Source organism: Pinus tabuliformis, chromosome 3_1 (assembly GCF_031772625.1).
Source record: "Pinus tabuliformis cultivar Carrire ecotype Pingquan chromosome 3_1, CPIR1, whole genome shotgun sequence".
Lineage (NCBI taxonomy): Eukaryota > Viridiplantae > Streptophyta > Pinopsida > Pinales > Pinaceae > Pinus > Pinus tabuliformis.
This window is the reverse complement of record NC_142301.1, coordinates 415,670,136-415,814,314: the sequence shown is the minus strand read 5'-3', so window position 1 is coordinate 415,814,314 and position 144,179 is coordinate 415,670,136. Positions and strand designations below refer to the sequence as shown.

The following is a 144,179-nucleotide window of genomic DNA, read 5'->3' as shown; positions in this document are numbered from 1 at the left end:
CATGTCCTCAATCTGGAAATCTCTATCAGTAAGAGGTAGCCACTCCAACTCCCTATGTGGTGCATTCAAGGGTGCAATATTCAAGGCCATTGGAGCCTCCATGATTCACTGTGTTTATAATTGGATTTTGAGTCTGTGTCTCAACAGGAAACAGAGTACTGACAGTGGGTCTTTCACAGGAATTCTGCAATTTGAGTTTTATATGGAAATGACCTCACTGAGTAAAATTCAAAGGAGAGAGAGAGCCTGCAGAGTTTTTTAATTAGGAAGCTAAAAAACAGTGGAAAGGGCGCTCCTTTTGCAGGCGGACATGAGCTCGTCTTGAAGTTTGATGGACAATTGACAGCGGACCACAGAATTAGCAGGTTTCCCTTGGAAAGACGGTCCATCAGCGACTTAGAGTGCAGAGGTTCGCAGGCAACAGTATATTTGACTTGAATTTAGCTCTCATGGTGATTTTAACTGAGAAATCACGAAAAAACAGGGTTTGTGGGGGACTGTCGAGTAAATACCTATTTTACAAGAGTCTGGTGCGAAATGCAGTTGCAGACGGAGCCGAGGAGGTCAGGTTTGCAGCATGAACACGCCTGGGTGGCGGACTGGAACGTTAGTGGTGGATTCAACGTAATTCACATGCACAGTCTCCACTATACGATGCATAAAAAATAAACAAAAACATCCCTTTCATGACTTTTAAACAAATTTGGGATTTTTCGGACTTTTTGGCGCTTTTTGTGCTGACGTCATCATGACGTAACCTTGTCCTGTAGCAGGGTACGGAAGGTGACGTGGCAGATGACGTGGTCGCTGACATGGATGGATGACATGGCGGACACGGCGGACGGAACAGTAACGCGGGTGCTGGCGTGGGTGCAGACGTGGTGTATGATGTAAGCAGTGGGAACAGGAGGTGGTTTGTGGTTTCCATCGGACCACTTTTGGTATGGGGGCGGTTTGCGTCAGAACGGGCCCGATGCAATAGAAAAGGGACACGCGTCCCGGGGTACGGCGGGAAAACCGCTTTCCATCGGGCGCTAACTCTCGTACACCGGGGCGGCTCCGATATCAACGAGAGCCGTTGGATCTGGAGGGTGCGATCCAACGGTTGACGGGATGGCGAGTTGACGGTAAGGTATGGCGCAGGGGCCCGCGTTAATATTTTAATATTTTTCCGAATATACGCGGGTCAAAACTTTGGTTAAAAAGGGTTTGTATGGTTTATGTGGGCGGGTTAGGGGTGGTTATTTATTTAACGGGGGGTTAAATAAATTCCAATGACGCGGAGGGCTATTATAATGTTTCTGGTAAACGTTATAATTCCTGAAACTTCTGCTATATGGCTATAGTTGCCAAAGGTAGGGATATTATACATTTTTTGGGTTTTTTATGTATTTTTATATATAATAGGGGAGGGGAAATATAAGTGGGAGTTATTGTCACACGGAATTAGTCAAGGGTGCGGACACGACTGACCTTCCTAGAAGTCTAAGACATTCTAATGACAAACAAGAAAAAATGGAGTGATCTTTCTCTAAATACACCTTTTACAACATGAAAACTACAAGTGTTTAGGCTTACCTTATTCCAAAACGCTGTTGTTGAAGTCCGTTCTTGACGATCCGGATGAGCTCCTCCTTCAAGTCAATTCCTGCAACCACAAACAATCAAACAATTACCAAGCACTTGCATTTCATATAATAAAACATATATTCAACATGCAGACCAAGGAACACATGAAATAACTCATTAACACAAGCTATTGAGAAAAATAAACCAGTTTGTATTAATAACGAAACAAAGAAACTCTTACAACCTGGCCTTGGTGTTGTGCAAGTTCCTCCCAGGGTCCATCAAGGGTTTTCCTCTACTTTGACAAAGCTCACCCTCTCCCAAGTAGAATCAAGTGAAGACAATCTCTCCTCACAAAGGCTCTAATGGAAGACCTAAATCCTGCAGCATTTACCCAAAGAAAATGTATAGCTCCAACCTCTTCTCCCTCTGGCTCAATGTCTTTATTTATAGTGCTGTAAAGAGGTTATTCAGGTCCACCATCAATGGGATAATCCCCCTCTTTGGGTGGGATAGCTCCCTTATTGATGGGATAAGTTCCCCCTTAATAGAGATACATGAACCAACTGGAGGCGCATCCAATTCATCAAACCGACCTCTAGAAAGTTCTAGAAGTAACCACAAGTAACTTTTTTAAGATGAAACTCGCGCATTTTGCCTTTTACAGAAGGACGCACCTGTCCCTTAACATACAGAGCGTCCAAGGACGCACCTTTTGTGAACATGGTCAGCGTCCCCGCAGGTAAGGCTAGAGAGAACCTGCGACCCCAGAGATAAACACATTTTTTACAAGACTTTCTCTCTTCTTTGAATTTGAGATGGATAGCAGAGGCATAAGACTTGCCTAAGAGGGTAGCATGACTGTTGATTGAGCCATACTAACTGTAAATAGTCATGGTCACATTTTTTAGTGTAACAGATTGCCCCCTAAAGTGCGAAGCCTGGAATAGATTAGGGTTTTGTAATTCTAGGAAGGGTGAAGCGCTTTATCATTTCAAGGATTGTCTTGTGGATGACCTGGTTGGAACCTGCAATTTTCAACACAAAATACATGTATAAGATTATATCATCACTGAGGTAGGCATTCCCATACTCAGATTCAAAACTTTAACTAATGGACTAACTACTCTGATACAGGAATGATCTTGTAGTACATCATTTTTATAGACTTTTGTAGACACAGTATGGACGCAGCCATCTGTTTATGATTAGTCTACATAGATAATGAATACAAAACTCCTCGCAGCCTGGATGGTAGAAACTAGATCCAGGGTCTTCACTTCTACTTCCCGAATTGGTACGATTCTAGCCATGTGATTAAATGATTTGATGTCGAACATGTTAGAAACCACTTGATTACCAGTCGATGATGTAAACTGTTAACAAGTGTGAGAGAGACCACCAGTAATGTCAATGGCTCTCAAAGTACCAAGCACAACCCGTGAAATGTGAATAGATGTTTTGATGTCGAACACTTCACGGAATCCTTTGATCGAAAGTCAATGATGTAAACTAACGTCAAAGGCGAGAAACCTGCCATTGATGCATGCAGACTTCAAGGTGCTGTCGATTCCTAAGTCATCTTTCTAGATAATGTGTCGATGTCGATAGAAAGCGACCCATTGCAGGCAAGCCCGCAACACGAAATCATTGTTCAAGTTGAAGAAATGTTGCTGTAAGGACTGACTCAGGGATGGTCAAATGGATGACAAGTATTTTGCAGATGAAAGTTTTTGCTTGCAGACCTCTTGAACACATAACGACACAATAGATGGCTTGGTGACGTATAACTCAAAGTTAACCCCTGGAACCCGGTTAAAGACTTTCAAAGTGATTTGGTCAACTGTGAGGTAAAAGATTTCCCAACCCAGGTGAATGAAAAGTGTCGTGTTCAAGAGCGGTAATAAAGTTTCTTCTGAGACAAAAGGTGACAAACAGGTTCATTCTTCTCTCTTTTCCCCCACCATTTCTGGCAAGTACCTCTTTATTTTTAACAAGCTTGAGGAGGATAACATATGCTTGATTATAAGCTCATCCTTCGGATGAGTCCAACCTAGTTTAAATTCGAACCCTAGGAAGGAGTGGTTCGTTCCTGTTTGTAATTGAACAGGTCCTCTACTGTAAAAGTTTTTAACGAGCCCAGTATAGGAGAAACTCGGCGTTTTTCAATTTTAGAGAGTCTGAAAAAACTAAAGAAGACTCCACGTTGAACTTTTTCGTATATTTGTGTCCCTCAAGCCCGAAAAAGTATAAAATAATACCTTGGGGAACCGCTTGATCTTGCGACCAAGGAGTACTTTCATAATAGTGTCGTCGACCTGAAAAGTAAAAAGCGATCAAGGACACGTCGTTTTATTTCCTTATCGAGTTTGAAACGACAAAAACCCGGCAATCTTTTCCTGATTTTACGGTCAGAAAAGAGCTAAAAGGGGACCGTCTTTTAATTCCATTTTAACGAGTGTAAAAGAAACGCTCGACGATCTTTTCATGTTTTAGGAGTCTGAAAAGGGCTTAAAAGAGAACTCCAAGGTTTCACTTTTTCGTAAGTTTTAACGAGTTCGAAAAAGGGATAAAAATGTACTCATGGTTTTGTAGTCTTAGAATTCCTGTATCAACCTCGTTAAAAAATGAAATAGGCTGTTACGAGGATAGTTTGTTCCTCTCTCAACCTCGTTAAAAAATGAAACTGGATGGTACGAGGAAAGTTCCTTTTACTGTGTCGACCTCGTTAAAAAATGAATCAGTGAGTACGAGGAGAGTTTTTCCTGTATCAACCTCGTTAAAAAATGAAATAGGCTGTTACGAGGATAGTTTATTCCTCTCTCAACCTCGTTAAAAAATGAAACTGGATGGTGAGGAAAGTTCCTTTTACTGTGTCAACCTCGTTAAAAAATGAATCAGTGAGTACGAGGATAGTTTTTTCCTGTATCAACCTCGTTAAAAAATGAAATAGGCTAGCATGAGGATAGTTCTTTTACTGAGTCAACCTCATTAAAAAATGAATCAGCTAGATTTTAGGATATGTAGGTAGATTGTAGAAAGTAGGATTTTGAGGACAGTTCCTGTTACTGAGTCAACCTCATTAAAAAATGAATCAGGTTTGAGGATAGTTCCTGTTACTGAGTCAACCTCGTTAAAAAATGAATCAGGTATGAGGATAGTTCTTTTCTTGTGTCAACCTCTTTAAAAATGAAACAACTCCCTTTTCAAGTTCAATATTGAAAGTAAACCTTCATTTCATCCAGCCGGTTGAATGCAATGAAGCCTGGGGGGCATGTACCTTGATTTGCATCATTATGCTGGGGGCATGCGAACTTCTTGAGCATAGTTCCTTGTCTTGTGTCAAGCTCGTTAAAAAATGAAACAAGGGTAGGTTAATTAGGTAGATTGTAGAGAGTAGTCATGAGCATAGTTCCTTGTCTTGTGTCAAGCTCATTAAAAAATGAAACAAGGGTTTTAGAGCACAGTTCTTTGTCTTGTGTCAAGCTCGTTAAAAAATGAATCAAGGTTTTTAGAGTAAAGTTTTTGTTAGGTAGATTGTAGAAAGTAGTTATGAGCATAGTTCCTCGTCTTGTGTCAAGCTCACTAAACAATGAAACAACTCCCACGAGTCTTTCCAAGATTTTGAAAGTAAAGCTTCATTCCATCCACCTCATTGAATGCAATGAAGCTTGGGGGGCATGTACCTTGATTTGCATCATTATGCCGGGGGCATGTGAACTTGTAACAAGCATAGTTTTTCGTTTCAAGCTTGTGTAAACATGAAACCGAATCTGAGCATAGTTCTTTTCCTGTGTCAAGCTCGTTAAAAAATGAAACAAATCCTCCTCTACTTGAGTCGAGAGATTGACTAGATCTCGTAAATGTTAAGTTGTATATTTAGGTTAGTTGTTTCGGTGTTTTGCATAATTTTCTTACAGTTTCGGTGTTATGACCCGACTCAATTGAATGCAATCGAAATATGATAATGCAATCCTTTCAATTCGATGAATCCTAACTAGAGTAAGGAGAGAGTTTCCATTCACTTCCAACAATGCAAAAAATTGATCATTAAGAGAAAATTTAACAAATTCTCTAATGCACTAATTTCATCAAGAAAAACTAATGCAAATCAATTCCAAACCAATTTTTTTTATTTTTATTTTTGTGTAAATTCAAATCAAAGAAAGCTGATCTAAATCTACGATTGATTTTTCAGAATGTAAACTATGCAATTGTAATCTATGCACAATTCACATGAAAAGTATGCAAATGTAATCTATGCACATTTTTCAATAATATTCTGAAAATGAGAATTCTAATTGTGCAAATGTGATCTATGCAAGAGAATTCTCAAACACAAGACGATTCTAATGTGATCTAAGAACCAATCAAGTGCAAGTTGAGAAAATTGGGTGAGAGTTCCAAAGATCAAATAAAAACACTCAAAGGCAATTAACACTCATACGCAAAAACAAAAGCAAAAAGATGCAAAATTGTGAAAAGACTGAGACAAACCGCCAAGTAATGACCAATGGAAATCAAATCAAGAATTTCTCAAAAAGAGACTCAAAACACCCAATTGAGGAAAGCTAAGAGCAGGAACAAGCTTAGGTGAAGATTCTGGACAAGGGACTAATGAATCTGGGCAGAAAAAACTAAGAAAAAACAAAATCTAAGAGCACAAAAGGCAAAAAATGGAATTTTCTCAAATTTTGGCAAGGGACGCAGGCAACCCGTTAGCACAGGTGCGGGCCCGCTCTGTGCACGCAGCAAAAGTGCGTCCAGGGACGCACTGTGCAGCACTCAGAGGGTGCGTCCGTCTGAAAAACTCAAGAAAAACCAAAATAAAACTAATCCTAAGCTAACCCACCCAGAGACAGAATCACAGAGCCAAAACCAGAAAAATAAAAATGATTTTCTCAGAGCAAAGTTCACATAAAGGAAAAGACTTTTCTCATCAATGGAATCTATCCCCAGCGGAGTCGCCAATTTGTCAAGGGTGCGGACACGACTGACCTTCCTAGAAGTCTAAGACATTCTAATGACAAACAAGACAAAATGGAGTGATCTTTCTCTAAATACACCTTTTACAACATGAAAACTACAAGTGTTTAGGCTTACCTTATTCCAAAACGCTGTTGTTGAAGTCCGTTCTTGACGATCCGGATGAGCTCCTCCTTCAAGTCAATTCCTGCAACCACAAACAATCAAACAATTACCAAGCACTTGCATTTCATATAATAAAACATATATTCAACATGCAGACCAAGGAACACATGAAATAACTCATTAACACAAGCTATTGAGAAAAATAAACCAGTTTGTATTAATAACGAAACAAAGAAACTCTTACAACCTGGCCTTGGTGTTGTGCAAGTTCCTCCCAGGGTCCATCAAGGGTTTTCCTCTACTTTGACAAAGCTCACCCTCTCCCAAGTAGAATCAAGTGAAGACAATCTCTCCTCACAAAGGCTCTAATGGAAGACCTAAATCCTGCAGCATTTACCCAAAGAAAATGTATAGCTCCAACCTCTTCTCCCTCTGGCTCAATGTCTTTATTTATAGTGCTGTAAAGAGGTTATTCAGGTCCACTATCAATGGGATAATCCCCCTCTTTGGGTGGGATAGCTCCCTTATTGATGGGATAAGTTCCCCCTTAATAGAGATACATGAACCAACTGGAGGCGCATCCAATTCATCAAACGACCTCTAGAAAGTTCTAGAAGTAACCACAAGTAACTTTTTTAAGATGAAACTCGCGCATTTTGCCTTTTACAGAAGGACGCACCTGTCCCTTAACATACAGAGCGTCCAAGGACGCACCTTTTGTGAACATGGTCAGCGTCCCCGCAGGTAAGGCTAGAGAGAACCTGCGACCCCAGAGATAAACACATTTTTTACAAGACTTTCTCTCTTCTTTGAATTTGAGATGGATAGCAGAGGCATAAGACTTGCCTAAGAGGGTAGCATGACTGTTGATTGAGCCATACTAACTGTAAATAGTCATGGTCACATTTTTTAGTGTAACAGATTGCCCCCTAAAGTGCGAAGCCTGGAATAGATTAGGGTTTTGTAATTCTAGGAAGGGTGAAGCGCTTTATCATTTCAAGGATTGTCTTGTGGATGACCTGGTTGGAACCTGCAATTTTCAACACAAAATACATGTATAAGATTATATCATCACTGAGGTAGGCATTCCCATACTCAGATTCAAAACTTTAACTAATGGACTAACTACTCTGATACAGGAATGATCTTGTAGTACATCATTTTTATAGACTTTTGTAGACACAGTATGGACGCAACCATCTGTTTATGATTAGTCTACATAGATAATGAATACAAAACTCCTCGCAGCCTGGATGGTAGAAACTAGATCCAGGGTCTTCACTTCTACTTCCCGAATTGGTACGATTCTAGCCATGTGATTAAATGATTTGATGTCGAACATGTTAGAAACCACTTGATTACCAGTCGATGATGTAAACTGTTAACAAGTGTGAGAGAGACCACCAGTAATGTCAATGGCTCTCAAAGTACCAAGCACAACCCGTGAAATGTGAATAGATGTTTTGATGTCGAACACTTCACGGAATCCTTTGATCGAAAGTCAATGATGTAAACTAACGTCAAAGGCGAGAAACCTGCCATTGATGCATGCAGACTTCAAGGTGCTGTCGATTCCTAAGTCATCTTTCTAGATAATGTGTCGATGTCGATAGAAAGCGACCCATTGCAGGCAAGCCCGCAACACGAAATCATTGTTCAAGTTGAAGAAATGTTGCTGTAAGGACTGACTCAGGGATGGTCAAATGGATGACAAGTATTTTGCAGATGAAAGTTTTTCTTGCAGACCTCTTGAACACATAACGACACAACAGATGGCTTGGTGACGAATAACTCAAAGTTAATCCCCGGAACCCGGTTAAAGACTTTCAAAGTGGTTTGGTCAACTGTGAGGTAAAAGATTTCCCAACCCAGGTGAATGAAAAGTGTCGTGTTCAAGAGTGGTAATAAAGTTTCTTCTGAGACAAAAGGTGACAAACAGGTTCATTCTTCTCTCTTTTCCCCCACCATTTCTGGCAAGTACCTCTTTATTTTTAACAAGCTTGAGGAGGATAACATATGCTTGATTATAAGCTCATCCTTCGGATGAGTCCAACCTAGTTTAAATTCGAACCCTAGGAAGGAGTGGTTCGTTCCTGTTTGTAATTGAACAGGTCCTCTACTGTAAAAGTTTTTAACGAGCCCAGTATAGGAGAAACTCGGCGTTTTTCAATTTTAGAGAGTCTGAAAAAACTAAAGAAGACTCCACGTTGAACTTTTTCGTATATTTGTGTCCCTCAAGCCCGAAAAAGTATAAAATAATACCTGGGGGAACCGCTTGATCTTGCGACCAAGGAGTACTTTCATAATAGTGTCGTCGACCTGAAAAGTAAAAAGCGATCAAGGACACGTCGTTTTATTTCCTTATCGAGTTTGAAACGACAAAAACCCGGCAATCTTTTCCTGATTTTACGGTCAGAAAAGAGCTAAAAGGGGACCGTCTTTTAATTCCATTTTAACGAGTGTAAAAGAAACGCTCGACGATCTTTTCATGTTTTAGGAGTCTGAAAAGGGCTTAAAAGAGAACTCCAAGGTTTCACTTTTTCGTAAGTTTTAACGAGTTCGAAAAAGGGATAAAAATGTACTCATGGTTTTCACTTTTTTGTAAGTTTTAATGAGTTCGAAAAAGGGATAAAAATGTACTCATATGGCCGACTTTCAATTTAATTTACGAGTAGGAAAAGACGGAAAGAACTCGGCATTTTCATTTGTTTTACGAGAATGAAAGATAGCAAAATAATCTCGAGATTTTCATGAGTTTAACGAGTCTTGAAAATAACTGAAATTGACTCGAGATAGGTTTCATTTTTACAAAAGCTTGAAACAGAGAAAAACTATGCTTCAGAGTAGTTTCATTTTTACACAAGCTTGAAACAGAGATAAAACTGTGCTCGATGCCCCCTAAGCATAACTGCTAGAGTGCATGCCCCCCTAGCTTCATTTCATTCAACCATTTGGATGAAATGAAGGTTTAGTGACGAGATCATCTAAAAGACTTTGACCTAAAACTGTAAGAAAATTATGCAAAACACCGAAACAACTAACCTAAATATACAACTTAACATTTACGAGATCTAGTCAATCTCTCGACTCAAGTAGAGGAGGATTTGTTTCATTTTTTAATGAGCTTGACACAGGAAAAGAACTATGCTCGGATTCGGTTTCATGTTTACACAAGCTTGAAACGAAAAACTATGCTTGTTACAAGTTCACATGCCCCCAGCATAATGATGCAAATCAAGGTACATGCCCCCCAAGCTTCATTGCATTCAATGAGGTGGATGGAATGAAGCTTTACTTTCAAAATCTTGGAAAGACTCGTGGGAGTTGTTTCATTTTTTAGTGAGCTTGACACAAGACGAGGAACTATGCTCATAACTACTTTCTACAATCTACCTAACAAAAAACTATACTCTAAAAAACCTTGATTCATTGTTTAACGAGCTTGACACAAGACAAGGAACTGTGCTCTAAAAAACCTTGATTCATTTTTTAATGAGCTTGACACAAGACAAGGAACTATGCTCTAAAATCCTTGTTTCATTTTTTAACGAGCTTGACACAAGACAAAGAACTATGCTCATGACTACTCTCTACAATCTACCTACTTAAACTACCCGTGTTTCATTTTTTAACGAGCTTGACACAAGACAAGGAACTATGCTCAAAACGTTCGCATGCCCCCAGCATAATGATGTGAAATGAGGTACATGCCCCCCAGGCTTCATTGCATTCAACCGGCTGGATGAAATGAAGGTTTACTTTCAATATTTAACTTGAAAAGGGAGTTGTTTCATTTTTAAAGAGGTTGACACAAGAAAAGAACTATCCTCATACCTGATTCATTTTTTAACGAGGTTGACTCAGTAACAGGAACTATCCTCAAACCTGATTCATTTTTTAATGAGGTTGACTCAGTAACAGGAACTGTCCTCAAAACCCTACTTTCTACAATCTACCTACATATCCTAAAATCTAGCTGATTCATTTTTTAATGAGGTTGACTCAGTAAAAGAACTGTCCTCATGCTAGCCTATTTCATTTTTAAACGAGGTTGATACAAGAAAAAACTATCCTCGTACTCACTGATTCATTTTTTAACGAGGTCGACACAGTAAAAGGAACTTTCCTCGTACCATCCAGTTTCATTTTTTAACGAGGTTGAGAGAGGAACAAACTATCCTCGTAACAGCCTATTTCATTTTTTAACGAGGTTGATACAGGAAAAACTCTCCTCGTAACATTGATCATGGTTTCCAACTGGAGGAAAGACATGTCAATGGACACACCTTGATCATGGCTTCCAAGAGGTCTTCATCCGAAGGAAGAATACTTCTTGGGAAGGAACACATGTCAAGGGACTCAAAAGGGATAAGAACATCGTGTTCAAGTAATCCCATAGAGTTTTCCATGTCAATTACCGGAGCTAAATCAAAGGAAGATGAGCAAACAGTGAGAGGCTCACTTACATCGGTAACTGAAATCATGGGACCGGTTGCCACATAATTAACCCGTGGCAGGGTAGATACCACTTTAGAATCAGGAACATTTAGGGGTGTCATATTATTGGTAGTTGAAAAAAGACTAGGGAACGAAAGCTGGTCTACAGTCACAATACTGCCATTGTGAGGGAAAGACATCACGCGAAAGAGTGTCGATACGACAGCTTTCATTGCATAAACATAGTCTCGCCCAAGGAGTAAATTGAAATCCAAGGGACCTCGAACCACCATAAGATCAACACAAACAGTTTTACCTTCCAAGGTAATAGAAAACTTAGGAAGGATCCCTAAAGGTTCACTAATTGTTCTGTTAAAAGCTTTCAGATTCTGCGTAATAGGCGCAAGCTGAGGGGAACCCAAAGCTTTCCAAACAGCTGAGGATAAAATACTAACAGAAGCACCTTCATCTACCTGAGTACGATGTATGTCCCTACCACCAGCCTTGACAATGATTTGGAAAGGGATGGAGGAAGGAAGACGAGGTTCTGTCAGTCTATTCCAATCAAAGCAAAAGACCTCAGTACTTGGAGGGGGTTCTGTAGAAACAGGTGAAATGCCCCCCGGCACAGAAGAATCCGATGTAACAAGAAGAACATCAGAGGTATGAAATTTACTCTCGAAAAGGAGAGTGTGATCGACCGAGTGTGAAATTGAATCGACCACTTGATCAACTAATGGATCATCAACCTGAGTGACATGAGTTTCACTCTCCAATGGGAGAGTGTGATCGACTGTACTTGAATTTAGATCAATCACTCCGTCAGTTGACGGTAGGTTGGGAGAAAGTTTACGGTAACCAGTTGGAAATTCTTGCTGTGGAACAGTAAGGTTTTCCAACAATGATGAGGCTTCATCCATGTGAGGGCAAATGTGAGTTTGATGACTCCCTTTGCATAACTTACAAGGAAACCTAACTTTACCCTTTTTCCCAGAAACCTGACTATCACTGGTTGATGGATCAATGGAAAGTTGATGAGATTTTTCTGACCATACTTCCAAGACCTTTGGAATACCAGGACAATTGACAAGGAAGTGGTCACCCTTACAAAGCCTGCAAGGGTATTTGGGTTTACGATGCATGTCGGAATTTTCCTCAACACAACTAACACTTACAACCATGGTTGGTTGGTTGACTTCTTTCTTATCTTTCTTCTTCTTCTTCTTCTTCTTCTTCCCTTTCTTCTTCTTCTTAGCCTCCTGGTTACTAACATCAAGGCTTTTACCAGGCGAAGAGGAAGAAATGGAGGAAGAAAGATTAGGCGAAGAAGGTAAAGGGTCAACAGAAGGTTGGTGATGTTGAGATGGTGAACTCTGTTGAGGTGAAGCATCCGGTTGAGATGGAACAATTGGAGTATTTTGGGCCAACGAAGTTGAAAATAACCATATCGGTAAACCTATTGTAAATCCAGGTAATGACAAAGTAGCCATATAAGGAGGACCAACATTTCCAAAGTAAGGAAAAGTACTAGGATTCTCATTAGGAGGGGTTCCTAGGTTGATAAATTCCGGAACATTTGCCATTATATTCAACTTCAGTGAATTTTATTAACAATTTAAAACTAAAATTAACAATTCACAATTCACACTTAACAACTAAAATTCACAATTCACACCTATGGTCTCTAAAAGTAAAAACAAACAAATTAACACGCGCTATCAAATCTAGGAGTCAAACCATACACAAACAGTAGCCTTCCGGACCGAAAACACTAGTTGGTGATGAAGCCCAACATCGCCGAATTCAGTACAGAAGTGGTGGGTGGAACAGTTACCCCGGCAACCTGCTTAATGAATAGACCGGCACAAGTTCCTCCACTTTAACCGTCTCGAAGTGAAGTGAACCCCCCGGAAAATCCAAGTGAGTATAACCGACGTCTGCTCCAGGTACAGTGGGACCTTCCCTCCACCGTCACCTCGGTAGAACCCTAAAGATTATGGTCACTAAGGTCACCAACAGTAACAAATACACCTGGGGGAACAGTCTAAACTCCGACAGCACGCAAGGGCAGAGTAGCAAGCTCAATCCCCTTACCGGCTCCTTGACAACAATCCAAGGTTTACCGATAAGTGACCCCTGGCTCCTCGACAATGGTTAATCCGAGGTTTACCGTTTGTAATACGTACTGTCTGGCGTCGTTCCCAACGAGGGGGGAATGATCCCCTCACTGGTTCGGACACGAGCTCGTGCTTCTCCTTTAAGAGGAGCTTTCCAGAGTGCAATTGAAACAATTGGATTTATTCTACTCAAGATAAACTATCTGTTTGGTTTTGTAGTCTTGGAGAGTTAAGTACTCACCTACTCCAAGACGCTAGCCTAAGCTATGTTGGTGTTTCAGAGCCCTAGAAATGTGAAAATTACTAGATGAATTTTAATTAAGCGCTGTGTTATTAAGGCTGTTATTACTCAAATGGGTAAATGGAGATGAAACCAATGGTGTTATGACCCGACTCAATTGAATGCAATCGAAATATGATAATGCAATCCTTTCAATTCGATGAATCCTAACTAGAGTAAGGAGAGAGTTTCCATTCACTTCCAACAATGCAAAAAATTGATCATTAAGAGAAAATTTAACAAATTCTCTAATGCACTAATTTCATCAAGAAAAACTAATGCAAATCAATTCCAAACCAATTTTTTTTATTTTTATTTTTGTGTAAATTCAAATCAAAGAAAACTGATCTAAATCTACGATTGATTTTTCAGAATGTAAACTATGCAATTGTAATCTATGCACAATTCACATGAAAAGTATGCAAATGTAATCTATGCACATTTTTCAATAATATTCTGAAAATGAGAATTCTAATTGTGCAAATGTGATCTATGCAAGAGAATTCTCAAACACAAGACGATTCTAATGTGATCTAAGAACCAATCAAGTGCAAGTTGAGAAAATTGGGTGAGAGTTCCAAAGATCAAATAAAAACACTCAAAGGCGATTAACACTCATACGCAAAAACAAAAGCAAAAAGATGCAAAATTGTGAAAAGACTGAGACAAACCGCCAAGTAATGACCAATGGAAATCAAATCAAGAATTTCTCAAAAAGAGACTCAAAACACCCAATTGAGGAAAGCTAAGAGCAGGAACAAGCTTAGGTGAAGATTCTGGACAAGGGACTAATGAATCTGGGCAGAAAAAACTAAGAAAAAACAAAATCTAAGAGCACAAAAGGCAAAAAATGGAATTTTCTCAAATTTTGGCAAGGGACGCAGGCAACCCGTTAGCACAGGTGCGGGCCCGCTCTGTGCACGCAGCAAAAGTGCGTCCAGGGACGCACTGTGCAGCACTCAGAGGGTGCGTCCGTCTGAAAAACTCAAGAAAAACCAAAATAAAACTAATCCTAAGCTAACCCACCCAGAGACAGAATCACAGAGCCAAAACCAGAAAAATAAAAATGATTTTCTCAGAGCAAAGTTCACATAAAGGAAAAGACTTTTCTCATCAATGGAATCTATCCCCAGCGGAGTCGCCAATTTGTCAAGGGTGCGGACACGACTGACCTTCCTAGAAGTCTAAGACATTCTAATGACAAACAAGACAAAATGGAGTGATCTTTCTCTAAATACACCTTTTACAACATGAAAACTACAAGTGTTTAGGCTTACCTTATTCCAAAACGCTGTTGTTGAAGTCCGTTCTTGACGATCCGGATGAGCTCCTCCTTCAAGTCAATTCCTGCAACCACAAACAATCAAACAATTACCAAGCACTTGCATTTCATATAATAAAACATATATTCAACATGCAGACCAAGGAACACATGAAATAACTCATTAACACAAGCTATTGAGAAAAATAAACCAGTTTGTATTAATAACGAAACAAAGAAACTCTTACAACCTGGCCTTGGTGTTGTGCAAGTTCCTCCCAGGGTCCATCAAGGGTTTTCCTCTACTTTGACAAAGCTCACCCTCTCCCAAGTAGAATCAAGTGAAGACAATCTCTCCTCACAAAGGCTCTAATGGAAGACCTAAATCCTGCGGCATTTACCCAAAGAAAATGTATAGCTCCAACCTCTTCTCCCTCTGGCTCAATGTCTTTATTTATAGTGCTGTAAAGAGGTTATTCAGGTCCACCATCAATGGGATAATCCCCCTCTTTGGGTGGGATAGCTCCCTTATTGATGGGATAAGTTCCCCCTTAATAGAGATACATGAACCAACTGGAGGCGCATCCAATTCATCAAACCGACCTCTAGAAAGTTCTAGAAGTAACCACAAGTAACTTTTTTAAGATGAAACTCGCGCATTTTGCCTTTTACAGAAGGACGCACCTGTCCCTTAACATACAGAGCGTCCAAGGACGCACCTTTTGTGAACATGGTCAGCGTCCCCGCAGGTAAGGCTAGAGAGAACCTGCGACCCCAGAGATAAACACATTTTTTACAAGACTTTCTCTCTTCTTTGAATTTGAGATGGATAGCAGAGGCATAAGACTTGCCTAAGAGGGTAGCATGACTGTTGATTGAGCCATACTAACTGTAAATAGTCATGGTCACATTTTTTAGTGTAACAGTTATATAATAAGGTTAGCATGTTAATATGAATATAAGGGGAAATGCTAGGTGCATGAAGTTGAATCACCTAGAATTGGGGGTGTGAGGAGAAATAAAACTTTACACAAGAAATGTGGCTTTGAACTTTTAAGTAAACGTGAAGTTTCATTTAAGTTTTCTGAAAATGGAGTGAAGTTAAGAGTTTGGGCAGATCCCAATCTCTTTGAGGGATGTTAGTGAATGATTATTGTGAGGGGAGAGAGGGGGAATTAGACATGCAACATCTGATCTGTCATCACACCTTTGCCATGGTATTTGAGATATCCATAAAATAGATCATATTCAAAAAAGATGACACTACTGATAGACCTGTTTCTACAACTTCAATCTACTTACCCATTCTACAATTCCTAACATTTTTTCTTCATTTTGATTGGGTGCACTTGAACTAGCAAACCCTGATTTCCTCTTTTCTTTTGGCTGCCCTCCTATCTAAATCTATCTTTATCTCCTCCAAGGGCTCAGATTAAGCAGTTGGGCCCTTTAATTCTCTATCTATCTAGTGATCTGCCAAGCTTGAACTGTTTGGACAGACATTCATTCTCTATTCTACAACAGGAAATTCAAATATGGATTGGCCCTGATTGAGCTGTTGGGCCATCCATCAAGTGTGCTAAGAAACAGTGTTTGCACATTGTGAACTTGCTTTGCACAAATAGGACAGTAGTGGCATTTTAACTGGCCACTTTCCTGGTCTTTGTTTGGGGTTCGTTTTCTTTATCTTTTGTTGACCAATTCATTCTTCTTGCCCTTTGATTTTTCTTTTAGGGCATACCCTCTTTACATTTTTTAATTTTCTTTATTTGTTTACAAAATATGGAACCTTTGTAGCATGGAAAGGATGATCATATTTGGCACTTCCATAGTCAATCATGAGAAATGACACCTATTGGTATAGGAACCTAACAGTGGCTCCACTTGGGGATGGATTTTCTAGGTGAAAAGCCAAGAACAGCAGGTCAGATGGCCTTATTTTCAACTCTTGCTGTGATCTGAAACTTCCTTCTGCTGTAGACACACAACTGAATCTTTGTAACATGTATATACTTCTCATGAGCTAATGTGAACCGAATAACAACTCTGTTATGCTAGTTGGTCTAAGTGTTCAGTCATCTTCATGGCTCCCAAGCTTTCTTTTTGATTTCTTCTGGTAAATTCAAATATGTACAAAAGGTGGCACCACTCCTTGCTTTTTTCCTCAAAATCTGCTGCATCTTATCCCTAATCTAATTGTTGTAATGAACTACTAAAATAGACACTACTTATGTACAATATACAGTTATGTTATGTTATGTTGATCAAAGAGGATCAAAATAATGCTTGAGCATTCGCCCATTGACTGGCCCTTCCTCAGCTTCTGTGCCATCCAAACTTTTCAAAAAATAGGTGTTGTTTCCTTGTACAGCCTGAATGACATAAGGTCCTTTCCAAAGGAAATCAAATTTGTCGTGCTTTCCTTTGTCTTCCCTTCTAGAATCCCACTTCAGCACTTTGTCTCCTATGAAGAAATCTTCAGCTTTTGTTCTCTTGTCAAAAATCTTCTTGAGTCTATCTTGCAGAACCTGAGTTCTCTGATATACTTCCTCTCTAGTTTGTTGCAAGTGAATAGTTTGATTGATTCTCCTTTGAATGTCATTGGGTTCTGCTTGTAACTCTTGCAACAATTTGATTACAGGGATTCCCAAGGATGAGGGGAACACAGCTTCCATGCCATAAACCAATTCATATGGACTGGTTCCAATAGATCTTTTGGTGGTCAATCTGTCTGCCCATAGTGCATTAACTAGTTTTTTATGCCAATTCTTTTTATTCTCCTCCAAGACCTTTTTGATGATGTTGATCAGGCTTTTGTTGGAGGATTCGGCTAGGCCATTACCCTGAGGGTAATAGGCTGTGGAGTGGCCTAAGGTAATGTGGTACTTATGACAAAAATTGATCATTCTTTTGGATTTAAAGGCAGCAACATTATCTGTAATAATCTTCTCCAGACAGCCAAATCTAGACAAAATATTGGTTTCTAAGAATTGCATGATGATTGAGTCATTGGCTTGCCTACAAGGGATGGCTTCTATCCATTTGGTAAAGTAGTATGTGGCAGTGAGAATCCACTTGTGTTGGCCAGAAGAGGAAGGATGAATTTCTCCAATGAAATCTAAACCCCATTGTTGAAATGGTCTTTCAGTTGAAATGGGTCTGAGAGGTAAAGGTAATAGCTTTCTCTTGCCTTCAAAGATCTGACATTTATGGCAAGAAACTACAAATTTTTCACATCAGCAAACAGGGAGGGCCAATAAAAACCAACTCTTAGAATCTTATCAGCTGTTGACTTCCAATACAAGTGTCCTCCGCAATCTCCTGCATGAAACTCCTTACGTATTTTGTTAGTTTCATCCTGTATTAGGCAATTTAGCAAAATACCTTCATGATTTTTCCAAAATAAAACAACTTCTATAATACAAAACTTTGAAGCCCTCATTTTCAAGAATCTCTTTTTAGTTCTGGATAACCCTGGAGGAAATTGCAGGTTTAACAATACAAAACATATGTCAGCATACCAAGGTGATTGTAAAAAGGCTTGATTGATTTGCGGAGTCGCCATCTCCTGTTCGTTATCCATTTCATTTATGTCAAGGGCTTGAAAATTGGTTTCAGTCATTAATTTAGCTAACCCTTGTCCTTTTATGAGTTTTGTAGGCTTGATTTCAATGTCATACTCTAAAATGTTGGCTATCCATTTGCCTCTTTTACCCTCAATTCCTTCTTGAGTCAGAATGTCCTTGACCACAGCATTTGGGACATAGGCTATGACATGTGAGTACAAGATATAAACTCTGAAATCCTTGATGGCCTTTACAAGGGCATAAGCTTGTTTCTCCATAATTTGATATTTGAGTGGAGCATCTCTAAGTGCTTTGCTGAAGAAAGCAATAGGCTTCTCACATCCTTGGTCATCCTTTTGTAGTAGGACAGTAGCAATAGTATGCTGAGATGCAAAGGAAAAAATTATGAAATCTCTATCAAACTTGGGGCTTGTGAGAACAGGTGTTTTAGTCAAAGCCATTTTAATTTCCTCAAAGGCTTGTTTAGCTTCTGTTGTCCATTTGACTTTAGAATCTTTCTTTAGCATGTTATTCAACAGTCTTACTAGTTCGGCTAAATTGGGAATGAATCTTCTTAGGAAATTGATCTTCCCTAGAAAGGCTTGTAGTTCCTTGATGTTTCTTGGGTGAGGGACTTGGAGGATAGCCTGAATTCTGTCTGGGTCAATTCTGATGCCATCTTTTGAGATTATGTGACCTAGGAGTTTGCCTTCTTCTAGGCCGAACAATGATTTCTTTGGGTTCAATGATATGCCATATTTTCTGCAAATTAGGAACACTTGTCTTAAATGCTCTAAATGTTCTTGGTCTGATTTTGAAAAAGCAGTGAGGTCATCAAGGTATATGACTAAGAAATCATGGATCTCCTTTGCAAAGGCTATGTCCATTGCTCTTTGAAATGTGGCCCCTGCATTTTTGAGTCCAAAAGGAATTTTGACATATTTAAAGGTTCCCCAAGGTGTTGTGAAGGCAGTTTTGTCTTGATCATCTGGGTGAACTAAAATCTGATTAAATCCTGAGAAGCCATCTAACAGTGAGATCCTAGAAGCTCCTACTACCCTTTGTAGGATATGATCCATTTTTGGTAAGGGGTAGTGGTCTTTAAGAGAGACTTTATTCAAATTTCTTAAGTCAACACAGAGTCTTATCTCTCTGGTTTTCTTCCTAGTGGGCACTAGATTTGAAATCCACTCTGAAAACCTGATAGGTGCAATTATTCCAGCTTCGTACATTCTTTTAACCTCTTTTTCAATAAGGGGAAGGAGGACTAGATTCACCCTTCTAAGCTTTTGTTTAAAAGGTTTTTGATTTTCTTTCAAAGGTATTGTGTGTTGGATGACTGAAGTATCATAGGACTTGAGGTCCTCATAGCTCCATGCAAATACATCTTGGAACTCTTTAAACAACTCAATGTATTTCAACTTTTGATCAGGAGGCAATGTTTCGGACAGTTTTACCATTTTGGGATTTTCTATGGTTCCAATATTGCAGTCCTCAATTTCTGCATTTAGTGGTTGCATTTTTGGCTTTCTTGGAATATCATTTGAATCAAATATATCCTCTAAAGGAGTTAGGCCTGTGGGCAGAAAATTATCCTTTAGTTCAATTACTTCGGATTCTCCCTCAGCCATTTCATCAAGGTCCATTTGCTTCAGTTCTTGTAAATTTTTACAGTCAAAGGTTGTTGGATGCAAAATCAGATTTGTTGTTTCAACTGATATGTTTTGCTCAGTTTTGTTTGTGTCAATGTTTATACTTGAGAATTCCTCTTTCAAAGTCAGGAAATTATTTATTTGTGTATCATTTTCAAACACCTACCAGTTTTTGACATTATCTGGGACAGCAGGTCTGTGTTTGATTTCAGCAGTAAAGTGGTGGTTGGGCTCAAATGGCAGTTTGCAAGTGCTGGCAAAAGTTGCCAAACTATGTGCATGTAAATTGTGCTTTCTTGGAATTTTGGTGAGCTGAGATTCTGAGAAGGTGTTAAGTATTTCAATGGCTGCACCTCTGTAAGCTCTTAGCCTAAGATCATTTGTAACAAAGCTTCCCTTTATCTGTTGGATAATCAAGTCTGAGTCCCCTAGAATTGAAATCTTAGTTGCCCCTATACTTTTGATAAATTTGAGTCCCAGCAAAAGGGCCTCATACTCAGCCATATTGTTTGTACATCTGAAATTTAGCCTATATGCATGACCTTGAGCATGGTCATTTTGCATATTGTGTATCCAAATCCCTGCCCCTGCTCCCAATTTGTTCACTGACCCATCAAACTCTAAGTACCATAAGATTTCTTGATTGTGACTAGTCTTAGGAGTTTTGGAAACTTGCTCAGTGGGCAGATTTGGATTTTGTAGCTCATGTGCTATGTCTCGTTCATTTGTTGCATCAATCACATCAACAATTTTTTGATCTTGAGCACTAGATTGTTCATTCATGTTTTTTGTTTGTGCTGTTCCCAGGAGTTTGACATCAGTTTTGGGACACATCCCAGCATTGTATAAGATGAATGAATCCATATCGGAATGCATAGAATAGATGGGGAAGTTTTGGGGTTTCTCTTGACTACTAACCACATATTTCATCAATGTTTCCCGGTACAATCTCTTTGGCTGTCCAAAGACTGAAATGGTGGCATAGGACATGTCTAGCTGCAACGATCCTTGGAGTTTTTCACCCCAAGATCTGGACAAAAGCAATCCATATTTAGGTGGGATATCAGCGACCACCACATCCATCAAGATTGTTTTAGATGGATATTGGACTAAAGATACACAAAGGTCTTTAATTAGGCCTAGACACCTAACCTGGCTGGAATCAAATGAGAACAAGTCTTTGTATGGCCTTGTGATATCTAGGTCTAGCTTTTCCATCACAAACTTAGGCATTAGGTTATGGGAAGCTCCTGAATCAAACATTGCGTTGTGCAGCACTTTGTCATGAATGTTCAAGCTCACATAGAATGGAGGAACTCCTCCGTCTACGGTTTTACCATTGACTTCAGGACCAAAAATCAGTTCTGGTTGGTCATCTAAAACATTGACTGCATCCCTATTCTCTGATATTTGAAGTGACCTATTGATTTGTTCCCTATAAACTTCATGTTTAGCCAATTCAGACAGAGGAATGGCTATTTTCAGCTTGCCTATTTCTGTTTCTAAGTTAAAAGGTTTTTCCACTTGAATTCTTGTATTGTGGACAGCAAGCTTTTCCTTTTCTGCTGTATTTTCAGTAACCTTCTCTTCATCATGAGTGTTGTTTTGAGCTAAATCTGTTTTAAAATTATTTTCAGGAGGGGAGTTTAGATTTTCTTTTGAGGGAAAGGATGTGGATGGTTGATTCTTTGAGGGCTGTACATCTGATATGTCTTCCATAGTGGCTTCCTTTGGGTTGGGATCTGTTCTAGCAGGGAGTTCTATCAGGGCAGTTTTATCTTTTGTTTTCTTTGGTTGCTTGGTATCTTTCAGCTTGGCAGGTTCAGGCACATCTATGGTTATGCTTCTTAATTTGTATTGTTTATGCACCTCATAGAGCGCTGCATCATACCCTTCTCTGAAATCAAATGACTCTCCGGACTTAGTTTGAAATTGATTGAAATTATGGGCCTCTTGGTCATCTTGTGTTAGAAAGATTTGTTGCTCACTGTTTAACCCCATTAGGTTGATTTGGGTGTCCTTTGTTGGCTTACTAGAGGTTGAGGCTTCGGCATAGTTCCCTTGAAATGGAGGTCTAATATTCTAATCAGGGCCAGCCTTCCCGGTGTTAGGATTTGAATTTTTTCTAAAGTTCGGATTCCTAGTGGTGTTACTTGGTTGACCCTTCCAAGAAGATTTTCTTTCAATGGTTTCCACTCTATCATCTAGCCTGTCCATGCCTTTGACGATTCCATCAAGGTTTTGTTCAAATGCTGAAGGCTCTTCTTTGAAAGTAGTCCTTCTTTCAGCTCTAGCTCGGGCTCTTTTAGAGATCAGATTTGCCTCTACACTAACAGCTATGCTCTGCATGTCTTCCAAGCTGGCAGGAGCTCTTTCTCTTAGCTGATATGCCATGTCAGAGTCAAATCCATCAGGGAATTTGATTAGGGCTAAGTCAGGTGGAGGTCTAAGGTTTTGAGGGATAGCATTGTACACATTGTTAAATCTAGCACAATAGTCTTGGACAGTTTCTTGCGGGCCTCTTTTTAAACTGTCATACTCTGATAGGATGTGCAATGGATCTTTCTTCTTTTCCCATCTGTTGAGAAAGGTTTGGTAAAGGGCATCTAAATCAGCAATTTTGTTTGCACCAAGTGCCCTAAACCAGGTCCTTACTTCACCAGTTAAACTTTGAACAAAAATTTTCATTCTGACATCATTGTCATCAATTTCATAGTTCTCAAAGTAGTCCATCATTTTCTTAGTGTGTTGTTGGGCTGTATAGGAGCCAGTACCATCAAAATATGTGATTTTGCTCTGATAATCCTGAGGCATAGCCCCTGGATTTCCAGGTAACTGCAGAGGAGCATAACGGTTTGCCATATTTACAGGGATAAATGGGACGGCAGGAAGAAATAAGACAGCTGGAACAGCAGGGACAGTGGTGGAAATATGTGCGGTGGATGGGGGAGTGGAGAGAATGCTTTGAGGTGTGGAAGAAGAACTTGGAGAGGCTGTAGTATTGATAGAAAGGAGTGTTGCTCTCCCAGGGGTGAGCTCAGATTTTGTAAGGTTTTGCTGAAGTATATCAAGGTCTAAATCAGCAGATTTTTCTAGATTTTCTTGTTTTCTAAGGGTCTTAGAGATCAAGTTAGGATTTTCAAAAACAGCTGGAGGATTTGGATCAGGATTTGACCTAGTGTACCGGACTTTCTTCTTTGGAGCCAGCTTCTAAATTTGTTTTTGGTATTTTCTAGAAATGTTAAAGATCACAGTCTTTGACAATATTCTACAGGAAGTTCTTTTGGAATATAGGAGGCTTTGGGCTTTCCTTTGAATATGTTGAAACAGGGAGACTGATCAAATATTTGGGACAGCTGTTTAAAGCCTAAAGCTATACTGGAGATTGACTGAAGCAGCATTTATTTACTCCTGTAAATGCACAGCAAGAACAGTTTCAAAGGCTACCTGGCTAACTTCAGGCTCCATCTGTAGCTTTAGAAAATAGATAGCAGTTACAAACAGTCATTCAGGTCCCCAGTGGAGTCACCAATGATGTTATCACTCAGGTTGTTCCCTGCCTCCAGAAGGGAATACGGCCGAGGTAACCACTAACCAGTCTTTTAGCTGCAGATTCTAGCCAATCTGCAACCAGAGAGGGCTCTCTCTTTGTAATTTAGATTTGTTTTGCTATATGTTAGGCTAGTTATGAAGCATAAGTTTTGTTTGATGTTTGGAAGATGACATTCAGTAGAGCAGGGCTGCAATGCGAGAGAAGTTCAGACCATTGGGTTGATGGAGTCTAATGGAAATAAACCTCTGGGTATGGTGTCTTTGGCAATAGGAAAACTGCAGAGCAAGATAATTAAACACAGAAACAATTTTCAAGCTGGAATAAGATGAAATGAAGTCAGGGAACGAAAGGCAATTAAGAATCTTCCATTATTCTAACAGAGGGAAATGGTGTAAACATTATCAGGGAGCAGTTAAGAATTCCTTGATGATATTTAGAGTGAAAGAACCAAGGAGACAAGAGCAGTCAAGAATTCTTGCCTATGCTAGTCCTGTAGAAAACATAAGAAATTACAAGAATTGAACACAGAGTACAGCAAAGTAAATTCGGTGTTATCCTTCTTTCTTGTAACTTAGAGCATGATATTTAGATAGTAAATAAAACACAAGTATAGTAACACGAGAGTAAAGACGACTTATTGATCCATGCATTAACACAAGATTCTGCAATATATCCTTCTGCCATTGATTCCATAACCAGCAAATTCACCAACAAAACATTCCAGCAATCTTTATTTCAGAAGAGTTCTCAAAACATATAGCACAGGTCCAGAATGATATTCACCAGCCAACAATAATACATACCTTGGGGAAGTATTTATAAAAGAGTTTACAAAATATCCCGTAGGAGAAAATATCAAGTAATAAATTCATCCATCTACTTTGGCAAAGGCAATAACTGATTGTGGAAAAATCAGGCAGAAATGAATGAAGGAGTAACTATGCTGTACTGGCCGCCTTAGGTGTTCCGCTATTGTTGACTTTTCGGCTCAACTAGTCGGCTGATTAGCTGCTTTTCTGATTTGCGTTCCTGATGTGCTGTCACTTGCCACCTGTGCCTGATTTTGCCTTAACGCTTTTTAGCGCGAATTTTCTCCTTATCAATTTGATTTTCTGATAGGTGGCTATGGTATTTGAATTTTGCTAATGTGTAGCTGACAAAAAAGAGCAATGCAATTACCTTGGCAAAACCTCAAGCATGCCCTCCCACCATTGATCTGTTGGCAGCTGGTGTCTCTGTAGTTTAATTAATGTTTCATCAGCTTCAGTGTATGTGTAGTAATTTGGCTGGACCTCAAAAAGATGATTTATTTCATGTTCAATATAAAACAAATTTTCCAATTTGTCATATAAAACCTGTCCAGAGGGAGGTGCTGTCTCTTCTGTGCTGCTTGATGATGTTGTGATTTGATTGGTAATATAGGTATTTACCCTTCGAGCATACTGTTCATGTGTTAACAGTCTTCCACTGCTGGTCAGTAAGCTGGGCAACCCCTTGCTCTGCAACACTGCAAACTTTTGTCTGAAGGTATTTATTTCTGCTTGCATCTCTTGGCACTTTCTTTCCAAAGTCTGCACAAAATTCCTCATGGTCAGTACCTTTTTCACTAACAGAATTGTGTCTATTCTGTTCCTGATATCCAGAGCTGCTAACTGTTATCTAGTATGAGTATTCAAATGGATCATTTTGTTGGCATCTTCGGGCTTGTTTGCCAATAATGTTCTGGCCTTTTGAGTCTCAAATTGAGCTATCCCTATCAACTCAATCTGGTCATGAATAGTCTGGATTGATGTCCATTGATCAGTGATGGACTGGCCAATTTTACTCCACAAAATTGTTTTGATTTCTGTTAGAGTCTTGTGAAGAGTAAGGTCCTTTTCCAAGGCTTTTATCTTATTTTCCAGGGCCTTTACTTCCCTTGTCTTCTCAGCCACAACCATTTTTGATTTTTCATAATTCACCTCAATCTTGGCCAGCTTTTCTTTGGCTTCTTTTAATTCTGCCATTTGGAGTTCCAGAGCTTTTATTTCTTTCATCATTTCCTCCATACTCAGGCTGGCCTCTTGTCCTGCTGCTGCTGTAGTTGTTGCTGTAACTGTTGCTGAAGTTGAGGCTGGAGCTGAGGTACCTGCTGTTGATGTCGGATCAGTAGGAGGGACTGTTGTGGTGACTGTAGGAGGAGCAGTTGTAAGAGTTAGAGCTGTTTGAGCCGGTTGAGAGGCCAACTCTCCCTGTTTTCCTTGCAGTGCTGCCCCCAAGGCTTTCTCTGTTTCTAGCAGTCTTTCATTCATCCTCATTAGCAAACTTACAACATCCTCCTCTTCTTTCTGTTGTGCTACTTCTGTGGTTTGAGGATGTATTGTAGCTGGCAGCTTGAGCTGCCTCCTAAGGGCTGCTATATCTTCTTCTTTCTTTTTTATCAAGGCCTGTATGCCCTTGGGATCCTTGGGATCATGTCCCAGCTCCATAATAATTTCCTCCAATGATTTGATTCTATTGTCCTTGGCTAATGAGGAGGCTTTCTCCAATTCCAATTGGGCAGAAGTATTATGAAGTGAATTTTGCAATCTGTGGGCCAATATTGCTTTATCTTCCAAGGTGGAGTACACCATTTCTCCAGTTTGTTTGTGTAACTCAATCTGGTCCATTGGGTGGATGTCTTTAGCAAGGACTTCCAGATTGGTTCTGATATAATCAGCAGCTGACTGGGGCTGCTGTACTGTAGGCCTGAAGTGACTGAGGGTCATTTTCCCTTCTTGGATATCATAGGCTGCCATTAGCCTCTGTTGATTGGTGGGAGCCATTCTTAGTAATTGGTTATAGAGCTAGAACCTTACCGGCTCATTTCTGGCCTTGATTTCAGTGAATGCCTTCTTGATGTCAGAGCCTTGCTTGCTCTGTTGCTTGGTGGATGTAACCTCCACACCTTGTTGCCTCTCTTGCTCCTGCTGAAAGGAGCTAGCTGATGTTTCCATACTTGGAGGAATCCGCTATTCGGTTGTTTCCTCACCCCTTTGGTTGCCTGCTGTCTCCTCTGTAAATTCTTCCTCAGAGTAGGGGTTCAACCTTTGCCTTTTCTCCCCTTGCTGTTCTGTGGATGCCCCTGTGGGTGTCTCTTCCTGCCTGTCCCTTTTCTTGGCTCTTTCCTCATTGAGAGGAGTTTGTAACACAGGGATTTCAGGTGCCTTTGCTTGTGTTGAAGGGGCTTGCCCTTGACTTTGTTCTTTTGTTGTATCTGGCCAGTCTGCCATTGTCTCCTGCTGCTCTGAATGCTGCACTTCCTTGCCCTTGGATGTCCCTGCAAGAGGAGTAGTCCCTTGGGCAGGCTATTGTGAAGTTGTGGCAGATGATGTGCCCGCTCCAAGGTGTCAAGGCAATGTGAAAAAAACATGTCCAAAAGAGTCCAGGTCAAGTGTCTTTTCAAACTCTTTCATTTCTTTTTCTAATCTCTCTTCTTCAATAAGTTCCTCAACTAGTGTGCCTTCTATCCACTCCTGTTGATTAGCATATTGTTCAATCTGAGGGATACTATGGTGCACATATCCTGTAAGCTTGTTTTTGACTCTTCTAAAGCTTATGAAATGTTCAGGGTCATATGGTGACCAAAGAAAACTTTGTTTCAGCTTAAGTTTTTCTCTCAGAATAGTGTCAGCTTCCTTCCATGCTTCTTCCCTTTTATTAAAGATAAAAGGGCCCAGTTGGTGCCTTATCTTGAGCTGTGCTTTTTTCCTAGCACCATAGAAATGAGTCAAATCTGAACTACTGAATTGTCGGTAGTATTCCAGGGCAAAGAGTCTCATAGGGACATACTTTGGCAGCTTGTAGGGAGCTAATTGATAGCCATAGATCCTGATCATTGTATGGTTTTGGTAAAAATACCAGTCACCAATACTGTATTCCTTTGAGAGGTGTAAGATTTTCTGCATTTTAGCAGAGAGCCTGGCAGGAGGAGTTGTTGATAACAAACAGGTGGCTGGATATATGAAAAGGTCAATAAACTAACAATATGTATATGGGGAGCTACGAACATGATGGAATACAGAGGACCAAAATATTACAGACCTTCGCTCCCCCTTAGCATCCAATTTTTTATGGGGAACTGGGAAACTATCAGGTTGATAGTACAGTAGCAAATGGTATATATATGAAGTGTACTTGAACACTCTCTCTCTGTCTAAATTCATGAACTGCTCGTGAATTTTGTTAGCTATGAAGGTGGCATAATCATACTTGACAGCAGGGGGCTGTCCTGGAGCAAACATGGACATCAAAGCAAAGACAGTCTCATCCACTATTTCACTTGTTCTGAATCCCAGGATGTAAGAAATCATGTCTATGAGCAATTTTCCAGGCTCATCAAACCATGCATGGTGATAGGGAATTTTGTATCTGGAGTAGCAATCTGTGGCATGAACATCTTGGCAATTCGATCAGCTTCTGCAGAGCACAGCTTGGAGCTTGATCCACCAAATGTTTCATGGAGAGAGGGACCAAAGGCTGAGTTGGCTTGAAGTGCAGCATCTCATTTATAGACTGAGGGGTGATATGAAAGAGGACATTGCCAGAAGGGTCCATCACTGCCCTTTGAGAAGGCTCATAATTAGCACAACATTGATGGATGAGGTCAGGGAAGACATTCACTGAAGGCAGGTAGTATATAGGCATATTAGACTCCCAGATTCTAAATATGTCAGTTTTATTCCTGTATCTATTCCTTATTTCACAAAAAGCCTGAAGGTGAGGTTTATCACCCTCCATGTCCTCAATCTGGAAATCTCTATCAGCAAGAGGTAGCCACTCCAACTCCCTATGTGGTGCATTCAAGGGTGCAATATTCAGGGCCACTGGAGCCTCCATGATTCACTGTGTTTATAATTGGATTTTGAGTCTGTGTCTCAACAGGAAACAGAGTACTGACAGTGGGTCTTTCACAGGAATTCTGCAATTTGAGTTTTATATGGAAATGGCCTCACTGAGTAAAATTCAAAGGAGAGACAGAGCCTGCAGAGTTTTTTAATTAGGAAGCTAAAAAACAGTGGAAAGGGCGCTCCTTTTGCAGGCGTTTTTTGGTGGTTTTGCAGGCGGACATGAGCTCGACTTGCAGTTTGATGGACAATTGACAGCGGACCACAGAATTAGCAGGTTTCCCTTGGAAAGATGGTCCATCAGCGACTTAGAGTGCAGAGGTTCGCAGGCAACAATGTATTTGACTCGAATTTAGCTCTCCCGGTGATTTTAACTGAGAAATCACGAAAAAACAGGGTTTGTGGGCGACTGTCGAGTAAATACCTGTTTTACAAGAGTCTGGTGCAAAATGCAGTTGCAGACGGAGCCGAGGAGGTCAAGTTTGCAGCATGAACACGCCTGGGTGGCGGACTAGAACGTTAGTGGTGGATTCAACATAATTCACATGCACAGTCTCCACTATACAATGTATAAAAAATAAACAAAAACATCACTTTCATGACTTTTGAACAAATTTGGGCTTTTTCGGACTTTTTGGCACTTTTTGTGCTGACGTCATCATGACGTAACCTTGTCCTGTAGCAGGGTACGGAAGGTGACGTGGCAGATGACGTGGTCGCTGACATGGATGGATGACATGGCGGACACGGCGGACGGAACAGTAACGCGGGTGCTGGCGTGGGTGCAGACGTGGTGTATGACGTAAGCAGCGGGAACAGGAGGTGGTTTGTGGTTTCCATCGGACCGCTTTTGGTACGGGGGCGGTTTGCATCAGAACAGGCCCGATGCAATAGAAAAGGGACACGCGTCCCGGGGTACGGCGGGAAAACCACTTTCCATCGGGTGCTAACTCTCGTACACCAGGGCGGCTCCAATATCAACGAGAGCCGTTGGATCTGGAGGGTGCGATCCAACGGTTGACGGGATGGCGAGTTGACGGTAAGGTATGGCGCAGGGGCCCGCGTTAATATTTTAATATTTTTCCGAATATACACGGGTCAAAACTTTGGTTAAAAAGGGTTTGTATGGTTTATGTGGGCGGGTTAGGGGTGGTTATTTATTTAACGGGGGGTTAAATAAATTCCAATGGTACGGAGGGCTATTATAATGTTTCTGGTAAACGTTATAATTCCCGAAACTTTTGATATGTGGCTATAGTTGCCAAAGGTAGGGATATTATACATTTTTGGGGTTTTTTTATGTATTTTTATATATAATAGGGGAGGGGAAATATAAGTGGGAGTTATATAATAGGGTTAGCATGTTAATATGAATATAAGGGGAAATGCTAGGTGCATGAAGTTGAATCACCTAGACTTGGGGGTGTGGGGAGAAATAAAACTTTACACAAGAAATGTGGCTTTGAACTTTTAAGTAAATGTGAAGTTTCATTTAAGTTTTCTGAAAATGGAGTGAAGTTAAGAGTTTTTGGCAGATCCCAATCTCTTTGAGGGATGTTAGTGAATGATTATTATGAGGGGAGAGAGGGGGAATTAGACATGCAACATCTGATCTGTCATCACACCTTTGCCATGGTATTTGAGATATCCATAAAATAGATCATATTCAAAAAAGATGACACTGCTGATAGACCTGTTTCTGCAACTTCAATCTACTTACCCATTCTACAATTCCTAACATTTTTTCTTCATTTTGATTGGGTGCACTTGAACTAGCAAACCCTGATTTCCTCTTTCCTTTTGGCTGCCCTCCTATCTAAATCTATCCTTATCTCCTCCAAGGGCTCAGATTAAGCAGTTGGGCCCTTTAATTCTCTATCTATCTAGTGATCTGCCAAGCTTGAACTGTTTGGACAGACATTCATTCTCTATTCTACAACATGAAATTCAAATATGGATTGGCCCTGATTGAGCTGTTGGGCCATCCATCAAGTGTGCTAAGAAACAGTGTTTCCACATTGTGAACTTGCTTTGCACAAATAGGACAGTAGTGGCATTTTAACTGGCCACTTTCTTGGTCTTTCTTTGGGGTTCATTTTCTTTATCTTTTGTTGACCAATTCATTCTTCTTGCCCTTTGATTTTTCTTTTAGGGCATACCCTCTTTACATTTTTTAATTTTCTTTATTTGTTTACAAAATATGGAACCTTTGCAGCATGGAAAAGATGATCATATTTGGCACTTCCATAGTCAATCATGAGAAATGACACCTATTGGTATAGGAACCTAACAGCTCCAATGCCAAAGTGATCCAAGAAAAATCTAAGTGTCTGAGAGTACGAGAGGGAGAGAGAATAATGAAAGAGCTCCAAAGACAAACTGACCAAGCCTTACACTGATAATACTGCCCACTGATCCTCATAAGCCTTTTTACCAATGAGGCCTCTATTTTCTTCATTTTCCATTATTTTCCTTCAATTTCCTCCTCACATGCAACCTATGACCTCTCACCTTCCTTTTCTCCTAATTTTCATTATTTTCATAAAGAAAATGTCAATTAATGCCTCATGCCTTTCCAAAGCCTTAGCCATTGCCTTTGCCAATTCCCTTTAGCCATAAACAACCAAATGAACACCTACTAAGATGTCTTTCTCACCATTCATCTTGGAATACATGTCCCATCATTTGTGGTATTTATATATTTTTACATGGAATTTTCAGCCAGGTTGTTATAGTGGGATTTTATAGAATAACCAAAACAAAACCAAACTAGGGCTTCTAGAGGCCAAACCACCTCAACCATCAACCAATGATTCCACCTCACTGTCAGACATCACTAACCACCACCATATTGGTCTCTACCTAAGTTTTCTAGGGCTCCAGCGCATTTGTTGCAACCCAGCTTGAGGACTAGTAACTCAACCCACAGTTGTAGTAGGGCTCCAAAGCATTTGTCCAACCAAGGATCCAGGACTAGTAACTCAACCCACCAAGGGCTCCAGAGCGTTTTTCCAACCAAGGCTTCTAGGATAAGTAACTCAACCCAAGCTGCTATAGGGCTTCCAGAGCATTTGTCCAACCAAGACTCCAGGAACTAGTAATGCAACCCACACCCATAAGGAACATGAGCACGAATCAGAAAATAATTGGGAAAACCCACAACACCATGGCTATTCAGGAAATGGCAAGGCTAGGCAAAACCATTTTCAATCCAAGCAACGCTCTATGCCAATAACAACTCATAACCAAGAAACCACATGCATGTATCATGCATGCCAAAACTAGCAAGGAAACCATACATGAAACTCGATACCTGCAAAGCCATCGAGTTGTAGTTGTTGATCCCATTGCCCCCTTGTGCTTTCTTGCTTTTCGTTTACCTTCTTTCTCCAAATCCAAAGTGTGCCACAATGCTCCAAAAAATTTTAAGTGTGCAAGAGTGAGAGAGAGAGAATGGGAGTGTGCTCAACTCCAAACTGTCAAAAGTTTAACATTGACAAAAGCCATGAACTGATCCTCAGAAGCCTTTTTATTATTGAGGCCTCTAATTTCTTCATTTTGCTTCATTTTTCCTCACATGCAATTATGTGACCCTTCACCTTCTCTTTCTACTATTTTCCTTTATTTTCATAAGTAAATGCCAATTAATGCTTATTTTCCTTTGCCAAATTCCATAGCCACTAATAAACCGAAAGTGACACCCACTAGGATGTTTTCCCCACCATTCAGCTTGGAATACATGTCCCATGACCTTGATCTTATATTTTTTACATGGAAATTCAATGAGGGTTGCTACACCCGTAGGAAATCATTAACCCTAAACTTGGGCTCTATTGCAAGTAAGAAGAGTCAAATTGATGATTTCCCTTTGGAAAATTCTAATGGAGTAATGATTTGGTTCCAATAAATTCATCATATGTGTAATGTTTTCCTAATTTTCGCAACCTCTATGCTCACCCACAATGACAAATGTTATCACCAAAAAATGATCACCTGGCCATTTCTAACTAGGTGGATCGAAATACACCATGTAGGATTAATTTTACCATAGTAAAATCACTTTCACCATGGGAAATAATTTAGTAAACCATTTTTATTAAATTATTTTTTGATTAAAAAAACATGAGAATAATTAGATAAATCATTATTTATTTAATTTTCTCTAGGAATAATTATTAAATCATTGTTTAAAAATTATTTCTTGTCACATTTGGCTCAATCCCCTAGGAATAATTATTAAATCATTGTTTAAATCATTATTCCTTGTCACATTTGACTAAATCCCCTGGGAATAATAAAATAAATCACCATTTTGTTATATCTAAGACTTTTGTGATCCATATTGTAGATAAATGTCTTTCAGATTAATCACATCATTAGGATTTGGTCGACGTTTCGAACCACTATTTATTTATTATTCCTTATTTCTATAATTGGAATAATTGTTAAATCACTAATTAATAATTATTTCGATTTCACAGCATTCTTAATCCTCGCGAAATAATTAATAAATCATTTTATTTGTTAATTATTTCTAAATAAAGATATTTGACCATTTTGAATATATTTTCCCTCTCCAAAAAATATAATAACGTATTCCTAACGGTTAGATTTTGATTTTTTCAATATTATTTTATTGTTCTCCATTTTCAAGATTAACTCAATACTTTGTTATAAATAGGAGGGTTTTTCTTTCATTCTTCACCACGATCATTATCATCATCACCATTATCATCTCTTTTCTTTTGAGCTCTCATTTGAGTTCTCCACGTTGTTTTGGGTTTTTCACACCTTGAGAGAGAAGATCGATTATTGGAGCATCAAGGACATCAAAGGATGCATCTCATGGAGAGGGATTTGCAGACCCTTTTGTAGATCTCCTTCTCCAGGTGTTATCAATAAAAGTTTATTCATTGTAAAGTCTTTCCATTTGGGTTATTGCATTGGATATATATATTGTTGTTTTTTGCTTTGGATCGTATAAGTTATTTTGTTGCAGGTTTTTCACTTTTCATTACAGATCTGAATCATAAGCAACCACAAATTGTTGTTAGGGTCACTTGTCACATAGTGACTTAAGTGAAGTGTTTTTGGTACACCTTCCAAGAAATTTCACACTAACAACAAATTTCCCTTCTAAGGTATGTATTTTCACTCCTAGTGTTGGTTCAAATAATTTTCAAATTCTAAGAATAGTAAACACCATTAGAGAATCTAACTTGAAAATGAGAATAACAATAATTATGATAATTACGGTAAGAATTAATAAATTCCTTTGAAGGATAAGAATGGCATGCAAGGACAGTAATGATGTCACTTCCCCTTACAAGGTACATTTCCCATAGTTCATATTATGAGTAGAGTTTCATTCACCCATCTCTTCATGCATTCATGTATTAACTCTCAGTCAAAGGTGATGGTGAGAATCATCAAAGACACATGATGGAAAATATGGGAATTATTGAGATGATATTAGGTAATAAAGTTTTATTCCCATGTGTCCCTTCCATCTTATGCTTTTGTGGACCCATAGCCCTCCCATGCTCCCAACAACCATTTTAAATCATTGTATTTTTATTCTAGTATTGTCTTTTTATATAGCATAGGGTGCACCATGGTAACTTTAGCACATGATCCATATAAATGCATTTATAACATATGTATGCCTAGTCATTTTTTGGTTACCACATGGTCCATATGACAACACTTATGTGCCTAAACATTCTCTAGTCTATGCTTGGCTTGAGCTCTACACTAGAAATATGATCACCTTACAAAGTCACTTATTTAAGTGCACACAATTTAATTCTCATCATATTAACCACACATTTACATGTATGGGTAAGTTAATAAGTTGACAAAATCAACTCCTTTTTGGTGGAAATTCTCTGTAAGCCCTCATGGAAATTTGACTAGAAATTATAGTTCCACCTAATTGATGTGAACTTTGACCTTAAGGGTTTTAGCCAATTTTAAAATGACCTAGATAATCAAAATGTCGAAATTTGAGTATATTAGTATCAAACTTTGCCTCACCAAAAATTGGACATACCAAAAAAGTTGAGTTTGTCCACTTATTGACTCACTCATATACATTTCTTTATAATCTTATCTTATCCAATACCTTCCAAAAGTAAACAAAAAAAAATGAAATTAGTTACATATATACTTTGATTAACATTAGCTCCCTTCCACTTAATTATGGTGCTAATGGTCCCAAAATAACAGAAACTAATACTTTTCACAATATATAAACTATGTTGGAAAGTTGGTTGCGTGCTCTAAGGTTTAGATCTTGGTATATAATAAGTTGGGGAGAAGCTCTCACTATTTTTTCCCATTTTTTTTTTTACTTATATTCAATATTTCTAGGAGACAAATAAAAATATGCACAAGACTACCCATCTTAGGTTCAACACCTATCTAGTGTCATATACACCATCTATCATATCAAAACATATTAAAGTCATCATATAATGTCCTATAGACACTATAAAATACTTACTTCAATAGATAGATTACTTCTTGTGAGATTTAAATGATCTCACAGTAAGCCTTATGTATGATCAAAACTAGACCTCCAAAAAATCAAATTATCCGATATCCAAAGATTAATATATAGTTCTCTTTGAAGCATTATAGAGAGTGCCTCCTATCAATGCAAGTTCAATTAAGGTACCCCCATACATAAACAAAGTTTCCTTAGACAAATTGTCCACCTGAGTATTGGATTTTAATATATATGAGTAAAAACAATAACATCAAAAAGTATCTTTAACCTCCTTTACTTGGTTCATTAGAGAAATCAAGCCCAAATTTACCATATTGCACTTGTGATTTTCCTAGTCTATCAAAATATTTGAATCACAAAAGACTTGAAGAAGTTTGAAACCTCTTTCCTTTATAGATTTTAGTAATAACCAAAGTGCATAAAATTATGCATGGTTATGGCATATTTCAACTTATGGAAGCAAGTTGAATTAATTAAATGTATAGCTCCTACCACAAATGCCTAAGACTCGTTGACTTGCTCCATTGAAGTAACCACATGGCTTCTCTTAATCAATACTAGGAAATAGAAAAGTTATAATAGATTTCTCCTTAGGAGATATTTTGTTCTCATGTAACATAAATCTAACATTATTTGTTAAGTATGCAAGAGCACCAAATCCTAAAATAACATGTTTTTTATGATCCACCATATTTGTAACATACCCAACCCCCAAGGTGACTTTATAGAGGTGGGGTAAATTTTTTTCCCTTGCTACAACTCTCTCAGGCCTGATTTACGAAGCCATCACCATCTTATACATGTCAAGATCTTTCCAATGATATAAATCTAACCTCATTCTAAGCTCTAAGTGCAAAGTTATGGTCCTTAGAATATTTACCTATTCATGTCCAGTCAACATTCATACCACTAATACATAACTAACATGTGGTTGAACTACCATGTGTCATTGTCATACTACACTGCCTCATCATATATGTGGTTGATATGTGGTTGACATGTGGTAGTCACCCACCCACATTTTGACATCAAGGCATGCCTACTCAGTAAGAAAATAATGTAGGATGTTGCATCACATCTGAATCTAGGTTTTTTGTATAGGTTGAAAGATTGAAAAATTGGATTTAATGGAGTATGGATCCTAGATTTATTAGGAATTAGGACATGTTGATGGAAATATCAACTAATTTTTTTTGGATTCCCACCATATGTAATATATCTAAAGTCAAAATTGTCCTTATCACTTTACAGTTTGTCATCTAACAACTTTGATCCAAGTTTTCCCATATCCAAGTTTTCTTAAACACTCATTAATGGAAGTTTTAAATTTTCAAACTTCCACTAGGGTCAATAGGTCAACCCCTTGGATTCTACATCATGTGCCATCATAGTTTTCACCTCAACTCTATCATGATCTGGATTTGATAATTATATTTTTTGTCATCCATCTTGATGCATTCAGAGTGGAAAAAGTGGAGGAATCAACTCATGGGACTATTTTTACCAATGGGACCTAGTTTGGAAAAACGAGGTCTAAAACCTTCCAGGAGTGTTTTGAGGCATCAAACGACAGTTTTTGGGGGTAAAACATTGTCGATATAGCGTTTTTTCATGATATTCTACACACTAAGATCTTTCCAACAACATAAGAAGTGTGTCAATTAGAGTATGTATGCAAAAGTTATGCCACTCTAAAGTTGGCCTTCCTATTTTCACACCTATAGTTCAAGAGGATGTCACGTCAGCCCCCATTATTCATGAAAAAAAGGGCTCGCCATGTGTTTTTGATGTAAAAGACTCTAGAAGAGTCTATATTGTAACTCTAGTTAAGAGTTGATGTAGTCAAACTTAACCACTAGTAGGCTATTGGGTTGTGTTATAATCAGACCACTAGTAGGCCATAAGGGTGTGTTATAACTGGACCACTAGGAGGAAAAGGCATTCCAATCTTTCGATAGTATTTTGTTTCATAGTTGAGAAAATATAGTTAGGGGAGATAGGAGGTAGATGACACAGAGAGGATATGTGCATTGTAGCAGCCCACGGGCCACAAGAATTACTTCTTTGTACCTGTAACCTTGTTTTCCAAACAAAGAAAGAGAGTGAAGTGACCTCATCTTCCAGATAGGTTTTCTCCCGAAAGGGTTTCCAAGAGAATATCTTGTGTCTCATGTGTGTGTGAAAGCTTATTTTATCGTTCTCTACTTTTCAACATAATTTCCATTCACATGCATGCACTAATTACAGTTAAATTTACAGACTTAGAAGTTTAATAAAACTATAATAGTGTAAAAATTTAAAATTTTAATATATTATTATCAAATCTATTGTGATGAACTGTCTAGTGGAATATCCACATAATTTTACAGATCATATCATGTCATACATGCCACGTCATTTTTCCATGTTAGCATGCCACAACATCATCCATGTGGCATGCCATATCATTGCACCTTATCATCATTCCATGTCATTGGCCATGTCAGCATGCCACATTGGCATATGGAATCTGGGATTTTCAAAAAGGCACTTTCCAATAGTTCCAAATTCCTGGACTTCCAATTCTTTGGATCTAGGTTTTGTCAATTTACATATACATCATCAAAAAATACGACAACTACAAGAATCTGACACTAATGGACATCTAGGTTTTGTTATGTAGTGCAACAAAATTGGTCAATGTATATCATCTAGATTTGAATAAAACATAAATGATATACTTCCAAAAAGCTATATTTGCAGACCTCTAACCTCTTAGTCCTCCTTTAGTTCACCTTGTGGTCTTGGCCCCACTGGAGCATATGACAAAGGGCTAGGTTAAAAGGGATTATGTCCTCTATATTTTGGAAAACCTTTATTAACCCCTTTTAAGGAAAAGCTAGATTCCTAGATTCCTTTGCTTAGAACTTGTTAGCACTTGGATTGAACCTCAGGCTGAAGGAAGGCAATGCCAGGGTGACCACAAAACACGCTTAGCCAAGTAGCTAGGCCTACTAGGCTAGGAGTGGGCTCTCTCCATAAGGATCTCAACCAAATTGACTGGATCTAGAAACTAATATTAGGCTAGGTATAGTAGCACAAGGTTTGATTTGATTTTGAAGGGTTTTGCTGGATCAAGAGGTGCCAAACAGTTAGGGTAAGGAAATTAGGTCAAAACTGCAAGGTGTTTGATGGGGCAAGGTAGGCACAACGATCAGAACCTTAGGGTTTGATGGATGAGGTGAAAAGACAGATGAGGAGCTAGGAAGAGAATGTAAACCTCATGGATTCTTCCTAAACTGAAGAAAACATAGATTGTGAAATGTCTACCCAAAACAGAGCATAAAAATTATGGATTCTGCCTTTCAGACTTGTATACATTCACATAAAGAGTATGAAATGATGAAATGGAGTTAAAAATACATTTTAACACATGAAAACATAAGAAAAACTGAAATGAACATCATACCACATGGATCCCAAAGAAATAGCTGTAATTTTTCATTAATCTGATGTTGTAACTGGTACAAAATGATGTTTATCAAAGCCTAAGCATCCCACTGAGTCCAACCCTTTACAATGAGAAAGAAAAAGAAGATATAGACATTAATTCAACCTCCTCCCATCCTCAAGGGTTGAATCCCTAAGATGAGGAACTTAATCCATCAAAAGCTGAACAAGAAACTGGAATCTAGGCAATCCTAACAACTTGCCTCTAAAGGAAGGAAACTAATTCATTTGTCCTCAAGATAACTTTTGATGCAATGAATCTACCCTCTAGTAACTAATATCCACCCTATTTACATGCCTAGTCACTATTTACATCATTGAAAACATCATCCATGAGAGAAAACCCAAAAATTAGAGTCATGGCACAGTAAAGTGAATATTCAGCATAAAATTGTCCTATGCGTAGCGCCTAAGCTCTATGCGCAACACTTTTTGTAGGACCGTTTTGGAGGTCTTCCTGGTGTCTAAATTGAGCTCATGATAGCTCATTGGAAAGCCTGTCCTGTCTACTTCCAAATCTTCCTTTAGTTTCCCATTTGGAGTTTATTTGACCCATCAAAAACTGATTCTCCCAAGACTGCTTCTATGCGCAGCGCCATGGTCAAAAAGAGGGCAGAAAGGTCATTTTTGGGTGTTTTTAAACCCTTTGGCTGACCAGTTTTGCTCCAAAAGCTTAGCAAATGCACAGGGTGTATGTACTCATCATTGTGAATCCAAAAATGCTGAGCATTTCCTGATTGGATGCCCCTAGGAAAAGCGTAGCGCCAGTGGCGTTGCGCATAAAGCCAATCTTTCTAAGTAAAAAATTGCTAAATCCTTAAAAAAGGAAAAAAATTCTAAAAACTTACTCAAAATTTGTGGAAAACACCACCATCAAGTGTCTGGGTTAAACAAGGAAGCTTCAACAAGCAACCTAAGTCTATCACCCTCCTTTTTGCCTTTGAGTGCTTGTTTTAGCCTTGTTTTCATTTGCTTGACTCTTATGTTACAAATCTTGTTCCGGGTCCTGTAATGGCAAGCCCTGTGCCTAATGATTTGATTGTCCTTGTTGGCCCTTTATAGTAGCTTCTCCAAATGTAAATTGGCCCTTTCAAGCCATGTTTCTCTATCCTCCTCAATCTCCTTTTCAAGCCTTTGTTTTCTAGTCAAGGTGGCTGGGGTCTCTTCCTCTTGCATTACTGATTTGCCTTTGTCACCTTGCCTCTTTGCCTTGAGGAGTTCTAGCTCCATGAGGACCTATTTTTCATTTAGATGCTTGTTCTCTTGCTCAAGATATGAAATGACATACTTATCTCTTGCCAAGTTGTCCATCAGTGCTTGGATCTGTGTATCTTTTTCCCTTGTGGTTATATTTTCATTTGTTGCCTCATCTTGAGCCTCCAAGTCGACTATCTCAATGCCATGATGAATGTGTGGCTATTCTGGTCCATCATGTTCCATCAAATCAAATTCCCTTTCCTCTTCATCATTGAGGCTTTCCTCCAACATCTTACCTTTCCTTTATGCACCTGCTGCACTTGTTGTACCTGTTGTGTTGATGAAGAAGGCAAAGCCCCTTCCACAGTTTGTGGAGCAAGAATTTTCCTATGAGCTAATGAAGAAGGCAAGGCCCCTTCCACATCAGGTGGAGTAAACACTTGCCTATCTGCTGCAAACAACTTTCTAGCCCCTCTCTAATATGTTTTGTAGGTTTCTGGCTTTTCAACAACTTTAGTCTCTTTAGCCTTCTTACTTTTCTTGACTTTGGCACTACTGGAAGGCCTTTATGCTTCTTGAGGCACCGATGGAGAAATTTGAGGACCATTGAAGATGTCATTGGATATAAATGTATCCCATGAGATGAGATGTAGCACAATCATCTTAATCAAGGAATAGTGATAAATACTATTCATCTGCTGGGGGTATGGCCTTTTCTATACAATGTAGGCCATCTTCTCAATGTTCTTGAATAAGAAGTATGGGATGTTCATCATTTTCACTCTTGTGAAGTGCATAAGAAGCCTAATATGATAGGTGTATAATCTAGAAAATTTGCCCTCACATGTAAAATACTTCATAATGATCCTCATCATAGGGGCATACTTGTCGTGAAGGAACCTGAAAGGAAAGGTCCTCTTCTTTTCATTCTTGTACTTGGATTTGATGTATGGCTCATAGTAGTGCTCATCCAAATCTTCTTCTTTATACCATTTTCCCCCACATTCGAAATCCTTGTAGCACCAACAATGATGGAGGAGGAAACTGTAAATGTCACCCCAGCAAGAGTTACCTTGTTGTCATGGAGATTGGCTACAAAAAGCCTAGTCAACTCAGGATGATGTTGAACTCTTTGTACTGCTCACAAAACTCATAACACCCTAGATGCCTGAAACAAGAGACAGTCATATGGGAAGCCTCTAACTCTCTGATGTTTGATGGTTCCTCTCTGATAATTTTGCCTCCCTTATGTGGTTTTCTCTAATGTTGAGGTTCATCTCCCATGCTTTCATTGCCACTGTTTTCCTCCTCCTCATAATTTTTATCCTCTTTATCCAGGTTTTTTGAGTTTGAATCTTTAGAAACCCTAGAGAAGGTAATCAGGAAGTGAGTTATGGTGAATAGGGATAGGGGAAGGGGAGAGGAGTTTATGTGATGTAGGATAAGAAATGTATGATGTGATAGTGAGAAAGGGGGGTATTTTTTAGTATGGACTGTTTTGTAAGTAGGGGTTTAAGGATTTTGCTTGGGGATTAGGGTATAGGGGATAAGAGTATTTGATAGTAGGAAATAGGGAAACCTCCAAGTCTTCCCACCCAATAAGGAATGACTAAGTGGTTCATGTCCAACTATCCCCATAGAAGTTGTTATTAATCCCATTCATTTATAAGATGTACAAGCCCAATTAAATCTCATAATTCATTATCGTACTTTAGGCTCTTTTTCCTTAAGGGCCAGGAATTCTATAAATAATCTTTATGTTGATTCTTCACTTCACTCTGAGTTTAGGCCCTTACTTAGGCCTTGGGGTCCACCTCATCAATGGTTTCCTCTGCTCATAATCAATAAGTTTAAGCCATCCTCTTCCCACCTGGAGCTAACCCAAATCCCATGTAATTTACTTAATTATGCACCAATTAATATGCTTAGAAAGGACTTATAGGCATATATAACACACATAATGCATCACAACATATATGCATCAATATACATACACCATTAAGCTTAGTTACTCACAAAGAACATGCAAATAAAAAACATAAATTATACATACATTGCACATTCAAAAACAAGGTTGGAACACTTATCTCTAGAAAGTTTCCACCAACTAGTTGCAAACCTCTAATGTTCCTCATGGCCATAAACCACATTGTTCATTATCTATCAACAACAAGTCACCCTTGCGGTGATGCCATAAATCCATAAGGGATAAAGACTCTCCGCAAGCTAACCTTGGACACATGGTCTAAGGAACATATAGTCCATTGCTATTTTGGTATGAGGCCTCACTTTAGTATAGTGGTTTGACCACCTTTCCCTCTAAACTCGATCCTTCCCCAAGGCGAGAAAGGAGAACTTATCCATATAATTAAATGGGAAACACTAAACAATTTTCCCTCTAGCTCTAGTCTCACCCGAGATGAGCAAGGAGAATTGATTATTCACTTCTATAATGGAATTCATATTAATCCTTAATCAATAAGTTAATGGTTGTCTTAGGCCATAGGTTAATGATTGATTCAAGTCATATGTTAATGGCTAAGCCAAGTCATAGGTTTAACAATTGTCTTAGTCCTAAAGGTTTGAGGCCCATATGAAGATGTAGTTCAACTCCAAACCCATAATTTTAACTTGCATCCAAAAAATGAGCCAAGGATCCAAACCTCGTAGACACATGTAGACAACCTCCCTTGTATATGGTTCTTGTATCTCCAAGTAATTGTGCATTAATGTATGGCACCTCCAATGACATAGTGAGAAAATTTGACTTATATGTGCATGTGCTTTCTCTGCCACGGTGCACATAAGGGATTCGTTCCCGTAACTTTGGACCTAGGAAACATAATCCTTCCATAACTATGGGTTTGAATTCATTGAGTGGCTTTACAATTTTTTTTATCATTTCCTAGGCTTATGAACCATGTCATGGTTCTACCTTATCACCTTTCCCTCTTGTGTTCTCACTCCCATACTTTTTATATGGAATGATCTATATCCATGGTGTATATTTTATTATCATATATGATTACATTTTGAAACATTAGTATCATTGACCTTAGCATGGATAACCTTAGGCATAGAGGCCCAAAAACAAATAATTAAATATACAAGGGAATGCAATCCAAACACAATCTAGCTTACCAACGCAATAATAAGATACTAATTTGCATGAAAGGGAATCATCTTGGGATTGTTACAATATCCCACAAGAAAAAAGACAAGGAAAAACCTTCAAATGTTATTGCTACCTTATTAGTGAACCAATTTAATAAACAATCAACTAAAGACACCTTATCTCATTTATAATTTCCCATGGTATCTTGTGAAACCTCCTTCCAAACATATCTATAGAAATCACATGTCACAAACAAGTGGTCAACTAATTCATTATTGCTCATGCAAAGTATGCATCTACTTGGTGCACTCTAATTCCTCTTTTACGAATTATCCTAGGTTAATATATTATTTGCTAGGGCCAACCACAAGAGTATTTTAGTTTTTAAAGAACATGACAAATTTATTCTTATTGCATATCATAACTTCACTATATATTTATATCATCCATTAACTATGGCATTGGACCAATCATGTTTGTCTTCCTCCTCTACCAATTTTATAGCACTATGGGAAAGAACATTTATATATTGACCCCACCCCAACTACTGTATCTCCTTATAGATTTATACTGTATGAATTCACCCATTCTTGAGACAAAATACTTCTATTTAGCTAGGTGAAGTTTATTCCCTTAGATAAAAAATCCCTTGACCATGTAGCACTTCCAAAAATTACTCAAAAAAAATTATACTTGTTCTTGGGTCTAGTCCAAGGATTCTCTCATGTTTGAGCCTTCTTACCATTCCCAACATACTGCAATCCATTTTCCTAATAAGGGAAATGAATTTATCAAGGTTCTCTAAACTATGAAAACACCTTGACATTGTTTTCTTTGTACTCTAAACTAGTACTCCATGGTCATTCCCCTCAAATACTCACATTTTATAACTCCTCCCCAAATTCCCTCATTGTAAAGCAACCTCCAAATATTTTTTACTACCAAATATAAACTAAATAGGTGTATGTTCAATCCCACCCCCTACTTCCATTGGGGTTGATAGCCTTGTCCACTTAAGTATAGGGTTTCCTTCCTTGTCCCTTTTTCTAGTATATAAAAAAATAAAGCACTTCTTCTAAATTTGGTTTAATATGACTTCGGGAACAATAGTTATTAACATACAATACATAGTGTGTTCTTGAAGCCTACCTTTATTGGTACCAAACACCCTCCCTAACACAACCATCTATAGCACCAGATAAAAATTCTAGGTTCCACATTTTTGTACATCCAAATCAAGTCCTCAAATTGGCAACCATTTGGATTTAGAATGAACTAAATCTATTTAAACCCTTGATCTATATCACTTTGATTCATAGGGAAAAAAGTTCCACCTTGAACTTAACATCTTCAACTACTCCATTGAACATAATAATAGACTTCATATTAATCAACAATGGCTCCTTGATATTGTTCAATTCTTTTACAAAACCACGACAAAAGATCAATATGTCATCAACAAAGAGCAAAAGTGTAATAAATTATGTATTTGAAGCCTTTATACTCTTCAATTCTCCTTTATTTCTTGTTTCTTTAAATAACATACTTAAATCCTATGCCATTAAAAAGGAAAGAAATGGAGGTAAAGAACAACCATATAAGGCCTCTATAAGTAGTGGAAAATGGAGAAGGGTATCCATTGACCAATACAACAACAAATATTTAGGATATAAGCCCCATAATTCAATTTAGAGTTTGCAAATTCATCCCTAATTGAAGAAGTAATAATCTAAATCCTATCATGTGCCTTTGCCAAATCACCAATACAACAACAAATATTTAGGATATAAGCCCCATAATTCATTTTAGAGTTTGCAAATTCATCCCTAATTGAAGAAGTAATAATCTAAATCCTATCATGTGCCTTTGCCAAATCTAAATCTTAAGGATAGTTGCAAGTAGTTTTTGTGTCTTCATTAAGTGTAATCATTCTTGTACAATTTCTGTTACATTATATTTATCAATTATATAGGAATTGAAATATAGGAATTGAAACTCTTCATCTGAAAATACCAAAGAATATACCCTTTACTCCTTTAAAGATGATTTTGGGAACAAGTTTATAAAAAGAACCTGCAAAGAGAAATAGGTCGTTAATCTTCAGATGATTCAATATTATGACGTTGTTGTTGTTGTTGTTGTTGTTTTTTTTTTTTTTTTTTTTTTTTTTTTTTTTTTGTTTTGTTTTGTTTTTTGTTTTGTTTTGTTTTGTTTTGTTTTTTGTTTTTTGTTTTTGTTTTTGTTTTGTTTTTGTTTTGTTTTTTGTTTTTGTTTTTGTTTTTTTTGTTTTGTTTTTTTTGTTTTGTTTTGTTTTGTTTTGTTTTGTTTTTTTTTTTTGTTTTGTTTTTTTTTTAATGTATGATAGATATAAAAGTGGAACTAAGAGCCCCCAATGCTTTCCTTTAAGTCCTCAACTCTTCAACAAAATGTACCAAATCATGTTCCGTAATATCATAAAATCCAAAATAGAATTCCATAGACAAACCATCTATACTAGGACTTTGTCCTTTTCTGAAAGACGATAAGATGGATTTAATTTCAAGGCTAGTTAATCCAACCTCCAACTTTGTATTCATTTCCTCATTTACGAGAATAAGAAACAAACTTATAACTTTCATAATTTCTCCAACGTTTTCCTCTTCTAGATCTTTAAATAAGGTTTTGAATGCAATCTTCATGCCTCTCCTATACCCTTGAATATATTATCCCTCAAGCCAATATGATGAATAATTTCCCAAATTGTGTTAAAATGCTTCATATGAGTATCATATCTATGGAAAAATTTAGTGGTATTGTCCCCTTCCTATAAACGAATAGCCCCACTTTTAAGCCTCCAAGTTCTCTTCTCCTTAGATTCTAGGAGATCCTTCTTTATGCCTTCTAACTCCTTTAAAACCCAAGCTTCATTTTTTGACAAGTTTATGGCATCATTGTTCTTGAAACAAGCATTTATCCCTTCTTCCACTTCCTTTAACTCCTTTGTTGAATTAGAAGCTATGGTTTTGACCCATCCTTTCATAACCCCCTTAATTATTTTAAAATTATATGTAATTGCTTCATGGTAGAGTCCCCTACTTGGCTATCAAATATTTCCAATTTTTTACTATTAAGTATTTAAAATCATCCTCCAATAACCAAGGATAATTGAATTCCATAGGACATTGAGGCTTCCAATTTTCCATTTCAAATTTTGAAAAGACTCTACCAACAAAAACTTATCAAGCCTTTTGGAAATTCGTTCTTTATCTCTTCAAGTGTTTTTCTAGGTAGGAACTATCTTAAGTGATTCCACATCAACTAGATGAAGTGACTCAAATACATGAGAAAAATAGTCTGTTAAAGGGTACTTTTGGCTGCATCCCCCAAAATTTCCTTGTCGTTTAGGGTTATATTTAAGTCAATTGATAGAATCACATTATTTCCACTAAGAGCTCTTGAATCTACAGGATTCTCCCAAAAAGGCCTCCTATCTCCATTAGAGTCCATATACATTGAACAACCTTAGTTATTTCCCTAGTTACTTAGCTGAGAGTTTCACCAAAATACTTGAATTCACAACTAATGTAGGAATGTTGTTACACTTGTTATTTCATCAAGTAACTAATCCTCTAGATAACCCTACAACACCTTTAGTACAAAAATCCTAGTCCTTTAAAGTAGAAGAAAATAATTCTAAAGCTTTTTATCTATAACATGTTGTTTCTTAAAGTGTTACTAATCAAGTTTATCAGCAAAAAAACCTTGTGAGGGCTAGCTTATTGTAGGTAACCCAAACTCCCCTAACATTAAGGAGATTATGATCATTAAGAAACTTATCTATGGACCTTCCCCACTCCAAGGGCCCTATTTATAGGACAATTCTTTCCTTGTCTAAATTCCTTCTTTGTTTAAGACTTGATCAAAGTCATATGGAATATTATACCAATAGTGGATATTATTCCTTTACCCATTTGTAAACACCCTTTTAAACTCATAGGCTCTTCTCCCTATTTCTTGGATCTCAGCTGATAGAAACACTCAATATGAGATTTATGTAACCTCCTCTTTTGGTCAATTAAATGTAGACAAGTTAAGTCCTTGGAAGCTTTAGGTTTACCCATGTCCATACATAAACCAAATATTTTGGGACTAGTCTTAATAGGAGGGTTTGAACCATGAATTGAAATATTACTCATTCCAAGCCTAGCCCTTAAGTTTTGGGAGGGAGCTTCCCGATTTCAATTATCCTCAACCCCAACCTCCTCCTTAGGGTTTGCTATGGACAAATAGAACTTGCCAGGGTATTTTATCTAAGTTATGGTGGAACCTCATTACCCACGACCACTCTGTACTTCAAGAATACATTGGGAAGGGTTTGAAGTGTTCATTCCTTTACTTAGTGAGGTCCATGTTCTCACTAAATTCTTTAGCTCTTATAGTAGTTATTTAGGTGTAGGCTCTTAAGGCCCAACCATTGAGATTGGTTTATCTAAAAATTATTATGGATATTGGACCACTAGAATGGTTTGTCACAACAAGTCTATTATGAAATATCAGATTATGAGGGTTTATTTCCTTAGATCTTAAATTAGTTATCTCTAGATGGATTGAATTTAAGAAATAATTGAAAAGTGGAAAATGAAAGAATAAACAAAACATACACACCATCCACAAAAGGGAACACAATATTTTTCCTAGGAAACACAATATGGGAGAATTCCCATCTAGGAGGTGGGCCTATGCTCTACTCTCTTTGCTTCATTTATAAAAATGCACGTACAAAGGAATGGGAATTCACTGTAGAGTCGCCTCTAAACATTATGGCCTAAAATGGCTGCTAAATAATTCTACTCCTCCTATGTTATGCTCATAAGAATACCACTCTCAGATGGTTTTTCTAAGCTATGGAATAGATACAATGATAAAGAATGGAACACCCTTTTCTTCCTAGCAACCCAGTATTTAAAATAACCCAATAACCATATAGGGGTAGTTTTTTTACTCCTCAACTCTCACTTGTGATAAGGTTTTGGACCTTCTAGAATCCTCTTGAAATTCAACATGTGACTATACCCACATGTGTGAATAATGGGGGGATGGCATGGCATCCATTCATACCATGGTGATCAATAAGGTAGGAGGCATAACTATCACATACAAGCTCCAATTGAGGTCATTTTTGCAGTGTTGGAAAGGTCTCTTTGTGAATCAAATTCCAGGGTCTGTGTGTAAATTTTGGGTTACATATCCCTGAAAAACATTGTTTGATGCCTCAAAATGGCTCCAGAACCCAATTTTCCTAATTGGGTCCAGCCACTAAATAGGCTATACATGCAAATTCCTCCAATTTTTTCACTCAAGAAGTACCAAGCTAGATGAAAAATTGTATTATGATCCAATCTAAATCATTGGCCTTATGAATTGAATCCCATTTGCACAAACATGTTCCTTTGAGGCATTTATAGTCACCAAATTCCATTTTGTGAATCTTATTAACCCACATCTCTTTCTGTCTCTGCAATTGTTGTCCCTTAAATTTATAGGTGTCCCTCAAGTGTTATACCTCATGATAATTACCACATCTAAAGGGGAATTCCCAATAATCAAGCTTTTGCATGCAGTTCAAGGAACCCCAACTCAATTTCCAATTCTACCAATGGACCCTCTCCTAGATTTAGTTCCACTAAGATACAAATAATTCTTCTGTCAATAATTTTAGACCATCCATCCTCAAATGATATAAAACATTCAATTGAATTACCCACATTTCCAAAATGTTGTTATGCCATAATTCCTAGGAAATAGTAGGCATCAACACCCAAACTTTCTAGACATAATTTGATTCTATACATGGATCAAAAATATTAGAATATTTAGACACCTGGGAGTTAGTTAATTTCAACTTGGTCTAATGTCTCTATTACGTAAAAGTGTGTTTCATATTTCATTTCTTTAGCATGCATTAGTTTCATTGTAATTCGATGATCATGATATGTTCTATATATAGAGTGATCCAACAACTCATATTCTCCTTGATATTAACAACTATTGATTTGAGGCTTAACACCCAATTGGTCTATAATATCCATTTAAAGGGCATGGAGGGTCATGGTTGATGATTTATTGTGAGAACTCTCTTATGCAAAATATCTTCTTTTGCATTAATACAATTGCCTCAAGTCGTCACGTTGGAGGGGGCCAAGGACTATTTCCCTCTCAAAGGGTTTTAGCCCTGTAAAAATATTGGTGTTGTGATCTTTGATCCAATTGTGTAAGTTACTAAAGGTGTTCATCCTATATGGAATACCCTATTTACCTGAACATGTTATCCGTTTGAAGAATTGCTTTTGTTTGTCATTGAGATCTTGAAGCCTATTTTGCCACATTTATAGGGCTTGCTACTTTTGTACAATTTTTTTCCTAAACAGACTATTCCATTGCATATGGAATGTCATTTTCAGCTAAGAATGCCTTTTGTTTCATCTGAAAAGGTGTCCATTTTCCCAATATGAAATATTTTTCATCTGATCTAGAAGTATATAGCCCAAATACACTTTTTTTAACAAAGTTTATATTTCAATTATTTGTTTATATTCCCAGTTTTCTACTCTTTCTGGTCCACATATTCTCTTTTCCCTATGCTCCACGCAATCTCAACAAATTAGAAACACAACATAAAGGGTTTTATTGACTATGTATACTCTTTGTCATGTGTTTAGTGTGCTCTCGGGAAATCAGAAATAGTGAGAAAACTTACATTTTCCAAGTAAGCTAACCAAGATCTAACCCCATTGTTGTTGAGTTTTGATTTATTTTTTTCAAACTATTGTTTGTTTTTGGATGAGCACTTACTTTCTAGCAAGCGCACGGTTCAAGGTAGAGCTCACCCTCACCCTCCTTCACTCTTTCACTAGCTCACTTGGCTAAAAATTACTTTATTTAGTAGGAGGTCTCGAGTTCACATATTTTTTTTTAAGTTACTTTGTGAAAAAATCCATGCAAACTTAAGTTATTTCATAACTTTATTGTAAAGTGTATTTCACTCATTATATAAAAATGAATCACTATAAAATATTTTAATCTTATTTTTTTGCATGCAACTTTCAATTATAAAATAACTGCATTGTAAAAGTGATTCTCACTTGTTTTATATAAGTGAGTCACTTCATCAAATAATTGGTAGAAGTGAGCTTATAGGCAAAGCTAGAGAGGGAAAATATTTTTTTCATTTTTTTATCAACATCAATCACCATGTGGGCAAACTTCTACCACATAGCTCTTTGTTACCGTTAATGCCAATTTTAAAAAAGGGCACAACTTTCACATTTGAAGTCCGTTTTCAATGTGTTTTCTTTGAAACAATCTATTTTTTTAGAGTTTTCCATCCAAATAGTTTGTTTTAGCTTTTGAAACCATATTATCTACATATTTTAATATGGTCACTCCAAGTGAACTTTTGCTTACAAGTACCAACTACTTCTCATGGTGATCCTACATGGAGGATGTACTAGGAAGTGAAGGATTGTACTAGATTACCTTGGGACAATAAAAGGCCCCCATTGATGTTGATAAGAGAGCCAAATGGGATAATAGGAATGATGAAGCACATGGATTAATCAAAATTTCCATTTCTCCTTATTTGTGATTTCATATTCAAGGAATCGATGCTCTAAATGAAACCCAAGAAAAGTTGAAAAAGATATTTGATGAATCTAATGTTGTTAGATATCATTAACTTGAAAATTAGATCATGAATTTAAATTCCTAACGATTTCTCTTGCATTGAAAATTACTTATCTAAGTTTAAAACACTTAGACATTTGCTTAAAGACTGTTAGGTTGATCTAAACGAGTGACATTGCATATATATTATTCTTTTAAAGCTTGGTTCTACATATTCTATTTTTGTATCTACATTTTATACCACTAGAGAAGCTTTGGGGGTTTCCTATAAAAAATACCTCCTCTTGAATATTTTTGTGACTCTTCGATTAGAGGACAAGATGAGATCTTACATATTGGAGCGATTAGCACTATAGGTACATGTAACAAGGTCCTAGTGGCCCAATGAAAAGTTAAATCCAAGCATCCAAAGAAGCAATAACCTTGCAACAACAAAAAAAATAGGGCCTCAAACCCTCTCAACTAGCCTCTACTCCTAATGGTGACAAAGGAATAAAACCAAATAGTATGAAGACTGACACACATTGCAACTATTGTGGGAAAGGTAACCATCTAGAGTCCAAATGCTTTAAAAATATGGGGGCCTTGGAATCAACAATGAAAAAGCACAACATTAGCCTTGATTCTTCTTTCAACACTTCTTCTCATGGACATGCACTTTCTACTTCTGGTTTCTCCTTCAATGTAAGCTCTACTTCTTCTTTTGATGAATGATTTATTAATTATGGAGCATCTTATCATATGGCTAAGGATAAAGCCATTTTTCCAGCTCTAATGATTGTAACACCAAACAAATATTTGTTGGTGATGATAGATCTCTTAGTGTTGTAGAGTTTAGAAGATTTCAAGTAGATAAAGGTCATTTCAACGATGTATTATGTGTTCCAGGTCTTTCATGCAACCTTCTATCAATATATCAGATAACTCATTCGGGTTAAGGTAAAACAAAAGAGTTTTCACCACACCAAGTTGTAATTAAGGATTTAAAATGTCTTGAGCATGTCCTTACCTCTAGAATAGTTTATGATATTACCCGGTTGTACAAGTATGACAATTTTGGGTCACCATCTTTTCCCTTAGTTTTTATTGCTAATAGTGATAACTTGAGCAAACTTTGGCATGAGCGATTTGGTCATATAAATTATCACTCACTACAACAACTATGTAATCAAAATATGGTGATTGATCTTCCTCTTGTTTCTTGTATAAATGGTGTTTGTGTTGATTTTGTTCTCGACAAACATCACCGAGACAATTTTGACAAATGTACCTCTTGGCACACCTCGTTCTCTTTGCAGCTTGATCACGATGATTTTTGTGGTTCACTTTCTTCTCCTTCCTTCTCTAGGTTCAAGTATTTATTAACTTTTATTTATGACTTTTTCATACGCATTTGGGTTTATTTCTTAAAACTTAAGAGAATTTTCTTTGACTTGTTGTTGGCTTACAAGGAGCTTGTAGAAAAATAATCTAGACATCAATTGTCACTACACCCAGAAAGGGCATTCAAATGCAATATATTGTTCCATACATGCCACAAAAAATGGTGTCATTGAAAGAAAGAATCATACATTAAAGGAAATGGCTAATCATATGATTCAATCTAAGGGATTAAGTCTTCATTATTGGGTGGAAGTAATTACCTGTGCAAATTACATAGTGATTCTCACTCCCACAAAGGCTTTAAGAAATATAATATCATAAGAAGCATGGACTAATGTTATGTTGAAGTATATAACTAGGTTCGGTCTTCATAATATCTTATGTAATCATGATTTTATGTATTTGATGTAAAGAGAAAAATAAAATTTATTATTATTATTTTGTAGCATCGGTTTCATGCTCAAGGTTAATTTATTTATAGTAAGCACCCATTGAGTGCTTCTAGGGTTTTTCATTGAGTCATTGTCATATATAAAAGACCCCATTGGGCTCTTTGTATATTGTAGGAAGAATTTATGTAAGTCAAAAAATTTCATAAAGACCCTGCAAGACCTAGTTGATATGCAATCAACAAGTCGGCCTCCAAGAGATGATAAGTCAGCCTCATAACAGCTACTCAACTTCAACAAGAAGCCTATATATAAGAGCTTGACCCCATTTGAAGAGATCATCATCAAGTTCGATCAAATATGAAGAGAAAAAATCAAAGTTTTGAAGCTTGTTTTCAGTTACATAATTCCACAAGTGTAAAGATTTGAGGCTTCATATTGTAGTCATAAATTTGAAATTTCTGACCTCTAATCAAGCCGAATTGTGGTGTCATAGAGATCAAGTGTACAAGTTGAATTGCCAAGAAAGAAAAACTAATCCCAGCGAAGGAGAAAGGAGGCAAAATTGACCATCATTTTCTCACACATGCCAAATAGGGTTTTTGTAGTAGAGGCCGAAAATTGCAGTCTTAAAGCAACAACCAAATTTCTAAAGAAGAGGCTAAAATTTGAACTTATGAAGTAGGTTGACTTGGGGTTGAATTTGTGAGAAGAGAGTTCATCAATAAGAGGTTTGACTTGGTCTTGTAGGAGTCTTTGTCAAGGGTCTTAGGTCTTGGAATTCGTCATTTGAAGGTTCTATAAGAAGATAAGATTTCTTCTGGGTTTTCCTCTCAAGAGGACAGGTTTTAGCCCTGCCTAGCAACCTACATTTTTTGTCCTCTTATCTCATTGATATTCATAGTTTGGTAGTTGTTTGATGATAAGAACACAATACTAATCAAGTGAAAGAATAAGTTAATTGCAAGTAAATCAAGTTAAGTAAAAGAACATCACAAGTTAATTGCAAGTAAATCAATTTAAGTAAAAGAACATCACAAGCAATTATCAAAGTAAGAGAAATCACCCTAATCTAGTTGCCCTTGATTTCTCAACATGGTATCAGAGCTAAGGTGACAACAACAAGGAAATGCATCTTGAAGATCACTCCATTGAAGAAGGATACATAAGGCCATGTTGTAGCGGCTACAACCACCCTCCAAAAATTTTCCTTAGCCTCGTTTTGGAGCCTCCCTTCCAACCTTCACATCCGCTTGCCTTGCTTCATCAAGTTCACAAGCTTCAATGTCTTTCTTGCACAAAGGCAGCCCGTCAGTCATAGGTTGATCCATGCCCCTTACAGGCTATTCACCCGGACTTGGTTCAGCTGCAGGTTGAGCAGCTTCCCCTTGAAAATTGTGCATTTCTGGAGGGAAACCAACCTTTCCTCCATAAATTGTGCAATCCTCTCTGGCAGCTTGTTGGGCTCTAGGATTGCGCAATCCTGCCTACCAACACTCCCAGCAAGATTTGCGCAAATTTCCCCAACAAGGCTGCTCAGCCCAGAATTTGCGCAAATCTAGGCAGCAGTCAGCTGCTCTGCCCAGAAATTGCGCAAATCTCCTGGGCAGCCAGCCCAGCTCCCAGCCAGAAATGCGCATTTTTCTCCAGCAGTCGAGCAGTCTCTTGCATGTGCAGCTAAGTTGACCGGTTCCCTCTGGGACTGAGAAAAATAGACTTGCATGCATGGGCTGCTTCTCCCAAGGCAGCATGCAAAGGCATCCCTTGTTTCAGGGATCTATGTTTAGCAGTTGGAGGTTACATGCAAGGAGCAATTTCGAAACCTCCCACCAAGTGTCGCTTCCCCTAGATTCGTGGCATGCACGTCACAACCTCGATGTTATCAAAACTCATCAACTGGACGCTGCAAAGCTCATTCCTCACATCAACCTTGTAGCTCTGACATCCCACATCACATCTAGGAGCAGTCGGCACATTCAGCTCAGTTGTTTTGGGGTAAGCTCGCTTCCCATGCCTTGTGCTGCATTTCTATCGCTTTTTGTGTTTTCGCTTGTGGGAGTATTGTTTGCTTGATTTCTTTGAACGCTTGTTGTCGTTTACATATATACTAGCTTGTCCTAGCTTTGTTTTAGTTTTTGTTGCTATCTCACTACTATCGCATGCATGAAACTGTTTTGCATGGATGTTCGCCCAACCAGCAAACTACCTCACCCACATGCATGTTGATCTATTTGCTGAATCTTTCATTCATGTTTTGCATGCACTTTTAATCACTTTTGCTATTAATTAGTGTCGCCATGCATTCACTGATTTACTTACTTTTATTTTCCCATCGGCGAGTCGGGCCAACCTTGGCCCAGGTTCTTCCTTCACCAAGGCTGCATTGCGTAATCTGGGAAAGGAAGGCTCACCTTCCTCTCTAGATTTGCACATTCCTACCCAGCACTAGCCTCCAGGACTGTTTTGCGCATTTCTGGAGGAGAGTGGCTGCTTGGCCCAACAAATTGCGCAAATATGTCCTTAGGCCAACAGTCCTTCCCAGATGGGATTGCGCATTGCGCAATCCCAGCAATCAGCAGCCAGACTGGACTGTGCATTACACAATTCTAGCAGTCAGTCAATCTCCCAACAGCCCAGACTGGACTGTGCATTGCGCAGTTCCCGCAGTCAGTCAGTCTCCCAACAACCCAGACTATGCCTTGTGCATTCTTGGCAGTCAGTCTCTCGACCTCCCAGCCGAAATTGCGCAGCCTTCATGATCATGCACCCAAGTATGTTGCAAGTCAGTTCTCATGCTCATTTTGGTTTTCAACTGACAAATTGCTTGCCATGAGTGTTTCCATGTCTTTAGGTATCCCAAGTGTTCTTCTGTCTCTCAGCAGTACAATTATAATGGTTTCCACGAGAGCAGAGACAAAAACCACTGTTCAAAGCACACTTGGGGATGCAGTTGATCAAGTGTCCACGGACTTGCCTACCTACAAAGACATCAAGTTGTTTGTAGACAAGGACATCAAGATATGGCAACAGCAACATCACAACGAGCAAAATCATGAACAACATGTGAAGACAACATACCAAATTCAACGAATGCAATAGGATGGTTGTTGAAAACACAGAGGCAGAACAAGGTTGCAATCTCAAGCAGGTCCATTGATGATGAAAGCAACTTTGGAGACTCCGGTTATGAAGTGACGATGCGACATGAAGATCGCATGAAGGCATAAGATGGAACAAAGAAGGAGTTGCATGTGCTGAAGCAGCAACTCAAGAAGAACATGAAGCTACACAGACAGACGAATGAGTTACAACAGGAACAATAACAACAATGGGTGCAACATGGGCCCGCGGATGAAACTGCATCGGTACAAGTTAAGGATCCATCCCAGTAGCTGACATAGAGTAGACATGGTAAGCAGTGTTGTTGATCGCATGTAAGGGATTCAACAACATGCATGTCATTAAGCGCACACATGCAATCCAACCCATTCAACACACTCACTAAGGCGAAGACAAGAAGCAAGTCCAACTGGGGTGGAACATGTACTTCGGCAAGTTGATGCACATGAGCACTGACACACACTTGAAGATAAGAACAGACACTATGCATCAGTGTGTTGCTGGTTCAACCATACCCAAGAAGACCATGCGCATGTTAGCAGACGAGTTGGATGAAGGGGCCAAACCAATGCACCAGTTGCAACAGAGGCAAGAGTTCACTTCAGCAAGATGTCACCATGAGGTGCATGCACACTATCACGGACGACCAAGATTGGCATCAGCTCACCACCTTCACCATCACAAGCATGTCGAAGAGTTGGTCTCATCACAACAGACCAAGTGTCAGTGATGTCTTGCAAGGCTTGCTCAAGCTATGTTATCTCACATGAGTTCATGTGCATTGTAATGTTGAGTCATGTCAAGTGTAAGTCAAGTGCCAATGGTTGGATGTAACAATCATAGAGTACATGAAGAGTCATGAGGGTAGTTGAATTGTCACAAAGGGGAATGTTAAGGTTCACCCCACCCTTTGCTATAAATAGTCCCTCATAACTCATTGTAGAGTCTTTTGGTCAGCCAAGATTCTACTAAGACTATCTTGAAGAAGGCTTGGACAATATTGTAACGCGCCTTGGCTTCTCCACTACACGGAGCTAGTACATCTCTTTGGAGGAGTAGGCGGATGTGGCTGTAACGTTTCACTGATGGGGCTAGAAAGTTTACATGGATGTATTGTATGATTAGAACTTACACTTTATATAATAAGAGCCAACACATTTTCATGCATATGTTGTTATTGTAGTTGGACTGATCCAGTTGCTTTAATGATATATGTTGTTTAACTTATGTATTTGTGTATGAACTGATTCACATGCAATTATATGAATCTTGTTGCAAATGTGTTGTATATGTTGTTAATGCTGTCACCATTCATGTCTATTGCTCTGTCAGACACCAGACATACATTTCACATGAACCTTGTTGTAACAACTGTTGCACTCGTTCAGACTGATCCGTGAGTGTTGTATGTGTTATCTTACCTTGTATGTTGTGACTACCGCATCTGAGTGGACTACTTAGCCGGAAGCTGTGTATGTCCTTTTGGTTGTGTGTTCCTAGCCGAGTTGGGATTGATCCCTTTCAACCTGGAACTTACCTTCACCCTTATCTCCCCCTTTATGTGTTGGAACCTCTCAAACATCTTCCTTGACTCATTGCAGCAGTCACACCCTTGCTACTGACAGAGTTATCCTACTTTCCTCTATGCGACATCGCGGTCAAGGCATGACCTTACAACCCACTGTTAGGACTCCTACACCAAATGATCTGAGGTCTAACTGGGACTTCTTTTCGGGGAGATCCCCTTGACATGTTAGCAGGTCCGGCATCGTCAACAAGTCTGAGCATAAGGAGAGCATCAAGGAAAGAAAAAGGCATCAAGGAGGACTATCCATCACATCATCACAACCCTTGGAAGAAGAAGAAAACCTCAAAGAACTTATCTCCATTCAAAGAAGGACTCTACACTTGAAGCGTTCTTGGGAAGCTTACACATTCTACAATCATCAACCAAAGGAAGCAAGAAGAAACACTTCATCATCATCAAAGGAATCAAATTGATCTCCCTCACATTGAAGAAAAAATCACATCTTAAATAACTTGAAGAAGATCATCAAGTAATAATCATTAAGGAGACGTCTTCAATTATCAAAGAAGTAGTGGAAGTCAACATCATCAAGAAGGCATCTAGTTGAAGATATAATCATCAAGGAGCATCTTCACTTGACAAGTAATTGTTCTATATTTTATGTCTCAATCTACAATGATTTATTTCTATAAGGAGAACAACAAACTTGTTGGGACATAGAATTACATTGCATAGAAGAAGAGAATAGATGTTAGGCCCCTATACTACTAGTGTAACCACTTATTGTTATTAGTACAACCCCCTTATTATATTGATGTACCCATGTAGTGCCCATATTGTTACTATTGTGCCCCATAGAAGCCCACTATTGTTATTATTACGCCCTTACATTATTATTGTTATGTCGGCTCTGATTATATTATGACCCCTTATACTCCTATATATAGAAAGGAGGTATTTTCATTTGTATCATCCAAGAATTGTTCATTTGTGTAATGTAAAGGAGGTTTCCCCCTCGAAGAGGCTGAACTCTAAGGCGTTCAACTATCTTTTCTATCTTTTTGTGAGCTAGTTTCATAACATTTGGTATCAGAGCTTTGGATTCTATGGTTTCGCTGCTCCAAATAGGTGATCGTGGAATTTTCGCTATAACTTTTTTTCTGCATCGTTTCAGAATTCAAAACAAAAACCCATTTGAGAAGAAATCACACTGAACCTTGGGTCTGAATTTCAAAGCTTTTCGTGTTATATTTGCGGATATATGATCTGAGGAAGTTGGTCTTTTTTCAGACTCCTGAATTACATTCCAAACAGGTGACCTGGGGAAAATCGTCATAACTTTCTCTCTGAGCATCAGATTGAAATTTCGTAAGAAGGTACAGAAAGAGGATGGACTGTAGTTTCTTGTATATATTTTTAAGAGAAAAAGGTCGAAACAGTGACTCGTGGAACGTCGTACAAGTTAGCTCTACTGAACTAGTCTATAATCAGGTCACTGTGGGAGATTTGGCATAACTCTTCCTTGGAGAATCCAATTTGGATCAGACTGGTGGCATTGGAAAGAGGACACAGAGGGCTACTGCACATCGCAATTTTAGAACTTAAAGATACAAAAGTACAAAGTTACAGTCGTTTCAAGATCGAGCTCCTAAAATCAAGAAAAAGCAAGATGAAGAAGTTTGATGGCAAGGATCCGGTAAATTTGATACTTCAGATGGAGCAATATTTTGATTTACATGGTGTACCACTATTACAAAAGGTATGTATTGCATCTTCATATTTAGAACCGGATCAATTTTTATGGTATAAAGGGCTTTGTTCTCGTAAACAACTTGTTACGTGGTCAATTTTCATCGAGGAAATGATAGCACATTATGAGGATACAAAGAGCAACACCTTCTTTAGAGCAACATCACAACGATTGGAAAGAGAAAAATGGCTTTGTTACATAGTGGAAAGTAAAATTATGGCAACAAGGAAGTCTTCCCCTCACAACTATAAAGATGGAAGTGTTGTTTCTTCTAGCCTTCCACAACCTATAAGGGTTACACCACAACAATTGGAAGAAAAAAGAGAAAAAGGGCTTTGTTACAATTGTGATAGAAAATGCACTAAAGGTCATAAGTGTGCTGAGAAGAAGTTATTTTACATAGAGTATGAAGAGGAGGAAGAAAAGGATCAAAAAACATCAAAAGAAGAGGATATACGCCAAGACCCAACCCTAGAGAAAAAAGAAATGAATCCAACCATATCTTGTAATTCATTAGTCAGAATTACCACTCCTCAAACTATCAAGATAGAAGGGCATATCAAGAAGAAAAATGTTCAAGAAGTGAAAGATCACATCGAGCATCAAGAAATGAATCCGACCATATCTTGTAAAGGATTGGAAGAAATTACCACTCCTCAAACTCTAAAGATGGAAGGACATATCAAGAAGAAAAAGGTTCAAGCAATGAAAGATCACATCGAGCATCAACAACAAGTTCTCCAAATTTTAAAGGATAATTCCACTTTAGTGCAAAATCGAATGAAACAACAGGTAGATCAACATCGAAGTGAAAAATGTTTTGATGTAGGTGATTGGGTATTTTTACTACTACATCTCAAGCAAGCTATTTATGAGAAGGACATGTTGGCAATACTATATGCACTTAAGAAATGGCGACCTTACCAAATGGTAAGACACTTCAAGGTAAAAATGGATCATGATAGTCATAAATACTTTTTAGAACAACTATTATCTCTAGAAGAACAAAAAAAATGGGTTACAAATATGTTGGGTTATGACTTTGACATCATCTATAGAAAAGGGAAGCAAAATTTTGTTGCAGATGCACTCTCAAGAAAAGATGAGGATGTGGAAGCATTGTTTTGTGCTATTTCTATTATCCAACCAGATTGGATGAATGAAGTAAGGGATGAATGGAAGAAGGACGAAGAAGTATGGCCACTTATTCAAAAGTTGCAAAAGATCCCAATTCAAACAATATTGCCAGAAATTGAAGAGGAAGGAAAAATCATATTGGACCCTGGAGCAATCACAGAAACAAGAACCCGACAGCGATGAAATCAATCAATTTCAGAGTACCTCATCAAGTGGAAGAACTTACCCGCTGAAGATTCCACATGGGAGGACAGGAATTTTATACAGAAGCATCAAGAACTACTCAAGCATTGAGGACAACACTTTTTGAAGGAGAGGGGCATGTTTGGCCCCTATACTACTAATGTAACCCCTTATTGTTATTAGTACAACCCCCTTATTATATTGATGTACCCATGTAGTGCCCATATTGTTACTATTGTGCCCCATAGAAGCCCACTATTGTTATTATTATGCCCTTACATTATTATTGTTATGTCGGCTCTGATTATATTATGACCCCTTAGACTCCTATATATAGAAAGGAGGTATTTTCATTTGTATCATCCAAGAATTGTTTACTTGTGTAATGTAAAGGAGGTTGCCCCCTCGAAGAGGCTGAATTCTAAGGTGTTCAACTATCTTTTCTATCTTTCTATGAGCTGATTTGATAACAATAGATTTGATCCTCTTAGAAAATGAAGTTAGTGAATTTGTCACGAGATCAATCACAAAACCTTCTCAAGAGAAATCTCAAGCACTAACAAAGTATATGAAAGGAGAAATAAGTGCTCAAAGAATCCTCATAGAGTCAATCAAGGATTCTCTCATCCCTTATGTAGCAAAGTTGAAGACATCTAAAGAGATCTATGACAAATTGGTGGAGTTGTTTTTTGTGAGCACTGCAGGAGAAATCATATCTTTAAGAACCGAACTATACAAGATGAAAGTCTCAAGGGAAGAAGGGGTAGCTTCATATTTCATGAAGGTATCTCAAATTAAAGACCAACTACAAGAACTTGGAGAAACAATGTCTGATCCAAAGATGACCACCCTAGTACTCAATGCATTACCAGATGAATGGGGGAACTTTGTATCAAGCATCTATGGGAAGAAGGAAACCACTCCATTCAGTGATCTGTGGTCATTATGCAAGATTGAAGAAACTAGATTAAAGGCAAAGAACGATGTTGGATCAAATGAACAAACACAAGCATATGCAACTATGGCAAGGAAGAAATGGAAATTTGGAAAGTTTGAGCCTCGAAAGAAGTTTCAAAAGAAAATCGACATGTTTAAGATTCAGTGTTATGAATGTAATGAATATGGGCATTTCAAAAGGAATTGTCCAAAACTCAAGAAGGACAACAAGAAGAGAAAGGAAAGAAATGAAGCATTGAAGAAGTAGAAGAACTTGAAAAGAAGAAGTCAAATAAGGAAGAAGTAAAATACCTTGAATATGACTAAGATAACATCATATACTTAGTTCTTTTCAATTTGTAGAAGATAGTAGTCATGATGGAAAGCATCACAAGTATGATAGGATGCATTGTAGCGGTGATTGAAATGGCATCATAAGCAACCACCATGATAGAAGGGAAGTAGCTGATGGCATCTTCATTGGAAGCATAAAAGGACAACTGAAGTAAGTAGTTTATATGGTTGGAGAAAGTCAGATAGGAAAAAAAGAAGATAACCTTTTTGTCACACCTCATCATCATTAGAAAGAAGCATTTGAAGAATGAGGATCGTTAAGGTCCTCCATTAGAATCTTTGTTAGAAGATTCACCTCTACTTAAAATAAGCAAGTGTCTTGCAGATAGTCTATATTCCACCTTGTGTGGGATCCACAATTTAGAAGGATGATGGTATGATAACAAAGATGTGCAGAATGTTAAGTTGGTTGAAGCATTTTTCATCTTCTTCAAGGAAAGGAAGTTGCTAGAATAAAGTCTAGATGATCGCATGAAGGAAGAGGTATGTATATATTTGGTAATAGATAGGTAAATCCATGTCATCACATAGTTGTAGATAGAATGGTTAGAATGTTCTATCTCATAAGCATGATGAAAGGAAAAGTAACTCTTCCTTTTGTATGATACATGAAGGCATGTAGACAATGTGCCTTGAACCCTTCTACATATTGACATGAGGTGGTTTCGATCGTTCCCATGGTGAAGAAACTATGTATAAAAGATCTTGGGGAAGCAAAATGTGAAGAAAGGTGAAAGAAGAGTTCGTGAAAGATGTATTGATAGTCACATAAGATAAGATGAGTGATCAAAATCTGATAACAAGAAGGATTAGATGTGACATCTCCATGGAGAAGGTATGCAGACCTTGATATGTATGCTGGAAAAGGAGAACCTTGGTAACGAATGTCTTGGAGATGGATTCATAAATGTGTAGGATATTGACGTTGTAATAAGTTGATATCATGACAAAGGGCCATCATAAAGAGGCAATATTTATTTAATGTTCATTTTGATTTTTGAGAAAACATCTAGTTGGGTTTTAATAGGGCTACCAAAAGAGGGTTGTAGAAGGTCATCTACAACTAAGATTGGATGGAAGATCCTGAAAGAAATATGAATTGGAAGAGGTAGTTGTATGAAGAATATCCAGATGATGACAAGAAGGTCACTTCCAGATGAAAAGAAGGATGGCATGACTATTGGTTCAACACTATGTTTCGTTGAAGGGAAGTGATGGAGAAGATGGCCGATGCCCTATGAATAAGTTCTAGGAGAATATGGCTCCATAATGAAGAATTTGAAGTTCATCCATAACATGATGCTGAAAGGAGGAGCTGTACAAGTTGTTGATAGTACCATGATCTCCACTAAAGAGCATATAGTTGTTGTTGGTAACAAGTCCCTAGTTAAGAGGGAGCTTGGGCAAGTCCCTAGTTAAGAGGGAGCTTAGGAAATCCCCTAATTAAGAGGGAGCTTGGGTATATTCCTTTTATATGAATGAGTAGATCTTCCCTAGTTGAAAGGGAGATATAGACACATCATTCTTGTTTTCTTTATGAAGAAAGAATGGAGGATTGGGTAATCATCTGAGACTAATACCAATACTCTTTGAGGATGAGGTAGGGCATCCAATAGGTAAGAGCAGTCGAAGAGGAAATTCCTTCAGGATGTGCTAATCCAAGACAAGAATGGTTCTAGAAGGACATACCTTGTGAACATCCGGATGGGGCATGTGTCTTGAGAGACAATGCTGAAGGTGTTTATAAATCATTTGTCTCCCAACATTGTGCTCTAATATTGTGGAGATATAGAGTAGTTATTCAAGGCCTTGCTATATGACAATGTTTGTTGATATGATGAGATGCACTAATATAAGCTGATAAGTTAACTTATGAGACTACTTACCAATCTTACTCTTCTTATGAGATTTTTTCAATATGAGAATGTCCAAGTATCTTGTATGTATTATGAATACCTCCCTAGTTAATATGGAGTGTTGAAGTATGTAACTAGGTTCAGTCTTCATAATATCTTATGTAATCATGATTTTATGTATTTGATGTAAAGAGAAAAATAAAAAAAATTATTATTATTTTGTAGCATGGGTTTGATGCTCAAGATTAATTTATTTATAGGTTAAACACCCATTGAGTGCTTCTAGGGTTTGTCATAGAGTTAAGAAGTCAATTGGGTCATTGTCATACATGAAAGACCCCATTGAGCTATTTGTATCTTGTAATAAGAATTTAGGTAAGTCAAAAAGTGTCATAAAGACCCTCCAAGACCTAATCGACTTGTAGTCAACAAGTTGGCCTCCAAGAGCTAACAAGTTGGCATCATAAGGGCTACTCAACTTCCACAAGAAGCATATATATAAGAGTTCGACCTCATTTGAAGAAATCATTATCAAGTTCGATCAAGGACAAAAAAGAGAGACCTAGAAGGAGCGAAGAAGAAGAGAATACAAGGAAGAGAAAAAATCAAAGTTTTGAAGCTTGTTTTGGGTTACATAATTCCACACGTGTGAAGATCTGAGAGTACATATTGCAGTCACAAATCTGAAATTTTAGACCTCTAATCGAGCCAAATTTTGGGTTCATAGAGATCAAGTGTAGAAGCAGAATTGCCAAGAAAGAAGAACTAATCCCAGTGAAGGAGAAAGGAGGAAAAATTGACCATCATTTTCTCACATGTGCCAACGAGGGTTTCTGTAGTAGCATCAGAAGATTGCAGTCTTGAAGCAACAACCAAATTTCTGAAGAAGTGGCTAAAATTTGAAGTTCTGAAGCAGGTTGACTTGGGGTTGAATTTGTGAGAAGCAAGTTCATTAAGAAGAAGTTTGACTTGGTCTTGGAGGAGTCTTTGTCAAGGGTCTTAGGTCTTGGAATTCATCATTTGAAGATTCTATAAGAAGAAAATAATTCTTGTGCATTTTCCTCTCAAGAGGAGAGGTTTTGGCCCAGGCTAGAAGCCTTCATTTTGTGTCCTCTTATCTCATTGATATTCATAGTTTTGTAGCTATTTGATGATAAGAACACAACAATAATCAAGTGAAAGAATAAGTTAATTGCAAGTACATCAAGTTAAGTAAAAGAACATCACAAGAAATTATCAAAATAAGAGAAATCACCGTAATCTAGTTACCCTTGATTTCTTAACACATTAAGCTAGATGTAAGTCACTTCCATATGTTAGTAGTGTAGCATGGGCTCACATTCCTAATGAAAAAAGGAAAGATTTACAACCTAAAAGTGAGAAGTGTATTTTGTTGGATATTTGAAGGCATAAATGGTTATAGACTTCTTCAACCTCACTCCAAAGGAATAATCATTCGAAGAGACCTTAAATTTGATGAAAATCTCTTGGCTTGCAAGCCTAATTTAATAGTTATGCCCTCTTCAACCTGTGAACCATTTTTGGAATTTGTCCCACCTTCTCTTCTTATTCTAGTTTCTTCTTCAAATGATGACATTAAGGATGAAAATCCACCTCCACTTACTCACATTCCTCCATATGATTCCATTGAACATGAACTTGCACCAACACCATAACTTCCCAAATGGGTTCGTTCAACATGTAAAATAGTTGGTGACCTTGCTTGTGATCCTGCAGATCAACGTTGTACTTGTTCACAGTTCCAACAAGCCTCTTTTATTTTGGCTCAAGTTTCAGAGACTCATGATCCAAAAACATTTGCAGAAGCTCCTAGACATCCATATTAGGAAGCAATAATGAATGAAAAATATAGTTCCTTGATGACAAATGATACTTGGGAATTTTTACTCTTCCAAAAGGAAGAAAACTTGTTAGATGTAAATGGACATACAAAACTAAGTGTGCATCAGATGGAAGCGTTGGAAGACATAAGGCTTGGTTAGTTGCTAAATGATTCTCTGAAGTTGAAGGAATTAACTACAATGAAACCTTTGCACTTGTCACCAAAACAAATTCCATCCACATTGTTCTAGCCCTTGTTACCTCACATGGATGGGAGGTCCATTAGATGGATGTTAAATCTTCCTTCTTGCATGGAGATCTACAAGAAGAAATATACATGGAAAAACCTCATGGCTATGTTCAAAGTGACTCCTTGTTTGTTGCCTTAAGAAATCTCTATATGGTCTTGAACAAGCTCCTCAATCTTGGTATGCAAAAATGGATAGATTTCTTCTTCAGGTCGGTTTCTCTAGATGTCATTCTAACCCCAATGTCTACACTAAGAAAATAGGAAGCCATCTCATAATCCCTGTTCTTTATGTTAATGACCTTATCCTTAACACTAAAATTTTAACCCATGTGAATTCAAGCCTTAAGAAGAAGTTTGAAATGATAGACTTAGGATATTTGCCTTATTTCCTTGGCTTCCAAGTATCACAAACCGAGAAAGGAATTTCTCTTTCTCAATCTAAGTATGCATGCGACCTTCTTCACCATTTCATATGGAAGATTATAAGCTAACCCCTTCTCCCTTTTAGTCTGAAGTCAAACATACTTGCACATACATAGCACTCGAAGTTGATTCCACTTTATATTGTTAGTTAGTTGGTAGCCTCTTATGCCTAACTCATACTTGTCCTGATATTTCCTTTGTTGTTGGTCTTGTTTCTTGATATATGCAAATGCCATGTGAAAGTCATTGGAGATCAACAAAGGATACTTTGATATACTTGGGATATAATTCAATTTAGGATACATTAGTGTTTAGGGGGGACTCCTTTGTTGGTTGGTTTCACTAATTCATATTGGGCTAGTGATCCCAATGATTGGAAGTCTATTGCAAGTTATGTTTTCAGTCTTGGTTCCTGACCTATCACTTGGGACTGTAAAAAGTAGCATTATTTCTCTTTTGTTTTAGCAGAAGTAGAGTATTGAGCAAGGGTTAATGCAAGTCAAGAAGTCTTGTGGGTTCAACATATCCTTAAAAATTTTGGATTCCAACAACAACATCCAACCACCCTTTGGTGTGACAATCAGAGTGCCAATGAGCTCGCCAAAGATCCAATTCAACATCAACACACCAAACACATTGAGCTACAAATGCACTTCATCATAAAACTCATTCAAGATCATGTTATTAAAGTGCACTTTTTCCCTTAGATGATCAAGTTGCATACATTTTCACAAAGTCTCTTATAGAAGCAATTTTTTCTAAACTTTGATCCATGTTAGGGGTTCATGAAATTTTCATTAAGGGGGGATATATTTTAATGCTTCCTTCCTTGTCCCAATATGTCCCCTTTGTAAATCCTTTAATCTTATCCCAAGTTGTTCTTAAAAGGGGGTGTTAGGATAATTAGACATTTAGGAGTTAGTTAAGTTCAACTTGGTATAATGTGTCTATTAGGTGAAAGTGTGTTTCTTTAGTATGCATTAGTCGCATTGTAATTTGACAACCATGATATGTTCTAGACATAGAGTGATCCAACAACTCATATTCTTGAGCTTGAGTATCCGAAATATAATCCATAATAGTCATTTTTGAGTCGATGTTTCAAGTCTATAACAAGACTCATTGTCAGGACAAATCCACAAAGGAGAGAAGGGATGAATCAACTGCTCTTCTATGATTTTCTACCCTAATATTTTCGAGAGTACGAACCTCAGTCCATATGTCCCTTCCGTACAGGGTACTTATGAGAGTTTGAAGATTTATGTGGTGAGAATCTTGAGCTTGAGTATCCAGAATATAATCCATAGTAGTAATTTTTGAGTTGATGTTTCAAGTCTATAACAAGACTCATCGTCAGGACAAATGCATAAAGAAGAGAAAGGATGAATCAACTGCTCTTCTTTGAATTTTTACCCTAATCTTTTCGAGAGTACGAACCTCAGTTCATATGTCCCTTCCGTATAGGGTACTTATGAGAGTTTGAAGATTTCTGTGGTGAGAATCTTGAGATTGAGTATCTAGAATATAATCCACAGTAGTAATTTTTTAGTCAATGTTTCAAGTCTATAACAAGACTCATCGTTAGGAGAAATACACAAAGAAGAGCAAGGATGAATCAACTGCTCTTCTTTGAATTTTTACCCTAATCTTTTTTAGAGTGTGAACCGTAGTCCATATGTACCTTCCATATAGGGCACTTATGAGAGTTTGTAGATTTCTGTGGTGAGAATTTGGAGCTTGAGTATCTAGAATATAATCCACAATAGTCAATTTTGAGTCTATATCCAGACTCATTGTCAGGACAAATCCAAAAAGAAGAGCAAGGATGAATCAACTGCTCTTCTCTGAATTTTTACCCTTCTTTTCGCGAGTATGAACCTCAGTACTAATGATTATTAATCCATGGCTTAACACTCAATTGATCCATGATCTCTATTTAAAGGGTATGGAGGGTCATGGCCAATGATTGATTGTGAGAACTCTCATGACAGTTCCCCGAGATTTTTTTTTTATGCAAACCTAATAATGGTTGGGCAGACCCAAGGATGGTGGGCGAACCTACCCATGGTTTTGTGCATGGTTTTGGGCATGATGGTTTTTCCCATGTTTTTTTGTAGATTCGATCAAGGGAACTGTAGTTATGTGTAGATTCAGTCAAGGGATTTGTGGGTATGTTAATGGATTGGGGTCTATGAATGGTTCAACATATATATAATGTATTGTAATATTGAAAAAAATAATGAAAAATCAATTTGGTTTTATCGGTTTTGGGTTCAAGGAGAAAATTTGTGTATATTTTGTTTATGTTCTCGTCATTATATATTTTTCTGTTTTTAAGAATTCGTTTACATCTAATTTCTGTATAGGGTTAAAGCCTACACACATAAAAATACTGGTGTTGTGATATTTGTCTGGTTGTGTGGGTGGTTACTGGAGGTTTTCATCCTGTATGGAATACTTTGTTTACTTGAACGAGAACTAGGCACCCAATGCTCTAGATAGAGACACAAATGCAACTATATCCAATATTTAGCCATCATCAACTTAATGTCCTCTTCATTTTATAGAGTGAAGCCAATCCACTCTCACACAAAGAGATGAAATTTTGGAAGACACACCAACAAGTCTTTCTAATGTTTCAATAACCATCCCTTTATGGTTTCGCTCTTAACAAATCTACCCACGAACTTGGCTTTGAGTGCCTTCACCGTCAAGCCTTATGCTTCTCATTTTTACCACTATTCTAACTATATTAGATATGGTTTTAATGCATTTGTTTTTATGAGTCGAATGGAACTTTGCACCAAAATTATTAATCAAATATTTGGTAGCACTTCCTCAAGGACCTCCATGAAATGCCCTTCTACCCTACTTTTCTTGAAAACCCCTCCACTCGAACACCATTAACTCACTATTACAAATATGCCCAAAGAGCTCCATGTTGTGGATTAACTATGCAAGAATTATCCAACTGAAAATTGCAAGTGTCCTCACTACCTAGGAGCTAGTCCCCCACAAATATATTCAAAGTTGGTCTTTTTTTTTTTTTTTTTCTCGGTAAATGCTAATTCTATTAAAAAAGGGGAAAAATATGTACATTGAGGTTAAAACCTGAGAGGAGGCCAAGGCCATTCCTCAATCAAAAATTCAGGGACCTTACATTTCAAACTGTCCATTAGAAGAACATTACAGACCTCAGAGATTTGATTTCGGTCCTCGACAGATTGATAAAGTTTACTAGGACTACCATTAACATGACATTCTATGACCTCAAAAATACTGTAACAACTGGCGTGGCTGTCTTTAATACATAAATTGAGAACTGGATTGTCTGATGCTGCTGAATGATGCATGAGATAGTGACAAACAATTGACTTCAAAAACAAAAACACAGAACCAAAATTGCAAATCTTGCGAGCTAGAAGGCAAACCGACAGACCGAAGAAGAGATTATTCCTCATGGCTTGAGGAAGCAGAAGGAGTCTTCTTTTCCGGACTTGGTGAAGGAAGCCAGGTGACGAATCCTTCAGCCTCCAGAACCGGCATTCCGTCAGAATCAGTAACTAGATGTAACAAACCAGGAATTTTTTGTGATGGCTCTCCAACATTGTCCTTTTCCGGAGCAGGGACCGGTTGCTGAGGCGCGGCTGAGACAGGGGCGTCCTCCTGCATGCGGTTAGCATGAAAGACCAATCCAGTCATATCCCCAAGAAGAATGCTGTCATCCTGAGAAGGAGATGAAGCAGGAGGGGTTGAACTGGACTGGTAATTTTCCTCCTCTGAAACATAGACAGTAAAATTCACCGTTAACACCGGCCTATTGAGCTGGCTCCGGAAAATGAACCTGGAAGTCTGGTAGGCGTTGTCAGGGAGAAGCTTTTCTTGCACTGAAGGCGGAGAAGAAGGAGGGGCAGAGGCAATGGGTGCGACCTGCTGAGGAGCAGGTGGAGAGCGACCCCTGATTCCTGACCTACCTCCTCGTCGCGGAATGCCACGACTGCGAGGCATTGAAACAACAGCAAGAAACCTGAGAGCACAAGAGGGACAGAGTGAATCTGAGCTGGTGGGAGCGCTAATGGAGTTCTGCCTATTCCAGAGCCGGGAAATAGAGCAGGCGAGATAGAATGAGCAAGAACCTTGAGGCGGCATCGCTTCATAAAAATCTAAGGCAATAACTGTTGCATCGGGGTTGAGCCCGTCCCCATTAATGATCCGGACTGTGAATTCCATACCCGCATTGAAGTCCTCCGCACCTCGAGACTGAACATACCTTATTTCATCTGCCGTGAGCCTGAAATATACCCCTGCATCATGTACCTGGAAGATTTTCCACCTTCCATCCGTCAGGCCAGGTGTTTGCTTGGTGAGGCTTAACATTATGTGCGATTGTGAACACCCGCATCCGGGTATATTCAAAGTTGGTCTTATCAAATATTGCTTTGTGATAATAGTTATTACTTGAGTTGTCCTTTTATAAGCACTCTTTGCCATACACATGCTACCATCTATCACTTTTAATGTTCCTTTATCTTCTATGGCTTTAGCTATCAAATTGTCTTTTAATTCTTTAGTGCTTCACTAAATCTATTAGCTGATTGTGCATGCGAAAGATAGACTTTGGACTTTGCATCTCACCTTTTCCATAATCCACTTCATGTCCATCTCCATGATACAAGACTTAAGTTTGTAACCTTAGCCTCTTCACCCAAGCTATGAAAACCCTAAGTACCTACCACTGCCACTAGTGAAATCATCGACTTCCACCCTTAAAAATTGAAAAGTTGTTAATGTACTTTGGCATTGAAAATAGATGCTAATTAATGATAACACTAGATAAAGTTATTACTATTAAACAATTTTATTAACTTATATCATAAATTCAAAATTATGTTTTTTAAGGTGAATTTGTTTTTATGATAACTGATAATATAAAATAAAAATAAGTAAAAATTCTAAGATTAGGCGTTATTTGGAATGACTCCATTATAGGTAGCCTTGTTAATGGCCACAAACATTAGATTTCTAACTAATACTATTTAAGTTAAAATCATTTTTTGGTATTGAAGTAAGACGTAAAACTATTTTGGAATAGCTAAAAATTTTAACAACACAACACAGAGAGACATATGGCATGAATGAAGGTTTCCCCTTACAACACATTGTTTTGATTTTGGTATTGAAGTAAGACCTAAAACTATTTTGGATTAGCTAAAATTTTTAACTAACACAACACAAAGAAACATATGGTACGAATGAAAGTTTCCCCTTACAACACATTGACATATGATGTCATTTTCCTAAACCAATTCACATTTACAAGTGGCCAACAAATAATAACTATAACTATAGTAAAAACTAAATTATAATAAATTTTAACACTTTTAAATATAAAACAAAATTAGACTAAAAAAACTAGAATACCAATTTATTAATAACTTTTAATCCATTACGCAAACGAATAATATCAATTTATTAATAACTTTTAATTGATTTCACAAATGATTTTATAATATGAAATAACTTACAATACATCACAGATAGGGTTTTATAAAGTTAGATGACTCCACTCATGATGTCGGTATTATGTGTCATCTTGGCCAAGTTTGTCTGGTGAATGGACTTGCATGACAAATCAACTTGTCTAGAAACAACGTATTTTCAACCTTGCTTTCGGAGATTCTCGCTCACCATAGAAATTAATTTATTATGTTGACAAATAATGTCCAGGACCGACCCAAAAAGAGCCGTGGGTCCCACTTCTCATTCACTGTGCTCTTTAGGGTAAAGAAAATCATGCCGTGGACCCCATTTTCTTCCGTCCATGACGCATCACCGCCACGTTCACCCTGTGCACTAAGCACGTCTCTCTCTCATTTTTTTTCAAAAATTATTGCCACTCTCTCATTTGTCAACATATTACATATTATTATAGTTGTTGGTTAGGTTTTATTTTTATAGTACGGTGTGAGATATTGATAAATAAGCTATGAATTCCTTAATATTTTAAAGTAAAAATGCTGTAGTCATAAAAGTTAATTGATGCGATAAGGTTTTTTTTCAAGTATTATAATAAACAAGATAATATATTTTAATTATTTTTTGTTGGTTAATAAAGTTAGCCCGTAAAGTAGTTTATCGTGTTATTTTTTTCTATGATTTTGAATGACTCTACAAAACGGTTTACTGTGTAAATTTGGACTAAATTTGGTTAAATAATATTAATTATATTCTTTAAATTATAATGCACATTATAAATTCTTAAAAACATAAACAACGCAAAGTTTACTTTTATTATTGATATGTATTTATCTTAATATTAAAATTATTAAATATTATCATAATGAAAATGCGACTATCATGTATATTTTTTTAATAAAGTATAAAATAAAATTAATTAATAAAATAAAATAAATGGTTTTCATTTTAAATTAAAACGTGTTTTTTTTTTTTTAATCACTGTATTGTTTTGTATTGAAATGTTTGAATTTGTCTATATTTTATTTTATTACAATTTTAAATTTTTATTTTTTATTATACCAACGGATAAACTCCAAGTAATTATCTTGTAACATATACAAAGATTAAATTCCAGCTTGTACCACATGCGCTACTATAAATTCTAATTTCAGTTAATAATATTTTAAATCTAAACTTAAATTAATACTTTTTTCTTAATAAATATTTTTAATTTTCAATTTAACTAAATACTTAATTTTTAATAAAAATATTTTTATTATTTAAAAATTAATTAAATATTTTATTTTAATTTATGAAAATTATAAATAAATTTTATTTTATTTTAATACATGTCAGCCCGCTAAATTAAATTGTAAAGCATCTTCCTTCTCTTGAATCACAAGTTTGGTAGGACTTAACTGCCGAGTGCCGACCCGACCTAACTAATCCTATTAAAATTACCCGTCTTCGCTCTTAACCAGAACAGCCTAACTCCGGTCACTTCAAAGGGCGTATCAATCACGACAGACTAACTCTGATCAGATTACTGCCAACCTTCGTGCCTAAGAAATCATTACCAGCACACGTATAAGATACGCAATAATACCGAAGAGGAGTTTCGAGGTCGAGAGTTCGAGTCTCCCGGGCCTCCCTGAGTCAAATCCAACCACAAACACCTGGCTACAGCCGCCCGTCGGACTTTTCCAGCGGTGGACGCTGGGCCGGCCGATTTAGACTCCGCCAAAAGCGGCGGGGGCATCCACGAGCTCCATCCATATTTAGTCCTTCGCTAATTTAGGAAGGACTCCAACTTCACCTGAGAGCGTACGGGGACGCGAAATTTGGCGGCAGATGCTGCGGGGGTCAAAGTTGTACATACCAAAGATTCCACGCCAACTTACAGTTTCTTCCATCCAGAGCATGCGACCGTCTTCTTCTTGGAGTTCTCGCCATTGTAGAGGAGCCAGAGGTATAAGGGGCTGCCATTGAATGGTTGTTTGTTTAGTTCGTTAGGGGGTGTAAGTGTTAGCCATGGGCTCTGGTAGAGGGAAAATGGAGAGGGTGAATAGGGCTACGCGGACTGTGTTTGTCATGTTGATCATGATTGGTTCACTGGTAGCATCTTCCGCTGCGTTGATCGTGGTCCTAGCCGATATAATCGTGCCCTGCGCACTTCTTTCCATATTTACATGTTGTAATTCATGTTACACTTTAAAGTTCGATTGGAATACGTACTGTTTCAGATCGTCCTTGGTCGATATACCTCTGCTTTCTCTGGTTCGATCGATAATAATTATATGTAGGTATTGATTTCTTTTCAGTTTTTACTTTATTTCTGTTTAGTTACTGCAATCTTTAAAAGTACTTACTGCAACTCCCTATGAGCACAGAATGTCCCGATCTTTACAATAGGCACTGTAAAATTTGAGGTAAAATTCAGTGATATTGTTGGAATTTAAATCAGCATAGCCGGAATTTGAACTGTTAAAGTAAAATTTAGTGACATTCTGGGATTTAAATCATCGTGACTGGAATTCGGATTTATTAGGTAAACTTCAGTGATATTCTTCGATTTTAAATTATCAGAACTGGAATTTTAACTTTTTAGGTAAAATTTTGTGTTATTGCATTACACCTGGAATTCAAGCGTTTTAGATCGATCAAATACTATCGTTGAACATGGACTAGAAAGATTTGAAGAAAATTTTAGTGTCTAACATTTGTCATTGGCAATCTTTTGATAAAATAGATTCATCAATTAAAGGCGAGTATTTGTCTCAATTTGCAAACTAAAATTTGTTTGGACAGAAAATGACCTAAATCTTTTCATAAATAATAATTTTATTTTGAAACGTTGCGCAGTTTTATTTCATGGAACAAATATGTACATCATAGATCAAAGCACAACAAGAAAAATTTGTTTGGACAGAAAATGACCTAAATCTTTCCATAAATAATAATTTTACTTTGAAATGCTGCGCAGTTTTATTTCATGGAACAAATAAGTACATCATAGATCAAAGCACAACAAGAGTTCCGGGAAATTCCGTTTTAAAAAATTACGAAGTCAAGCATATGTACTTGCCTGTTGGGAGAAAGGGAGTCAACATCACGATGAAAGGCACGAAGTTTGATTTTCACAAGCACAGCCAACTCTTGCTTAAAACTCATAAAATCCCCTAAAATACAAGGTGAAGGATCCACCTGAAAAGGAATTTTACAGAGATGTTTCGAAAAAAACCAATAACAAGCAACTTCACCGACTGCCAGAAGGATTTGCAGCTGCTAATCATCCAGGTGTCTCCTAGAAGGGGACCTTTCCACAAAAGAGGGTCATGGAAGAAGAGTTGATATTCAGCCTGAAACCATGACTAAAACACCTTGGCAGCACTACATCTCTGAAAAGCATGCTCTTTCATCTTTGCCACAGAACAGAAGCAGCATCCGATGCGCAAACTTTTTTGAAGCCTATGCTTGACAGTCAACCATTATTGGAACAAAAACCACCCCTGAACCTTGTGTTTAAAAGAGGAATGTGATTTCGAATATCCAGTTGGATTGGCATCTTTGCAACCCACGCACCACATGGCCCTTCACCCCTACGTTTTGTTCAAACTAGTAACAATGTCAAAGGTGTGCCTCACCATATCATAGAGATCCTTGGTCAAATATAGGTAGAAGGACTTCCCCATTCCCCCATCTCCAATAATCCCTCCAAAATGTCCCCAACCCATGCAACTGCATTTTAAAAAGGCAAGCAGCAGAGGGTCAATATTCTGTTAATTAAAAAAATTGAGCAATTTTTCTAAAATCTGCAATCCAAATTTTGAGGTGAAAGGTTTTTTTTTTTCAAATTAACTACTAGAAATATTGTTATATAACGACTGTTTTGGATTCTCAGTTAATATTACAGTCCATTTCCTTGTGTGGTCTTAAATGATACGAACTAGATTGCAAATGGCAGTGTTTTGCATGTATTGAGGAAATAACCGAGGAAGGCTGTGTGAAGTAGTCCTTAACTATGGCTTGCTATGAACAGGAAAATTTACTCTGATTTGATTTCCCCTTTTCTGGCAGGTGCCTATTATGTCTGTGATGTATATTACCTCTATTATGGTCCTTACCTTGCGACAAATGTAATCTGCACTCTTGCATCAGTTGTGATTCTGTTGGTTAAGGTTTGCTTGTTCAGTTTTTCGGATGCTTCAGGGAGCTTGCCGCCTGCGGCCAGAAGCCCTCGATTCAAGCAGTCCTGGGGTATGCCTGCTATGTTCTTATCTTCCATGGTGTTGGCTCTTGGTCACATTGTTGTGGCATATAGGACGCGATGTCAAGCCCGGCGGAGACTCAATTTTCAATGGATTGATCCAGAAGCAGTAAGATATCCATGCTTGTTAATGATAAAGGATCAGTTATCCATTTAATAGATGAATGAATATAGCCATTTGCGGAACAATTCTAATGGCTAATGTTCACCATTTTGCTTTTTGGATAGATTGTGTCACAAAAGAATTTGCCATTCAGTTGGGTAGATTTTTGTTAAAATTAAATTCTCTATCCAGAAATTTAATCACATTGTTTCCGTTATGATCCCAGCTATTCCTGAAACTATTGAAATAATATTGAAAAAGCACCAATAAACAAGCATGCATGCTCTCATCAGATGTAGAGATTATTGTTAAAAATTTTCTTAACTCAAGATGACTGCTGTCCCAAATTTTTATTTACTTTTCAAGCTGAACGTTGTCCCAGATCTTGAATTATTTCAATAACAAAATTAAAATTCTGAACTTGTAGCAGTCACATGTATAGCTGGAAAATATAAACAATAGAAACAAACTAACTTTTCAAGTACAGTTAAAATTTTGTTCGTTGAATCAGCTTATTCTAAATGATCAAAAACTTACAAGGACATCTAAAAACTGAGATTTTCAGCTTTTAGACACTCAGATTTGCTTGATCTGCTTGTTGTTCACTTAGATCTGCTAGATCTAACTGCTGGATATGAATATGAGTACTTTAAATTCTTTAGATCTGAATATCAACATGCATAAGTAATTGAAATAAACTGTTAAAATACTCAAACACATCAATACACAAGAGTTATCCCGGGGAAACCCAATAAGGGAGAAGACCCCAACAAAGACATTCTTACTTTATTGCCTTTGAACAAATTTGCAGGTACAAAACCCTTTTTGAGGGCGCTATAGTACAGTTCACTGGGAGAGAGGACGACTGGAGACAAATGAAACCTTAGCTGTCTTGAAACTTTTTGCATGCAGGTGCAAATGACTTGGATCAACTTGCCTTGAGCCAAAGATGTTAGATCCGAAGCAACCCGGGCTAGATCTGAGCTTGTATGAAGTAGATCTAAATATTACTTGAGCACACTGCAGAAATTTGACAGAATCAGGTCGTGTCACTTTAGCAGTGTAGATGCCTGCCTTAAAGCCTGAATCTGATTGAGTGTTCTATGGATCTAGAAACGCCCTTGTCTTAGCTTCCAGATCCAACTGGAATCACCTTGATTGGACCTCTGTAGCTCAAGTTATGCTCACTTTTGTAACTCACCTCAGAAAACCTGTGTGCTGATGAAAAACTGCAGAAAATGAACTTGTGTAGTGAATTGCTTTCTCTTGGTCCTTTTATCATTTCTCTTGACTAGAATGGAGCGCCCAGATCTAATCTTGAATTGACATTGGATAAGCTTCATAATCCTTCTAGAAGACTCCATGGGAGAGGGGTTAACAACTTAAGTTGTTCTCCCTAGACACAAGTGCGCCCCCCTCTCTTCTAATTTTACATTGACATCTTTAATATAATAATGCCTTTATAAACTTAGGCAAACTTAGGCTTTTAGCATTTACATCAAAACATTACATTATAATATCTCAACTAGCCACTAGGACTAGGAGTTTACATGATAAACAATTTTACATGACTCAAGGCTTTTACATAGACATTTTATCTCTCTCAACCAGCATGGTCCATTCACTTGCATTTACATTTTAGTACTTATGTTCAAGATAACAATAAGAAGGTCTTTTCCATGTGATCATTTAGTACTACAACTTGGACACTTGTTGGAGTAAGCCTAGGAGGGGCTAGGTCCTAGGTAGTCACATCACAACAAGCTAAGGAGTCCATCCTACCAGTACTAGCTCACAAGACTTCTTCATTCGTCGTGACTCTTGCTAGACTGAGTCTTGACTGCTGCTCAAAGAGCTTACAAGACATTGCCTTGGATTTTGCACATGGCTCACAAAGCATCCACTAGCAACTCCTTCATATTGACTCTTGTCAAAGCTCACAAGGCTTCTACCTTTGCCTTGACTTTTGCAGTGGCTCATATGATTTATTGATTCTCCAAATCTTCCCTATCTAGCCTTAGGGTGGCCATTTAAGGCCCCTCATTAGATAATGACTTCCGATGTTGCTATTTTCAACAATTATCTCTATGTTGTAACTGATTATCCATCATCATGGCATAATAATTATTGGATTTAACCCTTTGACCCTCGATGCTTACTCCAAATGTATCAAAGCATTGATCTCAAAAAACCTCAACATTTTTCACTGTTTTCCATTTGTATTAAGATAAAAAGACCAACAAAAATCGCCCAAATGGATCCTTTGTAGGTGACCACCATGTCTACACTCTCTCCCTCTAATTGGACTAAAAAGCTCTGGTATCATTGACACGACAATAATCAGTAAATCTTCTTCTAGCCAATGACATATTGCATGCATGGACCCTCACCACCCTATCGCATTACATTTCCTAGACCATAGGATAGTTTAAATCATTCTTGTTTGTTTCCTCTGTAACTGGCCTGTAGTTCATCTCATAAGCATATTAGATAACATTCCTATGAAACATTGGGTCCGTGGGCCTCTATTGAGATCTAAAATTGGACCAATTTTTTCCATTGGAATTCAGATCCCTAATCTACCTCGTTTAAGGCATCCTTTTCTGATGCATTTACCCTCTTTCATTATCTACTAGTCTTCAAGTTCTATCTTATCTGCCAACATTTATTCTCTGTTTGCATTGCAAAGGCCTTTCTTTTTCTGCTTGCATTAACCTCTATATGCTAATCAAGTATGTGGTATTGATTCTTGAAGGATTGTTTTCACCCATCCCAGTAAACATGTATCCCAAGGTTGCTAAACCACCATATGCCAACTTATTTGCAGTCTTATTGCTTTTCCTCTAAGAAACCGGATTCGTGCCTAGGCTCCCTTGTGTCCCGCATTGGGCGAATTGGACATGATTCGGTGGGACATGTGTCCTCCGGATCATGTCCGATCGTGTCTCGATTTTTGGACTATCGCGCGACCATAAAAGGCAGATTTGGGCCATTCTAACATCACATTTCTCATTTTCTCTTGCTGTGGGTTTGTTGTGGGTGTGTGAGAGTGAAGAGAAAAGGGTGTGGGACTAAGAAACCAGATTTGTCCCTAGGCCCCCTCGTGTCTTAAATCGGGCGAATCAGACATGATTCAGTGGGACACATGTCCTCCAGATCGTGTCTGATTGTGTCCTGATTTTTGGACTACCGCGCGGCCATAAAAGGCAGATTTGGGCCTTTCTAACATCACATTTCTCATTTTCTCTTGCTGTGAGTTTGCTGTGGGTGTGTGAGAGCGAAGAGAAAAGGGTGTGGTAGCATTTTGGAGGTGATTCAAGCAACATGTAAGTGCATTTTGTCTCTATTTTTTTGCATTTTTATTATCGCAGTTTGCATGTGCATTTTTTTACAAATTTGTGCTTTTTTTCTTTATTTTTTTACAGCGTTAATGGTTCAATCAATGGCAGTAGGGAAGGGGCAAAGGAAGGGGAAGAATGTCCCCATTGGAGATGCCCCTCCTGTTCCAATTTCATCAGGGTCTACAAGTGTTCCCTCTATTGGAAGTGGGGCTGCAACAACAGCTTCAAATGTTGAGGGAAGACAACAACCTCAAGATAACAAATATCCCTTGTGGAAATATGTCACAAGAGAGCAAGGGCCAGGCAACAAGATGAAGGGAGGAGGCAATGTTGCTTGGAAATGCAACTATTGCAACAATCATTTCATGAGCACATATTACCGTGTGAAAGCTCATTTGTTGGCTTTACCAAGTTGTGGAATTGCAACATGTACACAAGTGTCTTTAGCTAAGAGGAAAGAAATGGAAAAAGAGGCCAATGTTGGTATGGCAAAGGTGGTTGCAACATCTAAAAAAACAAGAATGATGATCCCCTTCCATTCTTGAGGAAAAGCAACAACAAATTTCCATTTGAGAGTTCTGGTGGGGGACAAGCAACAAAAAGAAAGGCAATGGCACTTGGTCCAGTGGACAAGATTTTTTAGAAAGAGAAACGGGAAGAGCTTGATCTCACCATTGCATTTTTTATTATTATCAAAATTTCATATCTGTTAATGTTGCACGCTCACCTTTATTTATTGAGATGTGCCGAGCTCTAACTCAAGGGGCTCCATCAGGGTATGTGCCTCCTGGGTCAGAGAAGCTTAGAACCACATTGTTGATGAAGACAAAGAAAGAGGTGGACAAAATGCTTGAGCCTATTAAATTAGCATGGCCAACCTCTGGGGTTAGCATTGTTTCTAATGGATGGATAGATCCAGCGCAACACCCACTCATCAACTTCATGGTGTCTTCCTTGAATGGTTCAGTTTTCTTGAAATCAGTGGATGCACTTGGACGATACAAGGATGCACAATATATGGGTGAGTCGTTTATTAAAGTTATTGAGGATGTAGGTGTTGACTCTTATGTGCAAATCATTACAGATAATGCACATGTTTGCAAGGCTGCTGGCATGATTGTGGAAGCTAAATATCCACGAGTATTTTGGACACTTTGCATTGTCCATTCTTTGAATTTAGCACTTAAATCTATTGCTTCTGATGTGCTTTGGATTGGAAGCATTATTTAGGATGCACGACATATCCACAACTTTGTACAAAATCATACAAATGCCCTCACTATCTACAAGGAGTACACCAATCTATCATTGTTGAAGATTGCAGATACATGGTTTGCCTTTTCATTCATCATGTTGAAGAGGTTGAGGGAAGTCAAGACCGCTCTTGGGGCCATGGTTATTTCAGAGTTTTGGTCTTTTTGGAGAAAGACAGATCAAGCAACCTCAAAAAGAGTGAAGAACACAATGTTAGATGAGGCTTGGTGGGAGAGGGTACTTATTCAAATCATGGACCCTATCATTTCTTTGCTTCGATTTGCAGATAATAGATATAGACCAACCCATCCTAGGAGAGGTTTATGAGGGATGAGATTCCATGACTGAGTCTGCGAGGAGTATTATTTTACACAGTGAGTGTCCTGAGTATGAGACATCATCAGAGGCCTTCTTCACCACCATACAGGATATTCTTGTCAGCAAATGGGACAAGAATTGCACACCTTTACATTGTTTGGCTCACTCATTGAACCCAAAATACTACAACCATGAGTGGCTGAATGGTGGACCTTCTCATAGATTCCCTCCTCACATGGATGGTGAAATTTCACAGGGGAGGAAAGATGCATTGAGGTGGATTTTTCAGGATAGAGCATCCCTTGATGAGGTGGAGGATGCCTTTGCAGAGTTTTCCACTGGCACTGGTCGATTTGCAGGATATGATGTGATTAGAGATAGGGGGGCTAAGAAGCCCTATTCTTGGTGGGCAACTCATGGGGCAACAAGCCCTCCTCTACAACAGTTAGCCATGAGGCTCCTCTCTTAGGTGACTTCATCCTCTTGTTGCGAGAGGAATTGGAGCACATATGGGAATTTGTATAGTGTCAAGAAGAGCAGGCTTGAGCAGTCTAGGGCAGAGACAATGGTGTATGTGCACACCAACCTTCGTCTTATTTACAGGCAGAGGGATGAGTGGTTGAAGGGAAAGACAAAGATGTGGGATGTCTTTCCTGATGATATGGGTTTGGACAACAGTGTTGAGTTGGCATTGGCCAACTTGGATCTTAATGAGCCAGTGTTAGAGCCTGTCACTTTTGATGATGGTGATACTGTAGAGGGGTCATCCTCCACACTAGCAGATGCAAAGATGACATTGGATACAGAGGAGGAGGATGCAGCAGAGGAGAGCAGTGGTGACCATGATGATGAGTACAGTGATGCTAATTTTGATGATGAGGATTGATGACTCATGAGCTACCTACTGCCTTGAGGCTTGTAGTTGTTTTGTATTTGCTATTTGCTATTTCTATTTGCCATTGATATTGCTACTGCCTATGTAACACATTTTGATTTTGATGACTTAATGAGAAAACTACAATATATTTTCTTTCTCCTATTGGATCATTGATGAATATGTATTATGTCACAATTTTATTTGTATGCACAAGTTACTTTGTAATTTTGTAAAACTTACATCTAGATGAAGATCCATGTTTGAATCAATGAATTTGTATCATGAATGAGAATTTGTGTAAGAAATATCCAATTTTTAATATCTATATATATATATATATATATTTTAATAAAATAATATATAATGTGTCGTAACGTGTCTTGTTTCGGGGGGTCAACGTGTCCATGTTCGACACTAGAATCCTCGTGTCCTTCGTGTCCTGTGTCAGGTGACTTAGCTTTTCCTCCTTATATTGAGAAATTTGATTTCTTAAACATTACTCTAGCTGATTTTTACCTTTGCAATCTGGGCTTAGAGAGCCCGATGGATTTTATGTTGGGTGTTTTAGCAATCTCTGGATTGATCAAGAGTTTGAAGTCTCATCCATTACTACTATAGATATTTAATATCTTCACTCCTCTAAGGAGGACTTTTGGTCTCTACTAGATTGTTGTTGGAATATTCTCCTAGGCAATGTTATTAGAACCAGACTAGTCATCGAACTAGTAGACCCCCCGGACTGGGAACCGGTCAAAACTGGATTGGAACTAGTAAAAAAACCGGTCAACCAAAAACACAAAATATTCAAATTTTAAAGAAAAACATATATATTCATGTGCATCCATATGAATCCATACTATTTATACACAAATAAGCAAAAGTTCTCATTTATATAGCATGTAAGGATGCACATAACCAAAATAACACCAAGTCAATCCACCTCTGAACGTAAAATACATGAAAAAACAGACCCTAGATGGTCTCTAGCATCCAAAAAAATCATTCTACAACAAGTACCTACATATCATCAAAATATTTACCTATATTGGGATCTTCGTCATCAAGGTCACCCTCTAAGCATTAAGATAATATAGAAAATGCTTAGCATGCTAATTCAAAATTTTGTTTAAGTGATGGGTACATTTTTAGAAGAATCATGATAGAGGAACTTGTCAACCAATGCCACTAACATCAAGGTACATAGAGGGTTTGGTGCTCTTGATTAAATACTAGTTCCATACCATATACAACATAAAATCCAATGGAAATGTTGCAATCCCCCCAATCCCGAAAAACTGTCTGGATTTTGAGTGGGATCTAAAATTCCTCTTTTGCTTTATGAAATCCAATGAGTTCAGAACCATTCTCAAACATCCTGAGTCATTTCATGGTAATGCTAAAATTTTAAGTAAAAGGATGTTCTTATCCTTTTACTTTAACAAATCTAACATTACTATGAATTGCATAGCAATAGTACGGCCATAGGCTTGAATATTAGGCACCTACTGTGGGTCAATAGCCGGCTACGAGAAAAGCTAAAAAAAATTAAAAAAACAAAAAAAACAAAACAACGTTGTCTTTAGGATGGCTTCCTATGTTGGGGATGAGCAACCATCTTACCTCTGATTGGTCTTTTTGGTCAGGCTCTTGGGCTGGATGGATATTTTCTTGTACAATCTGCCAGAACTTAATTAAGGATTTCCCCTTTCCTACAGTTTCTGGGTATCTTCATTTAATTCAAATTTCAATAGATGTCACTGTTTCCTTCATCATAGCCCCTCTTTCCAACCAAATACACTTTCTTATCTTTGTTACATTCCTAAAAAACTCTTGTTCCTCTTCAACCAAGAATTCCAACACACAAATGTTGAACTTGATCTTCCATAAGATGTTGACGATTCTTGACTTGAAGGAAGATCTAGGCTAAGTACTCACCAAATGAATAACTTATTCCAATATCTCCACCCTTTGTTTTATTAGAGAATTTATTTCATATTTGCTGGGAATAGATACATGTCATGAATAGATAGATGGTGGTAATTTTCCTAGTGTTTCACTTTATGCATCTGGCATCCACTTGGCCCAATTAACCACATGAAAGTTTACCATTCCATATTAAATTCCACCCTTTAACAAGCTCAATATTGTCTCCTAATGGCATGTTCTATAATATCTTCATTATATGTTCACCTGTTTTGGCCATCTCAATCTGAGCTTTTACTTCTCCATGTTATAGGAAACTCTCATTTCACTAATGCTCTCCTTGGAACATCTTTCCCTTCCTCCCTTATATCTGTTTGGCACTATTTTGAGCTTTTCCATTCATTGTCCTTCTGGCTTCTTTTATTAGCCAGTAATCTTTACCTTTGAGCTGCCTGTCCTCAACAACAATTCTTTTACTCTTTCCAGGCCTCTCTTTTCCAGAGGGGAATAGTGATTCCACAAGTTTTTCCTGAAATTGGCCTGCTCCCTCTTATTAATTTCCCTGAAACATTGACTTTGGATTAAGTCCTTATCATTAAACATGCCATTCCAAATGCTAGTTCCATTTATAGCTGCTACACTTTGCATAGATCTTTTGGTTGGACCCTCGGAGTATATTTTGTCTCATTCTTTCCCACAGTTGATTTAATTTTTAGCAATCACCAGAATACCGGCTCCTAATCTTGTATAATAGGTCTAATTTTCTCCAACCTACCGCTCCTATGTCTTTTTGTCCACACACTTTCTTTCATGCCATCAGGTGTGATTTCTTTTCCTCCCTTACATCTTTCTGTATTTTTTTCCCCGTCTTTGAAAATCTTCCTTAGGCACTGCCATCATAAAGCATAAGAAAATACTAAATATGTACTGCTTGCGGAAGGCTACAATTTGTCTTCCAGTGTTAGCTATCTATGTCAATGATTCTAGTCTTCATTGATTTTTCTAAAAGATTTCTTTTGTAATCGCTGTTTTATTTTCTTTGTCAAGTAGTGGAGCTCCTAATTATATTGTAGGCAGCCTCAGCCCAACAACAGTGTATATTCTCACATAGTATTAAAGGACATTTTGATTTTTTTTTTTTGAAATGATGCATATATTACTTCAAAGTTCAAATTAGTACATCGGGAAATAGAAAAATTACATCACACAAACAATAGGGGGACAAGGAAAATTCTACCCTAGAAAAGCCAAGAAGGAAAGCATATATGTGTGCACCAAAAGAAAGCGATTCAACATCATGCTGAGAGACACTGAGTTTGACTCTCACAAGCAGAGCCAAGATAATTTTATTAATGCCCAACTGACAACAATTGACTTCAAAAGTAGGTCAGTGGAACTAAACGATACATCCAGTGTGACACTGTGAATACAGTGTGGGAGTGCAAAAGCAGAGTCTAGGTAATGCTGAAAGTGAGATAAAGCAAAGGAAAATGGTGCGGACTGTTACCACATGCTTGGCATAGGGTCCACGTGGGCTTCATATGAGTGATTAGTTTACTAAGTCAATGAATGGGTCACCCCACATGATGCACATTGTAAAGTAAATTTTAGTCAAGGAGAAGGTGCATAAATTGTAGGACCCAGATGATTTGCAATGTAATGTTTTTATCTAAGGGTGAGGGGCACTCTCTTTCTAAGCAGACTTTATTATTAGCAAGAAAAGGTGGGTCACACCTCATGGGTCCCACAAGGAATGGGTTCAATAAAATTATTTTAGCCAACCAAGGAAAGGGCGCTCATCTCATTGGAGTTCACTAAAATGAGTTTAATGTAATGTTTTCAGCCTTAGAAGGTGCACATTCTAGTGGGCCCAGCTTCTAGAAAAGTTGGGTCCCATTTTCTATGAATACAGGCATAGCTGTTACAAATTGACTGTTGGGGGGCTGAACTTGGGCTTGGGCTTATTTGTTCAGCCTGCCCTGCCATGGTAGAGAGGTTTTTTTTGAAAGAACTAATACCAAAACTCTGTTATTTTTCTTTGTATTTATGAGGAAAACAGTTTGTGGATGGTCTGAGGTGGTGCCCTTGAGGTTGGAGCTTGCCCTGTTTTGTGCAAAATAACACAATACCTTCTTCACCAAGCGTGGCTTCAATTGATTATTACGGTAATATTGTTTTATTTTCAATAAAACTTGTCAATTGAGGTATTTCCCTGGCCGTAGCTTTCTCAAATTATGGGAGTATACAGTAGAAGTACCTCATTATATGTTTCAGTTAGAATTACATATGCATATGTCTACATTTGCAGTTGTATTACTGAAGGTTTTGAGTATCCACAGATTTTAGAGGATAGGTTGGCTTCCAGCTTGATTTTTCTTGCTTGAGCACCCCTCTTGGAAGTTGGTGATTTCCCCTTTGCTGGCACCTTGGACTCCATGCCCAATAGGTCATTAAGGCACTAGTCTTTCTTTCAACCTCCCTTTGGTTCTCAAAACTCAATTTTTCTGAGTAGCAGGCCCAAATCTCTTAAAGCCATGTCTCTGAGGTCTGTTGCTCCTTTCACTCAGTGCCTATCCTCATAAAGCCTTATGTCAAGGGTGCTGATTACTAGCTCTAACACTCTATTTCCTGAGGAGTGGAGGCTTAGTCATAAAAACAAAATAAAAAAATAAAAAAAACAATCTCCATGCAAACTGTTTGTTGAAACACCTGTATGAAGTACTTGACCTTTTGTTCAGCTGCCAACTCTCTTATAGCCATATAATGAGGCATTGTCCATGCTATTGTTTTTTCTTTTCCTGCTGTATCTGATTGATGCCAAACCATATAGGGGATAAAAATAAAACAGTTCAGCACAAGATTGCCCATGATATGACTGTTAAACTCCAGCAAGGGAATTGAAGTACAAGCATTAAGAGGAAGTCTGCATACAAGCTGTTTGTTGACAGTCATGAGTAAGTTTCCAGCACAAGCATGGCAGTTATTTTTGAGATTTATGCTTTATATGAAGTCTGTCTCCAAACTGTTTGAAGAAATACCAGCACAAATCTCCTTTATAAAAGCTCAGGAGCAATCATCGCTACTTGTTGTATGGCAATTATGGGCTCAGGACTGTAGGTTAGAAATTGTTTTAACTTTTATTGGGTCCATAACCCAAAATACATCAGCATAGGGCTTATAGTATTTTGTTTGTATGTAAGCATGAGAAGTGAAATTTAGAACTAGCAAGAAAAGAGTTATCATTTTCATGTCAATTCATGCAAACCTGAAGGTCAGATCTTTGGCTTGCTTTTTTAATGTCAGCAAATTTAACACCTCTGCATTTTGTTTCTTGAATTACTTTGCTGTGCACTATCGAAAGGTCATCAACAACTTGAGAATTGTATTTCTGTCCATCTATATTTACAGCAGTTTCAAATCCCATTTCTTGTATGCTGGTTGTGGGCTCATAATCACAAGCTGGCAAGACTTCTTTCAATTCTAGAAACAAAATCTATCAATACAGGACTCACACTCTAAATCTGATAGCATAACCTTTTGAATTTGATTTATCTTATAGGATGCTGGCCAACTGTTTGACTAAATGTCCCAATGAAATATTCCATATCTGCATCATAGCTTAGAAATGTTTGCATGCTAATTTTTAGTAATTGAAAACTCTATTATATGCCTAAAAACAACTCTGTTTCTCGACACCTAAAGTAGTGATCTAAGAAAGGAACGTTACAGCAGCACTAGTACCGTATAGTTCTCTGTGAAATCTGAAAATATCAAGGTTGTTTCCTAAATGTTTGATGAAATGTGTTAACAAATTTTTTCATGTTTAATTAACAGCTTTCCTTTCAGACTTTATATGTTGGTTTTTGGAGTCACAAACAACAAATAGGAAACTCCATTTCATGTTTGGAAAAAACATTTACTTTCCTAGAGAAGCTTTGGAGTTTGATCTTGGAACCACACATCTTCTCACCAGCCTTAATGCATTTTATAATGGGAAAGAGGTGTTTCTTAACAAGCTGATTTGTAGGCTGAGTGAGTATTCACGTGGATCTGGAAAGTGTTATAAGAATCTATAGCAGTTGAATTTATACAAGCAGGAATCTTGAAGACTGATGAATGTTTGGCTTAAATGTGTACTGATTTCGTGCTATATTGGCTGAGATAAGTCTTATGATGTTGGATGTATGACTTTAATGTCAAGGTCCTCGCACAAAGTAGGTGGATTCTCATAAATTGTACCCACACAAGTCTAAATAACTATTTGTATCGCTCAGATTCAAGCCAACAATATAACAAAGAAAGGTGTTGCATACAACAAAAAAGAAAGGGAGCCTTGCCCGAATTGCCATACATTTTACATGCTTTGATCCCCTCCCTTTTTTAATTATTCTTTTATTTTAATTTTTTTCTACAAGAATCTATTGTTTTTGGTATGTTGCATATCCTTAGAGTTGAGCAATGTTATCAAAATCGAACCGGTCAACCCACCGAACTGGGAACTAGTTCTGAATCAGACTGGAACTAGATAAAAACCAAACCAAAAAACTAGTGAACCAAAAAGTACATAAAATATTCAAATTTTAAAGAAAAACATATATATTCATGTGCATCCATGTGAATCCAAACCATTTATACACAAATATGCAAAATTTCTCATTTATGTAGCAAGTAAGAGTGCATATAACCAAAATAGCCTATGTTGCACGGGTTCACGAACCCGGGGGTGGGGTTCTCGAACCCAAGTACCGGATTCGGGTACGGGTGCTTCTGAGAAGAACCCATAAGAATCGGGTTCTTCTATGAAGAACTGAGTTCTCCATTAAAGAAATTTGGGTTCTTTTGTCTTGATGGGTACGAAGAACCCTGATGATGGGTATTTGGAACCCAAAAATCGGGTTCTTTAGGGTTCTTCGTGGTTCATTTTAGTTTTTATTTTTAAATTTTTAATTAATTTAATGGGCTTACCCTAATATTCTAGGCAATTAGTTCATCTTGCGAGAGGAATTGGAGTACTTATGCCTTTATCCATTCAATAAAGAGAAATAGGTTGGGCTCAAAGAAGGCAGAGAACTTAGTGTACATTCATAGCACACTTCGTCTCATATCTCGAAAAGACCTTGGGTACAAGGAGGGTCCTTTCAAGAGATGGGACCAATACACAGATGATGCTATGTGTGTGGATGAGGAGATACAACCAGATGGCCTTATTGAGCTACCTCCAGTCGCTATCGATGAGCAAGAGCCTCAAGATGAGAGTGATTCCTACCTGGAGAGCATGCTAACTGAAGATTTGAGTGATGCTGATGACATGGATGTTGATGACATGGCTTGAGGAAGCCATTGTTCACTATTAGCTATTTTTGTTTTAGTATTTTAAAATTTCCTAGTTCTTGTTTGGAGATGCCTTAAGGAAAATTTTGAATAGAGTATGACAATGGACATTGGATGTATATCATGATTCTCATTAATATGTAAACTCCAATTTGCACTTGATATTAAACTAGAAATTTTGAAATTTCATTGTGAATGTTGAATGTTCAATGATGTGCTTGTTTAAATATTTAAAGTTTAAATCATAAATATTTTAGTTTTCTTGTTTAAAGTTGAAAAGTATACAAATTCAAATATATTATAATTTATATAATATAATATTTATATATTATATATATAAATTATAATATACCCTCGACGAACCTACGCACCCTGTTTCAAAAAATGGCGTACCTGTCCCCGAACCCACGTTTCCTGGCAACATAGAAAATAGCACTTGGTGCAATACATTTTTTAACCAAAAATAGATCAACAAAGAGGCTCTAGATGGCCTCTAGCATAAAAAAATCATGCTATAACAAATACCTACATATCATCAAATTCATTGCCTATATTGAGATTCTCATCATCAATATCACCTTCTAAGCATTAAAATAAGATAGAAAAAGTTTAACATGTCGAATCAAGTTTTTTTTCGAGTGACGGGTACTTGTTTTTTACTAAGTTCATGATAGAGGAGTTCAACAATCAATGCCACTAACATCAAGGTACAAAGAGGGCTTGGTGCTTTTAATTAAACATTAGTTCCATACCCTCGTACTCAATAAAATCCAATGGAAACGTTGCAATTCCCCCAATCCTGAAATCTTTAAAACTGTTAAGCTTGTTGAGTGGGATCTAAAATTTTACTTTTTCCATATGAAATCCAGTGAGGTTGGAACCACTCTCAAACATCCTCAAACAATTAATGGTAATGTTAAAAATTTAAGTAAGAGGAAATTCTACTTTCTCCATATGAAATTTAGTGAGGTTGGAACCACTCTAAAACATCCTCAAACAATTAATGGTAATGCTAAAAGAAAAAGGAGAATTATGCTTTTACTTTTTTAGAATTTAACATTACCATTAATTACATACATTAGTACGTCCCCAGGGTTGAAAATTAGGTTGCCCCATTCATAAAATATTGATTTAAAAAAAATGCATTTGGAGGGTCCATGGTTGCATTTTACAGAACAGGGTGTTCTATATGGAACCAATCAATTTGATAAAAAAAGGGCAGTTCGATATTGAATTGGCCTTTTTTTGGTTCCAAGCCACTCGCCGAACTAGTTTTGGGGTCAAAACAATTGAATCGTATGGTTCCACTGGTTTTGGCTCGGTTCCTATAACATTGTTGTTTAGTGCTAGAATCCTGTTTAGAGAAGACCCCCTTCAAGTGACTTGTACTCATTTGAGAAGAGTGCAAAGCAGAAATCAAGGTGTCAATGGTTTCCCTCTTGAGTTGCCCTTGATTGTTCTTGAGCGTAGACCCTATATATCCAACAAGATAAATTGAGCAATAACAGAGACCAAAATAGTGTCTAGCTAAGCTAATCACTAGGTCTAACTAAAACCAAACCCAAAAGATATATCATACTGTTAATAGGTCTTGTGACACGAAATGAGAGTTTGAAACTAGACAACTTGATGTTGATCAAGAAAGGGTTAAAGATGAGGATGATGTCAAAATTTCATGTTCTTGATGATCGTGGGCAAAGGGTTCAATGAGGGTATTGGCTTCCTGTTAGATCCATTGGGTATCATAGTGAGATATCGCTATGTGATCCTCGGGGAAAGGTAGAAGTGAGGAAGCCCTACTCTTTTACAATCCAAGGTTGAAGGAAAGAAACTCCAAAGAAAACTCTAGCTACTCTATTGCAGCTAAGAGGTAGTTTGATCAACAAGAGGCTTCTTGTTGTGGATTTGTGATGCAGGAGCATTCAACCCAGGGATAGATCATTGTAAATAGTAGACATAGGGGGTCATGCATTTTAGGAAATAGTTTTCTTAAGTATCAAGCTAAATGTAATATTTAAGCTTTTAAGTGTGATTTAATTAGATGCTCTCAAAACAAATAAATGAGAACGTGAGTAGTTCCATGATCCTAGGAACAAGGGAGAGCTTTTAGGCATAAAAGAATAGATGTGGACCATTGAGCGATAAGGAGGCTTTTCTGTTTTAAAACAGAGAAAAGATGGAATAAAGTCTCAAGGAGGCTTATCTGCTATGTATGCATGCATGTAGAGCTTTAGGCTTTTATTAGAGGATTGGTCGGACCTTCAACAATCCGATCCAATGTTTTCATATATATGTATGTAAGCCTACGGGCAGAGGAGAGGCCACAAATAGTAGAAATCAGGCCTCTGTGTGTGTGCGAGACGGAGGAGTCTTGGATGTAATCTGTATTTCATAGTAATATATATATTGAGTTATTTCCTATCTGTGCCAATATATTTAAGAAGCATTTCGTGAATGAATTATTATGAATTCGTAGGCTCTGCAGGTTGTAGGCAGAATTCTACAGGACATAGAGGGACAGAGTGATCCAGAGGAATCACAATGGATTTCGAATCCAAGTGAAGAATAAGCGGAGGAAGAGTTGCACGATTCAGAAGAATCGAAGTGGGTCATTGAATCCATTAGAGCTCTGCAAGAAGGGCAGAGATAAGAGAAGAGCGAGGAGTTATTCAACTCAAGTGAAATCCAGAGTTAACTTTGGAGAAGAGCTGCGAAGGAGTAAAAGGCCAAAACCTTTAAAGAAGCAAATCACCGAAGAATTGAAGAAAATGCGAAGGATTTCTAAGTAAAGGGACAGACAGAGAAGCGTGAAGAATTAGCGCTCAGCCACCGTTGGATTTGGAAGATCCACGGTTGAAATTGCATCGCAATTAAGCCTGGGAGAATCACAATGTATGTGTGCGATTAATCGTGGACCGTTGGATTGTGGCCAGATCAACGGTCACAACTAAATCGCATATTGGCGATCGGAGGTGTTAAGGGCCAGCGGGTTAAGAGTATTGCGATATTGCCGATAGCGATATATCAGCGATCGACGTTAGGCTTATCGGCGATCGGGCGTCGACGCAGGCGGAGATCGGGAATCGGCATTGGGAAAGCGACAAGAGGCAGACCCGACGTCGTTATAAACACGGGTCTATAAAATCTAAAGTCCAGAGTATACGGTTCTGGCGGAAATTCCTTTGTAATTGCACTAAAGTGCGGCCGAGCCTTTTAAGGCTTATATATATTATGTTTAAGCAATCCGATAGCCATATCGGAGTCGGAGGAGGGTGATGGTTTATACATATACATATATATATATATATATATATATATATATATATATATATATATATATAACCATTTTGAACATGCAATTTCCGATTGCGATGAGGTATAACCTCGGAAACCGTGCGAGCTTGTACGGGAAAACGGAAAGGTAAGAAATGCGGGCTTTTCCTTTGTAATTGGAATTAAGAGGAAAATAGCGCTGATATATGGGTTATGTGCTCTATATATATGTGTGCATAAAGGATTTGAAAAGCTCCGAAGGGTTTAAAGTTCCGATATGAATGATTTGGGTGAAGGTTTTGATAAAGTCTTCAATGAAGGCTGAAGGGTGACTTATGAGTCCCGATCAGAGGTAAAGGCAGGGTGATTAAAGTTTCTATACACAGGAATGATGTATGGGCCGTGACCAAAAAAGGTCTAAAGATTTAACTCCATTGCTGAGTTAAATATCCTGGGACAGTTGTGGATGCATCATCATGTGAATGCACACTGTGGGTATGTGCGGGTGTATCCCTGCACCATTAGTGGTATCAGAGCAGAATGGAGGTTAAAGTAGAATTACTATTAGAGCAGATTTGTAATCTGTAAAAGGAGAACTTTTGAAGTTCTTGGAAGACTGTAGCAGTTCCAGCAGAGGTTTGGAATAGCAGGAACAAAAGATTCCTTGAAGGAAGGAGAAAGCAAGATTGCTTAATGAAAGTTCTGAAGGAAAGAGGACTTGGAAACCAACCAGAGGACAATCCATTCAAAGTGCAAAAGAATGGGTGAAACAAGATCATGCTGAGATCTTGAAGGTATGTTCTGTTTTAAATTAAGAATGTATGTTTTTATACTAATGCACAGGTGACAGCAAGAGAAGCTGTGAGAGAAGAACATATGTGTTTTTGAAGACAGAGTAAGGAGAATACTCTAATAGAAAAGTGGCAGTGAACTTGAAGAATCCAATAAGAAATTGGATAGAGAGGACAGTTGAAGTGTTCTCAAGAGAGAGTGAGAGATTGCAGAAGCCTAGAAGGAGCAAAGGTGTTGCTCAAGAAGGAGAGGTTCCAGACAGAGGACCTGTGCTTACCAAAAGACTGAGTGAGGAGAGCTTAGTGAGGTAAGGTTGTAGCCAGGAGGACTAGCTCTTGCAGAGGCTTGTTGCAAAGGAGCTCATGAAGATAGAAGAAAAGAAGATGACTACTGTTAGTCATAGTAGAGGTTCAGAGAGAAGCCACAGTAGAGGATATAAGAAAGAGGATGCCAAAGCAAATGGCAAGAAGATGAGTCAAGAAGAAATTGACAAAGAGGTTGCTGAATTAAAAGAACAACTCAATGCATTAAGAAAAATGCTTTAGGAAAGCCAGAGACTAGGTTGGATCTTGAGGAAGAAGCCAGTAGAATGACATGAGATGCAGAGAAGGCTACAGCAAAAGAAAGTAAAGTGGCTGAAGGGAAAACTCAAGGAAGTTGAGTTAGAAATGGAAGAATCCATTTGTAAACCAGAACAAGGGGAATTTCTGGGAGAAAGTGAAGACTTGAAGGCTGAAACTTCAAGTGAGACCAAAAGGTCTGATGATTTTAAATCTGACAATTTGTGTATGTTTGCAGGTGAAGGACAATTGGCTAATATTGTCATGAAGAAGGAAAAAGACCAGCAGAATCAAAATTCTGTTCTGGAAGAAGATGAGGTAGATAGATCTCATATACAACTGGTAGAAGATATCAAGCAACCAAGTGAAGGGCTTGAGGAGATTGAAGAAGAGACTATCAAATAATTTTTGAATCATATGAATGATTTAGAACAACAAGGAGAAATGATGGCTGAACCATCAAGTGAGACCATAGGGTCTTATATTTTTAAAACTGATAGTTTGTGTATGATGGCAGATATTGCAGGAGAAAAGCAACCATTTGAAGATATCTTCAGAGAAGATAAACAACAAGGGACTGAAGGCAAAATTGAGGAAGATACTATGTTAGCTGAAAACATAGTAAAGGTTCATCAATACACTATGATGATAGGCACAATAGAGATAGCCATGGAAACTGTTGAGACAGACAGTAGGGAAGAAGGACATCTATTGAAGGATGTTAAGAAGGAGGAACCCTATGCAAAGGATTTAACCTTGGGAAAAGGAACACTAACAAAAGAGTGTTTTGAAGAGGATGGACAATCTTTTGAAGATGTCGAAAGTCTGGAGGAGTACTCTAGAAAAACAGAGTATGATGGAAAAGACCTTTTGAAGGAGGGAAGTAGTGATTTGCTACAGCAGAAAGACCTTGAGATTACAAGGATCAATGGAAGACAGTGTTTTAATACTGTAACACAGCATGTAAAGGATGAATCTGGAAGAAGAGAGCATTGTGATGAAGTGCTTTCCAAGTGTGAAGATGAAATTAAACTGCTGGAGAAACTGATAAGAGAACCTGACGATAGAACAAAAGCTGCAGTTACAGTTTCTGAAGAAGAAGATGTGTCTCAAGTAGGCATGGAGACAAGAAGATGCAATAATTTGTTTGCAAGTTCATTAAACAACATGAATGAGTATGAGTATGTGATCAAAGAGATTGAGCAGAGATTGTTTGAAGATGGTAAAGAGGCGGTAGGAATCAAACAATTTCAAAGTAAAGATAACTAGCAACAGGTTAAAGGAGGAGGAGTTCACTACAGTGGACAAGAGTAGGAAGGCATCATTAGAACAGATGGTGTGGAAGAGAGACTAATGGACAGTCTCATGAATTCTGCTGAGAATTCGAATCAGCATACTGATATGCTGACTGAGGAGGAGGGAATAGAGCAACAAACTGAAATGTTGCCAAAGAAAGAAGAGGCACCAAGGCCTCATGTTTTTAATTTTAACAAGTGTTTTGTGATGCAGGTTTTGTTGCAGATGCTGGAGGAGATTTGGCACAAATGAACAACGAAATAAAAGTGAAAGAAGAGAATTCTGTGGAAGAATTCAATCCATGGAATGGAGAAATTAATTTGTTGAACAATCATGATTTAATCATGAGATAGGGTAAGGATGATAGGGAGGCAGCAAAAATGGTAGCAAGCCAAGCAGGAGTCAGCATAGCGAGCAAGGAAAAAGTGGAGGTAAAGTCTATAGCAATGTCTATAATGGCAGCAAGCAAAGTCAACATAGAAGACAACAACAGTAACCTGGAACAAAGAAATATGAAGCAGAAGGTAGACCAGCCCAAGGATATGCTGGACATAGAAATTGAAGAAATATGGTAGCAGATGATGAAGCAATTCAAATGGAGGAAAATGATAGCAGCAGCAAACAAGATCAATCAGAAGTTGAACCTGATTGACAGGAAGAAGAAGATGAAACAAAAGACAACAAAAGTACAACAACAGCAAAGAGGCAGAGCGTTTGGACAACTACAGAACAAAGCGTGGAATCCAGGAAGACCAAGACCAGAAGACACATGATCAGGAGATCATGAATATTTTCTACTTTGGGAGTCTGATGCACGAGCATTCAGCCCAGGGATAAATCATTGTAAATAGTAGACATAGTGGGTCATGCATTTTAGGAAATAGTTTTCCTAAGTATTAAGCTAAATGTAATATTTAAGCTTTTAAGTGTGATTTAATTAGATGCTCTCAAAACAAATAAATGAGAACGTGAGTAGTTCCATGATCCTAGGAGGAAGGGAGAGCTTTTAGACATAAAAGAATAGATGTGGACCATTGAGCGATAAGGAGGCTTTTCTGTTTTAAAACAGAGAAAAGATAGAATAAAGTCTCAAGGAGGCTTATCTGCTATGTATGCATGCATGTAGAGCTTTAGGCTTTTGTTAGAGGATTGGTCGGACCTTCAACAATCCGATCAAATGTTTTCATATATATGTATGTAAGCCTACGGGCAGAGGAGAGGCCACGAATAGTAGAAATCAAGCCTCTGTGTGTGTGTGAGACCGAGGAGTCTCGGATGTAATCTGTCTTTCATAGTAAGATATATATTGAGTTATTTCCTGTTTGTGCCAATATATTTAAGAAGCATTTCATGAATGAATTATTATGAATTCGTAGGCTCTGCAGGTTGCAGGCAGAATTCTACAGGACATAGAGGGACAGAGTGATCCAGAGGAGTCACAATGGATTTCGAATCCAAGTGAAGAATAAGTGGAGGAAGAGTTGCACGATTCAGAAGAATTGAAGTGGGTCATTGAATCCATTAGAGCTTTGCAAGAAGGGCAGAGATTAGAGAAGAGCAAGGAGTTATTCAACTCAAGTGAAATCTAGAGTTAACTTTGCAGAAGAGCTGCGAAGGAGCAAAAGGCCAAAACCTTTAAAGAAGCAAATCACTGAAGAATTGAAGAAAACGTGAATGATTTCTAAGTAAAGGGACAGACAGAGAAGTGTGAAGAATTAGCACTCAGCCACCGTTGGATTTGGAAGATCCACAGTTGAAATTGCATCGCAATTAGGCCTGGGATAATCGCAATCTATGCGTGCGATTAATCGTGGACCGTTGGATTGTGGCCAGATCAACGGTCACGACTAAATCGCATATTGGCGATTGGAGTTGTTAAGGGCTAGCAGGTTAAGAGTATTGCGATATCGCCGATAGCGATATATCGGCGATAGGTGTTAGGCTTATCGGTGATTGGGCGTCGGCATAGGCGGAGATCAGGAATCGGCATTGGGAAAGCGACAAGAGGTGGACCCGACGTCGTTATAAATGCGGGTCTATAAAATCTAAAGTCTGGAGTATACGGTTTTGGTGGAAATTCCTTTGTAATTGCACTAACGTGCGGTTGAGCCTTTTAAGGCTTATATATATTATGTTTAACCGATCCGATAGTCATATTGGAGTCGGAGGAGGGTGATGGTTTATATATATATATATATATAATCATGTTGAACATGTGATGGCCGATTGCGATGAGGTATAACCTCGGAAACTGTGCGAGCCTATACGGGAAAGCGGAAAGGTAAGAAATGTGGGCTTTTCCTTTGTAATTGGAATTAAGAGGAAAATTGTGCCGATATATGGGTTATGTGCTATATATATATATATATATGCGTGCATAAAGGATTTGAAAAGCTCCGTAGGGTTTAAAGTCCCAATATGAATGATTTGGGTGAAGGTTTTGATAAAGCCTTCAATGAAGGTTGAAGGGTGACTTATGAGTCCCGATCAGAGATAAAGGCAGGGTGATTAAAGTTTCTATACACAGGAACAATGTATGGGTCGTGACCAAAAAAGGTCTGAAGATTTAACTCCATTGCCGAGTTAAATATCCTGGGACAGTTGTGGATGCATCATCATGTGAATGCATACTGTGGGTATTTGCGGGTGTATCCCTGCACCAATTTGTCTAGGGTTGGTTCATCTACCACTATGATGATGTGTAATTAGAGGTTTAGTTCGACACCTTTGAACTAATCTTGAGGATATTGTTCGACCTCCTTTGGGGGGAGCTTGAGGGGAGACATGGGGTATCACCACTGTATGGTTTGGAATACTTTGAAGATCCATTTGTCTCTTATTGCCTCAATCTAACAAGGTAATAGAAATATATGAGGTTATCCTCTTGGTAGCCTCATGGTGTGTGGGGCATGCAAGAACTAGGATCTATTGTTGAGTATCTCCCTAATGAAGAGGGCTAGGCATATTTGATCATGATATTGCAAGAAAGTAGAAAGGGAGCTCCTTGAGTCCCCATAGAGACAATGACATTGCCCTTTGATCTTGAGTCTATGGTTTGGAATACTTTGAAGATCCCTTTGTCTTTTGCTGTGTAATATACTAGTGGAATTTTGCCCTAGTTTCACCCTTGAGGGACTAGGGTTCAAGTATCTTGTGCAACCAGATAGTGACAGTATAATTAAATGAAATTACCAGTACTCCAATTATTGCTTGTAAATAACTCTGCAACCCAACAAATATGATTGCAATGGCATCAATGATTTAACCAATGTCGCACATATCGCGATAATATCGGAATTAGCGCGATATTATCGCCGGAATTTATCGCGATAATTTGCCCAGGTGAAATTATCACGAGACAATTGGAAATTATCGCCTTGCTGAAAAAAGAAACGCGGATATAAGTTGCGGTTTGGGTTTTTTTCGGGTCATTTTTGTTTTTCCTTGTGCTAAGATTGAGCTCTGAGGGTTGTGTGAGTCTTGTGACCATTTTTCATCAAGCAAACAAGGGGAAATCCATAGTTTTCTTTGTCATCCGCTGAGCATTTTTGGAGTGGAGATTTACTCCAGTATTCCATATCCATATTTATTATTTCCAGGTATGTAAAAATGCCTTCCTTTTCTTTGTTTTCCAAGATTAGTATATACTATAAATGTAGAGTCTACCTCTTCTTATCCTCTTTTGAATTTCCACATTTGTTTTTTGTGGTAGGTCCAAAACCTGAAAATTTAATCAGAGCTCTACAAAATGGCAAAGCCATTGGACCAAATGTGGGAGTATGGTGAGCCATGTGAGGATGATAATAAAGCAAAGGTGAGGTGCAAGCTCTGTGGAATGGAAATGTTTTGCTGAATCAACCACTTGAACTACCACCTTGCCAAAATCCCAGGGCATGATGTGCATGTTTTCCCTACAGCTACCCCAGACATTGTCCTTATTGCAAAGAACTCAATTCGTGATACTACTAGAAAGAGAGAACCACAAGCTTAGCAGATTATCGTTATAGACTTATAGTATCTAGAATCTAGATGCCTCATGATGATCATCTCATGAGATACATTTATTTTTATTTTAATGTGATTTTGTATTAAGTTTTAACTATTATATTGTCAGAACTTATGACTGAGGAGTCAAGACAAAATGACAAATATCATATTTCAGACTTCAGTATCTAGTAGTAATATCTACATCTTATACATTTTATATTGTAGTTTTATAATTTTATTTTCATATTTGTGTGACAATGTGTTTGTTAATTGTTTGATGTTGATGTTTGCTAAGTGCTTTAAAGGAATAAATTTGAAAAAATGTCATATTTCAGTATCTACTATCTAGTATCAATGATTGATGTACCACTTGATATCTTATACATTTTATATTGTATTTTATTTTCATATTTATATGATAATGTGTTTGTTATTGTTGTTTTAAAAGAATAAAAAATTGAAAAAAATGATTATTTTTGTATTTTTTTCAAGTTTCCTAATAATTTCCGATATTTTCCCCGATATTGCCAATAATTTAAATTTTAGACCCCCAACGATAAATTGACGATAACAATAAATGTAACATTGGATTTAACAGTCCATTATCAAACAGTTCGAATCCAATATATAGTGCTCTAACAGATAGTTCAGTAATTTATAAGCCAACAACCCTCACAGACTACAGTAGTTCAACATAAAAATCTAATTCGGATCCGATGATAGTTTTCGATCGTTCAGTAATCCACACAGACTTCAATAACAAAGTTTATAAGTTAAATTCTTAGATCTAGGGTTAGCAACAGTAGGAATTATTATGAATCCAACAACTTATCTAGATGCTATACTTCAATACCATGCTTGTCAAGATCTGCTACCACAAGAAAGTCAACGATTTGCCTCTCGAACCACCACAGGGAGAAATGACGTTGCTTGTCCACAGGTATTTGGTTGAGTCAGACTTCTGTTTAGGAATCTCACAAGGCCCCAATTCGACTAGAAGGATCTATAATCCATTCACAAATGGTCAGAATCACGCCCAAATGATCTAATAGAGATCTGCAAATCAGCCTGAATTTAACATAATTTAAATGGACTTTACACCACATGACTCCATCGATCCAAGCATGATAGCTTCACATAACTATTCTTCGACTGTACCAAAACGATCCAAGAGAAAGGACCCTCGCTGCGTGATGTTCTTGTACCCAAAACCAAAGGATCAGTTCCAACAATAGTTCGTAGTTTTTTCAATGGTGACACGTAACCAAAATTAGGTCAAATAGAAACTTGCGTTCCAAAATAGAATGCCTATGCCAAGAAAATCGATTACTACAGAAGATTTGCTGCCAAACATAGAATGACCATCACAAAATCTCATTGCCTAAAAAGCAAAGCTCAATCCTTACAGAACCCGTTGCCTCAGCTAGAAGACTTGTGTCACAATAGAGTGGAAGAGAGAAAACGTCAACTAGGGTGGAATCTTTCACAATCGAAATTGACAAGAAGAAAAAGGGGTCTTAAAACCCTCAGAGCTAATGCTCAAGAAACAAATGAGATGATCTATACTTGATGCTCCAAAATGAATTCATCCCTCATATTTATAGATTTCCTAGAGGGGTCTCTTCTTCTAAAATGATTGAGTAAACTTTACTCCAAGCCCCAATTTTAGGCTTTTTCGCCCAACTGTCCCAAAACTTGCCCAACAGTGGGAAGTTTTGGGGTTTTTCCCCTTTATGGAGGACTATAGCCTTCGAGGATTAATAGGCTATTTTGTCCCTTGGGCAATTAATTTCTCGGGAACATTACAGTCCCCTATTTCCAACATTGCTTGTCCTCAAGCAATGACAAACCCTGCTGCATCAGTCTCACACTGTATGTAGTTGGCGTATCCAATTCTCAAAAATTCGATTATGCAAGTTTGTCCCTTCCCCAGTGGAGTTGCCATAATTTGGAAAAGCCCATGAGCTGCATATATGATCTTGGAATAATCGATCTTGGTATTTTGGCTGTAGCAAGCACCTTTTGATACACCTTTAGGCCCAAGAATCTTCCAATAGATGCAAGAATTTGCAAAATACTCTTGTTACGAAAACTGATGAACACTTCAGTAGGTGTTAGACTACCCTAATTCAATGCCTCTTCACCTTTTGTAATCGCAGATGACAAAACAAGATTCCTAGAATTAGTCAGAAGAAAGTGTCCATTTTTGATGTTGATTTCAAGAGCCATGTAACGCTGCCCATTAGTTTTAGTACTTTCTTGCAAATAGTCTAATATCCTACTCAATGCCATATCAAAATCATTCTCGTGATGCTTCAAAATAATATCATCTTTAGCTTGGAAAAGTTGGTTGTTACTCAACATATGAGTATGTATGTTGCAAGAGGCAGCCCTTAACAATAAACATTCTCCATCGATACAACTTGGTCAAGCACTAGCTCAACTTCATTCCCCGTCTTAGGATCTATGACAAGGACATTATGAGAGCAGATAATATGTTGATCTTGTTCTAGTTCAATCTTGAGAAAAGGTATGCAACCTGAATCAACCCCTCCAATTCCTTTAATAAGATCCAACCAACATATATTTTTTATAACAGGAGTTCACCCTATTGGTATCAATTTCTCCATCAGGAGGGACTTAAGTGTGAACAACATTGGCTCCTTGTCCTAAGCTACTATTGGATATAAGGTCAAAGTGGATTGTATTTGATTTAGATTGGATCATTATATTGTTTGTCATCCGTCTCGATTCATTCAAAGTGGAGGAATTAATCATGGGACTTTTTTTACTGATGGGACCCAGTTTGGCAAAACATGGTCTGAAACCTTAGAGGAGCATTTTGAGGCATCAAACAACATTTTTTGGGGGTAAAACTTTGCTGCTTTAGCGCCACACCTTTTCATGCTATTCCATAGACAAAGATCTTTCCAACGACGCAAGAAGCACGTCAATCGGAGTTCATATGCGAAAGTTATGCTACTCAAAAGTTGACCTTCCTGTTTTCACCACCATGGTTTGAGAGGATGCTGTGTCAACCCCCATTATTCATGGAAAAGGGGCTAGCCACGTGATTGTGATGTAAAAGACTCTAGAAGAGTCTATATTGTAACTCTAGTTAAGAGTTGAGGTAGTCAAACTTAACCACTAGTAGGCTATCAGGCTGTGTTATAACCGGGCCACTAGGAGGAAGAGGCATTCCATTCTTTCGAGTGCATTTGTTCCATAGCTGAGCAAAAAAATAACCAAGAGGGATAGGAGGTAGAGCACACAAAGAGGATTTGTGCATTGTAGCAGCCCATGAGCCACAAGCCATACTTCTTTGTACATGCAACCATATTTTCAGACAAAGAAAAAGAGTAGAGCAACCTCACCTTCCAGTTGGGTTTTCTCCTGAAAGGGTTTCCTAGAGCATATCTTGTGTCTTATGTGTGTGTGTGAGCTTTTATTTTGTCATTTTCTATTTTCTGTATAATTTCCTTTCGCATGCATGCACTAATTACAGTAAAATCTACAGATCTAGAAATTTAATAAAACTGTAATAGAATTTTAGATTTTTAATATAATATTATCAGATTTGCTATGACAAGCTATCCAGTGGAATATCCACGACAATTTATGGATCAATATTTTTCCACCTACCTTGTCTTAAAGTCTTTACCTGTCTTAACACAATATCCCATATAATGCAATGCAAAACTCATGCAATACAACATATAATATTGCAAGCTGATTTTTCACTATAGCCCTTTTGCATTCCATATCATCTCCAATACTGATCCTTCACATTTCAGTGAACTTCAAGGGTCCACTCTTCTCACCTACAAGCAATTCTATGTGCATTATTCTCCACAGAGATAAATGCCTATGATAGCCCAATGTACGCTGAACTTTGATTTTTTCTTCATCATGAAGTGTTTGTTACCCACCATATGTGGGTAGTATCCATAGGAGAAATTTTTCTCCTAGATGGTCCTCAGTCGGTAGCCAGCAGTCCCTTGCAACCACCAGATAGCTTGATGTGCCATTATCTCTGCCACTTGAGCCAGCCATGTGGTCCCTCGCCCATTTGTTATGATCGTATGTTTGAAGGTGGGCCTCCCGACCCCGAAGGTATGGCTTTTCATTGGTGTAGCTGAGTCATTTTGTTTACTTGTTTTGGACACTTTTGGGCATGGATTGGTGGGGGGATTCAGTGGAAAGAGTGGGCTAGGTCTGTACTCTTGTCTCCTCTACCCGATTTGGTGGTTAGCCTTGTATCCTAGTCCCGTGGGATCTGCTTTATTGGCTATTTGATTTAGGGCTAACACTACATGGGAAATCTCGGTTTTGGTTGTGTGGTCCCACTTCCTGACACCATATACATCTCTCTCTCCGCTCATTTTAACCCCATTTATCACTTTTCCCATTCGGGTCCACATTGTCCATTGGGTTCACAAGGGGTTAGCCTCCCCCTCCCCTTGTCCACACCTTGGGTCGGATTTGGAATCATGCCCCAGAGGTTGATGTAGCTAAAAAAAAAAAAAGAAAAAACATAATTTGGTCACTCTCAACAGGAAATGTACCACAAAATGCAAAAGATGGCCGAGACATACAAATTTAATATGTGGGCAAAAGCCAGTCATGAGCTCTACCCCTTATCTATGGTTATCACCTTGGTTCCTATGGGCCCTAGATGAGCCCCCTCCACATTAAGGAACCCATGATTGTCCCAACCCCTGGTGGGCAATGAAGTGCCCCACCTTAAAGGGGATATCTACTACTGTATCCTACACATCATGCTCTAATTCCTTGGAGCTCCGAGCAGATATGAAGAAAAATCAATCAAAGGCAAAAGGCATATGAAGAAGAGTGTAAATTCAAAGGTCGGGGTAACTCATGTACCACGATTGCTCCCTCCTACACTCGTATACCCAAGTGCGGGCTTCCCCTATTATAGCTACCCTTGTACCATGGCATGTGGCTTGGAGCTGTCCCCTGATCCCCACTCCATTTAATCATTAAATCACATGCCACCTACCACTTGATGGATGTACCATGGACATGTCATTCCCTTTAGAGGTAGAAAACACCTAATAGGGTCCTTGGATAACCCCCTTATTGAGCTTGGAGACACCTGTACATGTCGAAGCCCACTACAGAAGGGCATGCGACCATGAAGTGCCCATTTGATTCCATGATTTGTAAGCTCTTTTATTCGATTACTCTAATGTTTGTTGTACTGGAAGACAAGGGGATGCATTAGATCTTATACAAGATTGCAGATGGGTCTCCATTTGGGGTTTGGTCTCCCTATACGGGGTCCAAGCCTTCCAGAGGGTCACATTGACACTTGTAGGGTGAGCGTTGAGAGCCATGGTCCTCTACCATAGCAGAGCATGTTGATTTGTGGTAGCATCGGATGTGTTCTAGCCATGAAAATTGGTGGAGAGGCTAAAGCACACGAGATCTCCAAAACCCAGAAATCGTTTGGAGAAATTCTACTTGGATGAGGAGATATTAAAATAATTAATATTTTTAATGGGGTCTACATCAAAAGACTCTCTCTGGTCACTAAGAGCATCTGCAAACACGCTCTGGTCACTTCTAGTAGTTACAGTACCCAAAAGCAGATTGTAAGCTGAACTAGATTCGATATCAGTATGCAATTCATTAGGAGAACGCAATTCCAATTCAGAATATGGCACTTCATGCACTTCAACAGGTGTATATTCCCCCTGCAAAGGTAAGCTTTCATTTACAGGTCTTTCACCATTAACATTATCCTTTGTAATGACACTAGTTTCAATGGCTTGATATGGAAAGGATTCCATACTATATCAGTATCAGGTTCACTCTTTGCATCATTGAATCTTGTGACTAGAGACAATTCCCTGTCAGTCCTTGCTGCCGTATGGTCCCTGTTATCTCCAAATAGAGTGGCCCCGATATCAGTGGTAGTCCTTTTTTGTAAAGAAGCTTAAGAACTATAGCTCTTAGGACCACCATAATGTGAAGTGTCTGCAAATGCAGCCTTCAACCGACAAAACAGGCTCTCCATTGAGAGATGAAAGTTTAATCTCCTGTTCACATTTATGATTGGAGGCAGTTGCTATACTGTCATCAACAATTGCTTTAATGAGTCCACATGTATCTGCTTTAGATTTGCATTTATTTCTCAGATTTGGTTGTAGTTTCTCATTAGCAGTATCTTTTATCTCTGAAAAGGTATCAAGATCAATCTTGTCCTTTATTATATTGGCATATAAAGTTGATATACCATCTGCAATAGGTTTCCTAACTGAATCCATGCTACCGATTTCCTGAGTAGAAACAACAACTGCTCCAATATTTCCACTTCCATAACCAATATGTTTTCCCAAATCTTTCACATTTTCATAACTAGGGGTTGCACTAGCTGTGGCAGTTACAACAGATATCTCATCATCTAGTTGATGGCTGGACAATCCATCACCATCTTCATTCCATTCAAATAATTCTAGCCAATTGCCTACCTCCTCTTTAGGGGGATACAACCATGTCCATGCTTTGGTCTTTGCTTCAACTTTTCTTACACTTTGTTTTTCAGGCCTGGGCTTATGATCAATATCGCTTGGTTTGTAATTTTGGCCACTATTCAAGAAGCCGACCCATTTTTTCTTTCTTAGATGCTGTGGCATTTTGTTATATTCTTCTGATCTTCTGTTTTATTCTTGCAACCTGTTGATATTTTCTATTCGTCGTTCTTCCATCTTCCTCAAAGTTTCTGCTTGCTGCTCTTCGAATTTACTCCAAGACTCTGCATACCTTTGCCAAAAATTTGCTTCCAGTGGTTCCATTTTTAATTACCATCCAGGCTAGCAGGATTTCTGCTCTGATACCACTGTAATATACCAATGGATTTTTTCCCTAGTTTCACCCTTGAGGGACTAGGGTTTCAATAAACATTCAAGTATCGTGTGCAACCAGATAGTGGCAATATAATTAAATGAAATTACCAGTACTGCAATTATTGCTCGTAAATAACTCTATAATCCAACAAATATGATTGCAATGGCATCCGCGATTTAACAGTCCATTATCAAATAGTTCGAATCCAATATATAGACTATAATCAAATATGTCGTGCTCTAACAGACAATGCAGTAGTTTATAAGCCGACAACCCTTAGAGCTACAGTAGTTCTGTTGAGAAATCTAGGGCATCATGTGTTAGATTTGATTTCTCTTCTATTATGACATTATCTTATGATGTTTCACTTCTTTTAATTAGTTATGTTCTTGTTATTAAGATTAATGCCAATCTATGAAGATCACAAAAAGAGGGGACATAAGATATAGGTGGACAGCCAGGGAAAATCAAGAACCCAATCAAGAACTCTTCCTTCAATAGATTCATATGACAGTGAGACAACCAAGACCTTAACCTAAACTTCTCTCCATCCATCAAGTCAGCCTTTCAGTTGAAGTAGTCTTCTTTCAGTGATAAGAGATCCTTCTTCAAACATAGAACAATTTCATCTTCTGCAATGAAAAGAAACTTCAGTCTGCAATCTTTCTGCACTTCTTCCTTTGCTGCCTGTAACCCATACAAATTCCTTCTTTAAGTATAAAGACTTTAATCTCTGCAGTTCTGGAAACTTCAGTTCTGTAATTGTAGTCATCTTCGGTCCTGTGATCATGGGAGAACTTCGGTCCTGTAGGCATTCATCTCCTTCATTAGTTGTAGACGTCAAACATCCTTCCTCACTGCTCTTCGTATCTCTATACCTTTTGTCCAAATTGCAGACATTTCTCCTCATTGAATTCCACAAAAATAAGTTGAGTAGCTTTGCTATTTATAGTGGTTGGAACCTGTAGTTTGAGGCCGACATGATGGAATGGAAGCCGACTTGTAAGGAGACCAAGGCTTGACTTGATGGAGGAGATGTAAGACTAAAATAATTTTTCTTTCTTGACCTTAAGGAGCCCAAGAAGGGTATCTCACAAAAATAACTTTTGACTTTGACTTAATGAAAATCCTAGAGCACTCAATGGGTGCTTTTACCTATAGACTTGTTGACCCAAGCATGAAACCCATGCTTTAATAAGTCAATTTAATAATAATAAAATTTCTTTTTCTTTCTTTTGACAAATACATTGCATTATGACTTAATTACAATTATGAAGACTGAACCTAGTTACATTCTTTAGCACTCCCTCTTAACTAGGGAGGTATTCATAATTACATATAGGTACAAGTACATGGAAGATCTCAAAATGACACGAACTACGAAGAGTTTTGACACACTCAGTGCCACGTGTTAGATACCTAACTAGGGTTATCCATTTGAGTGGATGGACTAAAGCTTTCAGCCAGTCTAGGCACCATTAGGCTTACTAACTAACCATCAACCCAGGGATCTAGGTGCGTATCCAAGTTCAGAGCTCCAAGATCAACGCCACCCTCCCTCTTCGGGATCAAGACATCAAACACATAGGCCGGCCATATGTCCTCCCAAGTATCCACCATTAGATGCTTCAACTCTCCCTAATAAACTAGATATATCCATTTGTCCAAGCATGCTTCCCAAGTGTTTGACCTTCTTATGGAGAGATTTACCTGTACAAACACAAACCCCATTTAAAAATAATCTTTCAAACATACAAACAAGTAAATACAAACCTTTGGGGTCCTCAAATATTTTGGATGCTACCAGTATCATCAAGTTATATACAATTTTGTTAGAAGCTTTCTCCTTCTTGTTTCAACATCAAATATATTCTTAGTTCTTTCATTTTATTGTCATAATGTGCCCTCCCTCTTTCCTGGGGAGAGATATCCTTCCTTTTCTCCAGGCTCCCTCTTAGCTTAGGGAGATCAACTACTTTCTTCTATAACATCAGAAAAACCTTTTATGTCTTCATTCTTTCTTACAATATCAAGGTCATCTTCTTTCATCATGCTTATCATCTTCATCACCTTGAAGATTGTGTACCTGCAAATCTTTCAATAGCAAGTACAACCAAATGCAAATATATGAAGTTAACTATATCAATCTAGGGCAAATTAAGTTAATGAGATTCTTCTTGCCATGATAACTATTTGTGAGGTATTTTTAACTTTTTCTTAATAGCACAATATTTTCTTGATATTATTAGGGTGTGTTTTTTAAGTTCATCAAATAGTTACCAAAACAAAAGAAACAAGAACACAAAATGTTGGCTTTTTGCCAAGGCCAAAACCTCTCACTCTTTGAGAGGAAAACCCGCACAAAATTCTTCTTATAGAGATTCCAATTGATGAATACCAAGACCATGACCCTTGATCTATTAGGCCACTCCAAGACCAAGACACCAATTCTCTTCTTTGTCACTGCTGAGATCATCATCATCACTGCTGCTTCACCGAGGTCATCATTACTGAACCTTCACTGAGATATTCAACATAACAATGAGATCATTACTGCTACACCATTGCCACATCTTCACTGAGATCTTCACCTTGTAACTATGTCTCCATTAGGATCATGACTATATCTATACCCAGATCATAATTGAAACTATGCTGAGATCATGACTGCATCTAGAAGTATGCCGAGACATAGTGTGTCATTGTGAGATCTTCTCATCACAAATATATCGAGACCATGACTGTGTTTTCTCCATGCATTGAGATCTTCGTCATCATAGATATGCCGAGACTGTCTAGTATGCCGAGACAGAGTGTGTTCTCTCCCTGCACCGAGATCCTCATCATTATAGTACCCATCTGAAGAACAAAGATCTTCTGAGATTGCGAGGTCTTTAGACTGTACTCATTGTAATTACCCACAAGGTTTCAGAGGCATCCAAGTTCCTGCATTTTCTGTGGTGACCCTAGTTGCATATATATAGTGGTCTGCCTCTACATTTGAGCTGACATGACATGCTGAACGAGTGTGACTCTATAGGTGAGCCGACATGACTTATTTAGCTATTTTTGGAGGCCTGACTTCTTCAAGAGGATTGTGCTTGTCTTTGGAGGGTTGTTAGACATTTCTATAGACTTGTATACATTGAACATAGGCTCAAGAAGAGCTTTTTCATACATGAAAATGACTTTGAATTATTAATAAATCCTAAGGCTCTGAATGGGAGCCACTAACAAATAAACCTCTTGCTCAGGAAACCCATGTAGCAAGGCATACAAAAATAATTTCATTTCTTTTATTTCATCATTTACAAAGATCATGTCATTATGAGGACCGAAACTAGTTAGACTTTCTTCAACAAGGGTTTCACAAGAATGATCAAATTATAGTTTAATGAGGGTAGATTTAATCTAATGATTAATCACCCTAACACGAATCATTAAGATTTAAAATCCTAGACATAACGATTTTAGTAATGTAAAGCAGATTAAAAAGAGAGAACATATCTTACAACAATAATTTATGATTTAAGACATACCTTGAGATGTTCTATAACAAACCTGGTAGGACATTAATTTTTGATGGACTTCCAGAATGTTAATTTTAGGTATGTTCTATCTTGAGAGCAAATTTACTTCAATTTTCCATATTAGCTCAATATCAATTTCAGATTAGCAATCACATTTAGCATGATAGTAAAATGCAGTTAAAACATAAAAATAAATCGTGGAAGACAAGCCAAGACAAGAGGACACAAGATGTGGCGCCAGCCAAAGACAAACCCAATGTGGGGAAACCCATGATCAATTCTTCTTATGTTCTTCAATAGTTCATCAGAGAGAGAGTAATACATATACATCAGAAGTCAACATTTTGACTTGACAAAATAAGAGCAGAGATCTTCTCTATGAAGATAACACATGATGTAGCTAATCTGAACTCAAGTGAAGGCATACTGCTTCAACTGATTCTTCAAGGCGACTCCATCACCATGCTGCACCTGTCACTGTGCTGCATCCAATCACTGAGCTGTACCTCATCATCATGCTGTACCCATCATGCTGCTCTTCATCATCATTATGCTGCATCCTTCATGCTGCACTGTGCCGTATGCTTCATTGCACTATGCATACTGCAATACATCATCATCATCATGCTGCAATACATTCTTGCTGCTACACTACTCACATCATGCTGCTGCACCCATCATCATCAAGCTGCTGCAATACATCATGCTGCTGCTATACATCCATGCCCATCATCACTGTGCTGTACACTGCAATACTGTCATGGAACAGCCTTAACTGCTTGCTATGGCTTGCAGCCTAGCAAAGCAGCTAGCTGTAGCAGTAGACTCCTTCATCAAGACCCTAGATAGCAGCTTAGCCCTCTGACTTCTAATCTAGTGACAACTGCTTCCAAACGTACCTCATCCATGCTTTAGAACAACAGTTAGATAGCTGTAGTTATGACTAGTTGTGACAGCGGATGAGGGTATCTTCACGTCTGAGATTGGGGCCTCTTTAGACCTCCTTACTGTGGCTTAGGGCAGCGTATAAGTAGCATATAGAAGGCAGTATATGCATCCTCCTTGACTGCGGTTACAGTGTTTAGGGAACTCAAGGACAGCGTTAGGGTGACTGTATTCCCTGTCATTAGGCCAGCGTATAGATCTCAATACAGTGGATAGAATCTCCATCATGACAGCAAACATTAGGAGCTGCTTGAAGCCTTCTTTAATTGTGGATAAGCCCAGCAGTTAGAGCGAATCTTGGACTGCAACTAGGGCTCTCCTTAGGGCTGCGTAATGCCTCCTTTTGCTGTAGATAAACCCCTTATTGACTGCGGCCTAGGAAAGCGTGTTAGGGATCTCCTTTAGGGCTTAGATAAGGCAGCGTATAGATCTCTTATAGACAGCGTTAAGGTCTCTTCACCATGACTGCGTTTAGGGCAACGTTAGGGCATATAGGGACAGCGTTAGAAGCTTATTTTCATAACTGTGTTAGGCCTTCATCTCCATGGCAGCATTAGGATTTAGGGCATCTTCTTTAGGGCTGCGTAGATCCTTCTTTCCCATGACAGCATCTAGGGCATCTTCTCTTAGGGCAGCGTATCATCTTAAGATCTCTCCTCCCACCAAATCCCAAAGACAAGTGGAGAGGAAGAGATCACAAGAGATGTGAGTGTGTCTCAAATGACTTGCAAACCTCTTCTATTTATACTAAAATGTGGAGGACAAGTGGGGGTAATTTGGTTGCTGGCCGACCTTGAAGAATTGTCCCATAACACAAATAAATTCATATCTTCATGAATACATGTCGGAAAATCGGATGTTAGATCAATCCTACACCTCTCGACAAGAGGAATCCAAGAAAAATATCAGCGTCCATAAATAAGAAGACCCACATGGAGTTTGGCCCTAGTTGCCAATTTTAACACAAAACTTCTTTCATGTTTCAAGTTTATCTTTTGAGGTCTCCTTCATAGCTTTTGTGCATTCTGCAAGCTTTTCCTACCAAGGAAAGCCATGAAGAACAAGTTATTAGCATATAATACAAACAAACCTTAATGAGGAAGAAACTAAATATGAAAAGATGAAACACGGAACAAGATACTTATCTTTTGGTAAATGATGGAGGCTCCCTCTTAATCCAATCTATGAGTGATACCTACAATTTGAGATGGTTCTCTTACAAACCTTGTAGGATTTTCTAAGTACTCCCTTTGAAGACTCTCTCTAAATTATGACAACAGTATCTTCATTTTTATTCACTGATCCGAGTCATCATTCTTGATATATCCTTGATGTCTTTAGGCCGGTCTGCTTTCTTTTGACTGTCACTGTAGCTTTTCTTTTTGTAACTGGACTCATTCCAACAAACTTCAATGACTGGTATATGAATTCTTGCCTTAATATGTTACCCTTCGAAGGAGAAGAGGCTACTGTAGAACTCAACAACAACTGTTGTAATCCTTTGTTTATCAAACACTGACAAAACCTTTAAAGTTGGCTTCCTATTCCAATGTTCAAGCTCAGAGTATATGTACCGCTGGAGTGCATCCTTCTCTTCAGGTATCTCAGCTTTTAAATGGTTCAGTCTTGGGTTTCTTATATCCATAGGAGTGTACAGAGGCTTTTAATTTTGAACTTACACTTAAATTAGTCCGTAACGAGGTCAACAATATTCTTAACAAGTTTGACCTTGAACCATTTGCAAGATAAGATACTTCACTGATCTGTAAGTTTACTGAGATATGCATATATACTAGAGATCTGAAATTACACAGAGATTTCGGATCCTTCTAGAGTGAAAGAGATGATGCCCAACACTTCGATTTATTGCTTAATGAGCTCGGCCTATCATGGGATGCTAGATTAACCTTTAGTCTTTCAAAAATGGTGTTTTTGTGCCTTCGCTCTACCTTGTAAAGGTCTGCATTTTTGTCACAGAGAAGAGGGTTGATAAGAGGTGCCCAAAACTTTGTTTTGCTTGTCAATGTGCTCGGTCAAGAGACAACTTCTTTTTCATCTAGTTGGATTTGTAGAACAGTGCTTCTAAATGTCTTTGTCCTCCTTATTTAAGTCTGTGGCCTTATCGACTGTGCATGGGGCTAATTGTTGTGCCCAGAGTTTGTTCTAGTCTTCCTTAGGAGCTTGGTCCTGAGAGACTTGCTTCCTTTCCTTATCTTGTAGTCTTAGTGATCTCTTTCCTGCCCTAATACAAATGAACCTTGCTCTGATACCATGTTGAGAAATCTAGGGCATCATGTGTTAGATTTGATTTCTCTTCTATTATGACATTATCTTATGATGTTTCACTTCTTTCAATTAGTTATGTTCTTGTTATTAAGATTAATGCCAATCTATGAAGATCACAAGAAGAGGAGACACAAGATATAGGCAGACAAGCAGGGCAAAACCCCTAGGTAGGGGAAAACCCAGTCAAGAACTCTTACTTCAGTAGATTCATATGGCAGTGAGACAACCAAGACCTTAACTTAAACTTCTCTCCATCCATCAAGTCAGACTTTCAGTTGAAGTAGTCATCTTTCAGTGATAAGAAATCCTTCTTCAAACATAGAACAATTTCATCTTCTGCAATGGAAAGAAACTTCGGTCTGCAATCTTTCTGCAATTCTTCCTTTGCTGCCTGTAACCCATACAAATTCCTTCTTTAATGATAAAGACTTTAATCTCTGCAGCTCTGGAAACTTAAGTTCTGTAATTGTAGTCATCTTCAGTCGTGTAGGCATTTATCTCCTTCATTAGTTGTAGATGTCAAACATCCTTCCTCACTGCTCTTCGTATCTCAATACCTTCTATCCAAATTGCAGACTTTTCTCCTCATTGAATTGCACAAAAATAAGTCGAGTAGCTTTGCTATTTATGGTGGTTAGAACCTGTAGTTTGAGGTCGACATGATGGAATGAAAGCCAACTTGATAAGTAGGGAAGCCGGCTTGTAGGGAGACCAAGGCTTGACCTGATGGAGGAGATGTAAGACTAAAATGATTTTTCTTTCTAGACCTTAAATTATGAATCCAACAACCGATCTAGATGCTATACAACAGTAGGAATTATTATGAATCCAACAACCAATCTAGATGCTATACTTCAATACCATGCTTGTCAAGATCTGCCGCCATAGGAAAGTCAACAATTTGCCTCCCAAACCACCATAGGGATAAATGACATTGCTTGTCCATAGGTATTCGGTTGACTCAGACTTTCGTTCAGGAATCTCACAAGGCCCCAATCTGACTACAGGGATCTGCAATCTGTTCACAGATGGTCAGAATCATACCCGAATGATCTAACAGAGGTCCGCAAATCAACCCGAATTTAACCTGATTTTCACGAACTTTAGACCACAGGACTCCTTCAAACCAAGCACATAGCTTCACAGAACTATTCTTCGATTGTACCAGAACAATCCAAGAGAAAGGACCCTTGCTGCTTGATGTTCTTGTACGCAGAACCAAAGGATTGCTTCCAACAACAATTCATAGTTTTTTCAATGGTGACACATGCCTAGATCAGGTCAAATAGAAACTTGTGTTCCAAAATAGAATCCTTGTGCCAAGAAAATCAATCACTACAAAAGATTTGTTGCCAAACTTAGAACGACCATCACAAAATCTTGTTTCCCAGAAAACAAAGCTCAATCCTTACAGAAATCGTTGCCTCAGCTAGAAGACTTGTGTCACAATAGAGTGAAAGAGAGGAAACGTCAACTAGGGTGGAATCTTTCACCACCAAAATTGACAAGAAGAAAAGGGGGTCTTAAAACCCTCAAAGCTAATGCTCAAGAAACAAATGAGATGATCCACACTTGATGCTCCAAAATGAATTCATCCCTCTCATATTTATAGATTTCCTAGAGGGGTCTCTTCTTCTAAAATGATTGAGTAAACTTTACTCCAAGCCCCAATTTTGGGTTTCTTTGCCCAGCTGCCCCAAAACTTGCCCAACCATGGGAATTTTTAGGGTTTTTTCCCCTTTATGGAGGACTATAGCCTATAGGGATCAATAGGCTATTTTGTCCCTTAGGCAATTAATTTCTCAGAAGGTAACATAAAAATATGAGGTTATCCTCTTGGTAGTCTCATGGTGGTGTGGGGCATGTAAGATCTAGGATCTATGGCTGAGTATCTCCCTAATGAAGAGGGCTAAGCATATTTGATCATGATATTGCAAAGAAAGTAGAAAGGGAGCTCCTTGCATCCCTATGGAGACAGTGGCATTACCCTTTGATGTTATAGTCTAGAAGAGACACTTGAACATGAGTTGGATCTCTATTTTTGGCTCCTAAAGTTGGCACATCTGGCAGACCCTATCTATTCAAGGAATATGGTGATTTATCTCCACCTATAGTCTATGAGAGTCAACCCAAAGTTGGCCTAGAGGGATCTTAAGTGAATGCATCCAGTGTTTATACATGTGTGGGGGTTGAGCAATGATGCCATGTTGCAACTCCTGGTAGTGCTCTAGATAGAAAGATGTTTTTGAGCCCAGGTTCTCCGAAAGTGAGGTCCAAGTAACCTAGAAATATAATGTATGGATATCTTTTCTGATGGCTTGATTCAGTCCCACCTAGTCAGTAAAGATGGCTGCACATTAACAAGACTAAAAGAAGAGGGATCTTGAAACATAACTTTACATTGATGCTTCTACATAAAACTGATAACAATCAGCCATACAAAATGCCACAAGTATTTGCGGGTATCTTGCACCATCCAAGTGTCACTTAGGAGAAAGCTGTTTGACAAAAGTGGGGGAATGAAAAAGAAGTGATATTCATCTTGAGACCATGTCCAAAACACCTATAAAGTGTGAGATCTATGAAAAATGTGCACCACTCTTTCACCCTTGCCAATGTCTTTCACACTTGCTCTATGAAATCTACTCTTGATAGGCAACCCTCATTGGAGCAAAAGCTGTCTCCAAACTTTGTGATTAAACGAAGAATTTGATTTCTAGATGGATTGGCATCTTCTTGACCAATGTGCTTTGGGATTCTTCACACCTCGCCTTTTGTTCAAGCAAGAGAGATTATCAGCGGTGTGCCTTACCATATCATAAAGATCCTTGGTCACATAAATGTAGAAGGGATTTCCATTTCTACATCTCTGATCTCTCTAGCATGGGCCAGACACATGTAAGTGCTTTTCAAAAAGATACTGATCAAAAACCTTGTGGCAAAGGATATCTAACACAAATATATCTAAACTGGTGAGATTTTGGGCCCACTTAAGGGTTCACCATGTATGTCATTGTTGTTGCTTATGGTTTCACAGATCCTTCTAAAAATAGACCTTTCCTAACCAATTGTTTTCTAGCAAACCTAGGCAAGAGACCAACTTGACCACTAGAGGACGGGAACATCTAACTCAGTTGTGGTGTTAAATCCAGAATATCCTAATGAGCCTTCAACTGCCCAGCTACAAAACCTAGGCATTTACTCCCACATTGGAAGAAAATGAAAAGTTGACCAACTTTTCATTCATTTTGATATCATAGGAAAATGCTAAAGCTATGAAAGCTTTGTTCATATAAGATAAGATAATTTTATCAATGTCCAACAAATGACCAAAGGAAAGATTAATGAGACTAGAAGTAACAATCTATGATGACTTAAGCTGCCCCAAAAGCATAAAGCAAAATATATCACGATCAAAGAAATCTTTAACTAAATATTACATCCAAGAGGAGGAAAGAGGAGAGACTGCAATAGAGTATCCAGAAGTATGTAAGATATGAAGAAGAGGAAGAATGCTGATAAGGAAATGTCCACTGCAGAGTCAAGCATGGAGGAGGATCTAATTCATTCAAAAATTCCCAATTCTCCTCTAGGTAAGCTTTGGACATATATGGCATCATCAACATTCCCTTTTGCCCCATTGTTAAGTTGTGTATAATTTCTAGAGTATCATAAACCAATCGATTTGTCCTCCGTCTCCATGGCCTTCTTGTTTTGATGATATGATTTTGGGAATACCCTCGAGTCTTTCTCAGATAGTTTCATAGATTCTTTTACAAAGCACTAGTTATATTGACTTATAGTAGCCTCTAGGGTTCCATGGGGAGAGTGTGAGGACCCTGAACCGACACATGGACTAGATTGGCAGGACGGTTCCAGACAGCTTTTACTTGAAGCGGCCTCCAACCCACCAACCTGCCCATGCCAATGTGGCAGGAAAAGGGAAAAAAAGGATGGAAAGGCTTTATTTTCTACTGGAAGCCATAACTTGTAATATTAAACTCTTGTAAAAGTTGATGTTCTCCTTTATTATTCATTTTCTATCCGCTCGCTTCAATTTTAACATTACCATTAATATTTCTTCCTGGATTGTTGAGAGTGGTTACAACCTCATTCGAATTCATATGAAGAAACTAGAATTTTATATCCCATTTAAAATTTAGTAGACTTAATAGTTTTTAGCATTTAAGCTTTCAGAACTGGCAGGGTTTCAGTACTTCAGGATTGCACCAATCCCTGTAGGTACTCGAGTGTTGCCAGTGTTGACCATCGTACTCATCTGTCATGACATTGGTCAAAATGTATCCTTTACTCGAGCCAAAACCACTGATAAGGCGTGTCAAGTTTCCTGCCTCACTTTATGAATTGGATTAGCTAGTTCATCAAAACTGGAGGGTATTGACTTGAGCAACTACAGGGTGACAATGGAGTGAATGGACTTGGGTCCACAATTAGCACCAATCATTAGTACTGGCATCCTTCGAGGATCTTATCCTAGACTTTTGTTTATAGTGGAATTCTTCCTTCCTACAAATTCTAGTTGGTTGAACAAGTCATTTTCTTCTAGAAGTCTCTATCTAGTTAAAGAATACTGTTAAATTCCTTCCTGAAACATTACCAGTCCCTTGATCATCTTGTTAAAAGCTGTTAAGAACCTTGTGCCTTAAATATGTAAGAAACCAATAATTCAAGTCCACTTCGAGGGGGAAACCTCCTCTTAAATGAATACAATGTACAAGACAAGATTTGATGATCCTAAGACTCGGTCTATTTAGTATATATATAGAAGAGAAATGGTACAATTACAATAAAATAAGACCATGAAAGGTTCTAGCTGACCTAATATAACAATTAAACTACTAATAAATGCTTATTCTGGGCCCTAATATAGGGCCCAAGGGCCATAACAAAATCTTTTAAACAGCCTTCTCATTCTCAACTTTCAACTGAATTGACCACATTTTAGTTGTTTTTATTAAGACATCCATCTTATTACCATGCTTGCACTGCCCCTTCCATTATCATTTTTCAATGCTTCTTGAGATCAATGTGAGTGAACCACATTTTCTTAAACTTGATTGGGGCATCTTTAAGAGAAAAATCTCAGTGGCATCTATTCTTATTGGTCATTAATAAGATTCCGCATCTTTTGTGGACAAAGACTCCACTCTCATAATATATCTACGCAATTTATACATCAAGATATGATATCTTAAACGGCTTACTAACTGCTAAAACATCCAGCTTAGTCCTGATCTTCAGACTTTGTGTACTTGCTGTATATAAGCTCCTCTTCAATATCTTTGAATATTCTTTATCACATTATCCAAGGTTGCTGGCAATCCCTTTAGTGATTCTTCATGTTTTCCTGTAACACCAGTCTTAAAATAATTCTCAGGGAATTTAAATATTCCGTACCCTCCGGTGGTTCCCTTTTGCCTTACTCATCCTTAATTGGCTTGAATGCACCAATCTCAGTTCTTCCCTAAACCTTTTGTTCCACTCAATTGAGAAATGTCTAATTGTTACTGGAATAATTCATAAACCTTTTCTTAATCAACGTAACAGGACTTGTGAAGTCTGCTAAGAACTGTGCAGCTCAATTCATCTTGGCACTGAAACGAGCCAAGTTGATTTGAAGAAGAAAAAACTCGACAGTTTTCTCCAAGGATAAAGAAATCCCAGACCATCAAACCTCAACAGAAGAGAAAACATTGGGATTTTATTTTTGTCTTTTACAATGCAAGGACTATTTTTTTCGTCTTTTTTGGTCTTCTACATTTTTTATAATTTGTTGCATGAAAATTAATATTAAAGTTGTAAAGATGCCCAACTCAAAGATTATAAGCCATATATACTTATGTGCACAAATGATGTGGAGCATTTTGAAGCACTCATGGACAATACTAAGACATGTTTCTTTTCTTCCAAGAGAGCACGGAGCATTTCTTTCTCTTTTATGAATTGCAAAGCAATTTCATTTCTCAATTTGCTACCCCTTTATATTGTGTATTTTATGGCTTCTAGTCTAGAAAGCTGCCTTACATGGTTGTTGTGTATTTTACAGCTTCTAGTCTGCAAAGCTGGCTTACATGGTTACCAAAAAGTCCATCGGACTCCTACTCCAGGAAAAATTACTAAAGTTGGCTCTGAAGGAAAGATGCCTTCTATTTATGAGGAGAGAGACCTACCTGCCAAAATGCTTGCCGATGATGATAGCCTCTTCATATCATGTGAAGATCTGGTCATCCACTACAAGATTGTTTATGAAAGACCATCTTTTGGTACAGTGACTCACAACTACTTTCAAGATGCTTATGGTAAGGATGGGTGCACCACACCTGGGAGGCCAAGATTTGACAATCCTTCTAAGGTTGTTTCTGTTTGCAGGAACTTAAGTCATAGTCCGACAAATGCATCATTGTACACTCCCTTAATAGGTAGCTTGACAGAGGAGGTGACAATAGCATCAAATTCTGTCTACAATGGGCATTCTTGTTTCCCTCAGCAAATACCTCTTTTGAAAATGGAGGATAACCAAGATGAGTTGAACTCATTGACCAAACTTTCAAAGCCTGGAATAGTGGGTTCAAAGACGGGAAAACAGAAAAGAGGATTGGATGGTATCGTTTTGATACATGGATTTGGTGGAGGGGTTTTCTCATGGAGGCATGTTATGACTACCCTAGCAAGGCATACTGGCTGTGCAGTAGTTGCATTTGATCGTCCGGGATGGGGGCTCACATCTCGTCCCCGAAGAGCTGAATGGGAAGAGAAGAGGCTACCTAACCCATATGAGCTTCGATCCCAGGTGAAAAAATGTCATCTCTAGAATTTACTGTATTCTCTAAATTTTTCTAATAGACGCTTCTATCTCTTTTTCTGGGTAACTAATTCTCTTGTAAATTTGAGACTATGTTTTACTTGATACTGTATGCATTGTTTCTCTTTTTGCATTATTGGTAATTATAATGTAGATAACTACATTGTTGTTTATTTTCATATCGTTTGATTCTTTCAACTTCTTTGGCTTTTGCTTATATTTTATTGTATTAATTAATGTATTTTGAAATGCCTAATTTACTCTGAAGTGCATTGGAACTGATAATTGACTTGGTCTTATATCCATTTTAAGTATTACAAAATTGTAAATGCTGATGACTATTTTTGTTTTCGCTGCAGGTTGACTATCTTTTCTCTTTTTGTCACAAGTTAGGACTTTCTTCTGTCGTACTTGTTGGTCATGATGATGGTGGCTTGCTTGCTCTAATGGCAGCTGAAAAAGCACAAACCAGTATGGATACTTGTCAGGTAGTTTCCACTGCCTTTTCCTTGCATTGCTTTTTATGAGTATGAACATATATGCCAATAAGAGAAGTGTGTTACTATTGAAGGTAGAAATCAAGGGAGTCGTACTGGTTGGCGTGAGTGTTTCAAGAGAGGTTGTACCAACCTTTGCCCGAGTCTTGTTGCACACCTCATTGGGAAGACACATGTTGCGTCCTCTTTTACGGTCTGAAATAATCCAAGTTGCCAATCGCCGAGCTTGGTATGATGCATCAAAGCTGACACCAGATATTCTGGACCTTTATAAGGTGACCTTTAAGGTGTAACTATTTTTCTTGGATATTATATCAATGATTTTTATTTGAAATATAGCCAGTAAGTTAGTTCACATGCTGGAATGCAGGCACCATTGCGGGTGGAAGGATGGGATAATGCACTTGCAGAAGTTGGCAAGTTATCCATAGGAACTATGCTCTCTTCAAACAATGTCTTAGCTTTGTTGAAAGCATTGCAATGGTTGCCAGTGCTGATAGCAACTGGTGCAGAAGATATTCTAGTTTCATTACGTTCTTCTCAAGCTCTAGCATCTAAGTTTTCTGATTCAGTAAGTATCTCCATTCTACTCTAGTTCTATTATGTGGTTGAATCTTAAAAACATGCTAGAGGAGTAGTTTCTTGGCATTGCTAGTAAAAATATTGACCTAATAATTTTGGAATTTCAGAGACTAGTTGCAATTTCTGGTTGTGGACACCTTCCTCATGAAGAGTGTCCCAAAGCATTGCTGGCAGCCATAGTACCGTTTGTCTCTAAATTGTCTGTGGATTTATCCTCAGTACCCTTGGCAACAATATCAAACAAACCCTTCTTCGAGGACTGCAGATAAGAGTCTTGTCTTGATATTTTCTGTATGATTTTGAAGCTCCTAAATGGAAGTTTCACCCCAAATTTCAAGAGCATCCATGATGCTCTGTATGTTCAGATGGGGACAACAATTGTCCTTACAGCAAAGAATAATGCCAACATCCTCAGTGAGACTTCTGGTTTATTTAAATCAGAAGTAGATATGCTCGGAGAGACAGAGCATTTGAACCGAGGATATGGCAGTGCACTTCATCTAACAGGAAAAAGTGTTGTATATCTAACTAACTAAATTACATATGCATCTGGGAGGCACTCCATTCACAGGAAAGCAGATCATGCTCTATATCCTTGGGTGAGAGAAGTCGTTTACTACAGCAATTGTATCGCAGTTATTATGGTGGAATGATGCTGATTCAGGCTATTCTTTGGATCATCTATTCTTAACTAACATAGCTGGCTGTTTGCCCATTTCCATATTGATCATAAAGCGCACGTGCCATGTTACTGGCACCAATTTTGTGTGCTTTGTATTTACCCCACTTCTGTATATTGCTTCTTCAATGTGTTAAAGCTACAAAATTATGGCTTTAAATACAACATCATGTACATGAAAAGCAGGAGAATATTCCAATTAGATTCTTAGTCAATTCGCATGTACTAAGATAGATTGTTTACATTTGGGCAAAGGTTCAAATCTTATGGGTGACTTAATGTATATATGCTCCACCTGGCATGCTGTTAAACAGAATGCAATACTCTAGAAAGGGACAACAGAATATTGTATAATGTAAAAGAGTTTGGAAGATGCTGAATATAAAAACTTAAATTTTCGTTGCAGTTCCATGGGGAAACTATTTTAGTTGGTTTTCTGAGTTAAAGCATGGAAGATCAATAATCATCTTCCCTGAGAGATTGCCAGTGTGATCTGGAAATGATAGGGTGGTAGCCAAATTAATTCAATTGCAGATATAATTAATTCACTTTTGTTGGTTGAAACTGAGGTTTTTCTTGGCCTGACACGTTGTAAATGTCTTCTTTAAACAAACATTTTCCAGTTTGTGAAAAGTTGGGTGCAGATTTCCATATTCATGAACTTCATTGTCATTCTTCTTGGCAACCATTTGTTTAACTCTGACCTCTTGATGCATGCTTTACAATCCTTTGCTTGCTCTATTTCTCACACCGAAGTTGCTTCTCAAATTGTGTTCATGCCCAACTTAACCACTTTAACTGCTTCATTTGTATTAATCTCTCCTCTTCAGCAGTTTTTTTGCGATGGTTGTGTCATGTATCATAATTGAACATTTTTGTTATTTTATCCATTTAGCAATTTAATTGCCTGTCATATGGAATCTGCTGTTGGTCAAGAGCATTTCTTTCTTTTCACCCCACGACATTATCAGTAATGTTGCACTCCTAACAATCCACAGCTTTTAGCAGCCTGAACTCTTAAGAGCCACCCAGACTGTCACCTCTCTATAACAATCAATCTTAATCAATGAACTCATTTGGCAGCATGGTTGTGTGCGTTTGGTGTCATCGCCGGTTCCACTTGTATCATCTGTCCTGAAAGAAGGGAAATTAATAACACAGTACAACATGATATAGGTTCATTATATGATGCTACTGGGGCATCAAATGCACTCGCAGAGCATCCTTACTCTATCTGGCAGTAGAGTACAAGAGTACAGAAACATTTTGCCTGGCATTTCGGAGCACCTGGGATATTGGATCACGTCAGCGGCTGGCCTTCCGAAATGCCTTCCAATAATCGATCATGGGAGGTAAAGGGAAGGCACATTGAGGAAGGCTCTAGAAACGGCACAAGGTTTTATAGAAGGTAGTATTATGATTTTTCTTTTAAAAAGAGTAAAGATAATAGGGAGACTAGTATAAGAGTATAGAAGTTCCAATAGAAGGGCAGAAGAAAAGGACTAAATAACAATAGAGGAGATATAAAAGCTAGCCAAGAACATTGCACAACAAGGGAGAGGCAGTTCGGCTTGAGATAATTTTCTATTTTTGTGGATGTTTCATGAATTGCAATTTTTCCTGAGACTTAGACGACTAGAAAATATCTTAGTTTTAACATTTTAATAAAAAGGTTTCATTCCAATTTTGTTGTTCGAGAAGTAAATAAACCCAAGAGGCATTTATTTGAGATTTCTTAAAATTGAAAGGGTTTATAAAGTTTATAAATAGTTGTGGTAAAGAATTTGAAGTTTCCATGCATCCATTTATATCTTACTAGCACAACCATATTAGTAAATGTGGTTGACATAAGCATTTATATCTTACTAGCACAACCATATTAGTAAATGTGGTTGACATAAGCCGATAGGCCTATAACAGCTTGATACTAGTTTATTGTACTTTAATATCATGTATATAAGGCATGACAACCAAAACCCCAAAGCAAGAAAAGAAATTGTTTAAATAGTGTTTGGCATGAAAATTTGCACAAAACCAAAGTGAGATGATGGAACTTAAAAATAGAGCATAACATTCAATATATGATAAACTTGAATGTTCCTTTCCATATGCTTACGCATAACAACTCTGTGGGGAACCTAATTTATCTTAATTTAATGTTCTAAAAAAATATTAAACACCATCACATCCTATACCTTCTATACAAAATCATCATAGCATTTTTGCAACATTAACTTTGTGATCCCCAGCTTGACTAAGATACCTGTGGAGTGGCTTCGTTGCACAAACTAATCATGCTCCATCGTACTGATACTCACTTAGACACAGGTTGAATAAAACATCATTCAATAAGACACAGGGTGAATAAAACATCATTCAATAAAATTAACAAGTTGAAATCATTAAAAGTTTTGTATCCTACTTAAGAATGAAATTTTGAATTATCCAACATTATTTCTATACTCAATAAAATTATTCAAATAATGTTATATTTTTAAAAATAAAAATTATGGTTCATTAAAATTGTCAACTTCAAAATCATTAAAAGTTGATTTTTCTAAAATTCTTGTGAAGCATTAAAAAGAGTCATAGAAATCAACAAAATAACACAACTTACTTCGTATGAAATTTTAAATATATCTATCCACCAAATAAGATATAAATTGTTTTTATGCCTCATAATTTTTTTTTGTAAGCTTGGTGGGACTACATCTTCATCATGTCAAATATATCACCTTGATCAGGCGGGGAATTGAACTGGTGACTTCACATCAAGGAGTGCCTTAACAAAGCACCCGATCACCATTTATCCGAGACTTCATGGACAAAAATATTTAAATTATTTAAATATTATTATACTTTTGAAAAAAAATATAAAACTCAAAATTAAAATCAATTCAAACTCGTTAAAATAATAATAGGCCTTATGCATGCACTATTAAATCCATACACATCCATTAATTGAAAAAACAGTTGACATACTTAAATAACAAGGTTACAACACAAATAAATTATAAAGAGTAGTTGGAAAATAGGTTTGTAAGGGTTTTTTCACTGTCGTGACGTAACGTCACTTGGCTTGGGGATGATTTAATAACGGTAAATATGTCTATGGAACCACACCAAGGTGAGGGAGCTTTTTGCTGGCCCAATCGAACATCACTTAGCATGGCAATTTCTTGACTTGCTTTACCAGTCCACAATTTGTCAATATACATCATGTCCTAACTCCTCAGTGCCTCCATTATCAGGCGCAGCCTCGTCATATCTGGCATTTGCCTCCTCCTTGACTATATTCTCTTCTTTTTCTAAGCCATCAATCAAGGTTCCATTTTGGGCATTGTGTACCCTAACAATATCGTGTGAGTTTCAAAGGGATGAAAACTAGTGCAAGTAGCAGGACAAGATGCAACTTATTAGGCTTTAGTTTAGCACAAAATATATGAAACAATAAATAAAGTGACAATTGAGAATCAAAACACTAACCAAGATCGACTGTTCCTATCGAATGTAAACTTACAACAACAAATGGGTTGTTGAATATTTTCATGAATCTATTGGACCTGCTGGCTTCGCTTGAGCTCGCTGTTAAACTGATAAATGAACATCAAGCTAGGCTCTACCGTGACTTTCCAGTGAACCTGAAGACTTGGTTTCAAATCCATGGCTTAAGTTTCTCCCTATAGAAACCAACCATCCACAAATGTACCCAAAAATTTAAAGAAGCCATGACTGTTCCGTGATGGGGAGGCGAGCAGACGAAGAGGCTAGTGGATAGAAGATGGAGAAGGTGAGCGGATGGAAAAAATTAACAAGCCCAACGAAACACAATCCAGTTGGAAACACTAAGAACTGAAACAGAAAGACCATTCTTAATGTGGCTAGATAGGTGAAAAACTTGGGAAAGCTCCGAATTAAAAAAATATATTTACGCTTATCATAACGCCCAAGAAGAGAAGGGATCATGAACTCACAACAATGGATCTTCTTCTTAGAGGAAGAATATTCCATTGAAATCCAATTCTATCCGTTGATGTTTAAAAATAAATAAATTTTGCAAGCTTACATCCCCCATGAGTTGAAATAGGTATGCCTATCGACATAATAAACTTTTAATGTGCTTTCCTATTATTGTGTGCTTTGAGTTTGCTCTATTGTTGGTGTGTAGTGAAACTTAGTGCAAGACTACATCAATTTTGCTATCAAAGCAAGTGTATCCCATTGTAATTGTAGCTTGCTAAGGTTGTTGGCTAGAGTTATAGGAGAAGAGGATAACAACCCTAATCATGGTTAGGTATATGATGTGAGAGATCGAGGTTGAGATTACTCTAGTGTTGTGATGGTGGATAGAGTTGTCTCGGAGAATTTGAGAAGTTTGAAGAGAACAATTTTGATAGGTGAAGCATTGGGTAAAATTGTTGTAGAAGGTTTGCATGGAAAGAAATTAGTAGAAGGAAGACAACTTCCACGATGAACTTGGGTAGCACTATAGAGTGTTGAACATAACACTGCACATTAAGGGTGCATAGATGGCTTATAGAAGAAGTGAATAGTGGATATTTCTACAAAAGAAAGTCTTATGAGGAAGAGGCTTTAGAAGAAACATGTGTGGAGATGAGGAAATTGGTGGTTAGGTTGGAAGATTTGGAGGCAACCCAAGGTGTTAAGAAAACCCTTGTTCAAGAGGAAATAATGAATATTTTGAAAGCAAATGGAATATCTGTAACAAAAAAAGGGTTATGACAATGATGAAACAAATATTGCTTCAGAATGGACGTTGTGGAGTAGGCTACTAAGCCTTGCCATGTAAAGAAATTGAAATTTTTGGGTGTGAGGAGATAACAATTCTAATAGGTGAGGTGTTGGGTAGAATTGTTGTAAAAGGTTTTGTGTGGAAGGAAGTTAGTAGAATGAAGACAAATCCAATGATAAGGTTAGGTAGCATTGTAGAGTGTTGAAGAGAAAACTACACATTGAGCATGCATATATGGCTTATAGAATAAAGGTGAAGATTGGATATTTCTATAGAAGAAAGTCTTGTGAGAAAGAGGCTTTAGAAGAAACATGTGAAGAGGTAAGGAAATTGGTGGTTAGGTTGGAAGCTTTAGCGGCTGCCTAAGGGGTTCAGAAAACCCTTGTTGAAGAGGAAGCATTGAATATTGTGAAAGAAAATGGAAAATGTCTTATAAAAGAAAACACTACAACAATGATGAAACAAATATTGTTTTGGAATGGATGTTGTGTAGGCTACTAAGCCTTGCCATGTAAAGAAATCAAAATTTCATGTTGAAATGAGAAGGAAAGTTGATAAAGACCCCCAATAGCTAAATATGGAATATGGTGATAAAAAGAATGAAGATGATAACGATGAGATTATTGAGTGTAAACCAAAAGAGAGTCATTAGGTAATGTTCCTTATGGATCATTAAAGTTGTTTGAAGAATGTGCATGTAAAATAGTAACAAACAAGGGTTTGCAAATGAAAGAAGAAGACACTACCGAGTTGGAAACAATAGAGGTTGAAAGAAGAGTTAGGGATGAAGAAGCTAGTGAAAGTGCCCCCATGTTTTCAGAGAAAGTGAACCCAAAAGAATTGATGTTGTAGATATCAAAGTTGGGGAATTATTTGTGGAAAAAGAAAATGAAGTCCCCTAAGAGCTAAGTTTGCTTATTCAAAAATGAATGAAGGTACAATAATATGTTGGAAGAAGAGTTAGGGATGAAGAAGCTAGTGAAAGTGCCCCCATGTTTTCAGAGAAAGTGAACCCAAAATAATTGATGTTGTAGATATCAAAGTTGGGGAATTATTTGTGGAAAAAGAAAATGAGGTACCCTAAGAGCTAAGTTTGCTTATTAAAAAATTAAAGAAGGTACAATAGTATGTTGGAAGGAACTCCAAAATATGAGACAAGAAAAATGGAAATTTAATAGGATGGAAGCACGTGATTTCCAAGTCGATGAAAGAGATAGTACACCCAAGAATGAGGACATGATGCTTGGAAAAGATTCAAGGTTTGAAAATATAGTGTGAGAGGTGGAGAATTGTTTTGAAAAATAATAAGATTGAGGATGCAAGGCTATGGTGGAGAACATTAAGTTCCCTATTTATCATGATGATGTTTCTAAGCCTTCAAAATGCATAATTATAGGATGAGCAAGGTTTGAAAATATAATGTGAGAGGTAGAGAAATGTTTTCAAAAATAATAAGGTTGAGGATGAAAGGTTGTGATGGAGAACATCAAGTGCCCTATTTATCATGATGACATTGTTAGACCTTCAAAATTCATAATTATAGGATGAGCAATAGGGCTTTGAATCCTTGCTCAAGTCCGAAGAAGATGAAAATGATTGTTAAGGCCCTAGTAAGCATTCATTATTATTTTAATTGTTATATTAGTAGGTCAATGAAATCCTTTCATTATACCCTTTCATTATAATTACATCGTCTTATGTATATACACACCAAGGAGACCTAGTCTTAGAATCACCATATCTCGTCTTATACATTAGATTAAATATAAAATGAAGTTCCCCCCTCGAAGTGGATGGTATTCATTGACTTTTTAATCATTTTCAAGGTGTTTAGAACATACCATTTGGTACTGGAGCATACAATCCTTGTGGAATTTTCATTGTAACTCTTTTTGGAAGTTTGAGACAACTGAGAAAAAATAGTGCATTATATATGATCAAAATTTCAAGTTCTGGTCCATTATAAGTTTGGATATATAGGCTATGGAAGTTAGGGCTTCTGGTTAATCTTGAAATTAGTCTCAAATAAGTCATAATTTTATTTTCACCATACATTTTTCTTGGTAAGTTTCAAATAACGTAATTTTTAGAACACTAAAATAAGTAGGAAAGTACACTTATTAAAGATTTTAAGTTTTATCTCTATAAGTTTGGTGGCATAGCTTATGGTAGTGAGGGTTTGTGACTAATCTTGAAACTAGTCTCAAATGAGTGATTTCTTATATTTTCACTATAACTTCTTTTCCGATAGGTTTTAGATAGTGGAATTTTGTGGAGTTTGAGGAGAGATATCATATTACAAGTGTGAAAAGAATTAGTTGTGATCATTAGAATTTCAGAGATATAATCTATGGAGAGAGGGTTTGTGACTAATCCCGAAGTTAGTTTTAAAAGAGCCATCTTGGATTTTTTCACTATTAAAGTTTTATTGGTAAAGTTTCAAACTCTGAAAATTACCTTGAGGAGAGATAGATGAATGAAAATGAATAAACCGAAAGAAAAATGGATGAAAAGTTGAAGCAATTGGAACATAAGATCGATGAAAATGAGGAACAATTGAAAGGCCCCCTAAAAAAGATCGCACAATCCCCAGATGGAAGGATACTTAAAATTGATAATGTGACCAAGGGGACTCATGAAAATAAAGGTAGTACTCAAGTTGAACAACTTTCCAATAATGAGAAATTCCTAGGGGGGATTCAATTCCAATAATGGAGTTGCTAAATGGATGGTTTTCAAAGGGAGTGAACTTTCCCAAGGTTGAATTAAAGAAGTTTGATAGTACATAGGTCTTTACCTAGGTCGACCAAATAAAGAAATATTTTGAATTGCATAATATTATGGATGACACATAAAGGATTCATATAATAATTTTGACTTTTGAGATAAAACCCTATCAATGGTATCAATGGGTAGTTAAAGGGAAACCCATTCTTATAATTATACTTAGGGTTTATTTACAAGAGAATTAAAAGCACAATATAGGAAACTTTGGGAACAAGATTGCCTTAGTCAATCGACAAGAATAAAGCAAATAAGTGATATTGAAGATCTAATTTAGAATTTCAGGCATTGGCCACAAGGGTAGATAACATAAGTGATGAACATTTGTTGGAAGCTTACATGGGTGGATTAAAAGAAGATACTAAACACAATTTTCCTAGAACATCCTAAAAACATTATGGAAGCTATGCAATTTTCTCATCATCTTCAAGCCAATAAAAAGGATACACATTAGTCTACCATTGGAGCATATTCAAGAAGCATAGATAATTATGGGTTTCATAAGACAACCTTATCTCAACCTACTTGAATATCATAGAAGGAAATACAGGAAATAAGAGAAAAAAGTTATAACAATGTAAACTTTGAAACATGAATTGTATCGAGTACCCATTTATTTGAGGTAGCAAAAAAACATTTGATTTTGAAAAATGTTGATTCAGAATGCATCTTTTCTTTTTTTAGCATATTTTTTACACTTTAAATTTTCTTGTGTATTAAATATGAATATATATTTTAAAATGTTAGTGATTTTTATAACAATTTTGAAGAGTGTTGATGCAACATCAACCCTTTCTTTAGAGGGCTTATTTTTGACACTTTAAAGTTTATGATGTATTAAGTGTGGATAATGTTTTTTAAATGTTGGTGATTTTCATGTGGATTTTGAAAAACATCAACAAATTTTTGAAGGCATATTTTTGACACTTCAAATTTTGTTATGTCCTAAGTATACATATATATTTTTTTATTTGTTGACTATTTAACCATTTTTCAAGTTGTCTTATTCATCATGTTTTTTGTCCTAAGATATTTGTTTTTCAAGGGTTTTCCAAATTTTTGTATTTTGTTTTCCTTTGGAATGTTTTTTCATGATGAAATTTTTATTTTTTTGGCAAAGTTTTAAAAAATAATAAAAATAATATTTTGAGGTTATAAATTTATTTGTTTATTTATATATCGTTAATTAATATTTCCATACACATAAAATAATTATCACTAAAAATAATAATTTTGAAATTTCGATAAAAAATACACATTTTGCATATAGATATAATTAGAAAAAATATCTTTTCGCTAAAAATGACATGTTAAATGAAGTTGTCTTTAGTGTGACTTTTTTGACTTTTCGGTGTCGGAATTCGGCGGAAAAATTTGAGGTGAAATCTTGATTTGTGTTATTTAAATTGGTTTTTCACTGTATATAAGAATTCAACACCTTGAAAAACCCCTAGGGCACTTCGATTGTGCAGGGTTACCCATCAAACTTGTGATTTCAATAAATTCTTGTCGTATTTTAGAGAAATTAGACTAGAAAACCCATCGGAAAAACTTCCAAAAAATCTCACTAAAGAGAACTCGAAAATTAAATAAAGAAAATTGGAAAAATAACAAATTTATATAAAAAATGATGACATTTGAAAAAAAAAAATAAAAAAAAACAGATTCAAATAAAAACTTAAGTAAAAATAACAAGAATAGAATAAAAAATACAATTAAATTAAAAGAAACCTAAAAACAAAAAAATAATTAAAAAAATTAAAATAAAAATAAAAAAAATAAAAAAAACATTAAAGAAAGAAAAAACATTTAAAAAAATAAAAAATAAAAACATTAAAAAAACAATTATAAAAAACATTTAAATATTTGGAAAAAATAAAAAAATAAGTTTTTTTTTAAAGAAAAATATAATAAAAAAATATATTTAAAAAAACAATTATAATTTTTTTTTTCAAACAATTAATAAAAATTAAAAATTTTGATAAAAAATGAACATTATAAAAAATTTAAATACATTTACCAAAAAAAAATTGTGGCTCCTCAGGCCTGAGTCGAGTGGAGTGTGACCGCCCAAGGTCCCAAGGGGCCTCGGCCTTGGGCGGGTGGGCTCATGTGAACTCCATGAGCTCACCCACCCAGGGGCCTGAGGGGCCTCGGCCCTGGGCGGGCTCATCTGATTCTGGGAATCGGATGAGCCCGCCCAAGAGTCCGAGGGGCCTCAATTTTTTTCCTTTTTAAATTTTATTTATATATTCTTTATAATTGTTTTATTTTATTTTATTTTTTTAATTATTTATATTTATATTTTTAATGGTTTTTGTTTTTTATTTTAATTTTTTTATTTCTTTACATTTTCAAATTTATGTTTTTTTTTTTTTAAATATTTTTTTATAATTGTTTTATTTCTAATGTTTTTTTATTTTTAGTATTTTAATGTTTTTTATTTTATTATTTTGAATTATTTTCATCATTATTTTTTGAATTTCTTTATTTTTAAATTTTTTTAAATTTTAATGTTTTTTAAAACGTGTTTTCTTTAATATATTATTTATTTTAATGTTTTTTTTTCCACTTGTTTTAGTTTCTTTTGTTATTTTTTTTTTCTTTAATTATGTTTTTTGAATTTATTATTATTATTATTAGTTTTTTTTATAAGTTAATTTTATTTATTTATTTTTCACTCTTTTTATTTCAAGTATATATTTTCATTTACTTAATTATTATTTTTTTAAACTCTTGTTTTTTGTTTTTTTGTTTTTTTTTTAATTTTTGTTTTCATCTTTCTTCTTCTTCTTCTTTTTTTTTTTTCTTTTTTCTTTCTTTTTTTTTGTTTAATGTTTTTCAGAGTCATGATATTTTATCTTTAACACCTTTATTTAAAACTATTGAAAATTTATCTTAAAAAAAAACGTTATTCCAACATCAACACTTTTCATTTTCAGAGTGTATTTTGCAAAAAAATTGGTTTTCATTGCCATTTTTAAAAAATGTTGAAGATTTATGCGAGGAAAAAAAATTGTTATTCCATCATCAACATTTTCGTTTTCAAACTGTTTTTTCATGGTTTTTGGGGCCTTTTCGGCTAGAGTTCTTGTTTTGAGTTTACAGTTCCCGTTTGGTAGTTTACATTATTTTATGTTTTGGTTGTAACAACAAATGGTTGAAAGAAAATAAATGTTAAGAAACAAAATTGTTCACCTTGGAAAATAATGATAAAATGGAAATTGAGGCATTTACACAAATAAATGAGGAAGAACTTGTCAACTTAGAAGAGCAAGAAATGGAGGTCGAAATTGTGCACAACATCAATTCAAATAGGTGTAAAATATATGTTTATGCATTGGCAAATTGTTAGCACCGCAAACCCCAAAAATTGTAGGTTACATTAAGAAGCAAAAGGTCGTGGTGTTTATTAACTCGGGCAGTAGCCATAAATTCATTGATAAAAGATTAATAGAGCACCTCAATTATTTTGCATATCTAGTGACACATTTTCAAGTTTTGGTTGCTACTAAAGGGAGTATGGATTATGGGGGAAATGACACAACGTTAAACTATATATGGGAGAATATAAATTGGAAAGCCCAATGTATACCGTTCCTATTAGAGGTGTACCTTGATGGTTTAGGGTTTTAATGGTTAAGAACATTAGGTACGATATCTACAAACTATAATGAATTATTCATGATATTTAAATTGAAAGGAATTCAACATGAACTCAAAGAGTTAAAATTTGGACCTTCTCGAGTCAACAACTCTTATAGAAAAGAAAAACTCTTAAAAAAGGGCAACAACAAATTTGTGGTTAAAATTTATTATATGAAAGTTAAGTAAGAAGATGAAAATATTCTAGAGGAAATAAAACACACCTTGGAAAAACACTATCAGTTCTTCCAAAAAATTCCATAAGGTTTTTACCTCCTCCTAGAGATTTTGAACATCAAATTGAACTAATACCTAGAAGTACTTCTAATAAAAAAGATTATAGATATTCTCATCAACAAAAGGGGGAGATTAAGAAAATGGTACAAGGTATGAAAGATTTATGTATTATTCAACTTAGTATGAGTTCATTTTCAGTTCCAATAGTGATGGTGAGAATGTGTACTAATCATAGAGATGTAAACATAGGTGGAAGGAGGGGGAGAGATTCTTATAAATCTCGAAGGAGAAAAAGAAAAAAAGTTTGCATGGGGACTGGGTAAAAGATTGAATAATCTAGCCGAGATGTATGGCTTCTTTCTCAACCTTTAGTTAGCCAAAGAGCAAGACATTCCTTCCATTGTCTTTCTGGGGGACTTACTAGTTATAACCCAACTCCTCTAATCGAGCTCCCTCCCTAAGAACAATATGCTCGCTCTCTTCCTTCAAAGAATATATGGCATCCTTGAGACATTTTCACACAAATATTATTATCATATACTTTGCAATCAAAGCAAAGAAGAAGATTTACAAGTCAACATCACATGTTAGTTGGAAAAAGGGCAATATAAGGTCAATGGCTCCCTCAAATGGATGGTTATTCGATGAACAATTTAAATCAGGTTCATTGTCCCCTCCATGTTTATTGAAAAATGGAATGGATAGAGGAAGGGTTCAACCTATATGGAAAGGCTCTTCTCATATTTTTGGGAATAAAGAAAGGTTCAAACTACATGGATCGAGTTGAATGCACTTCTAGAATAAGACAAGGCTCAAACTATATGAATAGAGGTGAATGTACTCTTCGCACATCATTGAAGCAGGCTCGTTGGAATAACCATTTGATGCACTCCAGGTGGTTTCCTTCACAAGTCTTGTCACATAAGGTGCCAAGTTCCTTGAACGAAGTCTTGAGGTGAATTTACTTAAGTCTTGTGCTATAGATCATATCCAAACCACCATTTTATCCTCTCTTAGGTTTCTTACTAGTCTGGATGGACAATATATGGCATAAAATCATGGAATTGGCGCTAGGAGAATCTTTGGAAGTGTGCAAATATCTGGAATCATAGTCAACATTCATGAGCACTGAGATCAAGCATAAGTTGCAAAATTGGAAATCTAATTATTTATATGGATACCCTGCTGGGAAGAGGAATTTACAGGATGGTTTTGCAATCCTTCTAATTTCCAGGTGGTTTCCGGCTAGGCCGCCCCTCCTACAACCCAGGACCTAAGCTTTGTTGCACTTAGTTAGTCGAGGTCCATCCTTCAATTGAAAAAATTACAAGCTCAAGTGGATTGGGAAGGCAAAGGACAACTCAAACTCTCTTAGGTCAACAAATTGGATAGTGACAATCGTAACTATTGCAATTTCCAAATTTGACTCTCAACATTCTTGTGTTCTCAAGGAAATTGCTTCAAAGAAAAGGGAAAGCCCTGAGGAAAATCTATCAGGCCAATTCAATATTCCTCTCACTCAAGTTTGCTTCCCCGTGGTGAGTTAGTCTACCCTCTAGCTTTTCTGTCGAGACCCATGATGTTAAGAGATTAGGTGCTCAGGGAGCCTCCACATGGAGTCTTACATCTCATCCTTTGGACACTCTGAAACACATTTGATGCCATGACTGCAAGTCAACCATGAATCGTCATTGTCACCTATGCCTACACCCTCCATTGGACTGGTATGAGGAAGTTAATGATCTTCACCAACAAATTCTATCCTTGATAGAGGAAGTGAAAAGACAACATGCTAGAATTAGAAAATTGGAAGACAATATGGACTGGGTGTGTCGCCAATTTGCATATATTTAGACTCAAAGAAACAACGAGGACAATAGAAGTACAACTAGTAGTTCCCCTATCAGTCCCATGAACAAAATGTCCATAATGTTATTATGAGAAAATCGTAAACTGATCTGTATGCACCTGAAGACACTCAGAGTTAGTGATTAGCACACACAAAGGTTACATTTTCAGCTGAAAGCATCATGAAGACCAAAAAACAAAATCTTTCGTAAGATTCAAATTAAAAAATTGACTCGCACGGGTGCACCATTGTTGGAAATTAACAACCGTGTGGCCTTTTATTTGATAACCGCGTGGTCGCAAAAATATCCTAGTTAACACCTTAGGCCGTGAACTTGCTTAAGAAACGCTCCAACTCTTAATATGATGGGCTAACAAATTCAATCCTTGAGCCCCAAGAAGCCTTAAAGGAAAGGAGATGGTAGCTCTCATCTCATTTATGAGGAAAACAACTAGATTGATGAGCTAAAGGAGGCTAGGAGTGTCTAAAACATTTTGTAAATACAAGTTCACGGAGAGCCAAAAACAAGAAGTAGTGCATTGTTATGTTGAAAAAATTACTCCCTAGAAATCAAGCATATTATTGTGAGGAGAGTTCCACCATTGAGAGTGTCTTCTATGCTTCTTTGAGAGAGAAAGAGCTTTGAAAAGAGATTGAAAAAGGGAAATCCTTGTTAGAGTTTTTGAATACCATTGCTCAAAAAATTCTCTTCAAGTGTCTTTGATACTTCTATTGTAACTCTACAACCATTAGCAGTCAATAAAGATGATCCTTTTCCTATACCTTTGTTGATTTGGTTTTCTTCATTGAGCTTGTTTATGTGTTATTTAGTGTAGTTTTAGTTTTGTTTTGTTCATGCAAGCTTCCATTACTTTCAATATTCTTTTATCCACGTTTTTCCACTAACAACATCAGTTTGCTTGTTTTTTCCTTGTTGGTAACAACCAACTCCAAGGAAGATGCTTTTGGGATCCATAGTCAACAAACACACCAATTCAAAATGTTGACTCCACTTGTTGCCTTTTCTTTGATGTAATTGGTTATTTTGCAGGACCTTTCTCTTTGCATTTACACTTCATTTTACCTATGTTATTTATCTGGAATTTTGCAGGCCCTCTAAGACCTGTTATCGGCTCGGAAAGAACCTCTGTTTAAATTTTCGCACTGGTTGCACAGATTTTACCATGGACATACGCGTAGGTCATGCATATAAGCAACACATAACTTATGCGATACACAAAAAAACTCAAAATTTCATTGTAATTTCTCTTTCCTGAGTGTTAGGTAGCCTTTAGTGAACTACCTACACTTCTGCAAATATTTACAATTTAGATAGGTTGTTTAATTGCTTTACTAACCACTATTAGTAGGGAAATTGCTTATTTTTTACTTTGAAAATTTGCATAAAAACATAACTTGATTAGGAGGAAAGTAAGTGGCCCTAATCCACATATCTTTTCAACTTTTTTTGCTCTTTTCATAACTCATATCGCATAGCTTGATTAGGAGGAAACTAAGTGGCCCTAATCCACATATCTTTTCAACTTTTTTTGCTCTTTTCACAACTCACATCACATAGTTTAATTAGGAGGAAAGTAAGTGGCCTTAAATCCACATATCTTTTTTACTCTATATAGTGACAATCTTGGGCTTGCATTTGAACGCTTTCTCAAAGCACTCGGTTTTCCATCTCCCTTTAGGCTCACATAGTGTAAATAGAAAAGAAGCAAGTGGCCCATTATCCACACATTATTTCTTTTCTTGCAAGGAATAAACACAACATAATATAATTAGGGGATTTTGTAAAGGATCAATGCATATCCACATCACTCCACACTTTGTATGCTCACTATTTCACTTGATCACACTTTGCACTACACACACTAAACTATTTTAAACTTTGTACCAAGGGCACCCACATTCAAGAGTTTTTGTACTTATTTGATTTTAGCTTACATTTTTTACACTCTAAAGTGAATCAAGACTCTTTAAAAGCAACCATAAATTGAACACATTAAATTCCCCACAAGGCCACAAAAAGAATTTATAGTTCAGCGTAGGACCATTGGGGGTAGGCAACCCATAAGACCCCTTGGTCATTTTACATTAGAGGAAATTTCAGCCTAAAAATGCCCATGAAATTTTCACGTAGTTTCCGTGTCATAATATGTAAACCAATCAAAATCCTTTACATTTAAAAAGAGGTACATGTCCTAAATAATTTTAAATTGTTTAATTTGGGTATTCGTGAAATATTTTATTATTAATTTGGGTATCGGTGAAATATTTTATTATTAATTTGGGTATTTGTGAAATATTTTATTAATTTTATTTACCTAACTTACCATATGGATTAGAATATCCAAAAAGTTATTAATGCAATGGAAATATTGATATGAATGAAAAAATATATATTAAAAAAGTGGGCCCATTTGACATTAATAATCATGCCCAAAAAAAGTTATTTATAAAATATAAATATAGATAGTTATAATTAAATATAAAATAGTTAAAAAATTAAAAAGTACTTAAATATAAAATATAAAATAGTTAAATAGTTAAAAAACATATTCCAAAAAGGACAAATTAACAAATTTCGGCCAAAAATATAAAATATATAGTTAAATATCAAATAGTTGAAAAATAATAAAATATAAAATAGTTAAAAGAACATATTCCAGAAAAGGACAAATTCCAGATTCCAGCAAAAAATATAAAATATATAATTAAATATAAAATAATTAAAAAACGTATTCCAAAAATGAAAAATTACCGGATTCCGGCCAAAAATATAGAATATATAGTTAAATATAAAATAATTAAAAAGTGTATTCTAAAAAGGACGAATTACTAGATTCTAACAAAAAATATACAATTTATAGTTAAATAACGAAATTTAATTAAATATAAAATAGTTCGAAACGTGTCGGCCAAAAAATATCTTATGTGATATTTATCGAAAGACTTTTCTTAGTTAAAAAATAGTTAAATATAAAATATATATACACAATTAAGGATAAAATATAAATATCAACATTTAAATTTAAATATAAAATATTTATAGATAGTTATTTTAGTAAAAGTGCCATATATGGAGGGATATCGATAAAAGTAAAAAATTAGAAATAATATATTAAACAAATTATTAAATCGTGTGCTAATAAATATTGTGGAACATAGATAAAAGCAAAATAATATTAAAAATTGTCTACATGACATTTTTTATTAATTTCTTGATTTTTCCTTAGGAAACCACTTTTAAGATGAAATTTCTACTAATGCATATTTGAAACATAGAAGTTTTATTTTAAGGTGCTTAAAATCCTTCATCATCCCATGGAAAAAAAAACCTGGGCATGCTAGAAACCCGATTCAAAGGGGGTTAGGCTTAGGTATTAGTTTGTGCGGTCTTATATGAGGCTACCTGACTTGTATAGTGATCCACATTGATTGGTTGACTACTAAGAAGCTCAAGACTCGATTGCCCCTGTGGGATGAAGGTATCCTAGTGGCCAAAATTTCAGGGCGTATTTCCCTATAGGTGGAGGTGCGGGGAACACTAAAGCCTCTTGATTACCATGGTTGATTCTTGGCTACTGGAAACGTTGTCAGTAATTTCGGGACGTGGCATTAGTACCCATCAAAAATATATCATCACAAGGTCCAGTTACTTTGAGAGTGGAAATGACACATAGGTCTTTTTAGGATTCTTCATCATATGTAAACAAACAAAAACCTTTTTCTTGTTTGATTGATCACATACCATAACCTTAAAGGGAAAGTAACAATTTATTTTTTGCTTTAGTTTAAGTATGTGATTTACTTTCTTTTATATAAAACTCCCCCTCACCAGAGAAGTAATACATCATTAGACACCATAGGGGATCCCACGGTACCCCTTCCCTCTAGTGTTTTCAAAACCTTACCCCATTGTCGGGAGGTGTGCCAAGTCTCTCACCATTTCAGCGTAAAAGACATTATACAAGCACTGTGATTGGTTCATCATTCATTGGAGCAACCTTAATTGGGACCCCTCCCCCTCAAGGTACCCTGTTCACTACCCATCAGGGGAGTCCATGCACCACCCCTTAGGGGATTCCACCTACTACCCCCCAAGGTATTCCTTCTCATACTTTCCCATAGGGGACCCCTTTGCACATCACATTTCAAAATCATTTTATGATGGCAAATACAAAATGCATCCTGTTTCTTGTTTCCTCGAATCTCCCAAATTTAAGCAAGCTTACAAACGATCCCATTACACATAATGCCAACTGGCCCCTTATGCAACCAAACTACCTTATGATATATCAGAGTTTGAAGGTAAACATGGAGAGGATCCTGGGAACCATATTATGAACTTTCATTTATGGAGCTAATCCAATAGCATCATAGATGACTCAGTTCGACTGGGACTCTTTCAATGCACCCTCACAGGACCCACAGTGAAATGGTATGTAAGCGAAGCCTCAAGTTCCCATAGGACCTTTGACTCCTTAGCTAGGCCATTTCTCGCCTTCTTTCAACTCCCATTTTTCTATGATACTGGTTTAGAGCTACTCACCCACTTTCGGCAAAACACTTCCGCACATAGCTTGGACCATTTCCATGAGTGGCGTAAGCACCGTAGCCTATGCAAAATGAACGTAACAAAGGACCTCCGCATAAACTTCTTTCTAAAATATATTTTGCCAAAAATAGCAAAATATGTGGCCATAACAATACCACAAATGGAATAAGATGCTATCAACAAAGCTCAACAATTGGAGCTCATCTACACTCAATTCATGTAACTTTACTACGTTCTACATGACCCCAATCGATTATAGTCATTTGGACATGATAAATTGAGAGCATCAAGTGATACAGATGGTTTGATTGGAACCATCAACCAAAATCAACCCAGAAACACTTTCCAACAGTCTGGAAATGTGTACAGTGGAAAAACCCATTTCCAGTCATATGGTGCTCCACTTGCAGTTCAAATTCCACCCAACACAAGATATCATCCCAATCAACCTACACCTTCTCAAAACCATACTCTTCAGGGTAACCAATATTTTACCCTACAGGGTAGCCAATACTCTCCACATGTCGTAGATGTGGTGTTCACCTCCCAAAATGCTTACACTAACCCAGACAAGGGAACCCTCACTACCCTTTTCCAACACCCCAATAAACAAACCTCACGTCTCAACCTAAAGCTGAGGTTAATTTCGTGAAACTTTCTTTCCCACAACAACAACAGTGCTTTGAACAACTGAACACGACAAACCATTTGAATGATGACAAGAAAAAATGAAAGAACAAACAAAAAGGGGAACCTGGACAGGGAGGCAACAACTAACAATAATCTTTGTGGGAATTGGCTGGGGGAAATCCCCTTAACTGAAACTAGAACCAGAATTAGAACAATAACAACCCAAAAAAGCATAATAAGAACTCGAGTCTAAGGACTAATCATGCTTGTACTATTTGTGGGGAATATTGGCATTACACCCATCATTGTCATCAACTCCCCAAGTTGAAGAGGATAAAAGAAGCAGACAGGGTCAAATCAACAACCTTAAGTAATGCATAATCCTTTCCCACATCAAGGAGTAGTGAAAACCCAACATGAACCCACCCCCCATTGTTATAGACATATTTGGGCACTGCAACCCCAAACTCATATGTCCATAAAATAAGGGCTCCTTAAGTCCCTAAAAGTGTTGTTTCATACCCTAAAGGATCATGGTCAACTGATTACATCATTTCCCAGAAGTTCCACCTGAAAAACTACTCAGAACTGGCCAAAACTGGACCATACAGACTGCTCCATAGGCAAGGTACGATGCATACTGACTGCCAAACTAGCCAAGTGCGATGCATACTGAAATGGCCTTCTGTGGGATGCGATGAGCGAGAATAGACAAATGGCAGAGACAGTTTGCAAGGTGGATGATCATGGAATCTTCCAAAAACTTCTCCTATGACACTTGCCTCTCTGAATTCGCCCAAGGATGAGTAAGAGATCAACGAAATCTCCAAGTGGAACCAAGAACTATCAGTGGAATGACACTAATAAAAAACCCAGAGCTGACTCACACCCTTGCAAGACATCTATAAATGGATCCCTCATCTGAGAGATCTAAGGGCTGGAATTTTGTATTTTGTAAGGAAGTGTTGTTGGTTTGTCGGTGAGAAAAGACATTGCATTGTTGGGTGATTTGCTTGTTCATGAGGTGAAGAGGGCTTCTACAATTGGGAGGATGATGCTGGATCAGACAGCTGGGTTGTAATCCTCTCTTACATTACTATTAATAAAGTTCTTTGAGTTTTCCTCCATATGATCTTGTATTTGTGAATCTTATTGTTTATGAATGCAATTGTATGGTCAATGTGTTTCTGATTCTGCATTGTTTATGATGTTTTAGATAGAGATGCTTTGATAGTTTGCTGTTACTTTGACTCTACAGGTATTCTTTGAAGCGGGACAAGTAGGAGAGGAGTGACAAATTCTATCAAGGAAAGGAGAAATAAAGCTAGGATCAAAGCGGAAGATCCAGGTTGGTCCTCTTTTCTTCTCTTCCATCTATCACACTTAAAGGAATTCTTGAAAAGCTTTCATTGTTTGTTTCTAAGATAGTTACTCGTCTTAGTGGGACTAGTAGTTCGAATCGACACTAGTTTTCCCTGAAACACCCATCAGTATCAAAATCAAACTAGGGGTAGTTCCATTAACCCAACCAATTGTGACATTTTCATGGTTAGCAAAGATATTCTCCAACAAATAGAAATCAAGATTATGGAACCCCTCCAGAAACCAACCCTTCCACATCAACTAGCGCTACCTCTATGACACCTTTGATGTTGCCTCGACCCCCTGTAGAAACCATCCCATAAATGATAAAAATGCCTCTGTGTCATGCAGGGCATAATTCAAAGGAAACTCAGTTATAACATTGTTGATGATCTAGCTCAATCCCCATTAGCGATGTCAAAAATGGAGGTTTTTCAAACCTACCCAACCCAACGGAAATCCCTTCTTTCCACATTAGGCATAATTGACCCTTCCGATTCACGTTTGATGGATTTCGATTTGGATAATGCTACACCATGCCTTCCATTAGATTGTTGCCTTCCATATTCCGGTCACCATTTAGAATATCAACATCCATTACTGCATCATTGATGAGGGGGATTTTACCTATATCATGTCCAAATCAATTTGGCAGAAACTAGGACCCCTCAAGCTTACTGTGTCACCCATTACACTCAGGGCATATGATAGGTGCTCCTTGGCCCCCATAGGAATTTTTCAGGACGTCCCGATAGAGCTTGCTGACAAAACTGTTCTAATAGATATTGAGGTCCTCGATGCCCAACTAGATTACAATATCTTATTAGGTTGTAGCTACATGTATGCCATGACTGCAATAAAATCTTCAATATTTTGTGTCATGATGTTCCCCCATGGTGGGAATATCGTTACAATAGATAAACTCATATGCTTTGAGAAAAAGACATCCACAACCCCGATGGTGTATTACCCTTTGTAGTATCCCACAAAGAGTTGGTCCCATATTTCACTAAAGTAGGTCTAGGGATGTTCAAGGAATCATCACTCCTTGATACATACCTAGGATACCCACCTTTAATTGAGCCTGCACCCACAACCCCGGTGTGTATGATGAGTTTGTCCAACACACCCTAGTTTAAGGAACCATTTAGGTGGAACATACGCAATCACCAAACTCATCGTACACAATCAATCAAACACCTTTAACAAATGACGAGTTTGTCAGTAGATTAATAGGTGGAACATGCCTTTAACAAATGACCAACCTCATGATGCCCATCATCCATCATCATCACGAACTACGAGAGATGTTGTTTCACAAACGATCTATTACATTGGCATAGAGACTATATTATATATAGTTCACCCTTGCACCATTTGCAACAACACTTTTCATAATTGAGAGACATGTCCAATGCTAAAAACATATGGACAACTGAGCATCCAACGATGTTCATTTCATATAATTCCTTAGTAATCTCCTCCCACATAGGAGGATTCCTTAGCTCCTAGGACATCGACATTCTCTTGGGAGCCTTCTCCCACTCATCATAAAGGAAATTATCCCACCACCTAGTGCTGACGACACCCAAAACCATATATGATTCATTTCCTCATCTGTAGGAACCTTGATTCATGTCATCTTCTTATCACTTCCTGGTGTTAGGACTGGTTTTCCCATTGCGAAGGTTGCACCATCCCCCGACTATGCAGACCCATGCAATATGCACATTTTCAACATCATTGGGCTCTATGGAAACAATCATTGAATCATTTTCTTATTTTTCAACCAGAACCACCACGTCCCAATCCCATCCTCATGACCTCTCTCAACCTCTAGCACCATTTTTATGAACATAAATGATGTAAATGATCTAGGTGGATATTGGTGGCCACCTGCCAAGTCCACCTGGACCCCCACCATTGTCCTTCTCAGCATTTTCAGTTTCCTTAATTGTATTGAAGAGAGATTCCATACAGGCTGGTAGAGATTAAATCAATGGAAAAAACCTGTGAGCAAATTTTGAAACCGACGTTTCGGACTAGCTAGGTGAGTCCATCATCAGGGTAATGAGATCTGTATTTTGAGAAGAGAGAGTCAAGCAATTGTGAACCTATTAATAGAAGTCAAGTCATAGTAATTTAATTTAGTTTAAATTAATTTAAGTTAAATTAATTTGAATTGTATTTTTAATTTAGGTTAACTAATTTATCTTAAATTAAAATAAATTTTTTTAGGTTAAATTAATTTAACCTAAATAAAATTAATTGAGGTCAAATTAATTTTATTTAAGGTAAAATTAAAGTAATTTAATTTAATTTAGGTCATATTAAATTAATTTAGGTTAAAGTAAAGTATGTTAGGTTAAATTAATTTAGATTAAATCAATTTAGGTTATAATTAATTTAATCCAAGTTAGCTTAGGTTATATTAATTTAGGTTAAATCAATTTTTAATTTTATCTTTAATTCAGGCAGATTAATTTTTATTTTTAATTTAGGTTTAAGCTGATCAATTAAAGTAAAATCAAATTTTAAACAAAATTAAAAATTAGTTTAATTAATTTATATTTAAATATATGAAAATCTAGCCGACCTCTCATGCCCAAAGTTATCTCTCTATCCTCTCTATCCTTCTATTAATAGGTTCACAATTGCTTGACTCTCTCTTCTCAAAATACAGATCTCATTACCCTGATGATGGACTCACCTAGCTAGTCCGAAACGTCGGTTTCAAAATTTGTTCACAGGTTTTTTCCATTGATTTAATTCCTTAATTGTAGCACAACTTAATATTTTTAGCAGTTTTTCGGGTCCTGAACTTCCGGAGCCGTTTTGAGGCCCTAAACGACGTTTTTTGGGGAATCCGGGGGCAACATGGGTCCATGGAATGGACAATGTTGCCCGTTCCAACAATGGTAGTGCTCGGATAGATCTTTCTAACGAGCTATTGTATGCGTCAAATGGAGATCATATGCCAAAGTTACGACCCCGGGAAGTTGATGTACCAATTTACCCCAAACGGGGCCCACAGTTTGGCGTTTCATCTCCTAGGGTTAGGTTTTGGAATGTTAAGGGTTTTTCATTGTTTCTCAACAATAAATAGGCCTTCGAGCCTCATTGTAACACAGTTCAGAGGCAGGTAGCCATCACATCTCTTCTCAGAGATAAGCTACCATCGCCCTAGCTGGTTTATTTCCATTTCTGGTTATAAGCATATTTCAGTATTTTCCATTAATGAAATGAAGTATTATTTCCGCTGCATCTTTGTGTATATGGTTATCTCTGTAATTTGTTGCGTTCTTGTTTAAATCTGGATCAATGGTATCAGAGCAGTCTGCTTTTTCTCTGTTTTTCTTTGCATGTCCCCAACAAGGTCAGGATATAAGGAGTTAGGGCTTGAACTGGTTGAACCTTTGCAAGACCAGCCTCGCAAATCCCGACGGCCTCCCATGGCGGACGAGAAGAAAGACGAGGGGGCAGGAGATCCCATCAAAATCTTGCTCGAAGAAGCCCTCGAGCGACAACGGAACGCGATGATGGACAACTTTGCCCAGATCCTTCAGTGGCTACCCAGAAGCGACGCATCGGCTTCCAGCAGCTACTCTGGAAACGCCACACCCTTTAAGGTACAAGTTAATTTTGAAATCCCCATATTCGAGGGTCAGATAGACGCAGATGCCGTAGATAAATGGTTAAATATGCTAGAGGGTTATTTTTCTGTTCATGATTTTTCGAGTCGGGAAAAGATTGTTTTTGCTCTTCTCAAAGCAGCCCCCCACGTCAAGGACTGGTGGGAAACCTACTGCGAGCAAAAGGATGAAAGTACTGGCTCACTATTT

General features: G+C 37.4%; 1 protein-coding gene across 2 annotated transcripts; it reads left to right on the top strand.

Moving 5' to 3' along the window:
- The first annotated feature begins 72,576 nt into the window (after positions 1-72,576).
- On the top strand, positions 72,577-120,912 carry LOC149187499 (uncharacterized). Of its 2 annotated transcripts, none has more exons than XM_089411386.1 (7): positions 72,577-73,272; positions 75,051-75,349; positions 117,994-118,737; positions 119,109-119,237; positions 119,321-119,521; positions 119,617-119,817; positions 119,936-120,912. In XM_089411386.1, exons 1-7 carry the CDS (start codon positions 73,005-73,007, stop codon positions 120,095-120,097), a joined length of 2,004 nt encoding a protein of 667 aa, XP_089267512.1. In that variant the 5' UTR covers positions 72,577-73,004; the 3' UTR covers positions 120,098-120,912. The 2 variants fall into 2 exon arrangements, with proteins under 2 accessions (XP_089267512.1, XP_089267513.1); XM_089411387.1 differs by having other exon boundaries at positions 73,141-73,276.
- The last annotated feature ends 23,267 nt before the right edge of the window (positions 120,913-144,179 follow it).

Excerpts from the sequence above, each read along its gene's own strand:
- LOC149187499 (XM_089411386.1), top strand. The coding sequence starts at position 73,005 with ATGGGCTCTGGTAGAGGGAAAATGGAGAGGGTGAATAGGGCTACGCGG. Across the intron at positions 73,273-75,050 it reads TCGATCGATAATAATTATAT|GTGCCTATTATGTCTGTGAT; the intron begins GTAGGTATTGAT and ends CTTTTCTGGCAG. Across the intron at positions 119,522-119,616 it reads ATATTCTGGACCTTTATAAG|GCACCATTGCGGGTGGAAGG; the intron begins GTGACCTTTAAG and ends GCTGGAATGCAG.